General features: G+C 38.0%; 1 protein-coding gene across 1 annotated transcript; it reads left to right on the forward strand.

The window, feature by feature from the left end:
• The first annotated feature begins 3,013 nt into the window (after nucleotides 1–3,013).
• ACTR3 (actin related protein 3) lies at nucleotides 3,014–59,682 on the forward strand. The gene is made up of 12 exons (XM_054574985.1): nucleotides 3,014–3,291; nucleotides 28,715–28,770; nucleotides 31,826–31,950; nucleotides 39,604–39,714; nucleotides 42,972–43,067; nucleotides 44,527–44,634; nucleotides 48,404–48,547; nucleotides 50,306–50,479; nucleotides 53,922–54,014; nucleotides 54,216–54,341; nucleotides 57,275–57,358; nucleotides 58,459–59,682. The coding sequence occupies exons 1-12, from the start codon at nucleotides 3,248–3,250 to the stop codon at nucleotides 58,552–58,554; spliced, it is 1,257 nt and encodes a 418-aa protein (XP_054430960.1). The 5' UTR covers nucleotides 3,014–3,247; the 3' UTR covers nucleotides 58,555–59,682.
• Nucleotides 59,683–144,179: the final 84,497 nt, after the last annotated feature.

Genomic DNA, 144,179 nt, shown 5'->3' on the forward strand with positions numbered 1-144,179 from the left:
AGGCCCCCCAACCAGGGACCTGGCTCACAACCCAGGCATGAGCCCTGACTGGGAATTGAACTGGTGAACTAACTTTTGGTTCACAGGCTGGCGCTGAACCCACTGACACACACCAGCCAGGGCAAAAGAGATAACCTTTAAGATGCCTTCTAGCTCTGACATCCTCTGCTTCTTTGTATTTGGAGAACGGTTAACAGGAAGAAGACATATGCAAACAGGGAGGTCAGAAATGCTTTGGCCGGATGTGCATCTGAAGGCTCTGTGCAACTGAGGAAGGCTGAGCCCCAGAGCAGTACAGAGGCTGACCAATTTAGCATCTAGCAAGCAGGAAGTAGAAGGGGTGTTAAGCAAGCAAAGGGTTTGGGTAGACAAATTATGAGGAACAAGCACAAAATGACACTTCTAACAAGTTGGACGACTCCAAAGCCTTCTAACAGTTACAGCCTTTACAGACCAGGGAGAGTCTTGACTATGTGAAAGAGACAATGGTGGAAGGTTTCTTCATATATGCAACATGAGATACAGTACGTAGCACCATCATGAGCTTCATATTTGAATGCAGTGCACAAATAAACATCAAAGGGCCTTTCAAATCACAAGCTGAAAACTTGCAGCCTACAGGTCAGATCTAGCCTGCAAAGAATTTGTTACCAACTGATAACAATACAGATTTCCGACTTTCCTCGAAGAAAGGGAGGCTCTGGCAACACTGGGCCTGCATTCCTACAGAGCAAGTTTTCTACTGTCTTCTGTCAGAATGGTTCTCCAGATTGCTGTACCCTCCTCATGTCCCTCTCTTCACTCATAACGTCACCTGCCTGGATCCTGGGAGCATTCCAGTGTCTGACCCTTGACAGAAGTACTTTCATGACAACCCAGCGAAGGCCAGTATGTGGGCTGCCATCTTGAGGGTTTACCAGTGTGGGCTTCCCTCAGTGACCTGTTCAAGTCCCTGACCTCTGTCCTTGGGACCCTTTTGGCAGGATCCCTTCAGTCCTGACTTACAACTGTAATGCTAGAAACAACCATTTCCTCTACACCAACCAAGCCACATCTCCCTCTTCTGTCAGAGCCAATCTGTAGGCATCTGCTCCCCTAATTGACTTCATATACCGGATGGTGGAAAAGGCAGCAAATAATCCCCATGTCTATCCCTGAACTACCGTGTAGAATAGAGACCATTCACTTCACTCTACTTTGTGGGATTCATTCCCTACAAAGCAGCCACATTTCCTTGGTTAAATCTCTTTGATGGCTTCCAAGTTGCTTTAAGGCTAAACTTTAAGATGCTTAGAAAAGTCTACAAATCCTTGAACTGTTTGCTTCCTCCTGTTCTCTCAGACTTCGCCTCCCTTTGCATCTCCCCTTGCTCACTTCACTTTGCCAACTTGGGTCTTCTTCCAATTTTTTGGAAGAAGCCAAGCTCTTCCCCACGTCAGGGCCTTAATGCTTGCTGTTCCCTCTTCCTGGAGGGCCACCGCTTTCTTTTCCCTTTCCCCTAATTCCTACTATCCTTCAGCCCTCAGCTTTTAAATCCCACTTTGTCAGAGGAACCTTCCCTATCTTCTATCTCCCTGCTCTTCTCCCACCTGACATGACATTCCTACTTCTCATAGCCCCTTGCTCTCTGCTTTCATTCTTAGCACAGTTTGTATGTTTCCCCACCAAAGTGTACCTTGCCATTTTGTGCCTATTGAACAGTGTCACCCTTAATAGAGTAGGTGAGCAACATTTTTTAGTGTCAGCATAGTGTCATCCATAGTAGAGTAGGTGAGCAACATTTTTTAATCCAATGAATGAAAAACCTACATTCCATCCCCCCGCCCCCCCCCCCCACTCCCGCCAGTCTAATATCACACGATGTGATTTTTCTGGAGTAAATTAGACATCGTTTCTCAGGAAAGATATTTTTATATAGCCTCGTGTAAGCAAGGTTTATCAGAAGATAAACCTGGTGGAGAGGAAAGCTATTAAACCTCTACAACAGTTTCCCCAGGTAGTCGTCTGTCCAGGTGGAGTTCCAGACCACACCTGGTAACTTGGTAGAAAAGCAAATTACTGGATCCCACTCCAAATCACCTAATCGGAAATCTCCGGGGGTGTGGCCCAGCATCATGTTTTAACAAGCCTTCCACATAATTCTAACACACACTTAAGTTTGAAAACCATCCTCCTGGACTTTCCAGTTTTTAACCTTTTTTTTTAATTAAATTTTTTTGGTACTTAGTCCTTGGTATAATCCTGCTAGTAGAATAGTATAATCTTAAACTACTCCAAAGGAAAATCTCTGCCATCATCCAAAAGCCTTGAATAAAGGCCTATTTTTGTATATTATGTATAATACGCGCATATTCCCCAGAGGCTTGCCTCCCTTGGGGGCAGAAGCCTGCTCTGTGGAGGAGGGCCTGCAATCTAAACAGGTCGGAACAACTCTAATGTGCAGTCTTGTAACAGTGCACAAATGATAGTGAATAAAACCTCGGCACAAAGGCAAAAGAGCCGCCGTGCAAACCTTTTGTTCATCCGTCCCTGGGCTGCTCATCCCAGGTCTGAAATCGCTCTTTTCCTCCCAGAAAAGCAGCCCCTCAAGTTATAAGACTGGTTGCTTGCTGCTGACAACGTTTTCAATTAGGCCGTCTTCCCCGGGGCACAAGAGAAGATACTCGTGGCTGCGGGACATACTTCCATTGCTTCCTCAACTAATTGAAACTAAAAGCCCTCTTCAGCTTCAGAATTCAAGGCTCGGACTGACTGCTCCGCCTCTACGCTCCGGGAAAACCCGAAGAGGATTTCATTATGTAGGGATGGGAGCGGCCACCGGCGACAGTACCTCATTGCGCATGCCCCCTCGCCCCTCCCGCTCGGAGCCGGAAGGGGGAGCGCTTGCTGCCTGGGTCTGGCCCGGCCAGGGCGTAGGCACCGGCGGCCATCTTGGCTTCCCCGGGAGAGGCGGCGTGAGGGGAGAAGTTGTAGGGTGGGGGCAGGAGTGAGGAGGAGGGGAGAAGGAGGGGGTGGAGGCCGCGGCGGGGCAGGGCGGGGACTGCCTGCCCGCCTGGGTTGCGGAAGTGGTAGCCGCTGACCGAGCTTGCTGCTTTCTTGCTACTGCTTCAGCTTCCCGGCTTCCCCACAGACGCAGAGGGCGGCCCGGCTGTGGATGGTCAGATAGTGCCTATCTCCCGCCGCCAATCCCCGACCACAACCAGTACGGACCAGACGGCGGCAGCGGCAGCAGCAGGCGTGGAGGAAGATGGCGGGACGGCTGCCGGCCTGTGTGGTGGACTGTGGCACCGGGTAAGGGAGACTGTGGGCGGCAATGGGGAAACTGAGGCTGAGGTAGGAAAATGGCGGGGGAGGAAAGAGGTCGGGAGATGAATGGTACGGCCAGGTGCCCCCGCCTGCGGTGTCAGTCCTGGTCCTGCCGGGTTTCGAGGGGTGGGGCTCGGAGAGGCAGGGCCTTTCTCGTTCCCTGGTTTCACCCTCTGGCACTTGTGCGGGTGCGCGGGGGCCGGGAACCCTCCCCGCCGCCGCGAATGGGTTTCTTGGTGTTACCCCTCCAGGCCCTTCCCCCACCGCGGTGGGCAGCGCTGTCTTAGGAGCTGCGCGACGGTCTCCTCCCTGGGGCGCGCGGACGTGGTGGGATGGTCGCCGAGCCGGGCACCCGGCTCCCCTTTCTCTTTGTGCCCCTTCCTGGTAGTTGGTTTGGAGATTGAGGGGAGCGAGCGCGGGGACACAGGAGCGAGAAACGAGAAGCTCTCCTTGTAGGTTTTGCAAGATTGCTGTGACAACACTGCCCAGGGTGTGGGTGGGAGAATGGGAAGAATCGGACTTTGAAAATGGGAACCTAAATCGGGACTTTCTTGTAGCTACCCACCTCCTCTTCCTTTTTAACTCCCGGTCTTTTCCATCTTACACTGCGTTTTAACCGGTGATCCGAGGCACATTTTAATTTGAGAAAGATGTCATGTGTTACTTCTCTTGCCTTAAAAAAGTCCCCCAGTGAGCAAGCGCGCTGCAACTTCCTTAGTTTTGTCAAAGCCGCTTCCTGCTTTCAGTCTTTTATACCCTTATAAGGTAGTTTTTCGTTTCCAACCTGAATCATCTTATTAGAACTTTCAAAATTAAGCCGATTTGAAATTGACCGAGTTACTGGTACTAGGTATCGATTTATGTGAAGTTAAAAGGATATATTTGTGTTCTACGGGGGAGGAGGAAGGGAAGCACTCAGGAAAATAACTTTAAGTTGTGTACGTTCACTCAGTGACGGTATCTTAAAGAGAAAAGGAAGGTATAGAGTTATAAGATGTACTTGCTTTGCAAGAAGTTGTTTATTATAGATCTGTAGTGTAGTTTACTAAAGTATGGAATGACGTTAACGTGGTTTTTCCTTTTGTATTATTAGGCGTTTTAGAGTTATATCACACTTAGAAAATATTGACTATTTTGTAGTGTAGAATGACTGCTTGATGTTACAATATTGGAAGTGTTTTTTTTTTGTGGATGTGTCCTGTCCTGAATTATTATTACAACTGTAAATTTCCAAAATACTCCAATTTTGGGGGAGGTGGGTTGGGACAGGTGGATTGCCAGCTTTCATTTCCCCCTCCCCCTTATTATTGGGCAAACTATTTAAGGATGCTCCTCTGTTTGCCCTCTTTAAAATTTCTGTAACTTCCTCTAACTTCATGCTAGTTAGACTGTTTCTAAAATCCCCGCAATGCATAGGGAAACAACAGATCTATTAATATTTTCCCTTGGGAAAAATTAGCCTAGTTTAGCTTTGGAACCTCTATGTATTTTTTTTTTTTATAGACAGCTTATTAAAGTAACTCTTTTCTTAATCCAATATCGTATCTATGAACCAGTATTTTTTTTCCTCCATTCTTAGTCTAATTGGTGAATACTTTTATGTTTTGAGTTAGTTTTAAAATTAGATTTGGCTTGACTGAGAAGGAATTTCCAAGTCTGTTATGTTAAAGTGAAAAATACTGCTACATAATTAATAGTTAATGCTTTAGAAATTATTGGGTTGTCAATAAAATTAGTGTAGGTAATTGTCGTCCTAATAAATACTATCTTAAGTAGGATGTTACTTCTTCTCACATCATTTTCTTCCCTTTTGAAATACAGTTTTGGTTATTTTTGAATTAGTATACTAGGTATTTCATTGAGGTTAACTGTCCTTAAGTGACCTTTTCGATAGGGCAACCTTGAATTTAAAACACCTGTGACCTGGCGGCGTGGGGAGAAGGGTTCAATCTATATTTAGGATATTTTTGTTTTAATATTTCAGTTATTGCTACATTATTACGTTTCCTATAATTATATTTGTTTTTCCTCACAAGGAGAGGTTGTTAACTGGACATTTAACTATGATTTGAACGGAGCCTATTAGGATTCCCCATTGCCCATCACTTTTTTTTACCATCTATCCCAGTCTAAACCTCCATCTTTCCTCTTAAAGACCATTTATTTTGGTCTTTAAGTTGCCTATTAATGCAACTCCTTATTAGAACATAGAGGATAGACAGCTCATTGAGATTAAGTAAGGCCTTAATAGAATTGAGTTTTATGTTCTAGAATATTATGGTCTCTAGATGGAAATTGTGCACCTGTAATTTCTGTGTTCCTTTGTGCTTTAGAGAATACATTAATATCTTAGGTCTCTAATTGCAGTTGCTCACTTAATGTAAGTGAAAAATGAAAGCCTTAGTCAGGTTCCTCATTCCATTTCATTATATAAGTTAGATAAAAGGAGACTGAGAAAAGTGGCCATCTGTGAAACTCGGTGGTCTTAGAAAAGTTGTCAGTTAGGAAACAAGAAGCTTAATTCCAGAATTTAAATAACCTTCAGCAAAGACCTTTTATCTCAGTATAAGATGAAGAATCACCTAAGCTCAGATCATGAAAGAAAATAACTCCTTTTGAAAAGAATTTAGAAAGAAATGTTCTTTCATATTCATAACTGTATCTACACATTTTTTTGGTCTGTATTAGAATAGTTCTGTAGAATAAAATTTGGCCACAGAGATTCTCATTGATAGAGCTGGTTGCTTAAGAACTAAATTACAGAATTTAAACTTGATGCCAGTGGTGAGGAAAACATTTTTTTTTAAAGCACTTTTAAACACATTGTAACACTTGAAAAGTTAAAATTATCCTGTTACATTTTTTTTGCATGTTTTCACTCAAATTTCTTTAACATTCAAGCCAAATAAAGGAACTTCTTATGTACTTTTATGATGTTGTGTCTTGGTTTTACAGAGCTTTGCATTGTGAAATTTCTTTTTCCCCTTTATGACTTTTCCCCCTGATACATACATACTGCATTGGTAAACTGTTTACATTGACTGTGATAGCAGAGATTAGTATAACCTTATGATAGAACTCTTGGATATATTCAGGTCTAGAATGAATTAAGGAGTTTCCCTAATTGACTTAAACTTCTGAGTAATCTTAAAATTAAAATGTAAACATAAATATTTTGTTGGAGTCAGTGGATGAGGAGCTTATTTTATTAATCCTTGTAGTCACATTCTAGCAATGAGGATAGATGGGATGATATTGAAAGCAGAGGGGAAGGGCAGAGTGCATGGAGAAAAACATAAAAATTCATGTTTCTTTTATAAGTTCTGCATATAATATTTTATAATGCTGTTTGTTTCTCCAGTCATCTCCAAGGGTAGAAACATTCACAATATCTTGTTACCTGCAAACAATTTATTAAAATTTTTATTTCTTCACTGGTCATGTTTTGCATGTTTGAAGTAAGCATAACAAACATGTTCCTTTTAGAGTCTTTCGAGTTTCCTAAAATCTCTTTCTCCTTTCTTCTATTTTCTTTTGAAAAATTGATTTTGGATTGGGTATATATTGTATCTAATGAACTTTTCAGCCTTATTGTAAAATTCAGTTCAGAAATTTTATTTTTAAGCACAGAAGGGAAAGATCCACTAGTAGACGCACTGGCCAGGCATTTTATTTACCTTGTCTTACTTAATCTTGTGATAGACATTTTTTATTTACTTCATTTTACAAGTAAGAAAACTGGATTGGAAAATTGAAATTACTTTTTAAATGTCATGTCGTTAGCAGCTGGTGAGGATTGCTATTTTTACTTACCTTGTTCTGTACTTAAGTCTTATGTTTTCTCTATTGCACCCTGGGGACTCAGCCCCTTTTCATAATTGTGCACTTTATTTTTATTAGTAATGTTAACACTATTTATTCTTGTTTAACCTTTAAAAAACCCTAGCATTATGCGTTTGTTTTAATTAGGGAAATGTTACTGTGCAAATCTTTCTGACTTAGGATTTTTTTTCTTGGATATGTGGAATTCTAGATTTCTTTTCCTTGTAACTTTCCTAAAATGGATTCTCCAGAAGAAATTTACTGTCACAGAAGAGAGAGGGAGAGAAATAGAGAAATAGAAACAAACAAAAAAAAAGCTTTTGTTTATTAGGTAATAATAGTGAACATTTATCAAGAATTATGTGTGTATACTTAGCAGACCAGGCCCTCTTGGAAATATAATGAAAATGCATAATACAATCTGCTCTCAAAAATCTTAATGAGATGAGCTAAAAATCATTTTAAAAAATTAAAGTATCGTGGAAGACTACATTAATCAAATGTTAAGATATTTTTCTGACACTAATAGTTACTCTGTAGGTTGTGAGGAAAAATGAGACTTGTCATGTGTCAAGGAATGTTTAGTGAAGGTAGGCTATCAGCTCTCCTTTTAAGGATTTGGAAGGATGGAGGAGAAGGAAAAGCATATATAGCAAAAAGGGGAGAGTAACTGTGTCTGTAACCCTTTTAGCTTGTGTTACACCACCTCCCTACCTTAGAATTGAGGACTACATAACATAATGCAGACTAGATTATTTTATGTGAAAAGGTACTAACATTGAGCACTTGCTGTGTACCCGGGTCTTCCTTACATGTCAGCACAGCTTTGATTCAAAATAAGTTTACTTGATAAAAGTCTTCTAGGAGAGGAGTGAAATGTTGAAAATAGGGATTTCAGAATATTTTCAGGGTGGAATACAGTAGGATCAGATGTAAAAGAGGTATTTGGAATGCAGTTACGGAACTTGGCTTAGAATAGGAACTCAAATCTTCGTTGAATGAATGAACAAGAATTCAGGGTCTGGTTTAAAAAACTGCTTCAGAAATACCCATCCCCAGTAACTCAGGATTTCAAGGATTGGGCCTAGAAATATTCACTTATATAGGCTTCTTAGATATTTTTAAGCAGCCCTGTAAGCATTAGCTTTGCAGAGAGGGCTGAAATATGGGATTTTGGCAGTGGGAATGGAGCAGAAGAATTTGGGAAAGGATGCTACTTTTATTTAGTTTGTATCTTTCTTCTGGCATTGTTTTGGATTGTTTATTTATGGTCAGCGAGGACTTTGTAGTCATAGTTGTTTTTCAGTTCAAGCTCTACCATTTAGGATGACCTGGCGATGTACCCTTTGAATTCTGCAGGTCTTATTTTTTTCCACCTGTTATTTGGACATCAAAGTATCTTAACTTTTTTTTTTTTTTTTTTTTTGAGATAATGAAAGTGGTTCAGCACAGTGATTGGCACATAGTAAGAGCTCGATATATTGTAATTATTTCAATTATCAGCTCCCTTTTATTACTGAATTGAAGATTTTAAGGAAAGGAACACAGTGTCATGCTTGTTTTATCTCCTGCAGTGCTTTGCCTACTTCATTTCTTTGCACAGTGGAGGTGTATATCTAGGACTTGGTAGTTGATTCTAGTGGATTGTAAATAGGCATCAATGAAGATTTCAAGATTGTAAATTTGAGTGGGACAATAACAGTTGGTTTTAAGAAGGTGAGTAAAGTGGGCATACGTTACAGATTTTGGAATCATGATCCATAGTTGGAAATGTTGAGTTATACCAGAGCAAGAAGACAAATATAATATCCTGATATTTCCAAAGGACCATTTTGTGGAATTTTAATAATTCTCTTTCAAAAATTTTCCTGAACCATTTTAAACTGTTGATTTAAATTCAGATCATTCTTAAACTTAACTCCTTGTAACTAGTAAAGGAATATCCTTGAATTTGTGGTCAAGTTTATTCTTTTTCTCTTCTAGTTCTTCTCCCTACCTCTAACACATACCTCAAAAATACATTTTTTCCATCTGTTCTGCTATGAATATTCTGTCCTTAAACATTCTTTTCTTGAAGGCTGCTTGCCCTTTGTGAAAGGTGTCTTTGAGACACTGTCAGTTACAGTAATTAGTGTGAATGAGAGGTTGCTACAAGGAAGATAAAGTCTTAAAAGGGGGGAAATTCAGTTTAGGGTTGGTTTTTGAATTTATTTTAAAATATAAACTATATAGTATTGGTCTGTGATAAAATACAAGTGTTTGCTCATTTAGACTTAGAGCTTAGTCAGTTAAATACAGAGCATTTTTCTTCTACATAAGCATTTTTCAAATCCAGTTACTTCAAGGTCGCAAAAATAGAATTTAATGTGTATTTGTGACACTTCTCGTGAATTAAAGGAAGTCCTTAATGACTCAAATTAAATTACGGGACTGAAAGAGAATATGAGAAGTAATTTAAAACACTTTACAAATAGAGGCCCAGAGTTGAGAAATGTCTTTCAGGAGTGTTCCTAGTTTTAATTGATAACATTGTTGAATTTTCTTAAATTTTATTTAGCGTTCACATTCATGGGTTATAGCAGTTGAAATTTTAGTAGTAGTTGGTGTAACATAATGTATGTTATTTGTAGGTAAGATAGTTTTGGTTGAGGCCTGATACAGCACATGCATTGGAATCTTTAGTGTTTTTGTTGTAACACAAACACATATGAGAAATAAAAAATATAATATGTTCCCCAACATAACATTTTAAACCAAGTTTAGAGAAAATTTTCATAAAATCAATGCTCTTTATAAAGAAATATGCTTTTTATTGTTTCAGGCATTTAAGTCTTAGATATATTTATTTTAGTTTTTGGATTTCAGTTATTTACATGGGTTGAGTACAAATGAGACATTTCAAGGCCCTTTAATAGTTTTGTTTTTGAGATAATTGCTTATAACCTTTTTAGAAACCCTATGAAATAGGTACTAGTGCAGTTTTAAAGATGAGGAAACTAAGGTAGAAAGAGCTTAAGTAACTTGCTAAAGTACAGTAGTGGATACAATTGAGCTGTAAATCTAGAATTTGAGCCCTGAGGCAGTCCGATTCAAGTCCGCTGCTGTACTGTCCCCGGTTGGGATATATTCAACAGGGGCAGTTAAATTGTTAATCCACTTCTTGAAGCATGTTTGGATTTAAACATATATATATATATATAAAAAGCTATTTTTAGAACTAATTTTTAGTACAAATATGAAATATATAGGGGTGTGTTAGTGACTAATTTATTTCTTTGATTAACCTAAAACACATAACATGTTAAATGACAGACTTATTTATTAGCTGTGTGATATTGCAAAGACATATCTAACATGATAAAACTGAAAATTGGTAGTTAATTCAGGACAGTTCAATTAAGGAAATGATGTTCAATTACATGTAACTAAAATAAGGTATACATATTTCTGAAGCTGCAATTTGAAAAGGAATATTTGATGCATTAAAAAAGTCAATCCTCTCATTAATGACTGCATAAAACACATGAAATAGTCAACTTAAGAATAACTTAATAATATTGGACTATTAAATTTTTTTGTTAGACTCAGAAGGCAATATATAGATTAAGGGAAACACATGGGTTTTAGAAAGTAGAAATTAAAAAAAAATAGAGCTAAAGAGATTGTTAGCTCTGGAGTATATGATGGATTTAGATATATTTTATATATAAAGCACAGAGTTTTGGCAAAACTTGTATGTTACCTGCTTGAAAGTAGTAACAGACAAAAAAAAAGTATTTATTTTAAAATTTTGCTGTAATAATCAAAAAAGGTAGAGGTAGCAGAGGAAAGGAGAGAGACCTTTTGGGCCTTTTTCCTTGACTTTTCTTGGTTAATTTGTTGTTTGTTTAAAAGGTTAGTTGAATATTTTATTGCTTCCAAAAAGACTTTTAGAGGGACCTGCCTTGTTTATTTCAGTTTACCTTTCTGTCAGGGGAGTTACTTAAGAAAACAAAACAAAGTAAAGGTTTGATTTTTTTTTCTTTTAATTGGACAGGATTTATAGTTAGTTGATAGGAAGATTTTGAGAAATGTTAACTTGTTTCTGGATCGCTGAGAAATCTTGGATGCAAACAACAAAATGACTCTAGCTAATATAAACAAACAAACAGAAAAAAAGGAATTATTTGAAAGTCTATGGTGTAGATCACAAAACTGATGAGGAGACTGGAGAACCAGGCTCAGAAAAGCAGAGAAAAAGAGGCCATATAGCAGTCTACCACCTAAGTTATGCTGCAGAAGATCTGCAGGATGCTATAACTAGGTACTAGCCATACGAATTCTAAATCATCTCTTCATTTTGTCAAGATTTAAGAGTTTGGACCTAAGCTCAGATTGGCTTGACATAGATCATGTGACATATAGTAACTGACAGCAGGGGAATGGGTCAATATCAGTTCCCTCCTGTAATGGGATGTGAAGTTTTGCCTTTGGCCAAGTCTTAATTATTGGTGGGTCCCTCTGAATAGGAACAGGGATTCCATTCTGGTAGAAAATGAGTGTCCATTGTAGGGAAAAAGATGGATATGGGGAAATATGTTGACTATTTTTCTTTATGTTGCCTTAAATTCCTCATTTCATTTTAATTACTACTTGATCTGTTACTAACTAGCAGTTTGAATTAGCATTCTTTTCCAAAAGTGCAAAAACCATTATTAGAATGTGTCTTCAGTCTAAACATGTGAAAGAGCTTTTATTTTTTTTAAAGAACAACTTATTGTGTGAATAATATGGGATTTTTATTAGAACAGATGTATAATGGTCTAGTAATTTTGTGGTTAGGAGTATTTGGAAAAGTAGGACCTGTTTAGTAATGCAGTGATATGAGGCTATTTCTTTAGTTTTTTTAAATAGTGAACCAGAATTATAATTTAAAGAATTTGAGCTGCACTTATTTTTTTTTTCCAGAAGATGATGGGATACACATATGAAAGGAAGGAAATAGCTTATGCATCTATTTGTTTGTAGTTGGAGAAACTCATCTTTAGTAAACATCTAGTAAGCATCAGCTATGCAAATAAATTCTTTTTGTTGTGGGGAGTATAAAGATGAGTAGAAAACGGTGCCTGCCTTTAGGAAGCTCACATATGTACAAATAATTTTGACAGTGTGGTAAATGCTCTGGCAGACATTAATGAAACTTTTTGGAATTACAGGTGCAGGAGTATTTGTATTTTCCAGGGAAGATAAAAAGTATTCTGGTAGAGATAATAACTGAAGTAGGCCTTCAAGGGTGAGTAAAGGATTGACAGGCAGCTATAAGGCTAGTGTACCAGGTGAGAGAACAGTGAGAAGAAACAAAATGACGTGGGGAGAGTAAGAGGTTGAATTTCATTATGTTAGGTTTGATTACAAAGAAGTAGTAATGCTTCATATGGTACATAAAAGTATTGAAATGTTTGATATGGTAAAGGGAAGTAGTGAGAGTCTGCTATATGGTTGATGCTCAGGAAGTGCTTTATGAGTTGAATTAAATTAAAAAGATATGTTAGAGCTGGATTATGGAATTCTGGAAGTTCTTGAATTCTTTACTAACTTTGATGTTTATGTTGAGGGTAGTATGAAACCATAAACTATGATAAACCAGGTTTATGAAAGTAGGAAGTATATTTGATGACTTTATTATGGTGAATTACGATGATAAAAGTAGTAGCCAATAGTTATATAGTGCATACTATGTGCCAGGTACTGTTCTAATTGCTTTACATATATTAATTCATTTGATACTTAACCCTATGAGTTAGGTACTGTTACTCTCTTACAGATGAAACTGTGACACAGAGAGTATAAATTACTTGCCAAAGATCACGTAGCTAGCATGATAGAGTATACTGTTCTTTCTCTGGTTTTATTTTGGTTGCAACTGCTCATGCTTAAGGGACACTTCAGAAGAGCATTGACTTTGGAGGATTATATATATACTAGAGTTCAAACCTAGCTTTACTACTTCTTTGAGCTGCAGTTTCCCAATATTATGTAAACAAAGATAGTACAGCTATTATGCAGGGTTATGATAAAGATTAGTGTAATATAAAACACATAGCAAAAGTAGTTGACATATAATTAATGGCAGCTGTGGTTATAATTATTATATAAGTGTATTGAAAGTAATTATTTAATTCTTACAGTATTTTCAGCTCTATGCTCAATACTATGGTAGATACAGAAAACTATAGCATGATCTTGTTCTTGGATTACAGATTAATTCCAGAGATAAAAGTAATGTATGTGACATAATTAAGGATGGTATATTAGTGTTCAGTTATTTGGGGAGGTTAATAAGGGCTGTAGTATATGGAGGATGGTTTATCAAGGAGCTGAACTTGATCAAATCCTTGGAAAAGCGTAAATAGGATATGGTAGGTGGAAGGGAAGGCTTTGTCAATGTAAGATATGTAAACTAAATTGAAAGCTCTAGGATGGTAGCATGTCTATTTTGTTTACCTTCTCTCTAAGTTATGACCTCATGCATAGTATATAATAATTCCCAGTAAATATTTATTGATGAAGAGAAGTCAGGAAGGAGTTCCAAAATATTTGAGGGAGGGGACAGTTAGGATTGCCCTACTTGGAATTGAGGTTTTCCTACTGGGAGGTGTAGGACAGCAAGTAGTTTACAGTATTTGTTTATATTCTGCCTTATTTCAGGATTTAAGATGGGGCATAGTGGTTTGGTATTCATTTGATGGGCAGTAGATTGCATAGATAGATTATTAAATGGATTGGTAAAAGTTAAATTTATGCAGTAATTTCCCCTTTTAAAGTGTGTAACTAGAGTGATTTATTAGTATATTCACAAAGTTGTGCAGCCATCTCCACAATTTATTTTAGAATATTTTCATCACCCCAAAAGGAAACTTTATACCCATTGCCATCAATTGTCCATTCTTCTTGCCCTCGGCCCTTGGTAATCACTAATTTACTTCCCATCTTGCCAATTTTGGCCATTTCCTGTAAACGGTGTGTGGACATTTGTGACTGGCTTCTTTCATGAGACAAATACTGACTCCTGTAATGTACGTCTTTAGCGGTGGATAGTTGGGTTGGTGCACTAACAAAGAGTTTCGGAAAACATTGCCAAGAGTCTTTGAAAAAATAATTATGGGAATGTATAGAAGAATAAAAGGAGTTCTATGGATAAAGGAAAATGATCTGGAAAGAAAATATTTACTGAATACGTAGTGCCAGTCACTCTTTAATCCTCATAACATCCTTGTGAATTCAGTTTTATTCCTTATGCATTAGAAATAAATTCTATGATCACAGCATAGTAGATGCTGGAACAGACATTTCACTCATGACTTTGATTCTAAGGTCCATGTTCTTTACTTTCCAGTAGTGAAAAACAGTTAGATTATACTTTTTAGGCTGAAAAAAACTAATAGAATGTTGTTTCTGTTGACTTCAAAGGAGTCCAGGTTCTTCCATTCAGCAGTTTTAGAAAAGTACAGTGGTTAATATAACAAGATACTCCTATTTATTGAAATTACTACCTGCTAACATTTTACTATATTTGTTTAATCTCTTTGTTTTTTTAACAGTAAAGTGTATTATTGTTGACTGTCACCAAACAGACTTTTCCTCTCCCCAGAGGCAGTTAGGACCATAATATTTTAACCATTTCTTTTATGAAACTCATTTTTTGCCATTTATCAGTCCAGTCTTTTTTTTTTCTCTAACTTTATTACATTTCTGCTTCTGTTCTAGTCAAGTCTAGTTTAGTCTTTGTTAACTTGAAAAATGCTGTTGAATTCTTTCCTTTTACTGTGTGCCCTTCTTTAAGTAGTTACCACGTCCTTTTTCCTCCTTTTGAGCCAAAATCAGCATTGTTTTTTTTTTTTTTATTTTTGCCATAATCCAGGGAGACTTTTTTTTTTTTTTTTAAATATTTAACTTGCTTTCCTTGACCACAAAGGAAAGTTTTGGTTTAGTTTTTCAAAATATTATATTGACTTTATGAGTTTTCATAAACCTAGATTAGGATAGCTTTTCTTATGAGTTTTCATGAACTCAGATTAGGATAGCTTTGCCTTTTTCATTTCATGGGCTTTTTAAAAACCATTTTAGAAAATGACACTCTCATTTTTACATAATAGGAAAGTATAAACAAGTAAAGTGGATTCATAATTTGAGTGCTGAGGTAACCCAGCGGCATGTTTTAAATTAATGTATTTATGTATGTCTAGCCATTAATTGTCTTTGAGATTAGTCTTTAAAGCAATGAAATTTATTGAGGTGTTCTAAAAAGTGAGGTTTGATTTTTCTACTGTTAAGCCAAGCTTGTATTCTTCATCTAAGTCCTACTTAGTTATTAAGGTGTGTTATCTCTTTTGCATTTGCTGTATTTGTTTTATTTAGGATTTTTGCATCTACAGTTGATACTTGAACACAGGTTCGAACTGATAAGGTCTTAATATTTTTTTTCTGTAATTTTATTGTAAGAATACAGTATATAGTATATGTAACATACAAAATATGTGTTAATTGACCAAGAGTGGGCTCTTAGTTAAGTTTTTGGGGATTCAAAAGCTATATGTGGATTTTTGACCACAGAGGGGTTGGCGCCTCTAACCCTTTTGTTCAGGTCAACTGTGTATTCATCAAAGATGTTGGTCTGCCATTTTCTTTAGTTGGAATGTTTTTATATGATTTTTGATATTAGAATTATTCTGACCTCATGAAAGAATCGGATGGATTCTTTCCGATTATCTAAAAGTGCTTATGTAAAATCAGTGTTATTTTTGCCTTAAATGTGTGATAGAATTTACCAGTGAAACCATCTGAGCCTGGAGTTTGCTTTTTGGTACGGTTACTAATAATTGATAGTTACGGGGTTATTCAAATAGTTTTTGTGTCATCTTGTGTTGATTTTGCTAAGTTTTTCAGAGATTTGCCCATTACATCTGAGTTGTTTAATTTGATGACTTTTTTTAAATCTCTTTTTACTCTTTTGATATCTGTACGATATGTAGGGTTAACCAGTTTTTCATTCCTTATGTTGGAATGAAAAGTATTTCTGTACTTTTTTTTCCCTTGATCAGCCTGGCAGATCTTTTCAAAGAACCAACTTTCAGCCTGTAAATTTTCTCTGTTTGTTTCCTATAAACTTGATGTCTGGCCTTAGGTTTACTAGTCACTTTCTCCCATTCACTTTGGGTTTACTTGGCTCTCCTAGCTTTTTAAGGTGGAATTGGAATCTTAGGTCACTGATTTTAGACCTTTCTATATTTTCTAACATAAGCACTTAAAGTTGTGAATTTCCCTCTAAGCACTGCTTTAGCTGCATCTCACAACTTTTGATTTTAAAAAAACTTCTCACTACTAATCAACTTGAAATATTTTCTAATTAACCTTGTGATTTCTTTGATTCATCAGTTATGGTTAGAAGTGTGTTTAATATCTAACTCGTAGGGGTTTTTCTAGATACTGCTATTGTTTTCTAATTTTTTTTTTGTAGTCAGAAAACATTAGTTATCTATTATTTCAGGCTTTTATATTTTTTGATATTTGTTTTATGGCTTAGCATATGGTCCCCGACAGGGATTGGCACATTTTTTCTGTTAAGGGCCAGATAGTAAATATTTTACTTTGTGGATCACATATGGTTTCTGTCTCTGCTGCTGCTTCTTTCCCTCCCTTATCCACCATTCCTCCCCCCTTCAAAAATATTAAAACTGTTTTTAACTCACCTGTGACCGAAACAGAGCACTGGCTATATCTGGCCTTTGGGTCAGTTTGCTGATCCATTGTCTAAATGAATGTACCATGTGTGCTTAGTAACTGCAGTTTTTAAGTGGATATTCTATACACTTTTGCAGTTTTTAAGGGTATATTCTGCAGTTTTTAAGTGTATGTTCTATAAATGTCAGGTTGTTGGTTTTGATCCTCTGCCTTTACTGATTTTTCTTTGGGAGGGGTATAATTTACTTATCGGTTGCTGAGAAACCAGGTGACAAAGAACTATGTTGTCTTCTTCAAGAATTTATCCTTTTATAATTATTAATTTTTTTATTTCTGGTGTTACTTTTTTTCTTAAAGAATTGTTTTATCTGATATCAGTATAGTCCCTCCATTCTTATGCTTACTGTTCACTTCCCATATGTCTTTTTACATTCTCCGTCTCTATTTAAAGTGCATATCATGCAGACTACGTATAGTTGGGGCTTGCCTTTAAAAAAATCTGTTCTATCTCACCCTTTCAATTGTAGAGTTAGACCATCAAATTTAATATGATAATAGATTTGGTTGAATTTAGGCATACCATTTTATTCACAAGAGAACAGATTTTTAAAAATTCTTTGTTGTTTGTCCTTTCCTTTTTTTCTCTTTCCCGCTTTTTTGTATCATTTGAATTTTTTAGAACTCCATTTCATTTATCATTTGACTTTTTAAAATATGTTTGCAATATTTTTTTTTTTTTAGCGATTGCTATAGGGATTACAATGTACATCTTTTTAAAAAGTTACTACTTACCATTTCAAGTTTGTAATTTAAAATTTCATGAAAAGAAGAACTCTTGCATTGTCTTTATTTCGCTTTCATTGTTGAAGGACATTTCTGTTTATATAGATTTCTTGGTTCACTGATTCCTCATCCATGTCACACTTTAAAAATGTTATTCTACTGTCTTCTGGTCTCTATAATTTCTTATAAGCATGTGATGTAATTTGCATTTTTGTTTCCTGTTAATGGGCCATTTTTCTCTGCCTGCTTACAAAAGATGTATTCTCTTCGATTTTCAGTAGTTTGGTTATGATATGTTCTGGTATGGTTTTCTTTCTATTCTGCTTGTGTTTCCTGGAGCCTCTTATGTCTTTCACTAAATTTGGAAAATTTTGGTCATCATTTCTTCAGAAAAAGTTTTTACTTTTTCCTTCACACTCTTGATAAGTGTCCTTTGGTGCACAAAAGTTACTAATTTTCATGATGTCCAATTTATTTATGTATTTTTGTTGCTGGTGCTTTTTAGTGTGACATCCAAGAAATCATTGTTACATTTGCTATCATGAAGCTTTTCCCTGTGTTTTGCATTAAGTTTTCTAGTGTTAGCTCTTACACGTCGGTATTTGATCCATTTTGAGTAAAATTAGGTCCCGTTTTACTCATTTGCAGGTGGATATCCAGTTTTCCCCAACACCATTTGTTGAAAAGACTTTTCTTTCACTATTTGAATGGTTATGGTGCCCTTGCCAAAAATCATTTGACCACATTGGGAGAGTTTGTTTTTGGTCTCTTCTATTCCATTAGTGTACGTTTCTGTATGTCAGTGCTGTGTGGTGTTGGTTACTGTAGTTTTGTATTAGGTTTTGAAGTCGGGAAGTGCGAGACTGTTCCCGAACAAATGGACCCTTGGGGGCGGTGCCCGGATGCTATTACCGAAACAATGACCCCCACTTCCCCGGGGTCCCTCGGTTGTAGGTCCTTTGCCCGCCCTTGGAGTTATGGCTCTGAATGGCAGAGTTTGGCGAAAAGGAAAAGAACTATTTATTCAAAAGTTATATGGGTTTGATTAATGGCTAAATGTCGCTCCTAAATCTCAGAATGCCCTTAAAACAACACCAGCACACACACAGTCCTGCCTTCCCCACTTTTGCCCAACCAGGACAGTCAAGCCAGTCAGGCGTACGGATCTTTAGAAAGAAAAGAATGGAGTCTGGGGCTTGGCTAGGCAGGCCTCTCACGGTTCTCAGCACCATCCATTGCATCGCCGCGATCTCCAGCTCTTAATCCATAACTGTGTGGCACCTTCTCATGGCCCTCTAGCAAAGGTTCTTTCTCCCCTCTTTCTTCCCACGTGGTCTTCACACTGTTCCCCAGAATCTTTGTCTCTTTGTCTCTCCTGCAGGCCCCTGTCTCCTCCTTCCTCTCCCAGTTACATTCTGTATTAAGTCTTTCAAACTTTCCCTATTGCCCTGGCTATATGCAAAATAACCCTCTTTGCATATGAGGAATGAAGCTGTCCTGTTACTGATATGCAAAATGACTCTTAATTGCCCTGCTCAAGGCTCCCATCCCCCATGGCGGCCTTCCTTGGGGTGGGGAGAATATAGTTTACTCGGACACCCCATTTTCTGGACCCTGTTACAAATACCCTTGGGGGGGGCCCTGGCTGTACCCCGTTAGAAGACCTCCAAAGTTCTTTTTTGAGATTGCTTTGGCTATTCATGATCCCTTAAGATTCCATATAAATTTCAGGATAGACTTTTCTGTTTCTTTAAAAACCTAATTGGATTTTGATAAGGGACCTCGTGAATCTTTAGGTCAATTTGAGTAAATATCTTGAAAATGGGAAAGTTTGTCCCAAGTCTGAATCCTATACCAAATAAGGTTATACAGATGGCAAATTTAAGAAAAAAAATCCAAGCTATTTAATACATTGTTTAAAACTTAATGGGAGGCAGTGTTATCAGAATGTCTACTAGATTTCTGATAGAAGTTTTTACTGAGGGCAACATAGAAAGATTTTGCTGTGTGTATGAATGCTCTTTTGCATATTTGTGTTTTATGTCTGGTAGGGTATTCTGAAGTTGCTTAATTATATAAATTATTTTTTTGAACACAAACTTAATAGAAAATTACAAGGGCTGTGGAAAAATAAATTATTGACAAAATTTATTAATGGAAAGCAAAAAATTTACTTTGGAAAAATAAGGTTAAAATAGATCACTGTGACCTTTGGTCAGTATTAGTTTTAATTCTAAAGAACATTATTATAACTAGGAGAGGTATGTGTTTGTAGGCTTAGAGAAATTCTTAATATGAAAATGTTTGATTTGGAATTTTTATTTGCTGTATTACAATTTGATTTATTTCTGTGTCAATGAAAAGCAAGAGCTTTTAGGTTAAATAGAGTGACCACATCCTTAAATTATAATTTAAAAAGTTTGAATTATCAAATGCAAATTGAGAGAAAGGAGTTTCCCTTTTTTTAGTCAAATTTATAGGGGTGACTTTGGTTAATAAAATTATAGGTTTTAGATGTCCAGTTTTATAATATATCATCTGTGTATTTTATTGTGTTTACCATGCCAAGTCAAGACTCCTTCCATCTCCACTTACACCTTCCTCTATCCCCTTCTACCTCCCCTCACATCCCTTTCCCTCTGGTAATCACCATACTGTTATCTGGGTCTATTAATGTGTCTTTTTGTGTGTGTTATACCTCATCATTTTCACCCAGCACCACAACCTCACTTCCCTCTTACAGCTGTCAGTCTGTTCTCTATGAGTCTGTTTCCTTTTTGTTTGTTCGTTTATTAGATTCTACATATGAGTAAAATCATATGGTATTTGTCTTTCTCTGACTGTCATATTGCACATAGCATAATACTCTACAGGTCCGTCCATGCCCTTGGAAAAGGTAAGATTTCCTTCTTTTTTATGGCAGAGTAATATTCCATTGGGTAAACGTACCACAGCTTTTTTTGTCCACGCATAAACTTGGGCTGCTTCCAAATCTTGGCTGTTGTAAATAAAGCTGCGATGAACATAAGGGTGCATATAATCTTTCAAATTATTGTTTCCAGTTTCTTCTGATAGATTCCCAGAAGTAGAACTGATAGGTCATAAGGCAGTTTTATTTTTAATTTTTTGAAGAAATTCTGTACTGCTTTCCCCAGTGGCAGCACCAGTTTGTATTCCCACCAACAGTGCAGGGGGACTCCTTTTTCTCCACATCCTCACCAGCACCTGTTTGTTGATTTATTGGTGATAGACTTTCTGACAGGCATGAGGTGACATCTTATGATGGTTTTAATTTGTGTTTCTCTGATTATTAGTGACTCGGAGCATCTCTTTGTATGTCTGTTAGCCATCTGTATGTTCTCTTTGGAGAAGTTTCTATTCAGGTCCTTTGACCATTTTTTTATTTGGATTGTTTGTGTTTTTGGTGTTGAGTTTGATAAGTTTTTATAAATTTTGGATATTAACCCCTTATCAGATGTATCATTAGCAAAAATGTTCTTCCATTCTGTGGGTTGTCTTTTCATTTTGTTGATGATTTCCTTTGCTGTGCATAAACTTTTTAGTTTGATGTAGTCCCATTTGTTTATTATTTTTTTTATTTCTATTGACTGGGGAGATGCATCAGAAAAAAATAATGTTAAGAGAAATGTCTGCAATTTTACTGCCTATGTTTTCTTCTAGGATTTTTCTGGTTTCGAGTATAACATTTTAGTCAATCCATTTTGGGGGGTGGGGTGTGTGTGTATGTGTGTGTTTTCTCAGCACCTTTTATTGAATAGACTATCTTTGTTCCATTGCATGTTCTTGCCTCCTTTGTCAAATATTAATTGGCCATAAAGGTGTGGGTTTATTATTAGACTCTATTCTGTTCCATTGTTCTATGTCTGTTTTTATTTCAGTACCATGTTTTGAATACTATGGTTTTGTAGTATAGTTTGATATCAGATAACAGGGGGCAAGCACTTCTGGAGGGACTGCTGTGGTCCCCCACTGTACCCTTTCTCTCTTATATAGCATTTGTTTTAAAGTTCTTTTTACTCAAGATTGCTGTGTTGCTATTTGGTGTCTGTGGTTCCATATAAATTTTTGAAATACTTGTTCTGGTTCTGTGAAATATGCTATTAGTATCTCAACAGGAATTACATTGAATTATCGGTTGTTTTGGGTAGTATGTACATTTTAATGATGTTAATTCTTCCAATACATGAACATGGTATATGCTTCCAATTATTTGTATCTTCTCCATTTTCTTTCTTTAGTGTCTTATAATATTCCAGGTATAGGCCTTTTACATCTTTGGTTAAATTTATTCCTAGGCTTTTTTTTTTTTCTCCAAGCAGTTGTAAATGGGATCATAGTATCATGTCATCTGCAAATGATGATAAATCTATTTCTTACTTTCCAGTTTGGATGCTTTTTATTTCTTCTTCTTGTCTAATTGCTGTTACTAGTTCTTCTGGTACTGTGTTGAATAAGAGCGATGAAAGTGGACATGCCTGTCTTGTTCCTGATCTTAAGGGAAACACCTGTAGTTTCTGTCCATTGAATAAGATGTTGGCTGTGGTTTTGTTATATAGGGCCTTTTATGATGAAGTATGTTCTCTCTATTCTTACTTTGCTGAGAGTTTTTATCATATGTGGGTGATGGATTTTTTCAGATGCTTTTTCTTCATTTGTCAATATGATTATGTGGCTTTTACCCTTCATTTTGTTTATATGGTGTAATCACATTTATTGATACATGGATATTGTACCAACCTTGTATCCTGGAATAAATCTCATTTGGTCATGGTGCATGATCTTTTTAATGTATTGCTGGTGTGGTTTGCTAATATTTTGTTGAGAATTTTAGCATCTTTGTTTATCAGGGATATTGGCCTATAATTTTCTTTTTTTGTAATATCTTTATCTGGTTTTGAGATTAGGATAATGCTGGCCTCATAGAATGAATTGAGGGAGTCTCTCCTCCCCTTCAGTTTTTTGGAAGAGTATAAGAAGGAGAGGTGTTAGTTCTCCTTTGAATGTTTGGTAAAATTCACCTGTGAAGCCATCTGGTCCTGGACATTTTCTCTTGGGAATTTTTTGATTACTGCTTCTAATTCAATAATTGTAATTTATCTATTCAGATTCTCTGATTTCTCCCTGATTTAGTTTTGGAAGATTGTATGTTTCTAAGAATTTATCAAATAGGTTGTCCAATTTGTTGGCATATCGTTGTTCATAATATTTTCTTAAAATCCTTTGTATTTCTTTGGTGTCAGTTGTTACTTCTCTTTCATTTCTGGTTGCATTTATTTGGTAAATAAATAAAACTCTTTTTTTCTTGGTGAATCTGGTTAAAGGTTTGTCAATCTTGTTTATTTTTTCAAAGCTCTTGGTTTTACTGATCTTTTGTGGTTTTTTTTTTTTTTTTTACAACTCAATTTTGTTTATTTCCTCTCTGATCTTAATTCTTTCCTTCTACTCTCTTTGAGTTTTGTTTGTTGTTACTTTTCTAATTCCTTTAGGTGTAAGCTTAGATTGTTTATTTAATATTTTTCTTGTTTCTTGAGATAAGCCTGTTATGCCGTGAATTTCCTTTTCTCTTAGGACTGCTCACTTTAGCTCATAGAGTTTAGGTTATTGTGTTCCCGTTATCATTTTTTTCAAGGTATCTTTTTTCTCCTTGATCTCATTTTTAACCCATTCATTATATAGTAACATGTTATGTAGCCTTCATACCTTTGCGTGTTTTTCATTTTTTTTCTTGTGATCGATTTTTAGTTTTAAACCATTATGGTCAGAGAAGATGCTTGGTATTATTTTAATCTTATTAAGTTTATTGATAACTTGTTTTGTGGTGTGTCCTAGAGAGTGTTTCATGTACACATGAAAGAATGTATATTCTTCTGCTTTGGGGTCAAATGCTCTGAACATATCAATTCAATCCATCTGATCTAGTGTATCATTTAAGGCTGTTGATTCCTTGCTGATCTTCTGTCTGGAAGATCTATTCTTTGATGTCAATGGGGTGTTAAAAATTCCCTATTATGACTGTTACTGTTGATCTCTCTCTTTATGCCTATCAAGATTTGCTTTACATATTTACTTATTTACTCCTACGTTGGGTGCATAAATGTTTACTAGGCTTATATACTCTTGTTGGATTGCTCCTTTTGTCATTATGTAGTGTCCTTGGTCTCTTAATATAGTGTTTATTTTAAAGTCTGTTTGTCAGATTTAAGTATTGCTGCCCCAGCTTTTTTTTCATTTCTGTTTGCATGAAATATCTTTTTCCATCCTGAGAAAGGAGTTTCTTTTAGTCAGACAAAAAGTGAGAGGAACTTTTTTGCCATCTTGCACAGTTTCTTCTCTGTAATGTCCATCAAGCATTTTGAGAATTGACTAACATTATCTTATTTAATTTAGCCATTTTAAGTATAAAAACTGATAAAATTAAGTTAGGTTAATGGATGTTTGCATTTGAAAAGCTTTCCTTTGAAAGTTTTAAATTTACTATTTTATATTTTTCTAATTTTATATAAGGAAAATTTAAATGAAGTTTTTAAGCAAACCTTCTGTAGCTGTAACCAAGTTTCTTCCAATTTATTAGAATGTGCTATTTAAATATTACTATATTTTTTATCATTGATAATGTAAAGGGTTGGAAATATATTTCATTTTCTAGTTCGTCCTTTTAGACTTAGCTCTTAGACTCAGTTCCCTCAAATCTTCTTATACTCATTTCCTGTCATATCTCCTCTTTACTTTACTTAAAAATGCTTCTAATCTCTGCTCATATAGTGTTTTACGTGTGCCTTAAAGTGTCAAAAAGTTTGACAGTTCTAGATAGTCCCAGTCTGATTTTTTTTTTTTCTTGTGACATTTTCTAAACACTTTCTGTACTTGTTTCTTAACTTTTATTTTTTTATATTTTCAAAACCCAATTTCCAAACCAATTTAAAAAATTTGTAACAATATAAGGGAGTGTTTTTCGAGAATCCAATTTTTATTCTGTCACTTAGCATTTTGCTGTCTGTCCACCAGAGAAAGGGTTTTTTGAGTGTTCAGCCTAACTCAGCAAGTCTTTTCCAGATTTTAGTATATGATTTTCTCTTTTTATATTGTGCTTTATACCACATTTTTCTTTGAGCCACGAATTAATTCACTAAATTAACTTTTAGAGGCCAAACAACTTTTAAAGTTAAGTGAACTAGGGCATTTTCCCTCATATTTTTAAACAGTTTGTGAAAATACTGTCATCTCTGATAATCATTAAATACTATAATTTAGTGTTCAGTGTATTCAGACTTCACATGATTTTGTACTTTAGAAATATTATTTAAATTTTCAAATCAACGCAGTAGAACATTAGTAAATATATTTGGCAGTTTCCCTACCCCTCAATTTAGAAAATTATTTTGCTGTGGGGATTTAAATATTGTTGGAATGAGTAGATATAATGATACATTCATACAGTTGGTATACTTTGTATAGTTTTTATGTGTTTTGGGGAAGCACATACTTGTTTTGACTCTTGTACTAATATGTTAATTAGATTCTTTTGGTCTTATTTTTAAAATAATTTATTGCTGAATATGCTCACCCTAAGGAATTTGATTTTGACCAAGAGTGAAGTGCTGATTACTCTGGTGAATTTGTTATATGGAGGTTTTCTTAAGAGACTTTCTACTGTAATATGGTTTCTTCCTCAGATATCTTAGTATCATATCTTAGTAGCATATTTAGGAGATGCTATTTAGACACAAAAGTATTATAGGCTTGTATTGAATGTGTATACACATTCAGCAAGTGGCAGAGATAAAGAGTTTATTGAAGGAAAGGATGACTGACTGATAGTTAAAATGATCAGGGAAAAACTTTATGGAGGAGTCCTAAGTTGTGAGAGCTGCTTGAGAGGGTGAAGTGTAAGTACAGATAATTATGTGAAAGGAAGATGTGTAAGTCATGTAGGGGAAAATGCGTGTGCTTTGAGTTGTGTTCATGGAAGCAAACAATGGGAGACATGCAAGTAGAACTGGGGCTTATTATGGAGAACCTTAATATTCAGCTGAAGGAATCAGAATTATAATTTTTTGTTGGAAAGGACTTTAGCAACTATTTACAATGAATCATTTCCTAGAAATGGGCACAATTTTTATACTTAATCTTATAGGCAGTACAGCCTCACTTGAAGATTTTTGAGTTAAATGGTGAGTTTTTTGGGGCGACTGTTCTATTCTCCTTCGTTGGGGTCATAGAATTAAAAGGAAGATATTTTATGTGTTGTCTATTAGTGTATTGTGTATATAATGAGTTAAACTGCTGTGGTGACAAATGGTAATAAAAGTGGAGGAATTAGCCGAAGGAATTATTAGGTATTAATCCTCCCACTAAGTGTTGGTTACACAGTAGACTTTTGGAGTGTTGTGGCTCAGACAGTTTTAGGCAATGTCATATTTAAATAAGTCTTTATTTTGATAAGGCACAGTTTCATTTGTCCTTAAGAAGGGCTAAATATATTGTTGACCCTCCTCCTTTTAGGGCCACTTTTGCCCCTACTTTTTTGGGTACTGGTTTAACTGATTCTACACTCTAACTTCACATAGGTTACAGTTGATTTTCAATGAATCCGATGGGGACAGATTATTCATACCAGTTAATGATGGTTTTGAGCATTTGAATAATTCTAATTTTTCTGTCCCCTAACCAGGGGAATGTGAGCTCTTTAATTATGATGACATCTGTCTGTTACAGGGGCTCTGTTTTATTACACACACACAGTTTTCCCATCAATAAGAGAGTCTGATTTGGAAGAATAAAAATATTTGAAAGGGTGATAAAATTATCAGGTATGAGCTGTAATCTGAAAAATCTTCTACAGACTGACTTTGGTTTGTGGGTAAAGGGATAACTTGTACTATGATTATAAGTATTTAAAAGTTCAGGTATCTGCATGGCCTTTATCTGATTATTGAAAGAATGGAAAAATTGGAGAGAGTGGAATAAAAGAGTAATTGCAATTACAGTTGACAGGCATTGAATGTGTACTTTGTGCCAGGTGCTGTGCTTATTGCTTTATCTTGTTCTCTTGATACTCTGAACTGTCTTGAGTTACTTCTCCTTATTTTACAGATGAGGGAATCTCAAGACTTAGGAATTATTATTAAATAATACTTGTACTCACAAGGGCTGAGGTAATCAACTCTCTGGGAGGTTTTGAAAGTTTTCTTATACAGGATATTTAACGTGAATTTTTTCAGGATAAGAGTTTAGACATTGCAATCAGCATTGAAAAGAGCTCATTTCCTGTAGTTAGAACAGTGTTCATAGTGGCTCTGTGGCCTGAAATGTGTTGTCTGCTCAGAAACTCAGCAGTTTCATGGCTAGGGAGGGAATCTGGTATGATGTCAGGGCATCTGAGGGAGGTTGTTAGGATCCAGATATTAAAGGGGCTCTCTTGTATGCCTTGCAAAGATATTTGTTTATTTATATTTACAACAAGCCAAATAGAGACAGACTCAGAAGAGAACAGGCTGACAGCTCTTGGCAGGGGGTTTAGTGGGTGGAGGGATCTAGCAAAGAAAAAAGGATCATGGACATGGACAACAGTGTGGTGATTGCGGGGGGAGGGGGGGAGGTGGGGGAGAGTATAAAAGGAACAAATGGTAATGGGAAAAAATATAATAAAAATAATTTTTAAAAAATAGGCTGTGGGACATCTTTGAAGGAGTTTAGTTGGTAGAGCAGTATCACAGTTTGAACAGTTTTTCTCTTATTTTTAATGATTCAGTCTTTTTGGCACGCTTAGGTTCTTAAACGAAGTTTTGGGGCTAAAATACCCCCAAAGAGATTGTTTCTCCTTTTATAGTAGAAAAAAAGTTCTGCGGGTATTATTAGAATACAATAGTATCAGTAATTTACCTGCCTAGTATTTAGCAGTGGGTTTGAATGTGGAACAATATAGTAGTATTGTTACTTTCTCTTTAAAGTCTGCTCATGGTTAATAGGTTTTTTCCACATGTAAAGTGTCCAGTTATCTACGAGGTAGGCCCCATGGACTGCTTGTTATTTATTATTTTGTTGTTGTAAGAATATAGGCTAAATTCACTGTAGCAAAACATTTAAAAATTAGTGTTGTGTTTTTTTTTTTTTTAAATAATGATACATTCAAATGGTATGAGACTATCTGCAATTAAAATCCCCTTCTCACCCCTGACCATCACCTACCCTAGTTCCCTTCCCTGGGGACAATTATAGTTCCTGATTTCTTTGTACTCTTTCAGAGGTATTCTATACCTATACAATCAACTATTTTATATATTTTTACCTTGTCCCTTTACTCTTATACAAATACAGAATACTTGAAACATTGTTCTGTACCTTGCTTTGTTCACTTAATAATACATTTTGGAGATTGTTCCTATCAGTACGCAAAGAGCTGCTTCAGTTTCAATAGCTATATAATATTCCATAGTATAAATTTAACATATTTAACTACTTTCTCATTTGATGGTTAATTAGGTTGTTTCCAGTCTTTTGTTGTAGTAATAAAAATTGTAGCAAAAAAGATGCAGTATATGTATTTACACACATATATATGTACAATAACATGGCCTTGTTATATGTTACTTCATTGAAATATGTATGAATATCCCTGTAGGATCAATTTCTAGAAGTGGAATTTCTGGTTAAAAGCAATGGGTATTGCCTGGCTAGGTGGTGCAGTTGGTTGGGGCGTCATACCAAAAGATTGCAGGTTTGATCCCTGGTCAAGGCAAATGCCTAGATAGTAGGCTGGATAACCAGTCCAGATGCCTAGGGAGGCAACTGATTGATGTTTCTCTCACATTGATGTTCTCTCCCCCAACCCCCGACCCCCTTCTAAAATCAATAAACATATCCTTGGGTGAAGATTTTAAATAAAAACTATGGGTATTCATAATTTTGAAAATAGAGGCTTTCATGAACTGAAGCAATGGAATTTTATGTATTATTTACCCACCATGGAACCTCTCTTTATAATAAACAGAGACCTAAGAATTATATTCATAATTGTTAAGATGTTAGTAAAATTCTTACAAATTTTTTTTTTGTTTTTCAGGTATACAAAACTAGGATATGCTGGAAATACAGAACCACAGTTTATCATCCCTTCCTGTAAGTGTTTCTTTTAAGCCTCAAATAAACTGATTTAAAGAGATTTTTTTCTTAATTAAAGAAAGAGATAATTATTTCTGATAGGCTTTAATATTTAATTCTTTAAATACATAGTTTGTGAAAGTTAAAGTGTGGTCTCATTTCTGCACCTCTAACCATTTCAGATATCTTTTTAGCTTCATTTACCAAACCTCCCAAATATCTTTTTTTAAAGGAAAAAAATGAATTAATTAAATAATTTTCTTCTTTAAAGATACTGCTGTTAACAGGGTGTGCTTGAACTAACTGTTAAGAAGTACGTCCTCCATCATACACCTATGAACACTGTCTTTTCATTTGTGGATTTGATTAATGTTTGTGGGGCTTTTTGCTTGTTGATTTCCCTGACAAGAGCCTATGTTTCAAAATAAGGATAGCATCGCACCTTGAGAGATGTTAACTTCAACTGTTTTTAGTATTTTATAACCACACAGTGCTATTGTTCTGTGCTATTTTTGTTTAATTGACCATCAACTTTTGGTAGTTTGCGTTTCAGTAATTTTTAAGAAATACTCTTACTCTTGGTTTATTAGTGCCTTTATTTGTTAGCATAAATTATATATCTGGCTCTTGATGGACATACTTTTGACTTCCAAAGGATTCGCCTTTTGCAAGCTATATAGTAACACCTTTGATCTGCTTGTCCTGCTGCTGAATTAAAACTTCAGCTTCTTAGATGATATATCTTTTGAACCTTTGCTTGGTGGTACTAACTCCTGGATAACTTAATTGTGGGAATTCCAGTTGTTTTGCACAGTAGTATTTATGTGACTGTTTGAATATTTTTGTGTATTATTAATTTATGAAAATAAGAAAGAAATGGAAAAATAAACATGCAGAGAGTAGTGAAAGCAGCTTACGTTTCAGAATTAGTGAAGTTGAGAACTAGGTAGAAATTATGAGGCTTGCCAAAAACTGCAGATCTTTTAGTCTCAATTGGGCACTCATTGGACATGAAGAGGACAGTGGTTTTGTAATTTGTATAGCAAAAACAAAATGAAGTGTGTGAAACATGAGAAATGCACTGTCAAAAGTGTACCTAAAAGGGGAGCTTTTTAAAGTGTGTGTGTGTGTGTGTGTGTGTATTTTTTTACTCTTTGGAAACAAACCTATTTGACTTTTACACTTCTGATATACTTTTGGTATACTTTTCTAGGAACTGACTTTGTAAGAAATTATACTAGAAGTCAAAAATCAAGTTGTCCACAGGACCATGATCCTGCTGACATCTCTAGGGTAGAAACCTTTCTAACTTCTGGTGTTTGCTTATATTCCTTGGCATTCATTGGCTTATGTATATAATCACTTGGCTGCCTTCTCCTTGTGTGTCTTCATATTGTCTTTCTTTTGTGTGTGGCTGTCTGTGTCCAAATTTCCCCCTTTTAAAAGTATGCCAGTCATTGGATTAGGGCCTACTCTAATAATCTCATTTTAACTACAAAGACCCAATTTCCAGATCACATCATACTCTGAGGTTAGCATTTCAGCGTGTTTTTTGCAGGACACAGTTCAACTACAGAAATGCTGATTTTGCAGTCTCTTTAATTTGTAATCTTTTATAAGGCATTATGTTGTGATTAAACATTTATTTTAGGTGGTTACTGATGTATCACTCATCTTTGTAAAATTTGGTTTTGCTTATATTCTTAAGTGGCTATGTTTAGTTGTTGTTGGAGACGCTTAAAATCTTAATCTTTTGAACCTTAGGTCTTAATCACTATTTTACCCATTCTCTATTTCATCTCTCTATGAAAATAAGCACTTTTAGTTTTTATTGTCTTTTTTCTTAGTGTACCTTCAATGCTATTATGTATTAGTTGCAGGTATACAGCATACTGGTTAGACAAGTATATGCTTTACAAAGTATTCCCTGATACTTCCAGTGCCCGTTTGGTAGTTTTTATTGTCTTCTGAGAAGTTGCAGCATGTTAGAATTTCCTTTTGAAAGAAGGTTTTTGATTTTGGAGTTTTTTCACTCAATCAGTTTTAATGCTGCAGGTGCAGAGTTTATAATCAACAGATACAATCAGTGCCATTGATGAGCATGGATATTTGATCTAGAAAAGCTATAGATATGGTTCAAAGTTATTTTCACATATATCTTTGTTTTCCAGGAAATTTATAGTGAATTCTGGATGTGTATGTATATTATAAATGAATTGCTAGAGAAGATTTCTAACATTTAGAAGTAGATTGTGCATTTAGAATTTCCTTCCTTCAGTATTTTCTACCCGCCTTCTTAAGGATATAATTGTTCCTAAATGAAAGTGTAAGTTGAATGCCTGATTACTTTAAGTGTATGTAGAGAATTATATTTTTATTATTTATAATATAGATGTTACATGTAGGTATTATATAGAGTTGAATATAGTAATAAAGGACTGCTTAAATAGGATTCAGAAATTTATAACTTAATTATAAAATATGTAACAAGTTTTAAGTTTAGAACTGTGTGCTGAATTTATGAAGTTATTTAAGGGCATTACTGTGGATTTTACCTAAATGATTTGAAATTTTTCCTTTGTATATGGTTTAAAGTTGAACAGAACTTTATGTTAGTGTTAAATTTCTAATCCATAAGAGTGCAAATGGGATAGAAATACCAGGAAAGCTTATTTAAAAAAAGTTTCCCTTGAAATTTTCCTCTTGTCATTTGTTAGCATTTTTCAGTTTTCTCCTTTTGATTGTCTCTCAAGCATATGATGATTTGGTGGGATTATAAAATTAAAATAGATGTTAACATAGTTTTTAAAAATATAACTTAAACATTCCCAGAGTAGTATTTCTTTTTTTTGGCTTTTAACATTTGAGCCCTTGTCTTTGGGTTGAGATTTCATTGTGTTAAATGAATTGTCATTAGTTTCTTACGACCTTTGTGCTTTAGGTTGGCAGTTTAAATATGCTAGATTGTGTTTTGTTTGATAGCACTTTATAATGGAAGAAGTATAAGTTATAAATTTATTTCACTTGAAAATAATACAATTTTTGACATGTATAAAAAACTTTTATTTTAAAGGTATTGCTATTAAGGAGTCAGCAAAAGTGGGTGATCAAGCTCAAAGGAGGGTGATGAAAGGTGTTGATGACCTAGACTTCTTCATTGGTGATGAAGCAATAGAAAAACCTACATATGCAACAAAGGTATATTTTATGATTTGTAAAAATAAATGACATATGCTTTCAGAAAATTAGCTTGTTTAATGATTGTGCCATTTGAAATTTCACTCAATTATGGGCCTAATACTCTCAACCTCTTTACAATAGAAATTTCTTCTTCCCTTGTAGCCCCTCCCAACTTAGCTTTAACTCCCCGCCCCCCCCCCCCCAGAGGAAAAGTTCAGCCTGTTCAAGTGAGCGGACCTATTTACTTTTCCATATCCACTAGATCTCAGAACTATCAGTGTGATTGGCTTTCTCTTACCTCCACATTGCCACATTTAGAGACATTTTCCTCTTGTTGGTATTCAAAACCACATCATTTCTCTCGTTTTTGAAGCTTATAACATCTATAAGTGCTGCTCTCTTTTCCCTTTTTTTCTTTTTCCCTTTCTCGTCCTTTTCTTTCCCCCACTTTTTATTGAAGTATAATTTATGTACAGTAAAATAGGTAACCCTTAATTATACAATTAAAAACATTTTATTACTCTAACCATAAACAGGATATAGAGGAAATCTAGTAACCCAGATGCTTTTTTGTGCCTACGCTCATACTCACCACTCCTACCTATTCCAAAAAGTAAACACTATTCTGACATTTATTTTATTTTTGAACACTAACTTTGTCTGATTTGCAAATTTTCTCCTTTGTGCTTCATTTCTTCTCTTCTCATATTCATTAATGAGTAGCTACCATGGGAAAAAACTTGGCTAAGTGCTGAGAATACAGTGGTAAATGAGAAAATGGCTTTCCTGATGTTGAGGCTGTTATAATGTGGTAGAAAGGAATACACTAAAGAAATAATTACAAGTGTTAAGGGTGTTACAAAAAAGTACAGCATGCTCTGGGAATGTATATCATGAGTCACTAACCTAGTTTTTGGACTGAGGAGAGTCTTTGAGGAGTAAATCTTTTAGGCTAAGACTTGAATAATAAAATAGGAGTTAGTTGGGTGAATTGTGTAGGCAGTTGTTCTAGGCAGGGATTCCAATATTAAGGCTTTAAAGTATGAGGGAGCCTGGAAATGAGCGACCAGTGTGCCTGAAGCATAGAGAATGAGGTAGAAACACATGAGGAGGCTGGTTAGGTAGGCCAGGATAAAATAGTTGAAAGTGTTGTTTGGCCATGTTGTCCTATGGGCAATATTAATGGGTTTAAATAGTAATTAGTTCAAATATTGAAGTCTGTCTGCTTGGGCTAGAATTCTGGCTGTGCTACTTTTTAGCTTTGTGATATCATTCAGTAACTTAACCTTTCTAAATTTTTGTTTCTTCATCTGTAAAATGGAGATAGTGTAGGAATGTTGGGAGGTTTAATGAGATAATGCATACAAAGCAATTGTTATGGTGCTTTGAACATAATGAAAACTCAGTATATTGGCTGTTTTTATTAACTGGGGACACAGTATCATTCTGGGAAGACCAGACTATTGTAATAGCTAAGGTAAGGAATATTAGTTACTTGGACTACAGTGATGGTGGTGGGGATAGAGATAAACAGAAATTTTGTGTGTGCACACAAACATTTAACTTACTGTTTTAAAAAAAAGATTTTATTTATTTTTATAGAGAGGGGAAGGGAGGGAGAGAGAGAGAAACCTCAGTGAGCAAGAGATATGGCGATCCCTTGCCTCTTACATGCCTCCAAGTGGGGACCTGGTCTGCAACCCAGGCATATATCCTCACCAGGGATCGAACCAACCTTTTGGTTTGCAGGCTGGCACTCAATCCACTGAGCCACACCAACCAGGGCATGAAATTTTTTTTTTAAATTTATTTATAGAGGGGAAGGGAGGGAGAAAGAGGAGAGAAACATCAATTGATTGCCTTTAGCAGGACCTGGTAGTGCTTCCACCTAGGCATGTGCCCTGGTGGGGAATCAAACCAGTGACCCTTTGGTTCAGAGGCCAGTGTGCAGTCCACTGAGCCACACCAGCCAGGGCTAAACTTTTAACTTTCATTATGGGGACTTCCAGTCAAAATGGCGGCATAGGTAAACCTGGTACTCTCCTCCTCCCACAACCACATCAAAATTAAAACTAAACTTCAGTAAACCATCATTCAGAACTACCTGAAAACTGCCTGAATGAAAGTCCTACAACTAGAGAAATAAAAAAAGACATACCCAGACTAGTAGGAGGGATGGAGACTGCCGAATGCCTGATCCCACACTGATGAGGGGTATTACAGCTGTAGAGATGCCTACTGAGGAGTGAGGAATCCGGCCCCATACCTGGGCGCCCCCCTCCGCCCGCTCCTCTCCCACCCCCCACGCAAACCGGCTTTGAGTGCCAGGAAGAGAAGTCCCCTAATTTCTAGCTTTAAAAACCAGTGGGAATTGAGAATGAGGGAGGTAGAGGGCTTCTGGAGGCTCAGGTAGTTTTACTTAAAGGACCTGCCCACGGAATTATTCCACTGAGCTCTAGTGCTGGGGCAGCAGCTTAAAAGGTACCGGGGACATATGGGGAGGGACTGAACTATCTGGCATCTGGGCAAAAGCTGGGGTGGGGAGGGGCAGCTTTTTCCCCAGACAGAAGTGCTGGCAGAGGCCATTGTTCCTTTGATGAGCCCTCCCCACACAAAGCCTGTAGGGGAGCACCATACCTGAGACTTCATTAACCTGGCTTGCTCTGTTCGCCTTGCCCTAGAGATTCCTGGAGACCCTGCTCTACCCAACTTCAGGCCCATCCAAGCTATTTCCAGTGGCTTTTCCATATGAATGGTCTATCTTGGATCATGCTTCAGATTTTTCTAAAATATCTCAGAAAAGCTGCAGGTGGCCCCATTGTGCCCCATACCTCTTCCTAAGTGGCTCCAGACTTGGCTCTAAAAACAGCTGGCCCTGGTTTACAGCTTGGCTTCACCTGGGTGCCGCCAAGCTCAGCACAAGGTAGCAGTCCTCAGCAGATCACTTTGTAGCTCTTGCTGAGTGGCCTTGGGCAAGACACTGCTGGCAACTGACCTTGTTCTGCACCTCCTGGGAGGCCCCAGAGCCAGTGCATGCAGTCGACAGCTTCAGACCATGTCAAAGCATCCCCACCCAACCACCTCACAAGTGACACTCTAAAGCGGTAGACTCAGCGGGCATCAGAGCCAGGCTGAAGTACGTCCTGCTCTGTGGTGGACCCCTTCACAGCTGATCATCCATGGTGGTTGGTGGTTGCAGCCAAACTTTGCAGCTGATCAGCCCCTGGGGTAAACCCCTTCCATTGACATGCCAATAGAAATCAAGGCTCAACTACAGCCGGAGGATATATATAGCCTACACAGAGGAGGAGGAGGAAGGGGGAAAGGGTGCACCTCAAGTACCGAGCTTAGGTGATTAGGGAGGCCATGCCACTGGACTTGACAGAACACTTACTACATTAGAGCACTGTGCCAATCCTGAGAGGCATAGCAGCTCTACCTGGTAAGCAGAAACAAACACAGGAGGGCTGCCAAAACATGGAGACAAAGAACACACATCAAATGAAAGAATAGAACAAAACTCCAGAAAAAGAACTAAACAAAATGGAGAGAAGCAGTTTAGATGAAGAATTCAAAACACTGGGTATAGAGATGCTCTATGAACTTAGAACTTCAACAGCATAAAAAAGGACTAGTCAGAAATGAAGGATACAGTAATTGAAATGAAGAATAAATTACAGGGAATCAATAGTAAAGGAGATGAAACTGAGAATCAACTCAGTGATTTGAAATACAAAGAGGTGCAAAAAAAAAAAACACCAAAAAACAAAACAACTAATCAGAATAGCAAAAAGAAGAGTCCAAACAGACATTTCAAAAATTTATATGGAACCATAAACGACCCCGAATAGCCTCAGCAACTTTGAGAAAGAAAAACAAAGTAGGTGGGATCATAATACCGGACATCAAACTCTACTACAAAGCCACTATACTCAAAACAGTCTGGTACTGGCACAAGAACAGATCCATAGACTAGTGGAACAGAATAGAAAGCCCAGAAATAAGCGCAGGTCTATATGGGCATCTAATATTTGACAAAGGGGACAGAAGCATAAAATGGAGCAATAATAGCCTCTTCAACAAATGGTATTGGGAGACCTGGATGGCTACATGCAAAACATTGAAATTGGATCATCAGCTGACATCATACACAAAAATAAACTCAAGATGGATAAAAGACTTAAATATAATTCGCAACACCATAAAAGTCCTAGAGGAGAACATTGGCAGGAAACTCTCAGATATCCCACGCAGCAATATTTTCACCGCTATGTCTCCTAAAGCAAGGGACATAAAGGAAAGAATAAACAAGTGGGACCTCATCAAAATAAGAAGCTTCTGCACGGCAAAAGAAAACATCAGCAAAATGAAAAGGGAACCAACCATATGGGAAAATATATTTGCTAATGATACATCAGATAGAGGTTTGATCTGCAAGATATATAAAGAACTCACTCGACTCTACTCCAAGAAGACAAACGATGCAATCAAAAAATGGCAAAGGACCTGGGCAGACGCTTTTCCAAGGAGGAGATACAGAGGGCCCAGAGGCATTTGAAAGGATGCTCAGCATCACTAGCCATCAGAGAAATGCAGATCAAAACCACCATGAGGTACCACCTCACACCGGTCAGAATGGCCATCATAAACAGATCAACAAACAACAGGTGCTGGCGAGGCTGTGGAGAAAAGGGAACACGAGTACACTGTTGGTGGGAATGCAGACTGGTGCAGCCATTGTGGAAAGCAGTGTGGAATTTCCTCAAAAAGCTGAAAATGGAACTGCCTTTTTGATCCAGCGATTCCCCTGCTGGGACTATACCCTGAGAACACCAAAACGCCAATACAAAAGAACCTATGCACCCCAATGTTCATAGCAGCACAATTGACAATAGCCAAGTGTTGGAAGCAACGTAAATGCCCATCAGTAGATGATTGGATCAAAAAGTGATGGTACATATACACAATGGAATACTACGCAGCAGAAAGAAAAAAAGAAGTACTAAACTTTGCGACAGCATGGATGGAACTGGAGAGCATTATGCTAAGCGAAATAAGCCAGGGGGCAAAAGACAAATACCATATGATCTCACCTATAAGCGGAACCTAACCAACAATACAAAGATGCAAGGAAAATAAGACCAACACCACTGAAAGGAAAAGAAATCAACAGAGACAAGAGGGAAGGGGAAAGTCAAGGAACATATAGCAAGGACTCATGGACAAAAACCAAAGGGGAAGAGCTGAGGGAGGGAAGGAGAGAGGGGGCAAGGGAAAGTGGTGGGGGTTTGGCAGAGACAAATGTATTTGAAAAAATAAATTAAAATAAAATTTTAAAAAAATAAAAGATCAAAGAGGAGGATTAGGGGTGGAGGGATCCAGCAAAAAATAAAAATGACTCATGGACATGGACAACAGTATGGTGACTTGGCGGGGGTGGGGGGGGTGGAAGGAGGTGGAAGAGGGTATAAGGGTGATAAATGGTAATGGAAAAATATAATAAAAATCAGTTTTTAAAAACAAACAAACAAAAAAAAAACTCCAAAAAAGAAAAATGAGGATAATGTTAAGAGGTCTCTGGGACAAAAAGCACACATACCAGCATTCACATCATGGGGTGCCAGAAGGAGAAAGAGAGAGAGAGAGAGAGAGAGAGAGAAATTGAAAACCTGAGAAAAAGATATTGACAAGAAAACTTCCCTAACCTGGTGAAAAAAAAAGATACGCAAATCCAGAAAACGCAGAGCGTTCCAAACAAGATGAACCCAAAGAGGCCCATACCAAGACACATCATAGTAAAAATGACAAAGAATAAAAACAAATAGAGAACCTCTAAATAAGTAATAGAATAGCAGTTATCAAAAAGAGAGCTCCCATAAGACTGTCAGCTGATTTCTCAACAGAAACTTTGCAGGCCAGAAGGGATTGGCAAGAAATAGTCAAAGTGGTGAAAAGCAAGGACCTGCAACCTAGATTACTTGATCCAGCAGAGCTATCATTTAGAATAAAAGGCCAGATAGAGTTTCCCAGACAGGAAAAGGCTAAAGGAGCTCATCACCATCAAACCAGTATTATGTGAAATGTGAAAGAGTCTTCTTTAAAAAGAAAAAAAAACATAAAACTATGGACAAAAAAATGGCAATAGATACGTATCTATCAACAATTGAATCTAAAAAAGAAATGAACAATCCCAAACAACAGAAGCAGACTCATAGATTTAGAGAACATTTTGATGGTGGCCAGGTAGGAGGGGTGTTGAGGGTGTAGGTGAAAAAGGTGAGGGAGCAAGCAGAAATTGGCTGTTACTTAATAGTCACAGAGATATAAAATATGGTATAGGAAATATAGTCAATAATATTCTAATAACTGGTGTCAGATGGCAGTGAGATATACCAAGATAATCACTCAATTATATAATGTCTAATCACTGGGGTATACACCTGAAACTAATATAATTACGTAACTGTAGTTGAAAAATAAAAATGATTTAAAAATGGGAAAAATTTCATCATGGGAAAATTTATATATAAAATACAGAAAGGAATATAATGAACCTCCAGGCACCCATCTCAGAGTTTTGGAAGTTATTAACCTGTGATCAACCTTGTTTTATCTGATTGTTTTTACTTCTCTTCCCCCATATTATTTCAAAGTAAATAATTTCACCTACAAATGCTTATCATTTAAAGATAAGAACTTTTAAAACTATAAATCTATTACACCTAAATATAGTATGTAGTTTCTTAATATCTGAAATCTAGTCCTCAAATTTCTCTGAAAGTTAGTTAACCTGTTTGAATCAAGGTTCAGACAACATCCACTCAATTGAATTTGGTTGATGTCTCTTCAGTCTTTTTATCTATAGGTTCTTTTCTGTCTGTATATATTTCTTCTTGTCTTTTTTTATGGAAAAATTTTGGTTGTCTTGTTAAATGTTCCATATTCTGTATTCTGATAATTGCATCCCATGTCATTTAACACGATACTCTACTTTCTATATTTACTTTTGGGGTACTTGAAAAATGATAGTTAAATCTACAAGTCTGATTAGATGTGTGTACAAATATATGTATATTTTTTTTGGGCCAAGAATAAAAAAGTGGATTTATGAAGTAACAGGGAATGAGTAACAAGATATTGGTGGTAGTTTGTACATTGTAGTTAAGGAAAATTCCCAGCCCTTGGATAGTTTCCTTGCTCCTCTTTATTTCTTGAGATTGAGAACATTTAAGACAAAACACATTTGACTGGGGTATGGTGTAGGGAGGAGAGGATAAGTTTAGTTTTTACCAAGTTGTGTTTGAGGTATCTGAGAGATACCTGTTACATTGTTAGACAAATAGTTGGCCTTTGGAGCTCTGAAATAAGTCCAAAAAGACTTAGTACAATGACCTTCCATCTAAAGTTACAATTTTTAACATTTTGACCTGTTTTCATTATATTTTTTAGAAATATAATGAAACATCTGAAAATAGGTTGTAGGAATAATTTTGTTTCTAAATACTTTTATGTGCATCTCCTAAGAATAATCTATAGTTTGATTATCATACCTAAGAAATGCTGTCCTTATCTAATATCTACTAATGATACTATATTCCTTGGGTTTTTAATTTTTGGTAGTTTTATTTATTTTGATGTTAATAATTAATTTGTTTTATTTTTGTTTTATAGTGGCCAATTCGTCATGGTATAGTTGAAGATTGGGATTTGATGGAAAGGTTTATGGAACAAGTGATCTTTAAATATTTAAGGGCAGAACCTGAAGACCATTATTTTCTTTTGGTAAGTACAAATTGTAATTTCACTGAGGAAACTTTTGAATAAACTAAATGAGAATGTTTTCATCACATCTGTATTCACTATGGCATACTTGGTTGTTTATTCAGTTGTCATATCTAAAAGATTTTTGTTAGGAAACTCTATCATTTTTAAGACCATCCAGTTCTAGGTTCTGTTAGAGCAGTAATACAGTGAAGCATCAAAGTTTAGGCACTTAATAAGTTCTTTGGATAATTAATATGGGATCTTTTTGATAGGAACAGTAAGATTCAGAAAAAAGTCAGAAATAAGCCACTTTCCTTTTCTATTTCTAGTATGATTATTTTATTAGTGATTCTTGATACCAGAAATACAGTTAATTTAATTTTTAAACTTTTTTCTTCTTTTTACCAAAGTAGTGCGTGCTCATAGCTTAAAAATTCAAATGGTATAAGATTTAAAACACAAAAAAATTAGGTCTCTCCTTTCTTACCTCTTCCAACCCTGGATTCGTATTCCTCAGAGGCGAACATTTAAAATTTCAGAGTTATTTTCTGAGTAGTATTTTATAAATTTAAACAGTATGTTTCCTCTATATTTTTGTTTCGTGAATATTAGACACTCTGTACTACCTAGGGAAAATGATGATTTTTTTCCCCCCTCCCTTAACACAATCTGTTTCTTCTCCCCCTCCTCTCAGCATAGTTATATATCATAGATTTAGGTTAAATAAGTATTTTACATTTTGTTATGGTGGTTTGTGACTACTGGCAGACTTTGGAAATACTGCAGGTTCGGTTCCAGACCACTGCAATAAAGTGAGCTGTATTCTTTTTGTTGGTTGAAGGTATTAATTTATTAAAAACCACAAACAAGATGTATCTGTATTGTTTATGGCTGGACCATAAACATAAAGTTAAAAGAACTTTACAATAAACAGCCACATACCCGCAATCTAAGCTCAACAATTAATTTTACTGTAATTGCTTTATGACACCTATTGGGTTATCCATTCATTATTTCATCTTATTTTTTTAATCACTTCAAAATGAGTTTCAAATGGAGTCATTTCACCCCTAAATAGTTTAGTGTTAACGTCATCAACTAGAATTCATTAGTTTACATTTTTTGTTTTACATAAAATATACGTGCTATAAAATGTGCAAATCTTAACCTACCATTCTATGGGTTTTGATTAGACAACCATTGGCAAACTCTCTCTAAAGGACCAGGTAGCAAATATTTTTGGCTTTGTAGGCCATACAGTCTCTTTTGGCAGCTAAGCTCTGTTGTTGTAAGCAGGAAAGTAGCCGCAGATGATACCTAAGTGAATGGGTATGGCTGTGTTCCAATAAAGTTGTATTTACAAAACAAGTATTGGGCTGAATTTGGCTAACAGGATGCATGATAGAGTTTGCCCATCCTCTGATTTTGACATACGTGTACATCTGTGTTATCTAATCTAAACTTTTATGGAGATCTAGAACATTATGGCCTGGAAAGTTTTCTCATGTCCTCTTCTGATTAATCCCTGCCCCCATGACCTAGAGGCAACTGATCTAATTTTTTCAGCATAGATTGATGTTTTCATTTGAGGTTCATAAAATAATACAAAATGTGCTCTTTGATAAGACTTCAGTCATTATAATCTAGAGATCCATCCATGTTGTTGAGGATGCCAATGGCGTGTTGCTTTTTGGTGCTGGGTTGTATTCCATGATATGAACATGCCTTACTAATGTATTTTCTGTTGATGACCACCTGGACTGTTTCCAGTTTTTGACTATTAAGAGTATTTTGGCTATTGCGAACATTCTTATACAGAATATTTTGTGGATATGTTTTCATTTCTCTTGTGTAAATACCTAGATATCGAATTGCTCTGTCATAGGGTAGGTGAGTAAGAGGTTTTATAGGAAACTTTCAGAACTTCTTCTAAGGGGCTGGACCTTTTTGCATATCTACCAGCAGTGTGTTAGTGATTTGGTTGCTCTACATTCTGCCCAGCATTTGGTATGTCAGTCTTTTTAGTTTTAGCCATTTTAGTGGATATGTAAGATTTCTCATTTTGGTTTTAGTTTGCATGTTCCTGATGATTAATGACATTGGCCACTTTTTAATGTGCTTACTAGCTGTTTGTATGTTTTCCTTGTGAAGTCTCTGACTATATTTTACATAGTACTTCTGTTTGTTTTGGAGTTTATAATTTACTTGCCTTGATTTTTTAGTTTGCTTAATTTTGTATGTATTGCCAAATATCTTTGTACTGTTGAACACAGTTCCAAAACTCTTAAATAAGTTCAAACCAGGCAATTTATCTATTATAGGTTTTACATGTGAAAAAGTCTCCTTTTTTAAATTTTCTTTATAGTGTCTTTTAAAATTAAAAAAGATTTAATATGCATTCAAATTTTATCGTTCTTTTTCTTTGTAATTTTTTTCCTAAATTCAAGAAATCAGTGCCTTACCTCAAGGTTGAAAAAGATAATTCTTCTGTATTAAATTTAAAAGTTTTGCCTTTCAAGTTTAGATAACTTGAGATAAGAAAAAGGATTGGGTTGTCATATCAGACTCATAAGAATAAGAGGTCTTACCCAGTTTTCAACTTCAATAATTTAAACAAATTGAATGATTAAATGATCATGAGGCATAGGTGAAGCACAAAGTTCAGGATTGCCATTGTTGTTTCCTACATCCTTTTTTCCTCAGACTTAACCCATAGCTTTCTAAGTGATGTGTGCAGCCCCATTACTTAAACTAAAGAGAGCTGTGTAAACGTCTTCATTTTATACTCACTTAGTAGTTCTGTAACTTCATTAACATTTTCTGGAAAGCTGTGCCATAAATTTGTAGAATCTTGGCATACTTATGTAATTGTAGACAGACCAGGTACGTCCTGCTACAAACATTGCATAGATGAGGATTCTTACACTAGCAAATACCATTGATATGTTTGCCTGTGAGTCTGCCGTTACCTCATTTTACAAGGTGATTTGACTGGGTCTCCTCCCTCTTTTCATCCTTACCTTTCTGAATGTTTAATTCTTATGAGCAGTGTGACTAATAATACAGTGTCCTTTTTTTTATGTGAATAACTACATTATTTTCTCACATGTATAAATCTGTTCGCATTCTCTATTTTTTTCTTTGGTGTTTGTGGCTGTCTTCTAAGTTTAATGTCTTTTAAATACAGTGTTTGAAATAAATTATTTTTTAATTTAAAATTATAAAGTTATCAAAATAATCTGATTTTCTTTAAAAATGTTAATTCAATTTAATAGACTGAACCTCCTCTGAATACTCCAGAAAACAGGGAATATACTGCTGAAATAATGTTTGAGTCCTTCAATGTTCCAGGCTTGTACATTGCTGTGCAGGTAAGCAAGTTCACAAGTTAAGATGTGCTTGACTCTTAAATTTTAATCTGGCTTAATTCACTCTTAAAAATGTATATATGTATTTCTCTGTATATATCCATCCATATATATCCTCAAAGCATACCATAATTCTTTCCTGAATCAATAATTTAGAAATCATAGGAAACTGAGTTACATAGTCAGCAAAAGAGAATTGTTAAAGTTAATGGTGTTTGGCTAATTCAAGTTCTTTTATAGGACAGAAGAAAAGGGAACTAATATTTATTGAGTGTTTACTTCATGTCAAAAACTTTATTCATTTATCCTTTGTAACATTTGTTGTGTCCTTTTTTAATAGTCTGTTTTGACTAATTTATTGCAAGGCATATTTGACCACCTTGTCCTATGTGCCTCTTTGTATCCTGCATATGATAAATCCCTCTAATACTTAGAATCTTCTGATCCGTAGTCAGACGCGTTATCCATTGTGCCACTGGCCCCGTCCCTGTAATACTTTATTGCACTTAATTTGTATTTAATCTTCAGCTTCTGTCCTACCCATCAATATTGGAGCTGACTTTCTTATTTTCTTAACCCTATAGCAAATATAATACCTGGCATATCACAAATGCTTAATGAGTATGTAAACTAATGTATAGTTGTTAGGCCACAATGACCATGGTGTGATCCTGTGTTAAAATTAGAGGTTAGCCTAGATATCTTTCTAGGTCTCTTTCAGCTATTATATTGCAAGTAGAAAAAATAAAGCCAGTTTAGCCATGTTTTTAATTATTAGTCATATGTTTTGTTTGAGACTTAGATTGCATGAAATTTAGATTTTTAAAAAATGAACTAGCTGTGTTAATTTCTTAATTTCTAAGCTCCTTTTTAGAAGAATTACACTTTATTGCCTATGCCACAATTTTTCACAGAAAAATGTTATCAGCTTTGTTTCTTAATTAAACCATAGTATTTAGAAGTGCAACAGGGCTTGTCTGTGGATAGTAGCATATCCCTAAATGCATGCTACTTAGAAAATTTGGAGCTAATTTTTTAAGAGTAATACTTGTTTATGACCATCTATGTATTGAGTAATTCTTGTGATTGGGTGGTTGGTTGTGTGCTTCTAGCACTCTGCTGTTTGTAACAGGCTATCCCATATAAATGTAGTTTAAGTCTTGGCAGTGTTAGTACTATACAATTTCATGTCAGTCTTCCAAATTTTTTTGGCTTTAGGAGAAAAATGGAGTTCACTAAAATATGGAAAGTTTATAAATATGTCCATAAAAGCAAATATAAGCCTGTATGGTTTGTCATAATAAAATGTAGTATGTAAACAATTTGATTGCATAGGGTAAATTAATTTTATTTTCTTTCCAGACACACTACAGTTAAAGTTGAATAAAGTACTGCAGTAAAATATTTTTTTTTAACTCCCTTTGTTTTTATATTTTGCCTGACTTCTTTCTTTTTATTCAAGGCTGTTCTTGCCTTAGCTGCATCCTGGACCTCAAGACAAGTAGGAGAACGGACATTGACCGGTACGGTAATAGACAGTGGAGACGGTGTCACTCATGTCATTCCTGTGGTAAGAATATTTTAAAGTTACTCAATAGGACATCAAATAATGCATTTGGCAAAATAAAAGTATATGCATTAATACCACTTTCTAAAAACTTTAAATATTATACTAAATTTGCTTTATTTGGCCATTTTGTTCAGCTATATAGCTGTATTTTGCTCAAATTGTTAAATTGTATAAACAAATTTTAAAATGTTTCTTTTGCTACAGTTTTGTACTACTGCTAGAGAATTTTAGAAAATTATTAGCAATGGTTTATAATTCATAATTAGGAAATGATGAATTGGGAGTATCTGGAATGGAAATATATTAGTTTCTTTTCTTAAACATAGAATTCTGTTTTCCAGTTTGATATGTCTTTGTGTCTTTTATCCAGTTGATAGTCTTTCTCATCCTTAATTAACAATTTCACATTGGTGTGTACCTTAACTAAATGACAGTTGTGAGCATATGACCATTAATGACTTTCAGGGTACTATTTTTTTTTTTTTAATAAAAACCTTAAGATTGTGCTTTATGGTTTGAATTTAGTAAAGAATATTAAGAAAAATGCATCATATTGGGTTGTGTCTGAGATGACATTTTTCTGCCAAGACCTTTGTGCTTCCAATCTTAATGACAGATAAGCTTTTTTATTGTGCCTCATACATCCAAAATGACTGCATAGATTTATACTGATCATCATTTTCTTGCTTTCTTTTGAATTAATGGGTTTTTTAAAAAAAGATTTATTTTTAGAGAGGAAGGGAGGGAAAAAGGGAAAGAAACATGAATGTGTGGTTGCCTCTTGTGCGCCCCCTACTGGGGACCTGGCCCGCAACTCTGGCATGTGCCCACATGGGGAACTGAAGTGGCGACCCTTTGCTTTACTGGCCAGCACTCCATCCACTGAGCCACATCAGCCAGGGCTGAATTAATAGATTATTTTAATAATTTTTTTTGTCTTTATTGACTTATTAACTATGCTATACTTTTTTGTTATTGTTGCTTGCTTGTGTCTTGGTGGTTGTTACTCTAGGGCTTATAAATAATAAACTTCTTTAACTTATCACAGTCTAAGTCAAAATAATATTCTTAACATTCATAACCCTTCTAGCCTATATTGTCATTATCACTCATTTTACTTGTATGTGTTACTACTCAATAGTACATTATTAATTTGTTTCATTGTAGGTTGTTTATTAGTTTTGCTAGTACCACAAATTGAGTAGCTTAAACAATAGAAAAGTAATTTTTTCACAGATATAGAGGCTAAAATGTTTGAGGTCAAGTTTTTAGAAGGGCTTTTTTCCAAAGCCTCTGTCTTTGGCTTATAAGACCTTGTGTTTGTGTCCCAGTCTCCTTTTCTTTTACGAACATTAGTCATATCAGATTAGAGCCCACTCTAATCATCTCATTTTAACTTAATTACCTCTTTAAACACCCTTACCTCTAAATGCAGTCACATTCTGATATTGGGGATTGGCACTTCAACATAAGTTTGTGAAGAACAGGTTACAAGTTAGCCCATAGCAAATAATCATCTTTTAAAGAGATTTTGAAAAACACATAAAATTCTTTTATATTTATCCACATACCATTTTCATTACTCTTGATTCCTTTTTGAAAGTCTGTAGTTTCATCTAGCATCATTTCTTTGTCTTAATGATGGCTTTTAATGTTTTTTATAGTGCTGATCTACTATGAATTTTTTCAACTTATGTACGTCTATTGAAAGTCTTTTTTTTTTTTTTATTTGACAGATAATTTTACATAGTGTAGAATTTTAGGTTGACAGTTTTCTTCCTTTCTGTGCTTTAAAGATATAGTTCTGTTCTCTTCTGACTTACTTGTTTCTGAAAATGTCTGCTGTAATTCCAGTGTTTGTTCCTTTGAATGTAATGTTTCTTGTCTGGCTGCTGTCAGGTTACCTCCTTACATATTCCACATTCCCTAGATTTCAGCAATTTGATTGTGATGGTACCTAAATGTAGTTTTCTTCATTTCTTCCCATGGAGCTACTTGGATCTTTGGGTTTGTAGTTTTCATCATATATGAAAAGCTTTTGTCCTCCACTTCCTCACGTATCTGTTCTATCCATTGTTTACTTCCTTATCTCATAGTTAACTGATAGGCTTTAATTTTTTCTAACCTTATTTTCCCTGTACCATGTTGGATAGTTTTCTGTTTCTGTCAAGTTCTCTGTTTTACTTACTGTCTAATCTGCTGTAATTACATTTAATGTATTTTTAATATCAGATATTTTATTTTTGTCCTTAGAAATTCTGTTTGGGTTTTTTTATAGCTTCCATTTCTCTCTCTCTCATGTTTCTATTAATCTTGATCATGTGGAGTATATTAGTTGTTTTAATGTCCTTGTCTACTAATTCTATATCTTTAACAACATTTCTGTTTCTTTTTGTTGATTGATTTTCCCTCCTGGTCAGGGGTTGTATTTTCCTGGTTTCTTTCTTGCTCATAACTTTTGATTGGGTACTATATATTCACATGTTTAAGTTTTAGGGTTTTTGGGCTCCTTTAAATATTTTAAGTTTTTTTCTTGGGACACAGTTAAGTTACTAAGAATGTGTTTGATCCTTTCACAGGCTCCTTTAAAACATTATTAAGCATACCCAGAACAACATTTTGTTGTAGGCCTACTATGTCCCTAATGTTGAGGCAGTACTTTTCTGAAGAGTCTATTAGGTGCTCTATGTTTGAGGTCTTGAAACTCCAGCTAATGGGAACATAAACTAATCCCATCTATGTATGAGTTGGGGATTGTTCTGCCCACTCCTTTCTAGAGGTTCTTTCTGTGACATTAATGGCTTTCTCACATGCACGTGATGATTACTAGTCAGCTAAGGTGACACTTTTCAGATCTCCAGAGCTCTCTGTGTGTGCTGCTCCTTCCACTTTAGTAGTCTCACTTGCAAGCTGTAGCCACCTTGACATCCCTGAAATCTAAATTCTGTATCCTCAACTTAATGAAACCACGAGATTCTGGGTTCTTCCTCCCATTTTCACTGCCTAAGAACTCTCTCTGGGCAGCAAGATGGGATGTTTGTAGCTCTCACCTTACTTGTTTTCCCTTCTTGTAAGTATCACTGCCCTGCTCTGCCTGTTCTCTGGTATCTGAAAACCTAATTTCATATAATTTGTCCTGTTGTATTTTTGAGGTGAGAGAGTGAATTCAACCACAGCTATCCTGTCATGGGCAGATGAAGATATCCCTGACATTCTTTGTGAATGAAATTTAACTTTGATAATTTTTTTTCTTTTTTGTACTTCTTTCTTATATCACTAAATTTATGAATTCATCGTGCAGAACTTTGGCATTATGATGGTGCATGCAATGTATCTGACTTGTGAAATTCGTACCTACTTCATTGGGGAAAATGATAGCCAGTTTGTGAATTAATGATCAGATTCCTACAATGCAACCTAAACTTTTATTGAAATTATGGAAGATTTAAAAATCATCTCATCTGAAGTCTGCTATGTAAAATATTGAATACTTCTGAAAATCATTATTTCTGTTATTGACCCATTTCCGTCAATGTCTTAAGTTGCTAGCCATTCTTGTTTCCTGTATAGTATTAGAAGTTCTATAATAAGGTAAACTATGAGGAATACAGTTGAGAAATAAAGACTACAAGAATTATCCTGGGATAAAACAGTACTTTAGATACAAATGCACTAACTTGAGGTATTGGTCTTTAATAGCTAATTATTTAGGTTATATTAATTTTGAAAACATTGACAGTAAATTTGATACTTTTTTCTTCCTTTCTAGGCAGAAGGGTATGTGATTGGCAGCTGTATTAAGCACATTCCCATCGCAGGACGAGATATAACATATTTTATTCAGCAATTGCTGAGAGACCGAGAAGTAGGAATCCCTCCAGAGCAGTCCTTGGAAACTGCTAAGGCAGTAAAGGTAAAGAATGATGAGAGATTCAGTTAGAAATTAAAATTAAATTTATAATGTTAACATGAAAAATTCTTAAGAACAGCACTTAAGGAAACTTGTTAACCAAACTATTACCCTTAATTATATATATTTTCTCTGTATTTCTTGTATGGAAATTTGGGGGGATTATCAACCAATTGCCTGTTCTCCTCACATTTCAACATTTGAGAGGACTTAACGTAGAATAACATTTCTACCAATTGACTAACATATATTTTGGTGATTATTTCCTTTTGTAAAATAAATTAGTTTACTTCAGAGTTCTCAATCTCAATTTTGTCACTAAATTCATTATTTTAATTCTAATTGTTTTCTGTTACAAAATGTTTTCGATTTGATTGTTTTGGATATAGACTAGTTGGCTCAGGTGTTATCACAAGTAGAAAAATGTGAAGGCTTGTGTATAAGGTATTTTAATAATTTATATGCTGTGTAAGTCCTTATTATATCAGTGTTTCATACAAACTATCAAAATGCTTAGCCTTGCTTTTTAAATATATCATTTGTCAACATACTAAAAAATTTCAGTGAATCTATCACATGTTTTGAATATGTATAAGGAAACTGCCCTGGCAAAAAACCTTCATTAATTTATATCTCTTTGCATGAGTGTAAGGTTTTTCTAACTCTTTAAAGATTAGGGATGAAAATGAATTTGCTACTTTCTAAGTAGTAAAGGTATTACTAAATGACTACCAAAAGTCACCCCAGGTTGGTGACACCAGTATTAAATATGTAAAAAATTAAAATATGAACACTGCTGTTTTAACATCTTTGGGAAATCTATGGCATTTAAAAAACATAACAAAAACACAAAGGATTTAAATCTATTCTAGAGAATACTGATGCTCAGTCTGAGTGCATTTTAAGGGTCATTATTTCTATGTAATTCCTACTTCCAAAGTTTGGAGAAAAAAGACCTAATATAACATAACAAAATCATCTTTTATTTTCTGATATTCTTTCCCTTTATGTCTTTTGATTATCAATAATAATGTTTGTGTCTATCTTGGATAGAAGTCTTGATATGTAAAATATGTGAGATGTATATTTTTCTTTGTAAAGAAATAATGAGATTGACAGTCAGGTGTCCAAAAATTGCAAATAGAATGTTATAACACATCACATTTTTTAATTGAATTTTAGATGTTAACTTTTACTTGGGACATATGACCAAATATACAACAATTCAGACTTGTAGGTGATACAGTGAGAAAGAATAGTGTATATTTTCAGCCTTTCTTTTGCCCATTTACTTAGACCACAGTCAGTTTTGTTCCTGATAGGTGTTAAGGATTTATATTAATTTATGTGGATTAATCATTTATTATTCTTCAGTTCTGTGTGTATTTTATACTTTCTCTTCTCTAGAATATAGACTCTGTTAATTACTGAAACAGTAAAAATGCTGGATGACACTAATTAATGTTTTCATGAAATAACATTGAAATAGTGGAACTTCACTCTTTAATTTTTCAAGTCATAGCCTATTCATATATGAAGCCAGGAATTAAGTGTAGGTGATGAGTTGTTTATTTGTACTACACATACATTGATATTCCATTAAAATTTTCTTCAGCTTAATTTCCTAATATTATTTTCTGAAAATTGTTTTTGTTTCTAGTTTATTGAAAATGTGCTTTTTTTTTAACTGTTCTTGCTATAAGGGGAAAAAGATTACCTGTTTCTTTTTGTTTGTTTGGTTTGTTTGTTTGTTTGTTTTAGGAGCGCTATAGTTATGTCTGTCCAGATTTAGTAAAAGAATTTAACAAGTATGACACAGATGGAGCAAAGTGGATTAAACAGTATACTGGAATCAATGCTATCTCAAAGAAAGAATTTTCCATTGATGTTGGTTATGAGAGATTCTTGGGACCTGAAATCTTCTTTCATCCAGAGGTAATTTTTTTTAGATAGAATTGTTTAAAAATACTCAGTTAAAAATATTAACTAACTATAAGATTATTTAGGGAGAGTTAGTCTCAGGAACTTTCTTTCGTATACTAAAATGCTACAATGAGTTATATTTTTCAAGGAAGAAAAATGACCTGTGTTAAAACAGGCTAAACAGTTACTATTTTTCATATATTTAGAAAAATAAAACCTTTAGTATTTGTAGCTTATGTGGGGTCTACAACCCCTGTGTTTGTGGGGTCATAGACAGAGGGGAGTCCTTAAAATTTATGATTATTTAAACAAAATGTTAAATGACCATTTTAACAGAGCCTTCAATTGACATTAAAATATTAAATTATTAGCAAAATAGTCTTCTGTTTCTGTTTCTATGAAATGTTAGTAACATACAGGCTATATTAGATTAATTAAAAATAGGTGCTTTTAATGATGACAAGTTCTTGTAACTTATAAGAAATTTAACTTTTTTAAAGAATTAATAATGTTAAATGTCTACTTTTGTTTGTTCATTTAGCAAATAGTGAGTGAATATGATTGTCATGATCTCAATTTAAGCATTGAATATTCAGAAACTATTTTGTCTTGCTTTTATTAAGCTTAAAGAATAAGAGATAAAAACAGGTGTAGTTGCTTTAAGGGATGCATGTGTCAGGTGAGGGAATAGAAGCAAAGGGCATCTTAAGGTTGCTTGCCAGAGAAACTTTTCTAGAAATAACAGTTGAACTGAGACTTAAAGGATGATATCTTCTTAGGGAGGTATGATAAGGGAGTATATTTCTGACAGAGGAGATAAGCTGGGTAGAGGTCTGGGATATATGAAAGAACTAGGTAGTAAAATATAAAGGAAGGAAGTGGTAGGAGATAGATCCAGGTAGGTAGGTGTTCATGAGGGACTAATATGCTATGCAAAGGAGTTAAAGGATTCTGTAGTTGTGCAGAAAACTTCAGCATGGAAATGACACAGGTTTATGTATGATATTAGAAAGGTCACTCTGGCTGCACTGAATTGGATAGATTGGAACAGAGTTGTCAATTGTGTTGGAAATAGTTAAGTTTATTGCAGTTTTTCAGATGAATGATAGTGTCGGTAGGTCAATGAGAATGCGAAAGAGGGTAAGAGAAAATGAATAGAATCAAAATGACTTACTCATTGCTTATGTGAGAGCAGCGAGAGTATGAAGAATCTGTGAGGATTCCCAGGTTTGTAACGTGAGCAACTAGATGTGCCATCCACTCAAATTAGGAACAGTGAAGGGGAAGGATAGATGAGGTAGAAACATGAAATGACTTTATTATGTATCTTAAAAAGGTTCCACAATGAACAGTTGGATTCTATGGGTTTTGAACTGTGGTGGGTTCTTGAGTGAGGATAGATATGCAGTCATCACCACATGTGGAACAAAGGAAGAGATTGGTTAGGGAGAGGGTATAGGAAGAAGAGGGAATGGGGCCCTAGTCTACACCAGCACTCTATGGACAGGCAGAGTAAGAGAGCCTGACAAGAATACTGAGGATTGCAGAATGGGAGAAGCCAAGCCAAGGGATTGTGGTACTAACATTAAGGGAAGGTAGTGTTTGAAGAAGAGAGGTTAAATAGTAGTGTCAGTTGGTACAGTATGGTGAAAGAGGAAACTTGAAAAGTACTCATAGGTTTTTAGCATCCAGATTATTGGTGATTCTAGTGGAGCAATTTCAGTGGGATGGTCTGATAGAGGCAGCTTGTTGCATCAGTGAAAGGTGAACGTTGGGGAGTTGACAGTATGGACATCCTGGGATTATACCTTTAAAAGAATTCTCTTTAGTGGTGCTTTTAGCAGAGCGAAGGAACAAGATTAGATATGTGTGTTCAGTTCATCATGTTTTTCAAGAATAGACCTGTTTTTTGTATCGTATGAACTGTGTCACTTCCCAAGTGAATTTTAAGATTCTTTTGCCTATAGTTGCAGATAATTTCTGTCATAGTTCCTCTGTTATTTGAAGGACACTGTTTTTTGTTTTGATTAGATGAAAGTATCGGTGTCCAAACTTGAACAGTGAAGATATAATGTCTGAAAGAGTAAGGATATTTATCTTGGAACTACTAAATTTATCACAAATACAAGAACTATATTTAGAAGGAATGGGTTTGGCACTGTGCTTTTTTTTTTTTTAAGGAATTAAAATCTTTTTGACATAGCTATTTTTTAAAGATTTTATTTACTTTTAGAATGAGGAGACAAGAGGGAGAAAAAGAGGGAGAGAAATACCAGTGTGTGAGAGAAACATCTATTGGTTGCTTTTCCGATGCCCCCAACTAGGGACCTGGCCTGCAGCCCAGGTGTATGCCTCGACCGGGAATCGAGCTGGTGACCTTTCAGTTCACAGGCTGGCTGCATCAGCCAGGGCAACCAGAGCTATTTGTATTGCTGTTTTATTGGGTATATTCTCCATAAATTTTTCAGAGGAGAGAGAATATTTCTCCTTGATTAAAATCACTTGCAGTAATATGAAGAACGACCTGATCTGGGAGCACTTAGAGGCAGGACTGATCCTTTTGCTGAAAGGAAAAGTCCTAAAAATATTCTTAATAGGGACCCTAATTTGAGCCTATTAGTATTAAAGTATTGAATAACCTCCAACAATTTATTGTTGATTCGTTTATTGTTAATTCTTTTTTCCTTATTTACTAAATATTCGTTGCTTGCTGCTTTACTTCATATTACCTGGGATTCTACTTCTCACCTGGGATTCTACAACACTATATAGCCCCTGAGCTTTTTCAAAAGATATTCAAATCAGATTTTATTTCTTTCTGTGGGTGGATCCAAGTTATGTGAATATTTAAAGGTTCTGTAAATTTTTTATTTTTGTATATTCTTAACTAAACTGTGGTGAGAAGGGTGTAGAGAGATACAGCACAGGAATAAATTATCCTATCTCTGCCTTTTACTTGCTTGTGGTATAGCATATAAACTATCTTAAAGGTAGGGAAAGTATTATGGTAAAGTTAATCTGTGTGTGTGTGTGTGTGTGTGTGTGTGTATTATTTTAGGTAAATACTGAAGCCTATGGTTAACAAAGGTCACTAGAGAATTGCAAGTTGTATATTAACATCTTGATAACATTTTAAAAATGAATATTATAGAACATATTTTCTGTCTAGGTTTTGCAGATTAAATCTCTTAAACTGTAGACAGGTTCTCAGGTTGTAGAAGTTATTTGGGGTGTTAGGTAAATGTGTGTCATACAACATACTTTTCAGATTTCTTTTTTTTTTTAACAGATTGGTTAAAAAAAATCTGAGGTAGGTTTGAGGTGGAAGTTGTTTGACAGTTTAAATCATTATGACATGAGGTTAAAAATGTTTTAAAACTTAATTTTTAATTGGGATATTTAGGTCAGTTGTGTTCTAATCTCTGTTATATATCCAACTTTACTTACTTTTCAGTTTGCTAATCCAGACTTTACTCAGCCTATCTCAGAAGTTGTAGATGAAGTAATTCAGAATTGTCCTATTGATGTTAGGCGTCCTCTCTACAAGGTCAGTATTTGCAGCTAAATTGTTATTCAAGGTCATACTGTTAAAAACTTCCAGTATTTTCTGTCCATTGTTGAATGTTAAATTTTAAAACACCCCTCTCAAAAAGGCTATAATAGAGTTTTAGCACCTTTTTTTATCTTTTAAATTTTTATTTTTAAATAAAGGTCATACTTATGTATTTATTTTTCTCCCCTAATATAGAATATTGTCCTCTCTGGAGGGTCAACCATGTTCAGGGACTTCGGACGTCGCTTGCAAAGAGATTTGAAAAGAACTGTAGATGCCAGGCTGAAATTAAGTGAGGAATTGAGTGGTGGTAGATTGAAGGTTGGTTTTTATTCTGTTCCTGGGGGGAAGGTTGAGGGTGCCTTGATTATTGAAATGGGAGTGCTAAATGTCTACCAACTTTTGCCTTTATTTAGGAAAGTAAGAAGAACTTGTCAGGTATTCTAATGGAGAGTGGTTAATATTATAGATTCATATCTATATTTTTTTGTCATTTGATTCCTCTAGGATATTATCTCCAGTTCCAGAAAATATTCTTAGTTGTAGCTGTAAGAGAGATTAGGGTTCATGCTTGTTAAATGTCAAATATTGAAACAGAAACAGTGATTCAGAGGATATGTTGCTGAATAAAACACATTTTCTTCAATTGGAAAATTACCCAGAATGAGGGATCCATTTGAGGCTACCATAATCAACCAGAATTACTTAAAAAAGTAAAATACAACTCTCTAGAGCTTGCTGCCTCTTGAAATTGCATGACAGCTGTTTTCAGCCCCTGAATTTTGATTATCTGAAACCTATCCCTTATAGTGCAGTTAAAAAGTATGTTTAAGTTGTAGTTTATTTAGTTCAGTTATTTTCAGCCTTTTTTGATCCCATGGCACACAAGTTAATTACTAAAATTCTCTGGCACACCAAAAAATGTTACATTTTATGCCAATCTGACAAAAAAAAAAAAGTATAATTTTGGTTCATTCACACCGGATGGCTGTTGTTGTGTGGTTGGCTGTTGTCATTTTTTTTATTGGACATTCTGTGGGGAAAGAGGTCAGTGCTCCTGACTAAACAGGTATTTATTGCACGTTTTAAAAATTCTTGAGGCACACTGGTTGAAAATCACTGGTTTAGTTTGTAGGGAGTGACTCATTACAGCTACATGAAATTAAAAAAAATGCTGTTTTTTGAGTATAGTATGTCAATAAAGTAAAACTGTTTAACTTATTTTTAAAGCTTTTTGTACATTTCTAAAAGAAATGAGGAGTACCCCCCAACCCCTCCCCCCCTGCAGTGACATCAGCACTGTACTGACATTTAGTGATATAGGGGGAAACATGATACAGGATTCTGTTTCTTTCCCTTTTATTTTACTCCGTAGACATTTTGTAAGCTTAAAAATATTTTTTTTAATAATTTCATACAGAAACATTGCAGAACCTAGTGAGAATTTTTATATTGTTCACCTAGATTCCCCAAATGTTAGTATTTTATGTTTGCTTATTTTTCTGTTTTTATAAATATATGTAGATACACAATATACACACATACCTACACATGCAAAAATTATTTTTTTCTTAATTGTTTGGGAATGAGTTGTACATACGGTAGCCTATTACCCATAATAGTTTAGTGTGTATATCCTAAAAAAAGGACATTACAATTTTAAAAAATCAAGAATTTCATCTTGGTACAATATAGTGTCTCATTATAGACCTGATTCAAATTTTATCATTTCTCTTATTGTTTTTTTATAGCACAAGGAAAAAAATACATATATTTTTCTGGTCTAGGACTCAATTTAGGATTACATATTTTAATTAATTACCATGTCCCTTCAGTCTGGAACAATTACTTAGTCTTTTTTAATCATTAATGTTTTTAAAGAGTAGAGGTCATTTGTTTTGCATGGTGTTTCTCATTTTGGGATTGTCTGATGCTTCCTTGCGATTAGCTTCAGTTTATGTACTTCTGACAGTAATACCATAGAAATGATGTTTCTGTTTAGTGCATTTATCACTAGATATACATGATTTATCCCATATGTTAATTTAGATCATTTGGTCTCAGATTTTTCCACTATAACATTATTTTTTTCTTTTACATTTAATAATCTTATGAGGAGATTCTTTCAGACTATATAACTATCTTGATTATCATCAAACTCCCAATCACTGATTTTAACATTCATATTTCCTAAAACAGTTATTACCGTGGTAGTTGCCAAATGGTATTTTGTAAATTCCATCAGTCTTTTTGTGGTTTTTAGTCTCATTTTACTTATGGATAAGTTTTCCCTAATATCTGTATAAATGGCTGATTTCTCATATTATTCCATAGGCTATATCATTAATATCATGATTTAATATTAACATGTTATTGATACCATTAATTTTGATACTCATATTTTCTCAAATTTGGGCAATGGGGCCTAGCTTTTTTTATGTGGTCCCAGTATTCTTCAAGCGCTTTCTTACTTTTTTTGGAACAGCAAGATATCCCAGGCTCATCCTGTGCATTCTCTTCTCCAAACTAGGAATCATCCCTTTCTTACTCCCAAGGCATCCTTGTTAATTTTAATGGAGAATGCTATTAAGAAATCAAGTTTTGGACACTAGGTGTATTCATTGCTACTGGGTTTCACGGCTTCGAAGCCTTTTTGGTGGTCAGAGTTAGAATGTATGTGTGTTTGTGTGCGTATGCACATCTATATATAGTTCTTGATGTAAATTAAAACTGAATTCATACTGATACTGCCAGTTCCAGAATACCAAAGGGTCACTCTAGCCTTCTACCTTTCGATATTTGTAATGCCCTTCTCTGACAGTGAGAAACCTGGCTTCCGTTATCTACAGTTATGTTTTACATTTTTGCGTAATCCTGAAAATGTGTTTATAGTAATTTCAGAATTGTTGATCTTTACCACTGTAAAAAATAGGCCTATTAACTAGAGTTCAGTATTTGTTTTCTTTTTATCTTCAGTTTGAGGGCATAGTTATAATCCTGGATTCACAAGTTACTTGGATTAGCCCCTTCCCCAACCTCAGTGTGGTTATGGTTTTTAAAAAAATACAATGAGGTTAATAATTTTCCTCTGTATCATTTTGCCCAGTGTGCACCTCCTCATGTTTTAAAGTTTTATTTATTTTCAAGTATGTGAGACATTATGTTTGATGTGTGTAAATTTAAGTTTAAAGCAAATAATACAGAAACTGTTACTTTAATTTACTGTTGAACCGATCTTACTATGTCTTTTTTAGCCAAAACCTATTGATGTACAAGTCATTACACACCACATGCAGCGATACGCAGTTTGGTTTGGAGGATCAATGCTGGCTTCCACGGTAAATGAGATGAAGCTTACTTTTATAATTTGATTTTTGGGTTTTTTTAGATAGAAGAATCTTTCAATAATTAAAATATTTCAAAGAACAAAGGCAAATTTTTAAAAATGTTTTAAAGTTTTAAAATTGGACACATACGTACATGGTATTTTTAAAGTGCAAGTCATTTAGAGTTTATGTTCATATTTTTCTTTGCTTGCTAGACATTTTTTTAGAATGAGCATGTAGAGTGTTTAAATTTATCTGTAGGGAAAAATTTTTAACCCTGTGGTAATACAGATATCAGAAGGTTAGTGTGAATATTTAAAAGCATTGAGTTAAGAGTAATGTTTCACTGTATAGGAAGTACCATGGTCTAAACCAAGTAAAGGGAATTCTAAAAGCCCTCTTCCCAAACCAAAACATCTTAAAGCCTCTTTAAAAGGTATTTTAAAATATCATTAGCCTAATAAATTTTGGTGGTTTATCCCATAATGGACAGAGTATTAAATAAAATGATGGTGCTTTTAATCTGAATTATTGAAAAGTATACAATCTTGAATTTAAAACCATTAAAAATAAGAGATAAAAGTATTTTTTCCTTAATTTTGCCTTCACTTGTGCCATACAACCTAGTTGAGTTTGTCGCTTTGCCCTTTTAGAAATGAGATAACTTGACAGAGCATCGAATTGTTGGTTTTCCAGACCTAGAGTGAGGAAAGCAAATTGACTACAAGGTTTTGTAGCATAACTAAGAGTGTTTATCTGTACTTCAGATTAATGCTGCTTCTTTAGATTATTGTGATTCAATGTATAGTTTGGGAAATCTTTAATACAATAGTTTTGGCATTTGAGAATCAACCTTCCATTCCTCAAAATTTCAAAATATAGGACAAATAGGTGTTGAGGAAGAGGTGAAGGAACACGAGTTAAACACTCCTTTTCAAATCTGAGTAAGTTTATAGGTGATTTTCAGTCATGGTTGCTAGAGTTTCTAAGCTTTGTTCAAGTAGTATTGATGGGCTAATAACAAACATTTTAAATTTAACAAATCTATTTTAAAGCATATTGAAAAATAGTAGATTTTTGACCTTTATGAAAATCCATGTTTTTGTTTTCAGCCTGAGTTCTACCAAGTATGCCACACCAAAAAGGATTATGAAGAAATCGGACCTAGCATTTGTCGTCACAATCCAGTGTTTGGAGTCATGTCGTAAAATTGACTTCATAGTTATTGGGGTTAGGGAGGTGGGAAAGAAATAATCTTTCTGATTACTTGTTTTGTCTGGATGGCTGGTTTGAGGTTTTAAACCTTACTTGAAATAATGAGACCAAACATAATTATACAGGAATATTTTAATAACTATATCAACATGCGAATGTAGAGGAAAGCCAAAAATGATTGTGTTTTTCTTTAGATTGAATATTTGAATCTTGTGTGTAACAAAAAGAAGTGGGTTTTAGTTCTTTCTGTGCCCCGATATTTTGTATATTATTGAATTATCCAAGATTTGATGGGATTTATCAGTATGTAGATAGCTCTATAATGCTTGAATTGTACACTTCTAAGTGTGCAGTGCAAGAGCTTGTTTATATTTCATACTTTTTATACTTTGAGGAAAAAAAGTCAAAGAAAAACTAGTATTTGAGTACAAAGACAGTGACCAAGTAAAGGATAAATTCAAAAAATAGCCTCATGAGACCTGACATGCACACATACTCATGGGATTCCGGTTATTATGAATTGCTGCCATCCCTCTGTGCTGCCCCAGTGGTTTCCTTTGCAAGTGCTTTTGGAACTAAGAAGCTAGTATCTTGGATGAACTGATGGCCTGGTAGTGCTTTCTGATTACTTGCATTCTGTTCGTTGCTTTAAAGGAAAAGTAAAGACAAGACTGTTGGACCTGTATTGCAGTTCTGTAGTGTCATTTCTTATTAAAAAATGAATAATTTGATTACCAAAATTCGTTTAGTTAAAGCCTAACACCATTCTAATAAAGGCACAAATTTCTTTTTGGTCTTTGTTTCAAGCTCTTTAATCTTTATAAGTTAACAGTCTATTTTCTTCAAATCTCTGCAATAGTTCTTTAAAATCACAACAGTTGGTTAGAAAGTTGACTTTTTTATGTGCTCTAAACAAATAATTGTGAACTTTTAATATGTTGAGTGCTTTCATTTTGATAACTGGATCTCCATTTGATACTTCATTTGTATAACTCATTTGCAGTCTGAAAATTTTTTTAGTGCCAGTCCCTGACATACCATGAAAAGTTAATTTCCTTTGCATTTTAAGATACCTGGATCATGAAGAAAACGTCATGAAAATAAATTAAAACTGAATCACCTTTTCTAATGTTTATTTTTTTTTTTAAAGCAGTGTCATTCTACTTTGTTTATGTATTTTCTATGATTTCTATTTCTGTTGGAGCAGATGGACTCACTGAAATCTCTATAATGTACATGGTAGGAAATTTCTTGTGAACTTCAAATTTTACCCGTTATTTATAGAAGACAAAACTGGGAGATTTTGTAGGCTTTTTCTAGAACTTAAGCAGTAGTGCCAGTGAACACTTGAACTTCATTAGCCATTAACAAAACACATAGGATTAGTCCAAAAGTTAAAGAACAAAGTGTTTCTCTTTGTTTCTAATAGAAAAGTAGAATTGGGGTGTAAACTTTACTTTTTATTTAGAATGAAACTGGATATTTAAAATTATATTATTTATATGAATCTTAATTCTTTTTGAGTGTAGGAGTAAGGAACAAATTATATATCCTGTAGTAGTAGTAGTAGTAGTAGTAGTAGTAGTAGTAGTAGTAGTAGTATCAGTATCAAAAATCTTTTTTTACTTGAAAAAATATTTCATAAACATTAAAACTATTCAAACAGTACTAAAGAGTAAATAGTGAAAGTAGGTTTCTTTCCCACCCTAGCCTGTCTCACTTTCTCATCATTACACTGTTAGAAATGTCTATGTGTCCTTGTACTTTTCTGTGCATATTGCAATGAATATACCTCCCTTATTTTACACAGATAGGAACTTACTACATACACTGTTGCAGGTATATTTTGATATAGAAATAAATTGATAAGCATTAAAGATTTCATGCCCCTGGCTCAATAAAATACCATTAGCATTGTCATAAATATCTTTTATAGCTGGGATGGTTGAATAGTGAATGAATAAGCCCAGAAAACATGTTTACAAAGCTGCAGAGTGCAGTCTCATGCAAATTTAAATAAATACGTTCTTAACTGATAAGAAAATGTGAAGGACAAAAATTTTGTATTACGCTTATGCTTATTGGGGAAAATAAGACTCCTGATGGGACTTTTGCTGTGCTTTTATAGGAGTGAACTATAGTATGATAGAAACAGTTCTCTTATTTCTTTACATCTTCTGTCATTGTGTATCTTTTTTTTTTTTTTTTTTTTTTTTTCAATTTGTAGAATCTTTGGTTGTTTATGTGTACAGGTTGGCCAAGATGAATTCAAATCTGTAACACTGATTTGATGTCAGACTGCATGAACATGGTACGTTGAATAAACAGTTAAGTGGTTGAAATTTTCATTCTGGTTCTACAAATTGGTGATACAACTCTTTCAAGTTTTATTTTTGTCTTTATTTTTAAAACATAAGGAACATATTTGTATAATAATCTTGGACAAATTCTTTGAACTTTCTTGGCCCTAATTTAGTTTACATATAAGGTAATGGTAATATCTAGCTTTATGCAATTTTTGAGTCCTGAAAATATAACCTAGCTGCCTCCTTTGTAATAGAACTTTGATCAATGGGGAATATTAATGGACAGGAATAAAATAGATGATGGCTGTCTAACGTGGTGCCTACTCTTAGTAAATTTTCACAACTTAACCCTCAAACATTAGTAAATGGCATGTACTGCAAGTAATCACCCTCTTCTGATCTATCTTCCTTTCTCAGGAGATCACACAGTTGTCTATTTAGGTCTCCTACTACAATTTTTTGGTTTCTTTTCAAGGTTATTTTAACAGATTGAACTAACTGTTCTTGCACTTCTTTCTAGAAATAATCTTTAGAAGTAATAATATGAATTATTGTGATAAGTTCTTTATTCTTTAGTTTTTAAAGAGAAGTCCTAGAGCATATATCTATATAAATAGAAACTTTCAGATTACCCTAAAAATGGTACCAGAGTTACATGTAACATTGAGGGAGTGAATTATTCCTCAATGTAAAAACTGGTACCACTGTAAAGAGTTGTAAAGAGTTGTCATTCCTCTCAGTAGTGAACTAATCTGTCAGTAATAAAGTCCAGTGATTTCTCTTGTTACAAGCCCAACTTTAACTCTGTGACCCCCTACTCCCTAATTTATTGTAGTTTGTAATCAACAGTCATGAGTGCCTTGGATAGCTGTCTGCAGTCTTCTTCAAATGTTAGCACCCATATTCCAACTTAGGCTAATGGGCACTACATATATTAGCTAAAATACAGTCCAAAATACGTGCAAATGTCAGGAGTAAAACATCCTCCCTCTCATATTGGAATCCTGTGTTAGAACATATATCTGTAATAGCACTTAGCCTATATATGCATTTGGCTAAGGACAGAGTTGTTATTGAGGTTATGGGGAACCTTCACAACACATCCTAAAAATAAGTACTTTGTTTTTCTAATTAGGTACATAACCACATCTAAGTTGAGCGTACGTGAGACTGCTTAGACCTACTGGAGGGTCTGGAAAGTTTTTAGACCTCAGTGAAAGGGATTTGTGCTACTCACTATTCATAACTCTCCAGTACTGTGTAAATATTCATCCCTCTTCCATAATTTGTTTTACAGCATACCAGATCTTTTGTTATAACCTGTTTGGCCTTGAAAAATTAAAATCTCTGGTTGTCTTTGGTAATCTTCATGCCAAAACCGAGTTTAAGAGATGTATTTGGAACTCAGGAGCTGAAATTGAGTATCACCTATCTGAATTTAGAATTGTATTAACACTGTTCCAGTGATCACAGGGATAGAATAAAAGGGATCAAAAGTAGAAATGAATGATTTAGAAAAAATGACAACTGAATAAAAAAACCTGAAAAAAAAAATAACAAAACTAGAAGAAAAGTACTATTTTTTGTTACTTTGATGTAGGAAATGATAATTCTTTACTGTTTTCTAGAATTTTGTCACTTTTGGTCACTTTCATTGAAACTAAGATACTGAGTCAGAATAGTTTCACTTTTATTCAAACACTACAACTCATATTACCTATGTAGTAGTATCAAGTCTTGGGCCTCTGACCCCAGAGGCCTTTCTTTATTGTATACTGATGTTCAAGTACTGTACATGAAGATGAATAAAACATTCTGTTCTGAGCTCAACGGCTGGTGTGATAGTAAAGACAAACTCAGAGGAGTGAGGAATATTTTGCCCAGAGATTTGAGAGATCTTATTAAATAAGCTTATAATTTCACTCATATGTGGAATCTAACGAACAAACTAAACTAACAAGGAAAGTGGGGACAGACTTATAGATGGAGAGCTGATGACAGCTAGTGGAGGGAGGAGGTTGGAGTGGAAGGATTAAACAAAAAAGAAAAAGAACAAAGGACTCATGGACGTGGACAACAGTGTGGTGCTGGGGGGAGGGATATAGGGGACTAAATGGTAATGGAAAAAATACAATAAAGATTAAATTAAAAATTTCCCTTGCAATGTTATTTTTAAAAAAGAATTTCTCTTCATAAAGGTGATGGCGAGGGGGAAAAAAAGGTAAGGTAAAAGTTAAGAGTGTGTCTATGGTTTAAATGTGTGCACCTAAAATTCTTAAAATGATATTACATACAAGAATCATGGAAGGAAGTAATTTCACTGTAGGATCTGCTTGCTTGGTATTTCCAGTGCCTTAGATTTTGCCTAGCCACATAGTCATGGTTCAGTGAGTGTATCTGATGGATTAGTGAGTGAGTGAATAAAATCACCATTTTGAAATTAAAACTTAATTACTTGAACTACAACTTTTGTTCCTTTAAAAATACCCGTATTTATCAAGAAAATAAGATTGGATTATTACATTTTTCTGTTTCACCAGTTTTTGCCTTCAAACAGTGACGATCTACATGAAAGTGGGGGGGTTATTAAGTTGTAAATTTTTGGATATAGGTGTTTTAATAGTTCCTTAATTAGTTCTTTATTTTTTTAAGATTTTATTTATTTTTAGAGAGAGGAAGGGAGGTTGGAAAAGAGGGAGGGAAACATCCATATGCGAAAGATAAACCAATAGATTGCCTCTGGCGTGTCCATGGCTGGGGACCTGGCCTACCACCCCGGCATGTTCCCTGACTGGGAATTGAACTGGTGACCTCTCATTCCGTAGGCCAGCACTTGATTCACTGAACGTCACCAGCAAGGCATCTTTGATAATATTGAAATCATCATAGTGTAAATGATTGCGTGCTCTAAATCAGCACTGTACAGTGCTAACTGAAATGCCCTTACATGTTTTATAACATGGAACATCAACGGAAATACTACTAATTTTCAGTTCTGGATTTTAACAATTTTGATTTTCATCTAAATCCCATTTTGAACCACTTAGAGATGATGACTTAAAAGTTTTCTCCATTTTCAATGTGTGAGTCAGTGGTGCAGTAGATTGTTAACCTTAACTTGGAGGGTTATTAGAAAGCTGATACAGTACTTGGAGCCATACATCTTTTCTCTTACTGAGAGTACATAGTGTTTTTCTCAAATTTTTAACCTGCTTAGAGATTGGGCATTAAGGAAATCTGAGACTTGTTTTTTGGTGCCATTTGCTTAGCTGGGATGTCATACACATTCATAAGCTGGCTGACTAACTTTATATAGGACAGTTTCTCCTGGAATAGCCTGATTTCTTTTTCCCATGATCTTGGAAGATGAATAAAATTTGGTAGATGGAGAGTACGTCGGCAAGGTGTCTTAAACAGCCTGTGTAAGTAATTGGGGGAGGGGTGAGCATGATATGATTTATAAGCAAGTTAAGAGAGTAGCAGGTAAGATTGGAGGATATCTGCCATTCTCAAATTGGACTTTAAAATGTTGACAGAAAAACTTAAAAACTGGTGCAGTTAAACTTGAAATCACACACCCACACACATGACAGTTACATTGAATTTTTAGAGTTTGGTCCAGCTACATTTTACAAATGAGAAAACGTTTTAAGGGAATTTGCAAAGACTACATAAATTGTGGCAAAACAGGACGTGGTAATAATTCTTTTTATGTTTTTATGTTAAGTAGCATATGGTTTTTTAGATTTTTTCCAAAATTCATTTGGCAATGTTGTTTAGCCTCTGACCCATTTTGTTGGGAGAGCTGATAATCAGCATTATTGTGCTAGATGCTTTGGAGGAGAGAGGTATCAAATGACCTAAAAATGCCTACCAAATTGCGCACAAGGCCAGTGGTTACGAAGCTGAAGGGCCAGACTCATAGCAAGAACCTAAAGCTCAGCAAGTCTACTTGAGACTGAATTATATAAGAAGGACTGTATACAATTGGTACTTGAAATTGCCTTGATATAAGCCAAGTGGCATATTTGAGCTCTTGAATATTTGGTCTGTGAATCTCCAGGTTGGTGCTAAAGTTGTGTACCTTATTTCAGAGCTCACTGACACTGAAAGTTAAACTGACTAGTGACAAAACTAGATTTTTGTGAATTAGGAAGTACCTCAACTGATTTTAAGCCTGGGAAAACTTTTTTTAGGCTACAAATAAAAGTTTGTGATAATGTTATGAAATACAATTCTTGACATGTGGCAAATGCTCAAATTTGTTGAACAAAGTTATATGGATCAAAAGAGACTTGTAAAATGGTATTTGTGAGCCTATCACTGTTTTGATTCAATAATTAAAGAGAATAGGACACAGGCAGAGTAATGTTTACTTTTAAAAAGAAGTATGATACTTGATCTGAGCAGTGCTATCTTTTTCTATTTCTCTGTCTTCACCTTCATAAAATGGAAAGCCGCAACTCGACATTATTCCCCAGGCACTGGAAGCATGAGTGAAATGGTTTTAAGTACTCTCTTTTCCCCAAGAGGAAGGGAATGACTTCTTAAACCCCAAGTAGAAGATCTGGTATTCTTGAAATTGAAGTAACTACTTGCTTTTGACCTATTTCACAAAGAAGACATGACTTTTTTCACACATTAAGCAGGAGATAAAGTGGCAGATGGGAGTTTGGAGTTTATTCTCTCAATCCATCCACTAGGTGTCTTCCCTCCCTTCATAAATGAATTTATTCAGTTAGATTTGCTGCTGTGAAAAGCAAATTGGATTTGGGTTATGAAAATAACACATTTTATTTTCCCATTTAAAGAATGTCATTTTCAGCAATAGATCCGTAACCAGTAAAAACAAAGATGTTTCTTAGGCTGTGACAGTAATTCACAGTGGGATTTATTTATTTGGCAGTATCAATTTGGAACATTTTATATGCTAAACACTTTTCAAGGTGCTAAGGATATAATAGTGAGTACATGGTTTTTGCCTCCTGGAATTTTAAAAGAATGTCCAAGCCACAGCAAAATATATTAAAATTTCAATATCAGAACCAAAGTCATGTTCTAACATTAAGGAAAGCCTCAAAAGTAAGGGATTGGGTAACATTCTAAGCTTTTTTTTTCATCTTTAGTTTATAACGGTATTTGCTAGTGTTCTCTCTACAAGGTGAGACTCTCTTTAAGGTGAGACTTTGTACCCGTTCTCTTTAGTGATACAGATCACTGAAAAGATGCAAAGTGAAAGACATGTTAAGACTGATTTCCATAAGTTATGCAGACATGATAACTGCATTTAGTTCATCATGCAGATTTGAGGCACCCATCAACTTATGTCCCCCATTTTTTCATTGTATATAGTGTAAATGAAGTTTTTTAATGCAGAGAAAAAGCTCAAAAAACTATTTTCACAACATGTGATCTAGACTCCATGAGTGGTTGGTTTTACATGTGAAACTAGCCAGTTGCTCTTACTATTTAAGCATAGACCTAACCATAGGTGTCCTGGTCCTGAGATACTTGAGCTTTAGCATGAGAGAGCACTTACTTCGGATTTGTATTCCAGAATATATTTACTTAGGATATAACCGTCTCTCACTTGTATTCTGATCATTTTTGTGGTTAGTGTATCCCACAGAAAATCTTTAACTTTTTAACTGGTCAAAATCATGAAATTATAACAACTAAGAACTTGTGGTGGTCTGAGACCTGGACTTAGTGAGCTCTGGGTCACCTGCATTCTTGGCTAGATTATTTTCCATTCCCAAGCAGCTTTCCTGCTTGGGCCCATCCTCAGGAGTGAGCAACAGTAGCAGAAAGAAGTGATTAAAATTCCTTAAGTCACTGGACATGGAATGAAATTATATTTTCTCAAAAAAAAAAAAATTCTTTGTGCTCTTACAATGGAGTATCCTAAAACCTGCAAAATGAACTGAAGCCTGGAGAGCTAACAATATCTTCCCTCCCTGGTCGGTATGGCTCTGTTGGTTGGAGTGTCAACCCATAAATCAAAAGGTCTTGGGTTTGATTCCTGATTAGAGAACATGCCTAGGTTGCAGATTTGGGGTTCGTTCCCTTGTCAGGGCACGTGTGTGGGGCAACCAATCGATGTTTCCCTCCCTCCTCCTCTCAGATCAATAAGCATGTCCTCAGGTGAGTATTAAAAAAAAAAGATCTTCCCTATTCCCCAAGGCTGTTGTAAATTTGGGGGTTCTTTAGATTGAGATCAAAGCTGTCTGTTGTTAAATACAAATGTTTTTAAAAATGGAGTAAATGTCCATGTATTGTTTTTACAGTGCGTAAGTATTTTAGGTTGCCTTGAGATACTTCCTAGTGGGGGAGCTTTTGAATTGCACAGAAGAGGGCGCTGCAGGCTCTAAGACACAGCTGTAGTAATACATTTATCATGTCGCCTTGTTCTCAAGAGGGGGCTCCATGCACTGAATGAAGACAAAGCAGTCTTCCCTCCAGAGAGGCATTGCTGACATTTGTTATCACTGCTGCCTCTGAATGTGTGTTTTATGTGTCCGCCCTGAGACAACAGCCAGTTCCCCCATGTGTGGCTGATCAACAGGACATGGTGGAACTCTCGGTGAGGAATGTTTTTTAAGAATGGATTTCATTTAGTAATCTAAACTTAGTTTTAATTTAGTAATCTGTTGGCTAATGAACTCTTGCTTGCAGTTTGGTGCAAAGCAAAACTTACCAGATGAGAAGTTTTGTGTTCACCAAATCCTAGTAAGATTGCCCTAGAATTGTTAAATGTGTAGGAATTTTAGTGTCATGCCTTTAGGTCTTGTGAACAACAGCTTTCTGTACTTTCTGTTCTCTGGTTTACACCCACCAAACCAATTTACAAACAGCTCTTTGCAGTGTGTTAACATTTCATGATGAGATGAAGTGGAAAGTGTTCCTATGACACAAAAGCCCTTTACTTAGGAGGTTCTGCGGGGTTAAGAACAGTTTCCACTCCAAATGGTTTCATTATGTTCTCTATAATGGGTGTAATTGTTTAAAGATGACATATTTGCACTGAGATGATTGAACATACATTACTTGAGCAATAAAAACTTGATAGGCTCTGCCTTTTAAAGCAATGTATTCCTAGGGTAAGATAAGACAAAGAAAAAGCTGACTACTGTCACCATTCATAAAAAGCAAAATCAGAAGGACACAGGTTTTAAAGTATTGTTCCTAAGCAGGATTTACACAGAAGGCTAACTGGCTGTGTAGCTGCCTATTTCCTTTACAAGTTCCCTTTGTAGGCACAAACTGTCCTGAATGGGATTCCTGTTGCAGTCCTGTTAAAATAATGTTTCTTCCAGTGGAGAGAAAAGTCCGCGCTTTTAGTTTTGCAAGTGTGGAGGTCTTTTTGTTGTGGAAGAGCTCCTTAACCTGCCACTTGACTTGGCCTAATCTTCATTTTCCTTGGACCCGATGTGCCATCTTTGATGAACTTGAAATGTTGTTATTTCTTGTAATCAAGTTCAGTCTGAGAAATATTTTTAAGCATCTACCACATGGGAGACTGTGCTGGACCTTGGTGGGGATACCAAGCATTTTTTATTTATAGCCTAGCATGGAGAGAGTCTTGAACATTACTAACCAAAACGCAGGGTGGTGTGTCTTTTGGGTTGTAATGCAGGTGAGAAAGGGAAAATTAGGTCAGACTGAGAAAATATAAATATTTATCAGACATAGATAAAGTCAGCTGCAGAGTTAATAGAAAACAATATTTCTCCTAAGAACATGTTGCAGCTGTAACATCATAACAGCTCCCTTTAAGTGACTACTGGTTTTTTATTTGCTGAGAAACTTTGCTCTCTGAAATCATAGACTATCAGAAATTTTGCTACTTGAGATTATATCAGTAAGAATGAAATGAAATAGCCCACTATAACATAATTTACTTTGACACAGAAAAATTGCCTCAGTTCCCAAATGAGATGCAGAGCCTCAGAAAAGGGGTTTTGGGACACAACGTTACATATCTGAACTTTGGAGTTTCCAAGGATAGAGGGCCCCTAGGTCCAATTCACAGTTCCAACCTCAGGTTTGGCCTTTTACACACAGCCCCTGCTTTGCTCTGAACCTGTTGCAATGCTGATGTATTTAAACGTCACCCTTACCCCTGTAAACCAAAATTAATTTTAGATTGCAATAAATGAAAAGCATTTATTTGAGCCAAAAAGTTACTGCAGCCCAGGAAACAGGTAGCAACCTAAATTTGTTCCACCAATACAAAGGAGAGGCCGCCTTTTCTATTAGGTTCATTTTATGTAAATAAGTCATCCAAATTGTGTGGTTCTGATTGGACAGGGCAGGTCTCAGTTCCTTGGTAGAAAGATAAAACCAGCGTTGCCCTGCAGTTAAGCAGGTGGTGTAAACAAGCAGGGCATCCTGCAGGAAGCCAAGAGTTCAGTTCTTGGTTCTAGGTATTCAGAGTGCGTGAGGAGCCCCTGTCAGCAAATGGCCACTGGGCTTTTATTAGGGAGTCTGTTTCAGTAGATGAATTTTTTCTTGGAGTTTTCATAATGAATCTGTCTTCTCAGGGTCCACATCCTAGATCTTCTAATTTTTACATTTCTTCCACGTATAGTCAGTCTCCTTAGTAGTAATGGGTCAATAAACTTGACGTAGGCTGTTGGTTTGCTCCTGAAGTCTTAACCTGTTGGGCTAGAGCAGAAGTACATTCCAAGAGTAAAGCATAAAAGGATGGAGAAACTGATTTTAACTGAGTATCAGGAACACTGCCAGAAGGCAGTTGCATTAAATAATTTTTTAGTTGTCATTTTTTAACAGTTTATTTAATATAGATATGAGACCAAGTAAACAATTATTTTTTTCCATTTTGACAATTCTCAATTTATCATTGAATATTTGTGTAATGTATTTATATAATATATACATATATATATATATATATATATATATATATATATATATATGCCTCTATCCTGTTTCTTTAGTGGTTTTGTGTGTAGAAACTTTTCTTTCACAAAATAATTATCTCTTCCCAGAGGGTGGAGTCTTTACTAAAAATTCCACCTTGATTTTTTTTTTTGTCTTGACCATATAGTAGATGTTCAATAAATACTTTCCACATTGAATCAGAAGCTTCACATCTTGGCTATTTCCTTGAGCCTTTACCCAAGTTTGAAACCTAACATATTGTGGTACCTTCTTCATCACAGTCCCACCTCTGCCTAATAAAGTACAAATTACCCTTAGGCAATGAGGCAATGCGCAATTGAAGCTTTTTATAGCTCCATTTGTCTGCAGTTACCTAAATGTCAATGGATAGATGTGTTTGTCATAATGTTCGATGAGTGCAAACAGGCCCCCCATTAGCACTATCATTAGAGATAAAATAGATGCACAGGGACTCAAAGAGGTGATAAACTGTCAGATTCCAATCTAAGGAAATACAGATTGTCATTTGTTGTTGAAAATGGGCCGAAATAAATGCGCTGGAACTTGATCTGTTTTCAAGCCTTCGTGTATTTACTTTTGTTCATCTACCAAGTTGATTGAGGAAAAGTGAAATAAACCATTAATTAAGTACAGCTCAGGGAAACCACTGAAGACAGTAATAGATGTGAATATAGCAGCATCAAAAAGCAGTCTCAATTTACTACATTACCTTTTAGGTGGGCCCTGCCCTTGATGCAGAGGAATTGTGAGAAACAGGAATCTCTGGCTCTCAGTGGTCCGTTGGGGATCTGTGTCACTGCCCTACTTATACCTAGAGTAACACTTTTCCTTACTTGAAACTTAGATATGCAAGTATTCATAAACCAGCAGAAGTAGGAAATAATAGGAAGGAAGAAATAGTAGGAAGAAGTAGGTGACCAGAGATGATTTGTTAAAAGTCCACATCGTGAGCTAGCCTGTCCTCTTTCCTCACTGGTCTCAGTTCTCGCATGCTTGTTGTACAGCCTGAAAGCTCTGCTGTCTGGTACTTGGTTCCTTAAGGAAAGTTACTATATTAGGTTCTGAGCTAGTGACAAAGAACTTACCTGTGTTTCTGTCCGCATATTCCTCTGGGCTCAGTAACTGGTTTGAGGAACCAAGATGACTTCACTGATGGACACACCTGGAACAGTTTTATTTTCCCCTCCACTAACTGCATGTGAAGGAACTAGGAGGAAGTGAATCCCAGTCTACTCTGTGAAGTTCATTGTGAATCACTATTTTGTGGTCCGATCTAGTTATGAAAACTGCAGTCTCAAGTCATTTCAAAGCTCCTGCTCCTTAGCACAGCTCAACTTGGGTGAGGCTGTTCAGGCAACTTGGGGTGAAGATATCCGGGGTCTGACTTCCCTCCCCTTGCTCTTTTTCCCTGCTCCTGCTCCGAGAGGGCTGGGAGGGTGGGAGGTTTGCTGTCCTCTCCTCCATGAGCTGTCACTGCCAATCTCATCCCTAATCCTACAGATTCATCAAGGCCTGACGGGAGCTGTAGACCTCACTGACAATGCCCGGGCGGGGCCCATGGTGCTGAGCCCACTGTGTCTTCTGCCTGGAGGTATCACGCCCACAGTTCTCTGAAGCTCACCCCTGCGTGGCAGTCCTAATGAGGTGCAAACCCCTATTTCAGGTACCTTTGACGTCCCCAGCAATCAGGCTGGCCAGATGCAGGTAAGTCCTCAATGTCATCGTTAGGTTCTAGAAAGCTGTGACTTTTAAGTAAACAATGTTGCCATAGGCTAATTGATATAAACAAGGGTTCAGTTCCATGGCATATTTCTGGCCACAAAAACATCACCGAACTTTTAAATAAGACCCAAACACGACTAATATTAAATATTGAAATAAATGTGATCTTTACATACATTTAAGAAAGATGACTAAAGATAAATAAGATTATTTCCCAGCCCACTTATTCTAGTGTAGGGTCACAGTGGAGTTTCTTGTAAGCTGGACAGGATGTTGTTCCTTTGTGCCCCTTTCCTGTTAGTCCTCCTCCTGCCCCCAGGCAGCCACTCTTCTGAGTTCTATCCCCATAGATGAGTGTGCTAGTTGTAGAATTTCATATGAATAAAATCCTTTACCTTCTTTCACCCAATAATGTCCCCGTGTGACTCATCCATTGTGAATGTCAAAGTTTATTCCTTTTTTGTTGTTTAGTATTTTTGTCGTTGTTGAATAGTATTCCACTTGTTTTCCTTTTTAAGTCTGCTGATCTCTCCTCTTTCCTTAAAGCATCCCCTCTCCTCTTGTTGCCCTCAAAGGCATTAAGTGTGCTTTCTCCAATGAAAAAAAGGCTTAAGGATGCACAAGATGTTTAGCTGTCTTCATAAAATAGAAGAGGGGAAAGGTAACACAAAAATACACAAAATCACCTAGATAAGAGACACCGAGGGCCTGAGTTAAAGTGGAGCATGGGAGGATGGGGAGGAGTGGTATGAGAAGGCTAGTGCTGAAGCAACATCGGTGGATTTGGTACATAATTAGATCGGGCGGAGGTTGAGGAAGGACAATGCTGCATAGCCTAGCCTGGGTGGTGACTCAGATGACTGGGGGAGAGAATGCATGTTGGTGCCAATGGAAAAAAATAGCTTTAGAGTAAGTTTAGGATGGAAAATGATGAGGTCAGTTTGGTACCTGTTGATTTTAAGTCATGTAAGGAAGGTAACAATGGAAATATCCACTAGGCGGGTGCAACTAGAGATGGCTAGCTCAGTACCATCTTCAGAACTGAAGGTAAAGATCAAGCATTCACCCCTCACAAAGAGCTAAATGCTTAATGTTGAGAAAAGAAAGTTGAAGAAGAGAAATAAGCCAAGGACAGGGCTTTGGAGAACGCCAGGCAGACGGAGTCAAAGGAGGAAGGAAGCGCTGGTCATGGTATTAGGATGAGAATCACAGAGAGTGGTGTGTCCTGCGAACCAGGACAGCGGAGGATATAAAGGGAATAGCTGACAGGAATGCCCAAAACTGCAGAGTTGACCAAGGTGAAGGTTGACTAAAAAGTTATTACATCTCCCAATTGGAAGCTTAATGGTGGCATTTGAAGGGTCAGTTTCAGAAGAGAAATGGGAACAAGGAGCTAGGCCAGAAGGAGCTAGGGGATTAGAGAGAGAGGAGACAGATCCAATAATTGTAAATAGCTTTTTTTTCTGCAACGAGTACTTGAGGGAGTTAAAAAAGGCTCGATGGTAGGAGGATGGAAGAAGGAAAGAATGGAGGGCAGGTTGTGTGGGTTTGTTTCCCTGAGGAGAATTGAGCATGCCCGTGGGCTGGCTGAGAGAGAGTGCTTTCTGATTCACGTTCCCAGAAGAGGTAAGAGACAGTGGTATGGAAAAGTGAGAGGGGGTGGGTTAGCTCTGGCAAAGGGTGATGGGTTGGTTCTCTTCTCAGAAAGCGGTAGAAGCAGAGAGGATGGGGGAGGCATTGCTGGGTGGGAATGGAGCAGTTTCAGGTCTAATGGCTTAATCTCAGCATGGCATGGCTTCTAAAGAGATTTTTTTTTTTGTTCTATTTACTCTTAATTTGTGAAGTTTATAAAATTTCCATTTTAGGGTTTAGGAGGTTGAATTTCAAACCAGCACATACAGAGCAGGGCTTTCCAACTGCCCAAAGCAAGGTGGTGGAGATTCCTCTCCCAAGAGTCAACCTGTAACCACTCTCATATTGTGGCAGATGGCAGCAGGCTGTAGGTTAGGAACCAAACCATGATGTGTTAACAAGAGACACTGGGCACATGTTCTTTGATTGGATTAATCAGGGATGGAATTACCCAGCATTAACAATTGGGATTAGCATTGGCTGAAGAGGTTGGCAAGGCAAAACTGGGGCATGTCACACTTTGAATTTGGAAGTGCTTCTTGTCTGAGTTCATTTTCAAAATTATATCTGTAGCACAAAAGGGACTCCCAGAAGATTAAGTGGGCTTCACATATAATATGATGATTGTGGGCATACGGTTTGCTCAGGCTAGAATGATTCTGTACTGCTGAGTGCATACCAGTTAGTGGTACAGAGAGGCAGTGATATCTTTTACTTGACCTCCAGGCTTCTGGTTATGTGCTGGAGGGCTGAAGTTGCTAGAAACTCAGCTACTTCTTAAAAGGGATGCTGTGTCTTTTAGTATCCCTAGCTAGTATTCTCAGTATGGCCAGTGTAACAGGCCCAAAACTACACAGATTGAAACTGATATATTTGTTGACTTTCTAGGTAGAGGACACTGGTCTAACGCTGCTCCACTTATTCAAACTGTTAATTTATTTATCCGATATTACAGATTTTATCATTGATACCTCTAGGAAAGAAAAAGTCACTTTCTACTTCCCTTTCCCACACCTGTGCATCCTAAGATTTTTCATCCATTCCTTCTGTTAGCATGGCCTAACCCCAAATAATCTGTGATAGATACTATAAGTGTTAATATATAAAAGAATAAACAATGTATCTAGGAGGCTATCTTTCTGGCAGATGACTTAAGGACACTAATTTTTCTAAATGTTTAGAAATCAATTTCTAAAATTCTATCAATGAACACATAGTGGGGATAGGTCAGAAACTAGAGGCTGCAACAGTGTGACCCCTTCCAGCTTCCACGTTCCTTCTCCCCGCCCACCATGAGCCTGGGCTTTTTTGTATGTGAATTTATTCCTCAGCCTGGAGTTGGATGGGAAACAGTGCTGAGACCCTGAAAGATGTGCTCCAGGCCTCTGGGAACTCTCATACTCAGTGGCAGATGGTGGCAAATTAAACTGGCAATTGAAAAAGCCAGAGCATTTCCTGGCCCTCTGCTGGAGGAGTGATTCCAGAGGGGGAGAGGCAGGCAGGACAAATAGCTGGAAAGTGGCCAAAACTTTCGATGCTGGGAAGCAGTTTAGTCAAAAAATACTTCCAGAATGCGTATGTTGAAGAAGGTGTTCCAGACTATAGGCACAAAGATCACAGACCTACATTTTGTTCTTTATCTAGTAAGACTGACCACACACATGGGGGCTCAGGAGCAATTCCAAGCTAAGTAAGAAGTAGGGAAAAAAAGCTTATGAAAGGGTGAGCTGAAAATTACATTAGTCTACCTTTATCCTTGGTTTCACTATCCTTGGTTTCCGTTACCCTCAGTCAACCAAGATCTGAAAATATTAAATGAAAAATTCCAAAAGCAAACAATTCATAAGGTTTAAATTATGCCATGTTGTGTAGCACAATTAGGTGTCTTGGGTCCAGATCATTCCCACCCCAGATGTGGACTCATCGTTCAGTCCATCATCCCCCTACTACAGCCTCTGTCGTTCCCACTCGTGAGTCACTTCGTAGTCTTGTTGGTTATCAGATCGACTATCATGGTATCACAGTGCTTGTGTTCAAGTCACCCTTATTTCACTCAATAATGGCCTCAGTATTTGAGAGTGCGGATGCTGGCAACACAGATACACAGAAGAGAGGCCAGAAAGTCCTTCCTCTAAGTGAAAAGGTGAGTACAGTACAGTGAGATATTATAAGAGAGAGATCTCATTCACAGAACTTTAATTATAGTACATCATTAAATTTGTTCTATTTTATTAGTTACTGTAAAATCTTACTGTGCTTAACTTATAAATTAAACTTTATTATAGGTATATACATGTATAGGAAAAAACATAGTCCATATAGGTGTTGGTACTATTGGAAATTTCAGACATTCATTGGGTGTCTTGGAACGTATCCCCCACAGATAAAGAGACAGCTACTGTATAGCCACCATATGATAGTGTGGTACTGCGTGTTGAAGGGTTAGGGCTTGAATGACATGAAGAAGATGAGAGAAACAATATTTGGGGGCTGAAAGTGATACTACACCATCCCCTCAATTTCAAGATGAGGAAACTGAAGCTCCTCCTCAGCAAGATGAAGTGGTTTGTTCAAGATCAAGGTCACTCTGTTATTTGGCACTCAGTGATTAATAGTACTACTGCTACCAGTACTAATAACATAACTTATAATAACAGTAACAATATTATAAATGAGAGTAATAAAGATAGTACTAACAATACTACTGATAACAGTACTAATGGTGCTAAGATTATAGAGCACTTGCTATGTGCCAGCCACAATTCTAAGTGCTTTAGCTAATACTCACACAGGTTAAGTTATTTTCACCTCTATGTCACAGATGGAAAAACTGAGGCAGAAGAGTAAAAGTATTTTGCCCAAAGTCGTAGAGCCAGTTAGAGATGGTCCTGAGACTCACACCAGAAAGCTGGGCCCCAGAAACTGTGCTCTTTTTAATTTCTGAGCTACATAGTCCCTTGGGTCTTTGACTCCGGGTCCAGTGCTCCTCGTCCTTGAACTGGGCCTGCAAGGGATTGAGGAGACACTGAGCATGGGAGCTACATGACATAAGTGAATTTAAAAAATGACTGGTGTGGGTGGCTTCAGTGGTCAGGGTGAACTAGAGAAGAAATGGAGGGAGGAGACTGGGTAGAAGATTGTCTAAATACAGTTGTGATGAACATCTGAACCACAGCAGGAATAGAGAAGTTTGCACTGGATGGGAATAATTAATTAGTAAGCATTCATTCCGTAGTGTGAATCAGTCTGTCCTGTTGCTTAGTTTCTTAGAAAACAAAAACTCTGTAGAAGGAGGGAAAGGAGAGAGGGTAGAAAACCATGAAAGGGAAGAAATAGTACAGTGAAGGGAAGGGGCAAAGGAGCAAAGTAGAAGTGGACGACTTTACAATATTCCTAACATAGGTCCAGGTCTTGGTGGTTTAATTACTTTAGGTAAATTCCAAAGCTGATTTCTCATTGAATGAGGGTAAGGAATAAGAGAACATGAAAGAAGCCATTTCCTAGTGGGAATGAGACCTCAGCAAGGGGTAAACACCACATTAGGAGCCCAAGTGGTTTTTACAGATCAAGGACTCCTTCAGGGAAAGACTTGTCACCCCAGGGCCAGGAGACCTGTCAACAGACAGCCTTTAGCTCTCAGGGAGCTGCCTTGTCCAAAGTCCTGGCCTTTGACAAATGAGTCACAACAAATGGCTGACTCTTGCTGGGGTGTGAAGTTCAGGACAGCTTGGCCCAAGTGAGGCAGCCCTAGCCAGCCATTTACACCCCAGAGCTGCAGGGGGACGTCCAGGCTGTTCCTGGGCTGCATCACAGCTCCACTTTTCCTCTCCTCCCCCAAATGCTTCTCTTCCCAGGCATATCCCGCCCACTAAGTTGCTCAGAGCCAGCTTCCCTGGGAGCTCAGGCCCAACCATGGACTCTCTCCTCTGGCTGCCTCATCTGTCATCCCACTGAGATCAAGGCGCTGATGGGATGTGAATGTGTCCTTCTCTATCAACCACACGCTTCCTCCCAGACTGTCTGCATCATGGAAGATGATCAAAGGAAACCTGCTCAGCAGTCAGGCAGAGAGTAGCCACCTCTCTTGCTAGAACCTTCAAACAAGCACGGAACAGGTCGATTTATCTCATGTTGATCAGAGATGTTATGTATTACATAGAGTATGGAGGCCCTCAGAGTTTTTTGATTAGATGCGATTTGTCATTTCCGTGAAGTCCTCCAGGCACTGGAGGTGGAAAGTCCCTGTATCTGTCAGGCAGCCTCAGATCTCTGACAGCTCAGGCTCAGGTTCTATGGACCTTCATCACAGGCATGTGCGTCTTAAACAGCAGGCAGTCTCCAGAGCCTGCTGCGGCAGCAGAAGAACCGTCCCTCTTAGACACATTGAAACGCACCAAGTCCTGGGGCGAGCACGCAGCCTGGGACGTGGAAGACTCAGGAGTGCGGGCCCAGGTGACGCGGCTCACTCGCCTCCTGGCTGGAGTTTGCTCTCGGTAGGTCACCCTGGGCTGCTTTTCTACGTGCAGGGCGGGAGCAGCGCCCCGCAGCGCAGGAGTCCATCTCACCGCCGATTTATCTTCGCTAGGTCATGGTCTCGTTCCAAATCCCAAATCCCAAATTCCAGGGGAACAAGCACCCGACTGCTCAGCAGGAGTGAGATGGCCATCCTTGTCCAATCACCTGCGGCAGGGGACTTACTACACGAAGATGGCAGAGCCCCCCACCTCGTTAGGGGGCAGTCTCAGAGCCAGGGGCTGTGGTAAGCTGGGGAGGGAACCACCAACGCCAAGGCCAGTGTGTGACAAGAAGAAGGCTTCTGAATGAGGTCTGACTAGATGTCTCAAGATACAACTCTTATAGATAAATGTCCAGGATAAAGAGGAACAAGGATTATATTTCAAGAGGAAGGAAATAGGTAACGAATAGCTGTTTTAATTAATTGTAAGCTGGACCAAGGAGACCAGAAAACAGAGAGGACTCTGTGAGCTGCCTCTGATTAGTTCTAAGAATAATTGCCTGAGTGTGGACTCAGCTATTTAAGGGAATCATCTGGTATTTGAATGCTGAGCTCTCATTCAGTCTTGAAGTAATATTTCCATTGGCATTTTGTTAGGACAGCTGCCCTCAGATGTTCATATTCAAACCCAGGACGTGAGCAGTTTCTCAAATATCCACCAGATGGTACCTTCCCACCAGAAATTAGATTTCAGGTTGTGGAAATCCCAGTTGTTTTTCCACCCCACAGACAAGCTATAGAATGTGATGCCTACTCTAGCTACAGTTAAAGGAAAAGAAAGACCATACAGATGAATCTTGGGGCGGGGGCAGTCGGGGAGCCTATGGTGTTTTTATTTTCCAGAATATGGAACAGAACTTGAAGTGTCTTTTTTGTGTGGTGGGGGAGCCACTTGCAGGTGTGAGGAACAGAGAAGGCCGAGGAGAGGGAAGGGCTCTGAGGTGAGCTTCCCGGAGGCCTGGCTATAAAAGCCCTCAATGATGCCTCCCTGTTATCCCGCGAGTTGCCAAATACCTTTTGAGTCTGCACAGGGCTGCTGGAGTGCTCGGGCATGCTGGCTCGTTGTCCTGTAAAAGAAAGCCTTCGTTGGAGAGATTTCCTCAATTGTTCAACAATTTGGGTTCTGAGGGTCAAGACATAATCTCCTCAGGTTGTGCAGCATCCTCGGACGGGGGAAGGTACCTAATCTTTACTGTAGGGAGACCATCATGTCTTGTTTTGCCTGCTACTTTCCTACTTTTAACACTGAAAGTAAAGCAAACCTACATGGTTGGTTTTCCTGGTTGCCTGGAATGTACACACTGGGGACATTGCTAGACTTTCATACACATTCAGTCAACTGGGAGAGTGGCAGTGGGATAATATTTTCAAATTACAAATCATTTTATTACTGGTATTTTCTTACCAGATGCTCTTGTGTCATTTAGCCGGTGAGAGGTACCTCAGGAAAGACAGAGTTCTGGAGAAAAGAGAGGTCTTTAGGGCTTTTGAGTTTCAGAAGTTCAGGCCTTCCTCACTAGATGTGGGTACATGAGTAAATGTGGTAGATCAGTACAAGCTTCCCAGCTTGGGGAGAGAGAAGAGAGTGGCGTGGTGACAAGAGATTGGGTGCTGGTGGGCCTGTGCACAGGGAGACCGCTTTGTTCTCACCCACCCTTAGCCATGTTCTCTGGGGATGGATGGGTTTGTGGGATCTTGAGTGAGGGGCCTGTGCCCTCTCAGTTGGGGAGAACATGGGAAGTGAAAATCTCAGAGAGCAGAGGGCCAGAGAAATCCAAGTGTCTAAGAAGCACAGAACCAGCATGGTCAGCATGGCTCTGTTGGTTGGTGCGTCATCCCATAACCAAAAGGTTGTGGGTTTGATTCCCAGTCAGGGCACATACCTAGGTTGTGGGTTCGATCCCTGGTTCAGGGTGCGGTCCAGGTGTGGTCTGGGCACATATGCTCCCCAGTCCAAGTGTGTGTGATCCCCAGTGTGGCATGTGCACGGGAGGCAACCAGTTGATGCTTCTCTCTTGCATTGATGTTACTCTCTCTCCCTTTCTCTCTTTCTAAAAGCAATGAAAAAAAAAAAAGCACAGAATCTGTGTCTGGAAGGTACTTCTGAAAGTGTACTGGGATGCAGAGTCCTTTCCAAATTCATGTGCACTTGGAACCTCAGAATGTGGCCTTATTTGGAAATAGGATCTTTGTAGGTACTAGGGAGGTACCCCCCAAAAACCCTGGAATTATCTTCTGGAGCACAGGCACCTTGTAGAACAGTCTTCCCAGCTAAATGATTGTTCTAGGAACCCATCTGTATCAGAGTACCAGCTGGTGTTGTTGTGAGAAGCTGTGTTCAGCTTCGGTGAATGTTTTTGAAGACTCAGTGCATTTGCCCATTTCATGATGGGTGATTTATTGGCATGCATGCCCACATCATGCTGAGTATTCAGCAGTTTTTGACCAAAAATGGCATGACCTCCATGCCACACTCTCCCTATTCACCTGATCTTGCCTGCAGAGACTTTTTTGTTTGTTTGTTTCCTTGGATGAAAGAGTCCTCAAAGGGAAACATTTTGCCAATGTGGAAGAGGTGAAACAAAAAATGGTAGATGTGTCAAAAGGCGCAGAAATTGATGAGTTCAAAAACTATTTTGAACAATGGGAAAAAAGTCTTGATAGGTGTATTGCATCAAATGGAGAGTACTTTGAAGGTGACTAAAGTTTAAACATGTAAGAATAAATACACAATTTTTTAATAAATAAATTCAAGGTTTTTCTTGGACCCCCTCATATAATCAGGTTAAGATGAGGTCATACGGGATGAAATCATACTGCATTAGGGGGCCATAATCCAATGATTTAGTGTCCTTATAAGTAAAAGAAAATTTGGACACAGAGATGCACACACAGAGGGAAGGTGTCCATGTAAAGATGGAGGCAGAGACTGGAGGGATACAGCCAAGGAACGTCAAGAGTTGCCAGCATCCAACAGAGCCAGGAAAAAGCAAAGGCGGGGCCTTCCTTAGAGCCTTCAGAGGGAGAGTGGCCCTGCTGACCCCTTGATTTCAGACACCCAGCCTCCAAAAGTGTGAGAGGGTAAATTTCTGTTACTTATTTTAAGCAACTCAATTTGTGGTTCTCTGTTTCAGCAACCCTAGCAAAGTAATGCAGACAGGAATAAGGATGAGAAGAAGCAGTCAGTGTGGGCCACACCCGAGGAGCAGGTGGCTAGGGAGATCTCTATAGGAGCCAGCACAGAGAGAGGACAACTGAGCACTGGGTGGGACCACCTTAGCATAGGTTGTCTGCGGCAGGAGCCCTGAGCTATATGAGATGATGTTTCTGACATCAGGAAGAACAAGGCTTACAACAGAAATTGAGTAAGAAAAAAGTAAACATTACTTTTAAAACTTTTAAAAAAACTAATAGTGTTTGTAGACTAAAATTTAATACTAACTAAAAACCCATTATCCTATTTAATTCTCTGAAGACTAAGGACCATTATCCACAGTTGATGGTCAAGGAACAGAAGCCCAGGGAGTCAGTCAAGGCCACCAAAGGGTCTGCTGTGGTGGTGTGACTCCAGGTCACCTCTATCCATTTGCCAAGCCCTCCTGCCATTCATTATCATTTCCATTTTTTTCCTACTACGTGCCTGATACTTTGACCAAACTGGAATGAGCCCTGGATCCTGATCACAACTCTGTGCTTTCTCCTTGAACTCTTAAATCAGACTGTACCTTCATTGGGCAGGTCCTTCCTTTCCTGTTTCCTGTCAAAATTCTACCTATTATTCTAGGCCCAGCTGGTGAAGCCTTCCCAAGTTTTCCAAACAAATGGTCATCTCTTTTCAACTCTGGTGATCGTTTTGCAGTATTTGTACTAGCAGGAACCCTGCCCAACTTCCTCTCATATTTCTTTGTGTCCTTATAACATTAACTTGCTGCCCCCTTCTCTGGCAGGTCACACAGGGCAGGAGGGCACCATGCTAATGTTACAGGGACATTATTTGTTTGGTATAATCATTGTTAAACACACCACTGTATTCCACAAAGAACTAGGGATAGTATCCCCTGGTTTGTGACTGTAGCAGGCCCTTGATGAATTGGGGTGTCGTCTCTGGCCCTAGGGGCACTAGTCCAATGGACAGGAGACACTCTAACATCAGGGCCAGAATATCATAAACACTAATTGGTGTGACCTGTGACATTTCAGAGAAGTGAAGGCAGAATGAGCTTCTGGGGCTTCTCTGGCTGAGACTTGGTCTGCCAGCTTCCCTGACACTGACTGCTCTTCACTCTTGTACCTTCCTCTGTCTGCTGATGTCTGAAATCTGAAATCCCTTGAACAGGCCACACACACCTGCATTCTGGAATCAGAGATAAGACAGGAAGGCAGGTTTTCCTGAGAGGGAAAATAAGTAATTTAAATTTTCACTGACATCGAAGCTACTGATAGCAGATTCTTCCCTGAGAATAGGTTTCTACTAGAGGGAGGAGGCTGGGTAGCGAGAGAGCAGAGGACCATGAGCTGGCTGTTGAGCACAGGTGAGTGGAAAGGAAGGAGCAGTGGGTGATAGGAAAGAAGGCCCAGGGGACTCAAAGTTCATGCACCACCCCCACATTTTTTAATTTTAATTCTAATTTTTATTATAAGCCCTGTCTGATTCTGACATTCTACAGTACTGGATCTCTGACTTTCAATTTCACAAACCTAAAAAGTAATTTTCTAATAACATTCTGGAGCACCAGAAAGTTGTCATTATTTATTTGATTACAAAATAACAGTAAGAATAAACAAACCAACCAAAACACTTATCAAATATAGTCACCTTCATTTCATAAAGAAAGGTGTTTTAATGACAAAACATATTTGGGAAAGATAATCAGAATGGAAGATATTCCTTTAAATTGGATAGAGGTTTATGGGGAAAAAAATGGCTACTTTGCCCCAGTCTGTCTCTCTTTGCTGGGGGCCTGGAAAAATATCAGGCAGAGAATGGCATCCTGGTACCACCTGTTTTTGAGAATCACTGAAATCCACCCTGATTCACAAACTCAGTTTATCGTTCAAGATGCTATGCTGTCCCCTTGTGGCCAAAAGGAGTATCTGCTGTGGCTAATGTCGTGTCACAATACACTTAGGGCCTTGTTTCATTGATTACTTTCTCTATGTATTTCACCCACCATGCACTCACTAATCTTGGAGACCATGAAGATAGAGATAATGAGGCCCTTGCTATCAAGGAGGCTTTCTATAACATAGATGTTTTAAACAAATGTTAACAAAATGTTGGAAATTGTCCTGCCTGATTTCAGGAACTGTAGCTTCGCTGACAGGTGAGAGGGCCCCAAGGCTGGCGCTGAGCAAGGAAGCCTTGGGAAAACAGGCCGCTGAGGAGATAAAACCCGTATCCCTGGCAGGGGCGCAGCCCCTGCTTCCCTCACATCACCCTGCTTGGCCCCGGAGGATGGCTGGTTAGTCAATGACAGGTAAGACCCCCTTGATGGCAGGGGCAGCCTAAGACAGACTCAGTTCATGGGGGTCATCAGAGAAGGACCTGGGGGACACGGAAAAGAGGCAAAAGACCCTCACCCCTCAGCTTTGTCATGGCGGGAGTCCTCATTCTGTCTGAAAGGAGTCTCCTTATCTCTTGGCTGCTCTGCTCCACTGGCCTGGCTCAGGCTTGAAACAATACTAAAGGCAGGTACAACCCTAAACTGGATCAGGTAGTTCCCAGGGACAATTAGGCCTGGAAAAGGTCTGCATTAAATCGTATGAAACCTACTTTATTAAAAATGCCCTCGAGTTAATGAGTAATGATGTTTGGGGTTGAGCACAGAGTATGATCAGTTTCCCAGATTTCAGGGCTGAATGGGCACCACCCTGTCTACCAGACCCTGACCTGAAGCAAATCTCTTGTGTTTCTTCAAATTGTTATCTATGATCGCTATCTGTTTTCTGTAAATATAGCCTTTTAACATTGATTGATGAGCTTTGCATCCCTGTTGTATACCCTTGGCCTATCGTTCTCAGTAAAAGCCACTTCAAGAGAAGGGTTCGGGACATTCTTCACTAGAGAAAATCATCATCCCCTTTTCCTGGTGGACCGAGAAGTGTCTGAAACGACTTATTTTCCTCCATCTGCGGCAGCCGTGGGGTGGGGGAGCGTGGTACTCTGCACAGGACATGGTACTCCCTTCAGCAAAAATGTTTGGATTTGTGTGTTGAAATGTCAACTCCCCACCAAAGTGAATTAACTTCACCTCTGAGTTGAGGAGTGCAGAATAGTCACAGACATCTGTGTTAGAGAATGCAGTCTCTCAGCATCAGAGCAGTCCTGTGAACTTGGGCACAGCTGGCCGCTAACACCTTTATATCCAGCCCTGCTCAGAAGCTGGAAGGTGGCAGTGAAGAGCAAATGTGGCCATGCTGTGTCCCCATAGGGCATTCCTGTGCTGAGCCATATAGCAGTCTAAATCCTATTTACTTGGTCATCCCTAAGTCAGGCAAACCTACTTTTCCCATGAAGTCTTCCATACCTACTGAAACCCACAATGACCTCTTGGCCCTCAAGACTACTCTTCACCATCATTTTTTTTCTAATCTTATTTTCCAGCTAGACAAAAAACAAAGAACAAAAAACAAACAAAAAAAAATTCCCTGATGATTAATGCTGTGTTTTAACAGTTTTCTATCCATTTCTCCTTTTCAAATTATATCCCAGAGCTCTCAGTTATCTATTTTGTTATGTAGAGAAGTGTCCTACTTAATTTCAAATATCAGTGCTAGCCTGTGCCTCACCAAAATAGCTTCTCATCAAAGATGGGAAATAGTAAAGTCAGTGTAGGCTAAGTTATTTGGCTATAATATACAACCCCTAAAATAACAAAAGTTTATTTCTTCCTAATGCTACATAGCCTATAGGGGTACCAGAATTAACAAAGAAAACTAGAGGATTCCCAGCTGACTTTGAATTTCAAATAATCAATGATTTTTTTTTGTATATGCATGTCTCTAAAAATGTATACAAAACTTATTATTTTATGAACTTTAAGTTTTACCGTGACAGCCTGTATTTTATCTGACCACTCTACACGGGGGCTCTGCTCCACATCCCCATCCTGGACTCAGGCTAATGGTGCATCCACTATGTGAATATCTCAGAAAGAAAGGAGATGTGGCAATTTGTATACTGGCTCTTGAGTTTTCTTTTGGAAGTACTACACATCATTTCCAATCACACCTTTTTGGTCAGAGTGAGTCATTTGGCCATTCTTAACATCAAATCAGGTGGGGAAATAGAATTGTACCATGGGCTCATAATGAGAGTTCCAGGCTACTTATGAAAAGCTCAAATTGCTGCCCCAGCTAGCTATTTTCTAGTAACAGCTACTACAAAATACTATTTTTTCAATCTTATTATATTGTAATAAATAATATCAAGTATAATCTTTATCCTCATCAATTTCTACCTAATGGCTTACTATTCATTTCTAGTAAGCAGACGTAACCATTTAAATATGTGAAGGCAACTAAATGTTGCCCCTCATCTTTTCTTCTTTGCATTACGCACTTCCCGATGTTTTCTTCTTATGATATTGTTTATAGCCCTTTACCATCTAGTCATTATTTACTTAGCTATAGCTGACCGTTAAGTGAACATGGTGGGAAAAAATGGAAAAAGCAGTTTCTTGTAAAGAGAAACCAAAGATGACTTTTTGTACAACTCTTTGTTTTTGTTCAAGGACATTGCCTACAGATGATCAGCAGTTTCCCAACCCTCAGCTGCAATAGAATCGCCTGGAGAGATTAATTAGTGAGGTGCAGGCTTCTCTGCCAGAAAACCTGATCCTACTGGCCTAGACAGGACCTGGGTGTGTGTATTTTTCCATAGTGTGTTCTGCTTATTTATGGCTATGTAACAAACCAACCCAAAACTAAAGGGCTTAAAGCAAAAGTAATCATTTTGTTATTATCTTTCCTGGTTGGTTCTGGAGGCTGACTAGAATCACACATATAAGAAACCAAGTAACATTGTAAGAGAATTGTATGGTCAAAGAAGCTACCAACCTGGAGTAAAAAAAAGACTCTGCCCACTTGATACTTAAAACCACTTTGCATCACCAACATTTTATAGGTTAGAGGGAATCTGGGGGCCCTGTTCATCCCCCAAAGGAGACCATATTTCTTTTGATTTGTAGCAAAGTAAGGTAATGAGAAAAGAAGGAACTTCCAGTGGACAGAACCAAAGATGATAGAGCACAGCAAACTGGGAGTTTCCTCTGGGGAATGAATCAGAGTGGGCTAATCAAGGAGTATGCCTCACCCTGAGGAAAAGTTGCTGCTCACAACATCTACTTGGGCGGACTTTCAAACTACTATAGGTCAGGACCTGCTGTACACTCCTATGCTTCTGTTTCCAACTAGAAGTGATTATTATGTCTGTTCCTAATTCCATATTGGGTTTGCTTGTTGGAGCAGATGACCTGTTTTTTAATTTCTTAGGTGTCCCCACCCAATGGAAGCACCCCATAGGGATGCTCCTGCCATGTACACAGATCCTGGACTTTGAGCTTAGAGCAGCACCTGAAGAGGAGTTTTGGATTGTTTTCCCTGGGGAGCGACAAGGGTCTTTTCATTTGGGAAGGGGAGAGAATTGCATTTTTGGTGTCCAGAAAAGAGACTATGGTGGATTATATTACTATTCACTAGATATTGGGGTGCCCTTCTCTGCACAGTCTCTCCTTGAGGTGGAGAATTCTACATCCTGTTAATTCAGTGTGACCATTTTACTTGCTTTGATCAATGACATGTGTGTATGATAGCTGCTACCTCTGAACAAAAGCATTAAGGGCCGCTTGTTCATTATTATCTCTGTTGTGACAATGGGCAGTGTTCCTGATAGAAGCCACTTTCTCAGTCATGGTGTTGGAGTAATGATGATGCAGAACAAAAGCACAGCCAACTCACAATATAAGCAGCATATGAAAAATTGAGATGGTGGCAAGTCAGAGTTTATATACTTACCTGTTGAGGTACTTTGTTGTTCTGGTGACACTGCAGTCTTGACTTCCTTATTAGGTAATGAAGATATTGGGAAGAATGAGCAGATGAAAGAGGTAGCACCCACAGCTGATTCTACAAAGCAAAACTGAGGCTCAAGTATCGAGGTAGATGAAAGATGGCTGAAAATTCTTTGCTGCTCATCTCTTTGAATCTGGACCATCCTTAGAGGTCCAAGAGAATGTAGACTAGACCAATAAGATGTGGGAATAGTCACACTGCATGGCTTCCAAGTCTAGGTTAGAAGAAGTGTTGAAGAGGTCTGACTCCCCTGAGACTGGCATGTTGGCGTGGCATGTAGGTGCTCCAGTAGACAATCCAGGTGAGTCCAGCCTTCTAGTCATTCCAAAAATATGAATGACCTCATATTAGCTGAGACTGACCTCAGCTAATGCCATGTAGAACTGAAACATCCCCCAACTGAACTTGGCCAAAATTCTTGACCCACAAAATCACAAGATATAATAATATGGTTTTGTCTTAAGCAACTAAGATAATAGAACTGATACACATACACTTAATAGTCACCCTAGGTATCTGATCTTCCTTTTCTCTTCACCTAGATCCTCATGTTGCATGCCTGGATGCTTTAACCAGATTTCATGAGTGGGAGATATGATTAGCCTGGTATCTCCATCTTCTACAGGGATGGTGCAGGCAAACTCTTTATTCAAACAGAGTTTGGGCTGCACTGCAGGTCCAACTCTGTTTTCAGTTTAAATCCAAGAAGTAACAAATCTAGTGTTTAGTTAAGTCCATGGGGGAGGAAACAGTGCTGGATGGTAATGTGAAAGATTTCTCTCTCTGTCTCTCTTTCTATCTATAGATATACAGATATAGACAATCTGTCCAGAAAGTATCCAGCCACGTAACATGAGAAACAGATACATTTATTGAAGAAGATACAAGAGACAATGTACATCTGACAATTATGCCTTAGTCTCCTTTAAAGTAGTCACCTTGGGACCTCACACAGTTCTCCCAGCATCATTAGCAACTGCAGCACGATGTTCTTTCTGCTCTGGTAGCAGAAACCACAGAACAAATTTTGACATGACAGGTTTCATGCCAAGATCCTGCATCAAAATTTTGGACACAGTAGTTTTTAGCATCCCCAATCAGCTTCTAGTTCTCACACTGTTGGTCGCAAATCTTTGTTGACTGCAGCCTCCAACATTCTCAGATGTTTTGCGTGTTGCAGGCCTTCCAGAACATGGATCACTTTCAGTAGATTCTTGACCATCTTTGAAGTGTTTGTGCCACACTTGTATTTGTGTGCTGCACTCACTGCACTATCTCTGAAAGCTGTCTGAATCACCTGAATAGTTTCCTCAGAGCAATGTTCAAGCTTACCACAAAATTTGATGCAAGTTCATTGCTCTACTTGCTCAGTCATTTTGAATGTGATGGAGACACAGTATACATGTTCACTCAATGGTGTCTACCACCCCCACTGACTAGTACAGTGAAGTTGTCATTGTTCACACATGTGCATTCTAGTCCACTCTCTTTGCCTGCCAGGTTACATCAATGGCGCGCAAACCATGTCGTTACATTAACAATGGATAAAATTTTTTATATATAGCCAAACAGTTCACTGCAGTTTAACAATGCACTCACATGCTTAATTAACCTGTTCCTAAGTATTTGCTAGGCAGGTTTTAAGTTTATTACACACACAAGTGAATTGAGGCCAGGCAACACAAGCTGCAAGTGCCAGATACAGCATTTAAACACAGGCCTATCCACCAAACAGGCTACCATGATTTATAAAACTTTAAGAGAAGATGCACACCGTCATTTTACAAATGAGAAGGTTGAAGACCTGGAAGATGAAGTAGTATCACTGCTGTGCTGCATTGCTAACCACACATTCTCTAGCAAATAAGACTCCAGCCTGGCTCTAAATGCTCTCTAGAGCGCAGAAAAGCTGTGTTGAGTGAATAACTTCAGAACTGCTGCTTTAGGGAAGGAGCTAGAGAGCTGATACCTGTACTGCCTTTGCTTGTATGATCCTGAAGAATGTGAATCTTTGGTCATCCTCCTGTTTAGCTTCTTGTTTGGGGGATGGGAGGCTGCATTTTGACTGATGAAGAAAGAGTCAATGGGCCCAAAGTGCGAGACTGGCAGCATGAACTTTTCTCTAGAGAATATATCCCCCCATGAAACCATCCATCCCTGTGGTCTGCAATAAGTCACAGAGATGATAGTTTCATCTTTGCTTCAGGGCATGAAAAACAGAGACAGTACATTGGTGGGGCTGTTTGCAAATCATAAATAACTCAAAACCATTCCTGGCTTGTCCTGGATTTCTCAGTCTGCCCAAATGGCAATGGTGGATGCCAAGTCAGCATCCACCAGCAGCAGGGTGAACTGTGAAGAAGATAGTGTGGAATCTGAAATATTTACAAATTGAACAGGGACCTTGTGTAACTTGAATAAACAGAAATCCAAATGGAGTTAGAAACTCTCAGTTGAAGTCTCTCTGGAGATTAAGTATTTATGAAGCACTTTGTACTCACAAAGTGAATTTTAATCATTTATCATCTAAATTCACAATATCACAGTAACATATAAGTATTTGAGTTATGGCTGAAGACCCAAACTGAACTAGTGCCTGTAAGAAAGGGGGCATTTTTATGCACTTGGGAACTGTTTTTAATGCTTTCATGAAGCAATATCAGGAATTTTTTTAAAACAAATGCCTGAGTCTTGATCTAGATGTGCCATTGCCATGCAAGCTTATAATCCTCTCCTCTGGGTAGCACTTCTGAAAGGTCTGTCTCTCCTGTTGGCAGGTAGCAGTGAGAGGGGGGTGCTTCCTGCTGAATCTCTCATAAGACTTTATTCTTTATTCTACAACATGAAGATTTGCCTTTGTATTCCAAGATGACCAAATAACATATTAAGATGTTGGTGATTTTGACTATGTGTATGGTTGAGAAGATGACACACATTCATTTTCATTTAGAATTCAAGGTGAAAAGTGCTTTGGAATTGACAGTTGAAGCTGCTTGTACAACCTGGGCCTGGCTGTGGCTCTTTCTACAATCACCAAGAAGCTTCTAAGAAGTCATGGCTACATCTCAGTTCTCTTCTAACTGTTTAACTGATTCCATTTCCAAAAAGGTTTCTTTACTTAATCTACTTTATCTCTGCAATTGTCTAAAGCCCTGCTTCACTTTTTAGTTAGAATTATTGATCACAGGATATAAAAGAAATTTTATAGATCTTTTGGTCCAACCCTCTTTTCTTACTGATGAGGAAACCAAGATTCTAAAAGGTTAAAAAGAAGACTAGAATCCAAGTGTTCCAAGTCTCCCTTCCACTCTCTATGTCAGAATCTTGTGCTGTTTGATATTATTAAATATGCTCCCATGCATGCTTTGCATGCTTTGCACAGGGCTCATCCATAGCACAGCCAATCAGCAGTTGACTGGTAATGGCTGTCTGGAGCACTGCGGTTGAGGGGCCATTCTGATAGGTCTTCTCTGGCTAGCCCTCTCTCCCTGGTTAAGTTTCTTCCCCAATGTGACCTCTACCAAGAGGACTTTGACTACCCTAGCTAAAGTGCCTTTCCTCCCCCATCCTCACAGCCAAGCTCTATCTCCTCTCTTAGGACCATTATCTGAAATGGTTTATTCTTTTCATGTGTTGCCATCTTCTCCCACAGGGTTGTCCAACCCGCGGCGCATGGGTCATATACAGCTTAGGATGGTTGTGAATGTGGCCCAACACAAAATCAATGTTTTTAAAACATTATGAGATTTTTTTGGGGGGGGGGGTGTGATTATGTGTTGTAATGTGTGTGTGGCCCAAGACAACTCTTCTTCTTCCAGTGTGACCCAGAGACACCAAAATGTTAGACACCCCTGCTAAGCTCCAAGAGGGCAGAGACTTGGTTTATCTTGTCTACTGCAGTGTCCATTATGCTTATTAGAGTGCTGATATTTAGAAAACGCTCAGTAGATATTTGTGGATCAGATAGTCAATGCTGTAATTGGTTTGTGATGTCTGCTATGGGCAACAGGGGGACACGTCATGATGTCAGGGCCAGCTTTTGTCATTATAGGCTTGGTTGTTGATGGCCAAGCAATCCTGGATGTGAAACTGGATTCTCTTTGACATTCAGCTTGATTCTGGTCCTGCACCTGATGACAATTCATTAGGTATTCTGGAAGTAGGAATTCCCCTTAATCACCAATAAAGAATTTAAACAGAAAAAGACAAGTTTTCTGCTGTTATTGTCTTTCTGCTACAGTATCATTGTGTTTTATTCATCACAGAACTTACACAATAAAACATAATGCTTTACACAATAAATATTTATTTACTGACCATTTGTTTTATTTTTCCCAATGTCATTTTAAAGGGATTTTTGACTTTGCTGCTAACCTGAAATACTGCACCATACACACTATGCAGTACATAGTACACAGTGCACATTGGCTGGTCTAATTGGGACTCAAGTGTACAAAACCATGAGCAAAGTTCAGGTATATATCCAAATTAAACTGTTCTAATGTAGGGTGAGCAGTATCCATTACCTTAGTCCTGAATATTTTCTGTCCTCATCCATCCTTTCCTGGAAGTCAATATTTGGCTTGTGTGAGGCAGCAGAAGCTTGAGAAAAATAAAAGACCAAAAGAGATTTAGTTCTTAAATGTGTTTATGAATTCATCTATATTTTTATCTCTTTTTAAAGAATTGTAGCATGTATGCAAACATTTGTAGCAGGTAGAGATCTTTGGAAATTGGGTCATTTTTAATCCAATTGATACTGTTGTTTCATGTCAAAAGCAAGATCTGATTTAATATTTCCTAGGGTTCTGGGGTTGTATAGCGTCTATATGCTCCTAAATTTGATAGTGTCAATATGACCTGGCATTTAATTATTTGCATAGCCCATTTAAAATTAAAATAGCAACAGGCTCTGAGGTTTTTTTCAAGCTTTAACACTCTTTTTAAAAATATGTTTTTCATAATTAATTTGCTGTCTGGCAAGCCATCACATTTTTCAGTTCCTGTAATAAAATGAAAATGGTGCTATGTAGGTGTGAAATGTGAAATGTGGAGGAGAATAACATGGTTAAACAAGAGCAGACACTGATCAAGTCCATTAATCAAAGTGCCTTTTTAAACCTCTGCAAGTGAGAACGGTACCATCCAGGGATTTGATTAAATAGGAAATATGAAATGGCAGAAGAGGCCAGTGGCTGCCTAGGCAGATCACATCTCTGAGCCTCTGATTAGAGCCCACATCTAAGAGCTTTTGTTTTCACTGAGATTTGTTTCCCCTGGGTCATCTTTTGAAGTTTATTTGCTAAGAAAAGATGTGTTTAAGTTGCAGCGTCTCCTCATGGCTATCAGAAAATCACCAAATCAATATTTCAGGAGCTTTCACATCTTTTCAGGCCAGTTTCTTTTATCTTTTCATCTTTCGATCACCCTGACTTATCCTGATAAGCCACTAGGAATAAATGGGAAGAATCAGAGCCATCTCCCAGTCTTCTGGCTCAGGCAAATGGGTCCCTCTATCCTCCAAAGCACTGAGCATCATAGAAGGAGCAGGGTTGGAAGAGGGTAGATGCTTCAAGGTATGTGAGTTTGAGTGGTTTTTGAGATTTGGTGGGAAATTTAGGTCTGGATTTGGAGTTTAGGTCTCTCTGGAATATATTTGAGATTTAAAAAAGATGGGGCAGAAATCATTGATGTGTAAAAAATGGAGAATGTGTGGAGCATCAGGAAAGAACCCTGGAAAATGTTCACATTTAATAAGAAGCAGAATATTATAAACTGAGTGTTTGTGTTCCCCCCAAATTCACATGTTGAAATCCTAATCCCAAAGGGATGGTATTTGAAGGTGAGGTCTAAGGGAGATAGCATTGGTTTAGGACATGAGGATGGGGCCTGCAGGATGGGATTAATGGCTTTATGAGAAGAGGAACAGAGAGAAATATCTCTCCCTCTGCAAGCATGCACCAAGGAAAGGTCATGCGAGGACATAGAGAGGTGCTGTCTGCAAGCCTGAAGGAGGGCTCTCACCAGAGACTGAATCAGCTGGCATCTTGATCTTTAACTTCCAGCCTCCAGAACTGCAAGAAATAAATTCATGCTGGTTAGGCCACCCAGACTATGTTTTTTTGTTATGAAAGACTGAACTAAGGCAAAGAGCCTATTAAAAATAATAAGTCTGATGAGAAGGCTAAAGGGACATGCATGGAAAAGTGGCTTCTCGGTGGTTAAAGGATTAGACAGGTGTAGGGAGAAATGGTCAAGAAAGATCCCAACTAAAGGTATCTTTTTTTTTTAAATTTTATTTTAATTTATTTTTTCAAATACATTTGTCTCTGCCTACTCGCCACCACTTTCCCTTGCCCTCTCTCTCCTTCCTTCCCTCAGCTCTTCCCCTTTGGTTTTGTCCATGAGTCCTTGCTATATGTTCCTTGACTTTCCCTTTCCCTTCCTTTTCCCCTGCGCCCCCCTTCCCTCTTGTCTCTGTTGATTTCTTTTCCTTTCAGTGTTGCTGGTCTTATTTTCCTTGCATCTTTGTATTGTTGGTTAGGTTCCACTTATAGGTGAGATAGTATGGTATTTGTCTTTTGCCCCCTGGCTTATTTCGCTTAGCATAATGCTCTCCAGTTCCATCCATGCTGTCGCAAAGTTTAGTAGTTCTTTTTTTCTTTCTGCTGCGTAGTATTCCATTGTGTATATGTACCATCACTTTTTGATCCAGTCCTCTACTGATGGGCATTTAGGTTGCTTCCAACACTTGGCTATTGTCAATTGTGCTGCTATGAACATTGGGGTGCATAGGTTCTTTTGTATTGGCGTTTTGGGATTCTTAGGGTATAGTCCCAGCAGGGGAATCACTGGATCAAAAGGCAGTTCCATTCTCAGCTTTTTGAGGAAATTCCACACTGCTTTCCACAGTGGCTGCACCAGTCTGCATTCCCACCAACAGTGTACTCGGCTTCCCTTTTCTCCACAGCCTCGCCAGCACCTGTTGTTTGTTGATCTGTTTATCATGGCCATTCTGACTGGTGTAAGGTGGTATAAAGGTGTCTTTTTGAATCTATTAGTATATTCTGGTCTTAAATCTTTGTGTTGTCATCTGTGCGCATGATATACGACAATTTTAGGTGGAATAAACTGGTTAAGAAACACTTAAAGGACTGTGCCCATTCTGATCACTAAAAAAGTTTACTAAAACTTTATAGCTTTTCTTCATATTGAAATGGTAGCAACTATTCATTTTAGGAAAATAGAAAATTTAAATTGTGATAAAGAAAATCAAAATGTATACTTAAAAACCCTTCCATAATATTACTATCTAGAGAAACTCCTTTCTAAAATTTCAGTGAGTGTATGTTCTTCTTTACCCTTTTACTCTCTCTCTCTCTTACATTTATATCACATATATTTATTCTTATACACATAGCTGTACTATATATATGTGCTGTATAAATACAGTGGGATCATATTACTTTATAACCTGCTTTTTCAACCTAATGAACTCATTCAGTGCCAATAATATTTATTCACAGATAACTTTTGAAATAACTTTTGAAAAAACTTTTGAAAACCAGTCTTCTATTGTTGAACATTTAGGTTGCTATTATAAACAGTATTGTGATGACTATCCTTATGGCCAAAAATTCACATTCTTAATTAGTTCCTTTGATTAACTTCCTTACCGTAGAACTATAGGACCAAAAAGTCCTACACAAAAGTTCACAGTTTCAAGAAGTCACAATTAGTGCTCACCTGTTTGTATGGTGTGCATAGGGAACATGAAGATATGTTTAGTTCAGAATTTGATGGAAGTGACAGATCCATCACCATTTTATTGAGACTTATATATAATTCACCACACATATTTATATAACATAAAAACAAAAAGATTTACAGCAAGTTTTGATGGAAACTTAGTTCTTTTATACCAAGGAAGTGGCTAAAACCTATAACCAGAGGGGCCTCTTTTAGACTATTTTGGATATTATTCTACTTATTTCATGGTACACTTATCTATGCTAGCTTCTTAGTATTTACTTGTGTACTTGTCCAAGGTTCTGTCTTAAGGTATGAATTTTTCTTAACTAATTTCTTTGGAAGACTTCGCTGCTTGCTAGTGAAGGCTTTTCTACTGATGAGTAATTGCTCTGTGAGATATGTGCTCTGCCTTTCTGGCTAGAAGTTCTGTGCTCTGTGAAGTGATGAGTAGTTCTGGGAACTGTGGTGGTCAAGGAGAATTTAAGTCTGTTCTGTTGGGAAGAGTTCCATCCAGGTTATACTCTGAACTGAAACGGACCCTTCGTTGAGCTGGATTGCAGTGCTTTTTCACAGAGCGCCCAGCATATGACTGGGCAGCCACTTCACTTGTTCACACAGTGATCACTTAGTTATCAAGGACCCTCTATGTGCCAGACATTATTTGTTGGCACTTCTGAGAACAATGGACAATACCTATGTAGGGGATTTAGACAGAAAGTGGATAAAAAATAATCAATATAGTATCACTAATTTTAAATGTCATGGTAGCAATAGAATAGACTGATACAGTAAGTATAGTGGGGCTGATGATGGTAGAAATACATCACTGGATTGGGTGAGAAGATGATGTTTGAGCTGAGAATTGAATAATGAGGAATTAACCTCAGGAAGATCTGAGAAAAGACTGCTTAATGGGGAAGAAATAAGTACAAAACTTCCACTGGTGACCAAATTATATACGTTTGAACCACAGAAAGAAGGCAGGTTGGCTGGGCAGGATGAGTGCAAAAAAAAGATAGTCAGAGGTGATATAGAGCCTTATGGGTCACAGTAAGGAAACTGGATACTTTCAAACTATGATGGGACACTTTAGTGTGTTTTAAGCAGGAGAGTGACATGTCTGTTTTACATTTACAAAAGATCCTGGGAAATCGGTTTGTAACCTAGCAGAGAGTTTCTGTCATGGAATAAATAAGGAGTTTCTGCAAAGATGGAATACAAAACTGTGAAAAATTCTTCTGAGAAACCAAGTAAGATGAAGACAGAGAAACACCCTTTGGAGTTAGCAAGATGGAGGCTATTGAGGACTTGGACAAGAGACTCTCCATGGCAGAAGTCAGGATGGAAACCCATTCAGAGTGGGCTGAAGAGCAAAAGGTGTGCTGAGGAGAGGCTGAGAATGAGAAGCTTTGGGATGGCCACACAGCTAAGGACAGAAGTAAGGCAAGGGAATAAAATGGAATCAAGGGAAACTCTATGTACTGAGCAGGGTGGCTTCCAACTCCCCTCCCTTCCCCAGAAATCAGAATGTGGCAGTCATAACTAGGTGTGCAGACCCGGAGTTTGGAGGACCTCTGCCTAGAGAAACTGTCTAGAGTAAGATGAAAGAACTCCAGATGCTAACATTTGAGGAATAACTAGTCCCTGACTATACAGTGTATGTACAAGTTAACATACTGCTCTCTCTCACACATACAGATTCTAGTCATGATTTAGTACCTCACTTTTATCTTACTTATTTATTTTTATTTTTTAAAGAAAGTTTACATATATATAAAGTATAAAAAATATATATAAAGTATAAAGTACATATATACATATATACTTCTATACTTACATGTATAAAGTATAAAGGGGTGTGTGTGTGTGTAGATATATATATATATATATATATATATATATCCCCTCACCCAAGGATATGTTCTTTATTGATTTTTTTTTTTTTTTTTTTTTTTTTTAGAGAGAGGGAGGAAGGGGGGCAGAGAGAGAGAGAAACATTGATGTGAAAGAGAAACATTGATTGGTTTCTTCCCATATGCGCCCTGATTGGGGATGGAACCCACAACCTCGGTATGTGCCCTGACTGAGAATCAAACCCACGACCTTTTGGTGCATAGGACGATGCTCCAACCAACTGAGCCACTGGCCAGGGCTAGCACTTCATTTTTAAATGTGAACAGAAGCCAATCAAAAACATATATTTAAAAGAATACTCTATGACAAAAGAGGACAAAACTAACAGAAAAAACAAAGGAACTCAGAGAAAGCAGGTACTATGTATATCAGACAAAAACTTCAAATACATATAATTAATATCTTTAGAGACATGAGATTTTACATTCATAAAAAAGAACAGAGTGCTATAAACAAAGAACATTTAGAAAAAATGATAGAAGTTTGGAAATTTAAAATATGATAGAGGGATTGGTATACAAAGTAAAGAAAGTGTTTCAGAATGTGAAATATGCCCCTGCTGGTGTGAGTCAGTGGATTTTAAGTACCAGCCTACAAACTAAAGGGTTGCTGGTTTGATTCCCAGTCTGAAGAAATGCCTGGGTTGCAGGCCAGGTCCCCAGTAGGGGGCGTGCAAGGGGCAACCACACATTGATGTTTCTATCCCTTTCTTTTCCCCTTCCTTTCCCTCTCTCTAAAAGTAAATAAATAAAATCTTTTAAAAAAGAATGTAAAATAGAACAACAAAAAGATTTAAAAAGTTAAAAATTGATATTATTATGATAAACTAAAAATTGAAAAAATAAAACTTAGCTGTTTACCAAACACAAGATTTCAATCTATAATAAAACAAAATTTTTAATGCTGGATATTAGATTAAATGAAAAAGAAGCATATTTATTGACATAGCAAGATAGTTATAATTAACTAATGAACAAATATGGTTAAAGAATATTAGTTGGTTTGTTTGTAAAAAATTCTATTCATGCAAAACAAAGTATAGAGATATACATAAAAATAAGCATATTACTGGATTGTGAAATTATAGGTTGTATTGATTTGGGTAGGCTGAATTGTTGTAATAAATAGACCCCAATAGACAATGGCTGAAATCTTTTCTAACAGCTTTATTTAGATATAATCTACATACTATATAATAATTTTATTTAAAATTTGTAATCCAGTTTTTTTTAGTATATTCACAGATACCACCATCACCACAGTGAATTTTAGAGCATTTTCATCACCTCAAAAAGAAACCCCATACTTTTTACCTATCACACTTCCATCCCTCGTTGCCAACCTCCCAACCAGCCTAAGGAATGGTGCTTTCTACTCTTTGTTCCCACCAGTGTTTAGAAAAACTTACCTCCTAATAGCGCAGAGGGAGAGGCTTTCGGGGGGAGAGCTACTGGAAGCAGAGTAGCAGATAACTGCTGGTTTCTTCAGGATGAGATGGAGACGTTGATTAGAGCTGGTGCAGAGATGTGGAAGAGATTTGGAGACTTCCCTGGACTGTGAGAAGGAGTTTTGCAGCTTCCAGAGATAGCAGAGTGGTGATCACAGGTTTGCAGGGCTCTTTGACCCTTCCCCAGGTTGGAAATAGAGAAAGTTTGAGGTAGATTCCATTTTAAGAGCCGACAAATGGATCCTTCCTCTCCGAAGGGCATCCTTGTAAACTCTCAAGAGAAATAAATCCTTCATCTTGTTAAAGTTTTACAAACTGTGGCATAAATTGCTGTTCAAGTGCCAACTGTAGCAACCAATAAATCACTAAGGGGATTCTCTGAGATTTGCAGTTGTGGTATTATTGATTTTGTACGTAGCCTTGGATGCACCAAGCTGGGCTCCTCTAAGGTTGAATGTGGAAACCCTGCCCCATCCAATCACTAACTCTCACCAGGAACGTCCTGTTCTTTAGTGGGATTAAGTCACAGAGGTCCTCACAAACACCCCAGATGAGCTTCAGAGAGCTGCCCTACATGCTCTGGCTGACTGATCCTTGGCAATTTGCTCTGAGCACTTCTCTCTGTGAAACTGTCATTGGCATCGTTGCCCTCCCAATCACCCCATCCTTTAATCATTGATTGCCTTGCATTCATCAAGACTTTATAGCAAGTCTTTACTGGCTGTCCTGCAGGCTGTCTGTTTCACTGTGGAGGTCCAGTGGGGAAGCCAGGCAAACTGGCTGGGAATTGGAAAACTTTGAAAAATGCTCTGATGAAGGGAACACAAGGAAAGGTGTTGGAAATGCTTCCAGAAGGAAGTGGCCGGTTAAGAACTTCAGTCATCTTGGATGAGTTCCTCTCCCATACTTCAGTCCCCTCATTTGGTCATCAATAAATTCTGCTAATATTCCTCAATAACCTCTGTCAGGTCACTTCCTTCCTTTCCATTATTTTCCCATGCAGGAACTTTTATGATAGATGTCCTGAGAGGCAGACTCTTAGAGGAGACAGGCAGACCTGGGCATACCAGCTGTGTGGCCTTGAGCAAGTTATTAAACCCTTCTCAGTCTCAGTCTCTTCAGCTAAAAAATGGGGACATCAATGCTTTCCTCTAAGATATATGATGAAGAACAAAGAAGATAATATTTTTAAAACAGCCCTAGGCCTGGCATATAAAAGATAATCATTCTAGTTTCTTTCCTGTGCCTGCAATCTCTTCCTTTGTTTAATATACTCTGCTCACAGCTGCCAATTCATCTTCCCCAAACTTTAAGCTCATCTCTCTCTAGCTCAAAAAATTTCAGATTCCCAGAGTCTGTGGACTAAAGTCTGTATCAGTCTGGAAATAGGTGTGCATCTGAGAGGGATGAGTGGTAAGGGAGGAGAAAGGCTCTTGGAGTGCAGGGCAAGACCCAAGTCAGGCGGGCTGCTGAGCATCCAGATCCCTGAGGAAGCAATCTCTGAGCTGAGATCTGAAGAATGAGTAGGAGCTTACTAGGCAAAAAAAGAGGTGAAAGAGGTGGGAGATGGGAAGAACACTCTATGTAAAGGCCCTTGAGGAGGGAGCAGCTGGAATGGCTGGAGTGCAAGAAGCAGGGAGGAGGCGGGTGAGATGAGCCAGGGGCCATCAAGGACAGAGCCTGATAGGAGAAGCATTTGTAAAATAATTTCCATGTCTGAAGTAATGAGAGCCATGGGAGATTATTAAACTATTACTTGTTTACACACCAGCTTCTCTTGTTCGGAAGTATTATATTGTAGACTTTATAGTAGACACCATAAGTGCTCAAGAAATTTGACTAACAAGGTTAATACAATTATATTTGTAGAAATAGAGGAAAAGAATTTTGGTAGCTGAAGTTTCTGATTGTTTGGGTGAGAGCTGATTGAAGTTATATGCAATGCAACAGCCACAGAAGAGGACTGATGCTGAGATCAAATTTGAGTTGATTTTGCTTTCCAGGAACACGTAGATAATATCAAACGGTACCCGCCCCCCCACCCCACACACACAACCTCCAGAGTAAGAGCACTCATGATCCCCAGAGACCAAGGCAAAGGGGAATTAAGGTGGCTTGAATCTGAGCATGGGGATGAGAAAGCTGATGGAGGCTTTTCAGCTTCTTGTGTCTCCAAAGTAATGGGCAGTTTCTGGGAGTTTCCTTCTTGGAGAGAAGGGTAGTGTTGGCTGTTTTCCTGTGGACACCCTCAGAATGTATAGTTTGTGAAGCAGCTGTCTATAGATTCACTCTAGATGGGGGTCCATTCTGTACCATTTCTGACCTGCTCATTCCTGTCCTGCAGAGCTCTCTTGCAGAGCTCTCTAGGACTCCAGTAGCCAGTGTGGCCTGCTGCTCCACAAAGCGTGAGGGCTCAGGAATGGGAGACACATGTCTCAGAGCCCAGAGCCCAGAGCCCAGAGCCCAGAGCCATGTGTCTGGTTCATCCTCATATCTCAGGGCCTAGGATAGCATCTTACCTAAACTGAATGATCAACCTTCTTTTTTTTAAGCAAAAATATATGTAGAGAATGGAAAGGAATGGTAGCTAAGTTCCCAGGTGGTCCTCTTCTTTAGAGTTGAGAAACAAAACTCATAACTTGGGCTTCTCAAAAATTTAAGTGCATACAGATAACAAGAGATCTTTTTCTGATTCAAGAACTTTGAGGTGCACCTGGAAGTTCTACATTTCTAACAAGCTCCCTGGTGATGCTCATGCTGCTGGTCCTGAATCACCGATAGGTTAACAAGGAAATAGATGGAACAATTGACTACACAGCCAAATTCCAAGAAAGAGAAACAGTCACCTACTACATTTTATAAATTAATGGCCTGCCAAACTCACCGACAGGATAAATGTGCAAGCTTGAGTTGCATAAGGCTCAGTGTAGTTTTAGAATATTTACACCTGTGGGAATATAGGGGCATACATACCAACCATATGTATTCAAAGTCATCTGCACACTGAAAAGATTAATGGCAAGTCAATGGCAATTCATATCATATAATTTCAAGTGATTTAATAGTTACTTCGGAATCACTGAATAGTTGTAGGTTCAATTTATTTTACTTTATTTTCGTCATAATTTCATTCACTCGACAAGCATTTTGTGGAATACATACTACAAATAAAACCTCTCTCTGGGCACTGGAAGATGCTCTTCCTGTCTGCCTGAGCTTCCAGTCTAGTGGTATAGCTAGAGGTAAAACAAATAATGACAGTATAATGTGATGAATTGTCCCTATCAGTGTTGTGTAACAGAAATACACTGTGAGTCACAGGTGTAATTTAAAATCTTATAGTAACCATGTTAAAAAAGTAAAATCAGACAGATGTTGTTGCTTTTATTGTATATTGGATTTAACCTAAGATGTACAAAATAGTCTCATTTCATTATATAATCAATATAAAAATGTACTAGCAGGCTATTTTACTTTTTTGATATTAAGTTATCAAAATTCTGGTGTGTATTTTGTGATTACAGTGCATCTCAAGTCGGACTAGCCGCACTTCAAGTGCCCGTGTGACTGATGATGACCGTAGTGGGCAGTGCAGGTCTCCACAGTGGGTGGCGAACAGTTTTGCTGCAGTAAAACCCTTAGCATGACATCCCAGCTGAGGTCTGCGCACACATTACTCAACGCCTCTGAACTTTGCTTTCCTCCAGGGCTCTCTTGGGGGTTTAAAGAATGAAATAACACATTAAATGTTTATCAAGACTTATGACATGTTTTAATTTTCTTCTCTTTTCCCTTAACCCTAATACTCTAACCTTCAGAATCCTTAAGAAAATCCAGGATTAATTTGAGCAGTTTTGCTATGATCATTTATGAGTAGTGATGACTGGGAATTTGTGTGAATGGAGAAGGGTGAGCAGGTGCATATCATTCACTATTTCTTGACCACTCACAAGTCATTCCCAGCCCCCTTTTTCCTGAAAGCCTCTTGCCCTAGAGGCCAGAGCACCATTGCTAAGGGAGGCCATGGAAGCCAGTTGTATCCCATTATTTTTTCATGTTTCTACACATCACTCGACAGATAGTATGTGACCATCTAAAATATGTGCCAGGCACTGTCTGAGCACTAGGGGAGACAGATTAAAAAAATATAAATAGGTTCATCTGTTAGATAATGTGGTGCAAAATATGAACAGGATTGAGGAAAGAGAAGTTGGAATTATGAATAGGGTGGTCAGGGAAGGTCTCACCACAAAGTTGAAATGTGAGCAAAGACTGAAGGAGTTGAGCCAACTGTATAGAAACAGACAGAAAAAACATGCCAGGCAGCGGGGGGAAGAGCAAGTGCAAAGCCCTGGCAGGGGAAGGCTGGCCTTAATAAAATAGTGGGAGCTAGTGTGGCTGGAGTGGAGTAGGCAAGGACTGTGCAGTGGGGGTGAGGTCGGAGAGGAAACAAGGTATCCAGATTATGTAGCTTCTAAGCCCCTCTGAGGAATTTGGACTTTTAAGTGTGCTGGGAAGCTCTTGGAGTTTGAAGTTGAGTGGCATAATCTGAATTCAAATTTAATGGGCTCACTCTGGTTGCTATGTTGAGAAAAGACAGAATGTGTGCCAGGGGAGGAAGGTTTGGGAAGCAAACTAGAAGGCAGTGGGGTGATATGAAGGTGGCTTGGATGAAGGGTGGTAGTGAAGATAAGTGGACATCAGGTGGAGGCTCCGGGAAAGGGTCTTAATTTCCTAGTGAAAACAGACAGACTGCACTGAAGCGGCTTTCCCCTTTTAATCTTCTTCATGGATGTGAGGACTTGAATTGTGGCAGCCATCTTTGGTCATAAAACATTCTGAGATGTCGGCCAAGGGCATTGTTGATCTCCTGAACCAGGAACAGTGACCGCCCATCTAGAGATTTCTTGTTTTCTTGTTTCTTGTTTCTTGTGAATAAACAGACCTCTGTTGCTTGCCGCTGAATGCATCCGCAGCGACACTGCCCTCTCCGGCAGCCGTTCACTGGGACCCCAGTGGCCTGGAAGGCTAGACTCCAAGCTGCTCACAGGCTGCTCCAAAGAAACAAAAGGCCCCTGCGTGATTGCAGGAGGAGACGGGATCTGAAACACATTCTCACTTAATCCCCCTTCATCTGGGCTAATCTCCAAATGGACAAAGTAATCAATTCAAGTTATGAATCTGGCTCATTCAAAGGATTGAATAAATGGCTGGAAACAATTCCCCAAACTGTGGTTTCCATTGAATAATTGAAATTATGCAAGGCATGGAAATTTTTCAACAAATATAATATGTCTGAAAATCTATTAAAGATCCTTCTGCAAAAATCATTTGAAAAAGCCCAACTCAGCAATAAAAATAAATTACATTTCTGTTCTTGCTGTTGCTCCCTTTGGGAAGGAGCACATAACCACTCACTTCATGGACAAATGGAACCAGAACATTTTGGAATAAATAACTCTCCAGGTCCTAACCATGACGTTTGGAACATTAGATGATGATTCTACATTGAAAAGGAAATAGGAAAAACTCCCCAACTTCATATTGCTCAGAGAATATGAGGAGGTACTCCTGCCAAACCAGAGTTTATTTAGAAAAATTTTGTATTTATTCTTATATGTTTAAACTTCAGTTATCTTCAAAGTACTCTCATCTGACGCAATACACCTTTTGAGAAGGTTTTTCCACTGCTCAAAACCGTTTTGAAGTCATCGATTTTGATGACTTTCAGTGTGTCTGCTGTTTTACCCTTCCCTTCCCTTCCCTCCCCTTCCCTTTCCTTTCCATTCCCCACCCTGTTTTACCTTTTCCACATTGGCAAAATGTTCCCCTTTGAGGACTTTTTTCATCCAGGGAAACAAAATTGCTCAAGATGAGATCAGGTGAATAGGGAGGGTGGGGCATGGGGGTTGTGCTGTTTTTCATCAAAAACTGCTGAACATTCAGCAAGGTGTGAGCAGATGCGCTTGTAAATCACCCATCATGAAATGGGCAAATGTGTTGAAAGAGTCTTTGAAAAAACTACGCTGAAGCTGAACGCAGCCTCTCACAACAGTGCCAGCTGGTGCACCGATACTGATGGGTTCCTAGAACACTCACCTAGTGGAGGAAGCCTGTACAAGGGGCCTGCCTTCCAGAAGAAAGTTCCATCTCTGGAGGAGGTTTTTTTGGGTCCTTTCTCCTACATCTTCTGGTTTGTCTTCTTCATGGGGATTTTGGGAATCTGAGTTTTCCATCTGTGACTTTGAGTGACAGACAATTTTACTCTGAGATTTTGGAGTTTGTTAGGGTCATTTGGACCTGCCTATGGGGATCGTAGTTCACCAGAATCCCTTATTTTTATTTTCATTTTATCCTGACAGAAGAAAAGTTCTTCCAAAGGACAAACTAGAAAGGTTTATCAGGGAAATGTAATTTTTGCACTATGACATTAAAGTCCTTATGAATAATTTCTTTCCAGTACATTGCAGTTTTGCAAATTGGATTCAGAAGTTGGTTGGAGTTTGTGGTACCATCAGCCTCTCTATCTGTATTGGTTCAAAAGCAGTTTACTTCTTTAAATAAAGACCATGTAACTTAAAGCCACAATACTGTTGATCCTGTTTCTTCTTTTTGAAGTCATTGCTCTTTTTTTGTAGCTCAGGGTGCTGGTCTGGGTCTTGCTAACTGCTTTGGTTAAGAGGACCTGTGGTTTCTTCCCTCCGGTGGGCATCGACACTTGGATGCATACTTATACTGGGATTCACCTCCATGCAGATTCATTCCCTAGGAAACTTGGAATGGAAGGAAACACAGCCTTTTTTCACTCAGCCCAGACCCCCCCACTGGGAACTATCAGCTATGATTCCATTGTTCAAAAGAAGCCATTGCCTCTGGACATCAATTTAGGAAACAGTTAATATCCCCATCGGTTGCCTGCTACATTGGAGGTAGCTCCTGGGGACTGACTAAATGACCAGTGGTTGAAGTTCAAACACAGGACTAGTGCAATGTCAAAAGCTGCTTTTTCAGAGTAAACTTCAACTGATAGTCCCTGCCTTCATCCTGTAAGCAAGGGAAATGGATATGGTTAAACAAGGCCAAGGCTCTTTCAGGGCATTGGGGCAGGAGTGGGAAGAAAGGTGGAGATGGATGTTTTTTTCCTCCATGGTGAAAGAAAGTTTATAAAATATTAGAAAGTGTGTCTTGGTAATAGAGTTTTGAGTACTTTCTATCTGCCAGGCACTGAACCAAGCACATCGAGAACATTATATGTTTTAATTTGTTTAATCCTGAACACTCCCTCGACTCCCCATGATGGAGTCACTCTTTATCATTCCCGTTTTACAGATGGGGAAACAGATGCTTGGAGAAGTTAGGTAACTTGCCCAGGGGGACAGGCAGCAAACAACACAGTGCAGCCTGCCAAGGCCACGCTCTTAACCTCTGCAACACTGCTTTGAGAGTGGCCCTGTTGGCTTCTACTGATGCTCACGGTGTGTAGAACTTGCAGAAGACTGAAACTTGCTCTCTAACCCAGGTATGAACACTTGCTCCCTGTACTTCTCTCCCCGCCTTGGTCCTAAACCACTTCTATAAACAGTGTCTATGAAGGGTGGTGATGGTGGTGGCAGTGACTGTGCTGAACAGGGGCCCTGGCTCAGTGGCTTTTCATCTGTTCGTAGTGGGGCGATGGCAGGGGCACACGCTGAACCTGGCGGCCATGGGCCCTGGGCAGGCTGATGACCTCCCTGGTTTCTCCCACCTCAGAGGCACCTGAACTGTGATTTCATCTTTGGTCCCAATGGTTCCTGGTAATTCTGTTGTGTGTTGTTTAGTTTCCTGACATGAACAGAGAGCTTGGCAGTAAACCCATCAATAAAAACCAATGTGGAAGGAGTGAGAGAACCCAATGCAGATTATAAGGGACCATCTGGTAATGCCCTGCTGCCATGAGACCAGGTCACCCAGGTGGTTGGGTGGCTGACTGGCAGCATAACTGGGACTGAGGTGGTTTCTGAACCCTGGGGAAGGGGTCCCTGTCCCTGACTTCTGTGTGTCTCCATTCCTGTCCTGATTATTTCTGGTAAAGACTGTGGATGTCAAGATCTTTTTATTGTTTTTAATGCTTTAGGCCTTAATTTGGGCCTAGTTAAAATATAACTACTCTTAAGATAATAACTTTGTATTAGTTTTCTACCACTGTGTAACAAATCACACACATTTAGTGACTTGACACCCATGTGATAACACCTGACTTTGAGCAAGGCACTTCATTTCTGGGTATCAATTTTCTCCTCTGTAATGTGCAGTGGTTGAAACAAAAGTGTTTTCTAATGGTTTTTATCAGTTTAGACATTCTGAAACTTGGTTACAAACTCTCAAAAGACTACTTTTACAGATGCTTGACATTATTTACAAGGAAGAGTCATGAAAGGAATGAGAACGGCTCATTAAAATGGAACCCTATTGAATGTGCACTACTGATGGAGCCCCAAGGGCTACCTTGGTGTGGGGAGGGTAGCTTTGAAGAAGTGATTTATGTCAGAAAGGCAAGACAAGAGCAGCCGGACCTGTGTTTCGGAAGTTAATGTGCTTGGGCACTCTTATCTCCAGCATCAGGATAGACCTCCCAACCCTGCACTGGGCTTTCAAAAACCAAAGTAAAGACCAGACAGTGACAAGGTTTCTTATTTTGGGGAGCAGAACCTGTATGGCAGGCACTAGTGCTATTTACCAATATAGTCTGCTTTCCTTCCTTTGACCAGGGATATTCAGCCTTTTGATGTCTCTGGGCCTCACTGGAAGAAGAGTTGTCTTGGACCACACATTAAATACATTGCAACATATAATCACCAAAAACCCCATCTCATAATGTTTTAAGTAAATTTATGATTTTGTGTTAGGCTGCATTCATAGCCATCCTGGGTCTGCATGTGGCCCGCGGGCCATGGGGTGGACGCGCCTGCTAGGCAAACAGTAAAATTGTACATCCCCAGCCTCTGAAGATGGACATTCATGCAAAATATATATATATTTTTGTCCATTAAGTGTGAATAGAAGCAGTGTAGGTTACGTTGGGGTGAAAGTGCTCGAGAACTGCTGTGTGGTTTTTCATCCCCTCTCTTCGTCCCCTGCAGTAAGAGTGAACTAGTCAATGACACAGCGGTGCAGCACCAAAGACAGCTCCCTGAAAGCTGCCAGAACTTGCAGGATACTTTGCACGACTGAGAAATAAGCCATTGGTTTTTAAGCATTTGAGATATTGGAGTTGTTAATTACTGCAGAGTAACCTAATATAACCCAACTAATAAAGAAACAGACCACAAAATTTGGTAAATGGCAGAGATTGTGATCTAGAGAAATATCACTTTACTGACAGAGAAAGAATAAAACATTGATAATGCAAATTCCAGGATGAACTATTTTGATTTTTCTTTTTCTGCTTCCTCCCAGGCTTGAGGGAGTCAGTGAACTGTTAAAAAGCAGATAGCAAGGATCTGAAAGAGGAAAAGAATTAGTCTGAATTGATCTGCCAACCTCTGGCCAACTGAGAGTAGGCTGAGGTTGCAAGCTGGGTTTTTTCAAAGGACATACCTTTTACAATATTGTCTAAAGTTTTCTGGTTCTTCTGCTTTAGCTCTGATGGGCTGCATATTAAAAAAAAGCTTTGGAATTCTATCTTTCCACTAAATAACTTGGGATTTTTTTGAATTCTCGTAACATTTGGGCTGATGTGTTTTGGCTGTCTTCTCAGAAAGCTTTTCTTGCTGCTACTGACTCAGATCAATTTCCTGGAATTTCTTTTAAGTGAACTCTTTGCTCCCTGTCTTCCTTTTCTTCCTCCAGAAGAGACTCTATCATAAGCCGAGCATCAATCCCAAAATCAGAAATTTAGGACTTTCCCTATGGAAATTAAGCCTGTATTGGTCTTCTCAATAGTTCTCATTCTATGAGATAGTTACTCTCAGACCCCAGAAGAGATGACATACAGTTCAGGAGCAGGTAGAAGTTTTCAAAATAAGTTTATCTTCCCAATTGTTTGCTTGTTTACTTTTATATCAAGTTCTAGGTGAACTTTCTTTCTTTTTAAAATTTAATTTCTGTATCAGTAATATACTTACATGACTCAAAATTACAAAGGTGTAGGTGGGTATGCAGTAAAAGCTCTCATTCCTACCTCCACTTCTTAGTCACTCTCTAAAAGGATTAATTTCTTGTGTGCCTTTGCAGGAATATATTATGCATAAATAAGGGCACCTCATATAACCCTCTTTTCATTCTTTTACATAACTGGTAACATTCTAATCTGCCACCCTCCTTGCTTTTCTTGCTTAATGGTATATCTACCTTGTAGATCTTTCCACATCAGTACATAATAAAAAGTTTCCTTATCTAAAAAATTCTTTCTTATTTTAAAAATTATTTTAAAAATTTAATCTCATTTAACAAAATTATGTATCTGGGGCATTGAGGTTCTTTTCAATTTCTGGGTTTTTTTTTTTTAGGCTACTTACTTTTAGAGAGAGGGGACGGGAGGGAGACAGAGAGGGAGAGAAACACTAATTGGTGCCTCTCACATACCCCCGACCAGGTACATGGCCTGTAACCCAGGCATGTGCCCTGACAGGGAATTGAACTGGGAACCTTTTGTTTCACAGGCCAGCACCCAACCCACTGAGCCACACCAGTCAAGGCTTCAATTTCCGCTTTTTACAAACCATGCTATAGTAAATAACTTTGTTCTTAAGTCATTTTGCATCTGCATATTTTTATAAAAAATAATTGCTAGAAGTGGAATTGCTCGGCTAGTGTATTAGTTTAATAGCTAGTTCAAAGTGTAGCTAAGTGAGGCTTCCATTGGTTCAAAAATATACACAAATCACAGCAATCAGAGCCTATCATGTGTAATTGTTTATAGTTTCAAAGTGACATTACATCATACACTCACCAAGTATTTATTTTGTGCCTACTGTGTACCTCAAACTATGTAGGTGGTAGATATAAAGCAATTAATAAAATACAATAAATAAAATATATAAAAATGATGTTTTCCTAACAACTTGTAAAGCAGGAAGGGCAATATAGTGATTGATTTTATGTGTCAGCTTGGCTGAACTGTAGTGAGTAGTTGTTTGGTTAAACAGTAGCTTAGATGTTGTAAAAGTATTTTTTTTTACACTGTTGTTCAATTACAGCTGTCCTCATTTTGCCTCCAATACTTTCCCCAGACCTACCTGCCCCCACCTCCCACATTCAATCCTCCCCCCTGACCGTTGTCTGTGTCCATGGGTCCTTTATACATGTTCTTTGATGACCCTTCTCATTCTTTCCCCCATTATCTTCTTCCCCCTTTTCTCTAGTCACTGTCAGTTTGTTCTTTATTTTCATGTCTCTGGTTATATTTTGCTCACTTGTTTGTTCTATTGATTAAGTAAAAGTATTCTTTTAGATTTGATTAACATTTACCATCAATTGACTTTATTTTTAAAAAAATCCTCACTCACAGGATATGTTTATTGATTTTAGAGAGAGAGGAAACAGGGAAGAGAGAGAGAAACATCAATTGGTTGTGCTTCCGCATTTACACCAACTGGAGATAAAACCTGCAACCTAGGTATGTGCCCTGACTGGGAATCAGACCCGCAGCCTTTTGATGGTATGGGATGATGTTCCAACCAACCAAGCGACCCGATCAGGATGTACCATCAACTGACTTGAAGTAAAGCAGATTACCCTCCATAATGTAGGTGGGCCTTACCTAATCAGTTGAAGGCCTTAAGAAGAAAGACTGAGGTTTCCTGAAGGAGGAATTCTCTCAAGATGGTCACATAAAAACCCTGCTTAAGCTTCTAGTTTGCTGCCCTGCAAAATTCAGACTCAGCACTGTAACATCAATTTTTGCCTGAATATCATGTTTGCTAGCCTGCCCTACAAATTTTAGGCTTACTAGCCCCACAGTCATATGAGCCTATTATTTGAAATAAACCTCTGTCTCTCTATATAGATACTACTGATTCTATTTCTCTGGAGATTCCTGAATAAAACAGGCAGGAATGATAATTTCCACCCAACAGATGTGGAAGCAGAGGCTGAGAGGATTCATGTCACATAGAGCCCAGACTCTACAACCGAGGTTTTTTCTACTTCTTTGCAATTTTACTCAAATTCAAAATAGGGTATAAGCAGTGACAATCCCATTATAGAATATTGGGGACACCCCTCAAAGTGCTTACTCTGTCTTGGACCTTGTGCAGGGAAACCATGGGTTGCAGTATGAGAACTTCCTGGCTACCACTGATGGGATCTGAGATGACATTGTGACACAATGGCAGCCAGTCTGTAGACTGGTCACTGACCTATGACGTGGCCTGTACTAGAACACTAACCTGAGCTGATGAAGTTTGTACAGAGACTTCTGCACAAACAGGTGTTTGTGCATGTTGAGCAAACAGGGCATTAAACAGTGAGAGCAGAAGCTGATGGGCTGTGATAAAGGGAGAAACAGGGAAGGCCACAAGAGGACGCATGCAAGCTGAAGCTGTAAGAGGATACGACACTAAAGAAGAGGAGAGAATGTTCAGGAGAGAGAAGAAAAGCAAATCTGCTGTGAGAGAGTGCGCAACGGATTGTCTCTAGAGCTGTCTCAGATTCTCATCTCATGGTGTTACAATTCCACATGTATTCTTAAAGCAAATGCACTTTGCGTTCATGAAACTCAAGTGAGCATTTTGCAACTGGCTTTTACATTTGTTAAACAGGAGAACTTCATACAGATCTCTAAAATCAGATCTTAAATAGGCCAGTTAGAACCTGAGTCTGTTCTGCTTAGAATTCTGAGGTTGAAGACAAACTTGTTTTGGTGTAACTGAAGGCTGGGAAACTAAGTCTCACTCATTTCACTAAAGTCTTTTATAGCTGGGAGGGAATTAGTGGCCATGACCATTGAGACCACACATGCTTTGCAGAGATCAGAGAACAGCAGTGACTTTTCCAAGGTCACATGGAGATCAGCAGCAGGGTCAGGAAATCTTTCCACTCACCTTTGTTACCTCTTCAGCAACGCTTGCCAGTAGGCAGGATAGGCAGGTCTACTTTCCTGAATACTCATGTTCTTTAATCCTTTCTTTCTATGTAGCCCACCCTCCCCACCCCCACCTTGGGTTTTTCTTTGTGTTTTTCAAATTGTATGCAATTATCTGTTTTTAGAATCTCAGAAAAATTTCAATCCCAGAGGAAATACCAGCTCATTTGATGTGTAACAGAACATGGCAATTTATTTAAAAAGTGAAAAGAAGGGGACTCCTCATAATCCCTGAGAACTGAATAGAATACATCCAAGTGCTTTTTGGGGGTTCTGCCCAAACCTTGTGACTTGGATCCAAATATGTCATTCAATATGTATAGAAAATCCAATTGTTGGGCACGAACCGGGGAAGCCTCTTTTATATTTTAAGTTTGGACAATTCCTCTGAAATCATTTGGTTTGAAGAAAGGACCCCGGTTCCTTTTCTCTTGTTGCTCTGCCATCTTCAGCACAGAACTTTACCTCATGGTCAATAAGGATGCTCCAGCTCCTTCCATTATGCACTTATTCCAGACAATGGAGAGCTGGAAAGGGGGAAAGAAGGCAGGGTTTTTCTCCTTAAGGACACCATCTTGAATATGCACACAGCACTGCTGTTCACGTTTTATTGGCCACAATTTAGTCATGTAACATGCTTATCTGCAAAGAAGACAGGGAAATATGATTTTTAGAGAGAGAGCCAGGTACTTAACTAAAAATCTGTTACTATGTAATAAAGGGAGAATAGATCCTGGCAGGTAACTGTCAGCTACACTGCAGGGCCCAAGGCATTGATTTCATTCTTTCTTTTTTGCACCTGAGAATGATGAGAAAGTTCAGTGAGTTATTGTTCACTTAATAAATATTGACATTTTCCACACCTGTGCAAAAGCAATGTTAGGTACTTTGGAAATACAAAGATGAGTAAGAATCACTCTTTGTTCTCAAAATGTTCATTCCTAGTTGCTAAATCATATACTCAGTAATTGAGAATAAAAATATGTATGTATGTTAAAAGAAGTTCTGGGGTACTTTTTTCCTGAATTACTATGTAGATAGTTTTGATGTATTAGTTTTATTATCAATATAACCTGAATAAATTGTAAGGTATCTCAAGATTCAGTTTAAATTGAATGTTGTGTTCAAAGAAGAAAGAAGGTGGCCAAAAACTTACAAGGCAACAGAGCTAGAGAAGCTCCTATTTCTCTCATGATTTCTCTGCCGGTACACTAAAATTTACTAAAAAGCATTGAATTACACACCTTAAACAGGTGAATTACATAGGATGTGAATTATATTTCAATGTATTTTGTTGCCAAAATAAAAAGCCCTATATTGTTTGGCCTTATATTGAATTATAAAACATGTTGAGGCTGGCCCTGGCCAGTGTGGCTTGGTTGGTCATCGTCCTGCAAACCCAAAGGTCTCAGTTTGATTCCTGGTCAGGGCACGTGCTTGGTCAGGGCACATACTGATCAATGTTTCTCTCTCACATCGATGTTTCTCTCCCCGTCTTTCTCCCTCCCTCCCCCGTCTCTAAAACACACACACACACACACACAGGTGCGCGCGCGCGCTTGCTTACGTCTAGTTAATCAGTCTGTAACAAAGATAAAAATAGGTGTGGCTTTGCTGTGGCACTCTTTCACTCTGGATGGTTGATAGATAGCAAGAACTATTTCTGTAAGCTGGTGACAAACTCACGTGTACTTCAAGGCACTGCCTTGTGTCAACTTCCCTATTGCAGAGTCACCGTTGGCCTTTTCTTTTGGGAACCCTTATATTGAGATATAATCCACATACCATACAATTCACTCAACACATAAGGATGAGAGTTGTGCGACCATCACCACAATCAATTTTAGAACATTTTATCACCCCTCAAAGAAACTCTGTGCTCATTATCAGGCACTCCCCCAGGCCCTATTTCTCCAGCCTCTGGCAATGAGTAATCTATTTTCTATCTATAGGGATTTGCTCATTTGGGGGATTTAATGTAACTGGAATCAGATTATACGTGGTCCTTTGTGACTGGCTTAGCACATTTGTAAGATTCATCCATGTTGTAGTATTCATCAGTACTTCATTTGTTTTTATGGCCAAATAGTATTCCATTGTATGTATACAGTACATTTTGTTTATCTATTCATCCTTTCATGAGCCACAGCTTCCTCACTCCATTTTCTCAAACTTAGTGTGAATTTTTTGCTAAGTAACGTTATGAGTTTAAAAGCCACCAGAAAGGAAGCCCACAGCTATTTCCTTCACTAGAATCTACTTATATGGAGGTTGGAGGGCCACCCTGAACTGTGTGTATAAAAAAAATCCTGCATAAAAGAGGAATCAAAGGAACAAAATAAACTAATGAACAAAATAGAACCACAGACATGGAAACATGAAACATGCTCAAAGTGACCAGAAAGAAAGGGGAAGGGAGATAATGGTGGAAAGGAGAGGGGACTCGACAAAGAACATGTATGAATGACCCACAGATGTGGACAACAGGGTGGGGATTGACTGTGGGAGAGGGGGGTGGGATGGGCGGAGGAGGGCAATGGGGGAAAATTGGGACAACTGTAATAGAATAACAATAAAAACTATTTTAAAAAAAAGCTAGTTGAGCCTTTGTTAAGAACATCAAACTACTGAGTCTGGACTTTTGGTTTTTCCATTTACTCTCAAGGAGCACTTAGCCTCTTTAAGCCTCAGTGGTCTCATCTTCAGAGCGGCATTTTACTAGTACCTGTCTCTGGCAGAGACTACCAGTCAGCCCTTAGTTACCATTTTTACTTCCAAGGTAAATAAATAAAGTCCCATTTTTTGGCTAGGTGTATGTCTGCCCAGGATAGAAGCTATACTTCTCAGCTCTTCGCTTAGCTAGGTATGGCTGTGTCTCTACCTGCTGGCGAGTGATATGCATTTAGCAGATATGCATTCTAAGAGGCTTTTTAAGAAGACATCTGGCACATTCCCCTTTCTCATTTTAATTTTGTCTCTTCCTCCATCCTCCTCCCTGGAGCTGATGCTATAATTCTGGGCCATAAGATCAAGGCCAAGAAGAGCTACAAGAAGAGCTTTGGTTCCTGAAGTGGGAGGCTGAAAGTAACACAACCTCAGGAGGTAGTGAGTGGGAACACACACATATTGAAGCGGATGAACCTTGCTATGTGGTGACAAAACATTTAGTATAAACTGTTTGCTGGTTCACTGGGAGGCAGAGCAGGGTCAATCTGAGTCCACAGGATTAGGGAACTGGTGGGAAAACTACTATGCGGTGTGTGTCGACTTTGTCTTGACACTCTTGCCATAAGAGCGATGAGCTTTGGCCAGGGCTAACAGCCTGTAGGCATTGATAGAAGGGAGTATGGCTTTGCTGAAATAGGACTCTCCCGGTTTCCTGCAATCTAAGTTGACTTAGGGTTCAGTAACTGGGGACCTAGTAGGGCTGAAAATGCTAGTACATTTGTCTTGCAAACTTAAGTGGTTAGTATTGGCCCTGAAAGGGCAGCTCTACCAGGACATGAACTTTTGGTTGTGGGCCTTTCTCAAGCATCCTCTATTAAGAGTTTCCTGCATCGCCATAAGCAAAATAAAATAATGGTGACAAAGATCAGATAGGGGGTTGCCTTCCATCTAATGCCTACTGTTTCAGATGGCTTTGAGGTGCCCATTATGGAAATGAAAGAGAAGGGCGTGGGGCACAGAAGCTAGTGAGTAATAGACTAGAGCAGGCCTGGCAAGCCTAAGCTGTTGCTTGTTTTTGTATTATCCTGACCTTAAACAGGTGAAAAACATGTGGACGTTTGTTTCCTCTCTTATTCTATAAGTACCTACACAACACTGTTGATTTCGCCTTTTGGGCCACTAAGCTCAAAATATTTACTACCTAGCTTTTATACAGAAAATATTTGTCAACTTCTAGACTGGAGTATTACATATCAAGATTAGGTCTAGAGGAGATCTTGCACAAAGTGACCACAGGGAAATATAAAGACAAGAAGCTTAACATATTTTTGAGATAATTCATTGCTATAAGTAACCATAATATTCACCTACAAAAGTCTATGGCTGGTCAATTGCTGAAGCAATGTCACTGGTCCCAAATCTGCACCAGTAGGAAGTTGGCTGTCAGCCTCCAAGAAGAGCACACTCTACAAAGCCCACATCACTCTCCAAGGACAGCACAGCAGGACCCAGATGGGTCAACAATTAGCTTACTCTGCAGCCTGAGAAGGGGCCTTTGCACTCCTTGCCCTGTGAGATTTGATAAACTACAATGGGCCAGTGACTAACATTGTTTCTCTAGTCCCCTTTCCCTAACAGCTGGTTTATTTGCCACTGTTGAGTCTTACTCCCTCATCCCACAGTGTGTGTGTGTGTGCCCTTTAGTTGATTGTTCCCTTAATTACAAGGAGCCACATATGTGCCTGATGAACTTAAGGTGACATGATATGAGTGGACAGAACTTTAAGGTAGTCTCTAATCTAGTCCCAAGAGACATGAACCTAAACTCATGTTTTCATTTAGACATTGTAAATATTTCTATGTTGTTTACATTTTATACAAACTATCTGTGTGATTTTTATCTTAAAAATAAAAGCAGAAAAATAAAAAGAACTCTGCAGCACATATTGGCTGTGGATTTATGAGCTTGCTTCAAACTTTGTAAACAACAGAAGACATAATTTTGAAATTTTGACCTACAACTCTGGGGAGTTTCATTCCAATTCATAATCACTTAGGAAATGGGTGAATTTTGCCATAGTACTATTGTGCTTCTAATGTCTTCAATTATTTTTTGTTTTGCTAAACCAGTATCTTAAATGTAACACTTAGGTTTTCTTTTTTTTTTTTTTTGAGGGACAAATAGTTCTTATTAATTAATTAAGGTTAGACATTAGCACAATAATATCATTCTAATGCTACCAACCTAACAAAATTCTTAACATTGTGGTTACTCCATTATAGACCTTTTTAATATGAATTTTTAATGATTATACTTGAATGACAATTTTATCTTTTTTTAAACTAAATATTATGTAAAAGAATCTTTCTGGGTTTCTATATAGTCTTTTAAATTAAGGTTTTCACTGGTAGCCTCATGCTCTATCTAGCAGAGATTTCTGTTCTAGGTACCTATTGCTTTGCAACAAACTACTCAGAATGTAGTGACGTAAAATAACCACCACAATTGTGTCATCTCTCATGGTTTTGGTGCATCAGGGGTTAGGCAAAGGCTTGTCTGGGTGGTTTAGGATCAAGCATTTGCCATCATATTGTGGCTGGATCTGGGACAGAAGGGACTGGGGCAGCTGGGGGTTGACTGGCACCTATTTTCCTTAGGGGCAGTTCAGTGTGGACTCTCCACTTTGGCTGTTTGGGCTTCCTCATGATATGGCAGCACCAGGATGCTACATCTCCTTATGTGGTGGCGTAGGGCTCCAGTGAGAGTAGCCTAGCAAGCTAGGCAGAAACTACAATATTTTCTATAACCTTCACATAGTGCTGCTTCAGTTGTACCCTATTGTCTGTCTAATCAGTAGGCAAGGCAAGCCCAGGTTCAAGGATAAGGAATATCGTTCACTGGCAGAAGAATGAAAATATTTGAAGAGATATTTTTAAATTGTTGCAATTCCACAACCATTTTAGTTATTCTTTTATTATTAGACATTTGCTTAGTTCTGTTTTTTGCTACTAAAATAATTGTGGATCAAAATTGTGAAAAACATTTTTATTTACATAGCTTTTCCAATATTTTGTATGAAAGTAAAATTATCAAGATAAGCAATATAGCTTTTCATATGGTTCCTGAAATGTATTGCCAAGTAACTTTTCAGTAGGACCGTATCAATTTAAAATGTTATATGCAATATAGATGACTATTTTTCATATTCCATTACTAGCAATGTAAATTACCATTAAACTTTTATTTTAACTTTATTTGCAAAAAGTGTTACCTTAAGTTTGTTTAATTTGCATTATTTTTATAATTGGCAATGTTATCTTTCATGTTTGTGAATATTATCGTCTTATTATTTTCCTAGTTTAGGTATTAAGATCTTAATGTGTTTATTGCAAGTTGTATGAACTTTTACGTTCTAAAAATATCAATCACTTCTATAATCACATTTGCAGAGCTTATTCTTCTCTTTTGCTTAATAATTTTCCTAGGATTGTAGGGTTTTAAAAATTTTTTTCTATCAAATATGTTAATTGTTCTCTCTGATTTCTTCTATCACATCTATACTTAGAAGTCTTTTCTCTCCAAACTTCCCAGATGTACTCAGTTTTCAATTATATGTGTATCTATATATTTTCTTGGTTGAAGTTTTACATTTAACTTATTAATCTTAAATCTATTTATCATATTACTTGGGTCTAAGGTCATATCTCCACTAATATTAATCAGAAAAACCAACACAATTAAATACAAGAGCAGGGGACAAGCCTTTATTCATTTATGGTATGTTTTGAATATGTATACGATTATTATTTTGTTAATGTAGTCTAATTTTGGACCATTTATTCCATTTAAGTTAAATGGTCTATTTTACTGTTCGCCTTTATTATGCTTCTCTGATTTCTTAGATGAACTTGCAGGTTAATATGTACTAAATTTGAAGAAAAACTTTATTTTGAGACTGTGATTGACATTGCATTAAATTTCTATAAGTATCTGCATAATTTTTGTCTTAAATTTGTAGACTTGATATTTAGAAGCTAAAATAAAGTCAAAGGTTGATGCTCCTGGGGGAGGAAAGTTTGCAGATTTCAGTCATAAGAAAGAGGAGGAGAGGGAGCAGAGATGGCAGAAGTTAAGGTAACAGCAGTAGTGCCCAGCACAGTACTCATGGGGCTCAGCCAGGCACAAGCACAACCCATGTCGCTTTTTGGGCTAACAAGCATGACAGAGAAAGTGGCAATGGCAGATATACCCCATCTGGAGATTCTGTCAAACTTGGAAGCCCGGGCCCTTTTCCAGTGCTCATCCAAACAGGGAGAAGGCATTAATGTTTTCTGTGTGGGCAGAGGGGACCACAGTCTGCCAGCATGACGGGGCATCATGCTCGACTACAGGAAGGGCTGCCTTCCCTCTGGCAAGATCATCCTTTCTCTACTTGGTGGATCTCTCCTGACATTTCCTTGAGAGGAACTTGACTACTTTATTCCAACTCTGAGAAGAGGCTTAACATGCCTGGGAGTGAGGGCTCTTAGAGTGAATTTTCTCTTCATCTCTGCCAGGAGAAGGGCATTACATGCATGAGGAGGAGCTGGGTAATAAGAGGGTATGGTCGGGGGAAGAGGACAGAAAGGAACTCCCAGGTAACCCATCCCATCCCTCTAAATTCACCTTCTTCCTCAGTGACTGGCTCTGTGGAGTGGGACATGAAGACAGATACAGGGCAATAATGGAGTACACTGTGTGGTGGCCCCCTTTGCCTGCCAGATAGGTGCACACTCTAGTTCCTACAGTATAACCACGGGGTTAGGTTTATTTTTAAGAATCTAGGCCTCCAAGATGCAGTCACATCTCTACTCCAGAAGGATGACCCCACAGTAGAATTGTTTTGAATTGACAAGCAGTTTCAAGGCAGGAGGGACCCGTGTGTGTGTGTGTGCGTGTGCGTGTGTGCGTGCGTGTGTGTGTGTGTGTGTGTGTACAGGCTATTATAAGAAAGTGGCACAAAAAGGTTCAGAAGTTGCCAACTGTCAAATTCTGGCTATGTGGTCATTTTAAATGCACAGTAAGGAGATGGGATTCACATGCCATGCCAGGCCATCACCAAAGTCACCTCTGCAGAGTGTCACGCTGAAGCTGTGCCCCAGATGAAGGCCAGAGGAAACGCCCTCTGCTCTCAGGCAAACACCTCACATTCAATGGTTAGGGAGCCCATACATCACACACCATTAAAGCTGCCAGTTTCCATCTCTTTCACCCCATTAGTAGAATATATATATCATTAAAGAATGTGAGTTACAGTATGAAAATATGGTAATTCAGACTGTCAGGTCAAAATTGACAGCACACTTGGGGAGCTGTTTTCCTGAGCTATCTCTAGAGACCCTATATTTAGTGAAAAGACATTTCCCAGAAAAGTTTTCATAAATATTCTCCATGGGAAAAATACATATTTATCACTTCACATAAAAAGAAATCTAAAGTAAATGTTTCAGGAGCTTACTACTCAGAAAGTGAGTGGTTGTTTTTAATCCATAGCTGGAAGAATTTTTATCAACTTTGTAAAAGTCAGGGAATGCCCTAGTCCTGGTAACCTGAATGTTAGAAGGAGCATTATCCTATGTCCCTGCCTCTTTGTCTTCCCTGCAGCTATATTCCATACTCCATGCTCTCATTGTGGTATTGGCAGTGTGTTAATTATGTTTTTTATTTTCTGTATTTTATAATGGTTTGATCCCTTAGGAACTTGCTGTTAAGGGAAAGACTGTCCCTCCCAGGGGATAGAGTAAGCCTGTTTCTAACCGTAACCAAAGACTCCCCTGTACCTTTCACATGCAAACCAACCAATCCAAAACCCGTTCCCCAGCCACATCCTCATGGCTCAGCTCCCACACTACACAATCATTCCAAGGACAGGTACCATAGGACTAGGAACAGCCTGTATGCCCTCGAGCCAACTGAAAGTGTTTAAACTTAGCCAATCTTAAGCAGCTTACCCTGCATCACTCATTCTTTTCCACCAAAACCATGAGAAATTTCCTCACCCACTCTTTCCCTAGCTCCCTTTGCCTTCTGGCCATCCCTGGTCCTTCCTGTGTGGCCCTTTTTGGTGTGGCTTGCCCCCTGCTCTTGGGAACTGTGAGTAATGAACTATCTTTTCAATGACAGGCGTCCCCTCATCTGTTGGCCTTACCAGAACGGAATAATAATAAATTCTACATTTTAAAACAAGGGGGTGGAGAAATGTTTATGAATCTGCTCTCCAATGGCTCAGAGTAGTAAATTTAAAGATTATCCTTAAAACTACATGTAAATAATTCCAACTGGCCACTATTTTATCATATCATATTTGGCCTCAGTTAAAATGAGATTTTATTTTCTGTTTGAGGGAAACTATACATTGATTAAAAACTGTGGAATCCAGTGGTCATGGGACAGAAGTATGAACAAAATGAAATTGGAAGACCTGAGGTTAGTCAAGGCAAGACCAGGCCAACGTGGGACATTTATTGAGGAGATACTATAAAAATAAAGCCAGAAGAATCAGATGGAGAAAAAAGAGAAACATTCATTTCAGGCAAAAAAAAAATGGAGAAAATACAATTCAACTGAAATCTTAGAGCTCTGGGTTCTGAGGGACACAGAGATGAAAGTGCAGAAGTACCTGTGTGTGAGGACTTCACAGTTTCTTATGGTGAGCAGACATAGAAAGTGGGCAATGGTTGCTTAGTGTGAGTGCCCCCAGTGGGGCAAGCTTAGGAGCTATGTGAGCACAAAGTGGGCAGATCAGATAAGTTTTTGCCTGGCTCAGAGTGAGAGGGGGAGAGGAGGTATTTTAAAGAAGATTGTAAATAGAGCAGACAGATTGGCAAAGGCCAGAAGAGAAAGTGAGCCATGGAAAGTGCTTATTCAAGGCAATTATATGAACAGATTTTTATTACAAATTTTTTAACTGTGGTAAAAACCACATAACAAAATTTACCATCTTTACCATTTTTAAGTGTATAGTTCAGTAGTGTTAAGTACTGTATTTTGCCATGTATAATGTGCACCCAGTGTTTTGTGCACATTATACACAGGATTATTATACCCATGGTATGCAATCATTATACCCATGAGTAATGCACACCTTTATTTTTCCCTCAAAAACTTGGGCACAAAGTGCACATTATACATGGCAGAATACAGTATATACATATTGCTGTGCAAGAGATTTCTATAACTTTTACATCTTGCAAAACTAAAATTCTGCACACATTCAACAACTCATCCTCCCCTCCCCCAGCACCCGATAACCACTACTCTACTTTCTGTTTCTATAAGTTTGACTACTTTAGATATCTCATATAAGTGGTATCATGCACCCTGTTGTTTTGTTTCTGGGCTTGTTTCATTTAGTATAATGTTCTCAAGTTTCATCCGTGGACATTCATGTTGCTTCCACCTCTTGGCTAATGTGAATATTGCTGTAATGAACATAAGTGTGCAAATAGTTTTCTTTGAGGTCTTGTTTTCAGTTCTTTTGGATAAATACCCAGAAGTGGGATTATTGAATTATATGGATGATTTTCATTTTTAAAGATTAGTCTAGTGACTGTATAAAATTAATTGGGTGGGACAAATATTGGAGGCGTATTAAATAGTCTAGGTAAGATAGAATGGTTGCTAAAACTTAGGTAGCAGAAGTGGAAAGAGAGTGTGGATGAATTCCAGGTAGAATGATAATGACTGTGTCGATTAGTTGGATGGAAAGTATGAAGGAGTTGTCAATGGTGAGACTCATGTTTCCGGTTTGGGTATCTTGGTGGATCATGGAGCCTCTTTTCTGGTAGAAGCACAAGAGGTACAGGGGGCCTGGATCCTGTGTTTTGAAATGGTGCCTTAGCAACAGTGGAAACAGAGGCAGAGAGGCCCAAGTTTACAGTCCTAAAAAAGAACTTGGACCAGGGCAGAAGCAAGAGTGGAGAAGCAAATCAGACCTGAGAAAGCAGCCACAAGTAGAATCTGTAATGGTGCCTGGTGACTAGTTGATTGTGGGGACTTCTTTACAGAAGAGATGCCTTTCAGAATTTTGATGGAATTTTGATCCAATGAATGGTAATATGAGATAAAGCTGCCTGGAATAAAAAAAATATTTTGCACAGTTTTAGATAATTTGATTTGGCAATATTTGTAGAACATGTATGGATACCAGGATGGGAATGCTGAAATCCTCATTCAGTACTTTTCAATGAAACTTAGCACAAGGATCAGGCTAAAGCAATGCATTTAGAAGTCAGGTGTCAGCATGCAGGTGAGAAAAGACGTTATGGGATGAATGAAACTTGACAGAGAAAGCAGACAGGAGGGTCAAGGGAAAATTGGTGGAACATTAACATTTTAGGGGCAAATGAAGGAAGAAGAGCCAGAAAAGGAGAATGGGAAATGTTGGGAATGGAACAAAGGAAAGAAGATAATGAGGAGAGTGAGAAACAGGACAAAATTTTTAGGTAGGTGGTCTTAGGATGTTTGAACAGAGCTGATATAAACTGCGAGTATTATCCTAGCTCTACTTTAGCCACAAAACATAGCTGGTAAACAAAGTTTTTCCCAGTTGATGGTAGCATATTTTTTAATGCTATATAAACTAGTGATTCTTAGTGGGGAATGGATGATTTTATTCCTTTGGTTTCATTTTTGCTTGCCACACTAGGACAGGGATACTTCTGGCCATCTAGTGGGTAAGAAGCTAGGGGTGCTGGTAAGCATCCTTCAATGCACAGGACAGCTCTGCTACAACAAAGAATGAGTGACCCAGTCCAAAATATCAAGTAAGAAGGCTGAGAAATACTGATATAGAATTTTTTTTGTGTTGGATATACTCATTCCACACGTCCTTTGAAAGGATCAAGCATTGTGTTTACAATGAGAACTGTCTGCCAACACATGGCATTCCAGCTCTTTCTAGTTTGTGGCTCAACAGCAGGGTTGCCTTTGAATGTAGGTATTTCAAAGATTCTAGACAGCCAGCCTACCCTTTAAACTAACTCAAGCTGTACATGATCCCAGTAATTTTAGAAGTAGTTTATAATAAATCCCATAATAGACTTCAGGGAAATATATTCAAAGAATTAAACATTTGAACTCAGCAAGATGACTCTTTCCTTGGTACTCTCCGCCCAACAGCTGCTGTAAGTCCACTTACGTTAGAGTCTAGGAGTGAAGCAGGTCTTGTCCCAGTGGTACTGTCAGCTCTCTTTGAAATTTTGCCCCTGCTGATACTCCCAGTCATGCCAGCTACAGAGACTTTGAGTACTTTTTAGCTTAAGTTAGTACACTAGAGCTTTTCTTAATAGAGAACACTCACTAATAACTTCATTTCCTAGAAACCAAATAGCATTAACTTGTACCACTGGTGGCTGAGCTTCCTGATTGACCAACTGATTCCTGAGAGTCCTCCCCCTGTGACTCACTTCTGCTCTCAGTGGGGTGGAGCTGGAGCAGGAACCCGGATGCTGTGTATTCATACCAACTCTTGCCCACATGTTTGTCTCAGTTTTACCTTCTTGGAGCTCTTGGTTGGAGGATCTGGGTAGGGGATCTACATTGGGACTGCCTGGGTTAGGATCTGCTTGACCACCATCAGCTGGATAACAAATGTGGGCAAGTGACTTACTATCCCTTATGTAAAATGAGAATAACTGTATATTCCTCAGATGGTTGCTTTGAAGATTAAAAGTGTAAATACCTGTAAAGTACTCAGAGCAGTGCTTGGCAAATGGCAAGCTCTCAAAATAATGTCAGTGAAGTTAGTTATTACATACTGTGTTAGTTTCCTAGGGCTGTTGTAACAGAGTGCCACCAACTGGATGGCTTTAAATGACAGGGATTTATTTTCTCACAGTTCGGAAAGCTAGAAATCTGACATCAAGGTATCTGTGCTCCCTGTGAAGCCTCTAGGGAAGAAATCTTCCTCATCTTCTCCTGGCTCCTGGTGGTTGCCAGCAATCTCTGGTATTCCTTGGCTTGTAGCTGCATCACTTCAATCTCTGCCTCCATCATTACATGACCACCTCCTCTCTGTGTGTGTCTGTGTAGCTCCTATAATATCCCTCCCCTTATAAAGATAACAGTCATTGGATTTAGGACCCACCATAAACCAATATGGCCATAAACCAATTAAGGATCCAGCATAACCTTATTTTAACTAATTATATCAGCAAAAATCCTATTTCCAAGTAAGGTTATATTCCAAGATTCTAGATGGACATGAAATTTTGGGGGGTCACTATTCAACCCACTACAGCACCATTAAGGTTTTGGTTTAGTGGGTGCTTCTCTCAGTGTGGAAAATCTCTAAATATGTTCAATTTTTTAGACATTTTAAAAGCTTGTTCTGTAAAACACTGTGCGTGTTATAGCCTGAGCACCATCCTATAGAGACAATTTATAAAAATAAAAAATAGTGTTTGACTCAGATTTCCTCTGGCATGAAAGCTGGCAAGAAGAGTTGGGGTGGGAGGAGGAGGCTGAATTCAATTCAGTCTACCACCTGTCCACTGACAAGGTGACAGACCTCCATAATATTAACTCAGGCAGCATTAATGTGTAATGCAAAGAGTCACTTTTCTGGTTTATGCCAAACAGAATGGGATCTGTGTGTTCAGAGCATTGAGGCCCACAGCACCCTCGTGCAGCATTAGAAAGCATGGGGTAGGGCAACAGTATTGGTTAATACCCTATTTCTGGGCAGAAAACCCATGTGCATATCTCTTTAGGTGGGTCCCCTCCCCTAGGTTTCCTGTGTGGGAGAGACTGCCAGGTGCACAGCATTTATCTATGCATTCCCCAGTGTGTGCTGCTTGAAGTTTGCAACAGGTCCAAGTCCAAGGCAGGTGCCAATATCCTTCCCATTCCTGTCATGCATGAGTCCCAGCTGGTGCTTACCGAGTCAATATTTGAGTGTAGTTAAATACATAGGATACACTTTTAACTCTCACAGAACCACCCAGAACATTCAGCTTCTTGTTTGCTGATGACTGCTCTGTCCTAGCAGTGGTTCTCAAACCTTTGTGTGCATACAAATCAGAGGTCTTGTTAAAATGCAGATTCAGGTTCAATATATCCTGATAGGTCCAAGGTTTTGCATTTCTAACTAGCACACAGGTGAGGCTGATGCTGTTGGTCCCTGGCAAGGGCAATGACCAGCTTAACAAGCAAGACTCTGTAAAAACTGCCTTTCCTAAAGCCTTTCCAACAGATGTGCCTCAGAAAAGGTATTTGTGGAATAAAACTTACGGAATGTGAGAATGAGAAATATATTTACCATTCAAGAAATGCACCCAAGTATGGAGGAAATAATGCCAGTCCAGAAACTGGGAAACATGTATTGGCATTTAAGTCCTAACTTTGCTACTGAGTAGGTATATAGTCTTGGATACATTATTTAACCTGTTAAATGCATTAGTTTCTTAACCTGTGTAGTAGCAGTGCTAACACTGCTTTTAAGTACCTATCTCTTAAAGTTGGTGAGAGTTAACTGAAGTGATGAATTAAAAAAAACTATAAAATATGTAAAGCACTGTTAAAGGTTAATTCTTCTCTCCTTCCACACTGCCTAGAGAATGAAACACTGGTATTGGTTCAAACGGGAGAGCCTATGACATAAAGAGCTCTATTTGTGGCATCTGTATGTATGTTCTTGAGAAATGTGTCCTTTAAGGTGCTCTAGGAAAAAAAAATGCTCAAACAGAAAGCTTATATTAAGCTCTGGGTCACGGCAGTGGAGGGGGGTGTGGATTAAGGGGTGAAGGGGTGGAGCAAAAATGAAAAAGGACTTATGGACAGCAGAGTGGTGAGTGAACAGGGCAGGGGTGGTATAAGGGGGATACATGTAATGGAAAAATATACATAAAAGAAGTCTAGAAATTTAATATATTTAGTATTTACTGGTTGAATTGATAAATGCATATGTGTGCTTGATGGCTAATGAGGGTGGGGAACGGGAGACATAATAACTAATGGAATGAGGCATGGAGGGCTTTGTCCTGGCTCTGAAGAAAGCCTTGGGAACACAGACACTCTGCATGGCTGAGCTGGAGCTGTGGTTGTCAGTTATTCAAGGATCCCAGCTCTTCCCAGCTCCCAGAGCACCTGAATTATCCACCCAGCCACAATACCCACAGGCAGGGGAAGATTGGTTTCATTTTTTTTTTTGTCTTCCACTTTTTGCCTTTCAATTGATAGTGCAGATGGAAATCTTGTTTCTCAATTACCCAGTGTCCCCATTTGATCTGAGTGCATCTGGAAGGAGATTATTTGGATACATTTGCTTTTTAAAAATGAGAGTGAAAACAAGCATGGAGTGAGGGAGGCTTTCTATCTTTTGTTTTTTTTCCTTTGCCTGCCCCATCAATATAGTTTCCAAGACAAACAAAGAAATAAACTCTTACAACATTAAGTCACAGCAGGGACTACTTCTGCTCCATTCCTCCTATCTCAAAATAAACTTAATTTATAAGGACTGGGAGGGCTACAGTGATCTTCTGCAATGCAAATAAAACACAGCGTGAACACTTACACAGGAAGAAAGTTTTACATTGTAAATGCATCTAGGAAGTTCAGAGAAGCATAAAAAGTTCAGGCAAGCGCTACAAATGATTATTTTGGAAATGAATTGCAATTTTCCATTTTAAGGGAACATATGCCACTAAGTTTTCTCTTCCAGGATTGACTAGAGGGTGGCCTTTAGCCAGTTTTTACCCTGATTGATTTGGCTGGTTGCTTTTGAAATGCCCATGACGATGCTGTTCTTTGAGTGCTTGCATTCCCTTGTACTTTTCTTCTTACAGCCCAAACAGTTCAAAGCAATTAAAGAGTGTGCTAATCAAGCCAAGACTGACTTGACTTTCAGAAATTCCAGTTACAAGACAAAAGCAAGAACTGAATGATAAATCTTTTCTTGACTTTGTTATTGAGTCAGAAGATGCTATTTGGACAAGGCAGGGATATAAGTCAGCTCTCAACAAACTGTGAAGGGCAGTGGCTGAGTCCTTCCTCTGCCACCAGCCATTCTGGGACTCCTGCAGGCTTCCTGTCTCCCTGCTCCCTTGCTGCTCTAGCCAGGAAGAAGGCAGTCTGAAGACTTTTCACATGAAGGTGTTGAGGACACATGGGCACTACCAATCTTGAGGATAATTGGATTTATTAAGTAATGTCTGCAAAGGGCGTGGCTTACCTGAAAGGCATTTTAATGGTGGGATTTCAGACATAGTAAATCTTGGATTGGGGCAAATATTAAGGGACAAAAAGTTTTTTGATGGTAGAGACATTATATATTTACCTATCTATCTATCATCTATCTATCTATCATCTATCATCTATCATCTACCTAACTTTGACCATGAGCATTTATTATTTATTTATTTATTATTTTTTTATTTATACATCATGTTTATTCTATTACAGTTGTCTCAATTTTTACCTTTTACTGCCTTCCACACATCCCACCCCTACCCCCCACTCTCACAGTCAATTCCCACTCTGTTATCCATGTCCATGGGTCATTCATACATGTTCTTTGTCTAGTCCCTTCCCCTTCTTTCCACCATTGTCCTCTTTCCCCATCCCCTCTGGTCACTTTCAGTCTGCTCCATGTTTCTGCGCCTGTGGTTTATTTTGTTCATTAGTTTATTTTGTTGAATAGAGTCCACTAATAGGTGAGATCATATGGTATTTGTCTTTCATCAATTGGCTTATTTCACTTAGCTTCCATGTTTTCGCAAAAGGTAGGAGTTCCATCTCTCTCTCTCTCTTTCATTCTTAAATGCAGATTGATTTTATTTATTTTTTAAAATTTAATTATAAAATATTAAAAAAATTTAAAACCATTATAAGTTCTCAGCAATTAAACCAACTTGACACCAGCACAGAAATAATCAAGTAGATCAATGAAATAAAATGAGCATTCTAGAGGCAAATGTATATATCTGTCTAACAATATAATATATGATTAAGTTGATATTTCAAATCAATGGGTAAAATAAGGCTTATTCAACAAACAAGGTGCATGGACCAGTATTACTTGAAATAAAACAAATATAGAACCCTATCTCACACATTATACAAGAAATATTCAGGTGAGTTAAAAATCAAATTTTAGAATCTAAAGAGTTTTAGAAGAAAATAGACTAATATTTTTCATGATATAAAGTAAAATATTCAAACCCAGAAGTTACAAATATTGACAATATGACCATATTAAACATTTAACTATATAGTAATATACATATAAAAAAGTTAAAGGACAAGGAATAGAAAAGTATTTGCAACACATCTAAAACATGGTTAATAGGTTTTTTTCTTTAGGAAAAAAAGTTCTACAAACCTTTAATCAATAAATGGATAAAGAACACCAAAAAGTCATTTCAAGTTTTTTTTTTAAATAATAGAAATAGGCAATAAATATACTAAAACAGATTTAGTTTCAACAAATAGTAAAGGAACAATTAAAATAACATCATTGTCACACTCGGATTAATGAGTATTAAAAATATTGGTAATATCAAGTATTGGCCACTCTGAAAGAAACTGGGTATTCATAGAAACTTTTTCTTCATGTTAAAGAAATCCTTTTAGCATATTTTTGCAGTGCTGGTTTGGTGGAGGTGTAGTCTTTTAGCCTTCTTTTGTCTGGGAAACTTCTTATTTCGCCTTCCATTTTAACTGAGAGCCTTGCTTGGTAGAGCAGTTTTGGTTGCAGACTTTTGCTTTTCAAGACTTGGAATATTTCTTGCCATTCCCTTCTGGCTTGCAGTGTTTCTGTTGAGAGGTCAGCTGCTAGCCATATTGGGGTTCCCTTATATGTTACTACCTCTTTCTCTCTTGCTTGCTTTAGGATTCTCTGTTTGTCTTTGATATTTGCCATTTTAATTGTGATGTGTCTTGGAGTGGGCCTCATTGGGTTCCTCTTGAATGGAACCCTCTGTGCTTCCTGGACTTGTGTGACTTTTTCTCTCCTCCAGTTAGGGAAGTTTCCCATCATTACTTTTTCAAATAGGTTCTCTATCCCTTGCTCCTCTTCCTCTCCTTCTGGTATCCCTATTATACGAATATTATTACATTTCCGGTTGTCCTGCATTTCCCTGAATGTCTCTTCATGCTTTTCGAGTCTTTTTTCATTTTCTTGCTCTTTCTGGGAGCTTTTTTCTACCTTGTCCTCCAGCTTGCTGATTTGGTCCTCAGCTTCATTGAGCCTGCTTTTGATTCCTTCTATTGTTTTCTTCGATTCAGAAATTGTATTCTTCATTTCCTCCTGTCTCTTCTTGATACTTTCTATGTCCTTTTTCATGCTGATATAGTTTGCAGTTAGTTCCTCATAGTTTCCCTGTAGTTTTTGGTAATTCTCTCTGAGCTCACTGAGCTCATTGAGCTTCCTTAGAACTGTTCTTTGGAACTCAATATCTGATAGTTTACCTGCCTCTATTTCATTTAGTGTTCTTTCTGGGGATTGCTCCTTTCCATTTGAGTGGGGCATATTTCTTTGTCCTCCCATTATTTGTGAGACTCTTCTGTTTTTCTTCTGCTTCTTAAGTTGATCTATCTTGATTTCCTGACTTAGCGGTGTGAACTTCTATGGTGGGGGACTGCTGTTTTTACTTTCTGGATCTGTCTCTGATGATGTTAGATGTTGACCCTGTTTGACCTTAGGCAATCTGTTTGAGACTTCCAGTAATCTACTGTTTGTGGCTGTCTCTTTCAGCTGTTAATCTATTCACTCTGCACTCTGCAGGGCGCCTTAGACAGCTCAGGGCTGGGCAGAGTCCCTCCTAGGGGCGGGGTTATTGCGTCCACTCATGCTGCTGCCTTATGGGAGAGGAGTCCGCACTGGGATCCCGCCAGCGACTCTCTCCATTCTCTCCCCATTCTCTCCCCAAAGCCTCTGTTCCCAGTTTTCCTCAAGTGTCCCCAGACGTCTCTGCGCCTTTAGCCAGGCGTCTGCTGTCTGTGGCTGCCACTCTGCTCTCAGCAGGTAGCTTAGACAGCACAGGGCAAGGTGGAATCCCACCTGGGGGCAGGGCTATTGCGTCCTTTGATGCTGGTGCCGTTCAGGGGGAGTGGTCTCTGCCTGAGCAAGATGGCTGCTGCCCCATGGGGGATGAGTCAGCACTGAGATCCCGCTGGCTACTCTCTCAATTCTCTCCCCAAAGCCTCCTTCCCCAGTCTCTCCTCAGCGGTCTCTAGCCCACTCTCCTCCACCTTTAGCAGAAGCCAGGGTAAGTGGTTGCAAATAAAAATGTATGCGTTGGCCCTTTAAACAGTTCTTTGCATCTCCAGCCTGTCTCTGGCAGAGAGCAACCCTGCCGCTTTTCGCAGCTGGCTGTTTTCTGTGTGTCTTTTTGGGCTCTGGTGCTGTGGGCTAGAGATCCCCACTTTTGGTTTAGACCCTGCTCTTCTCAGGGGGATCCATCTGGCTGTTTCAATATCATTTTGGTGCTGCCCGTGGGCACCCTGCCCGCCTTCTCAGGTCTGTACAGCACTCCTTACCAGTTAGATTGTGCTAAAACCAATTCTTCTGTTTCTGGGGTTATAAGGCTCCTCTCTTGTTATTGTTTAGTTGTTTGTCCCAGGTGGTTTCTCTACAATTTAGTTGTAATTCCAGGTTGGTTCTGGGAGGAGGTCAGTGTGACTTCCACTCACTCCTCCACCATCTTGATTCTGAGAGTTTATTATTTATAACAACTGGATGGCTATCTCAGTCATTTATGAGCTCAGGGTGTCTCTTCAGGTGGGTGAGAGTGCTTCCAAGAAGTTCTCCATCTGGGGTCTTTGGAGTTCTGGCCTCTTCTCTCTGTGTGTGAGGAAGGGTCAGGTCATGGGAAAAGTTTGAAAGGAGAAACAGTCATCTTTTCTATCCATGTTCTATTTTCAATTTTTCTTTTCCTAGGTTCTATCTTGGGACATTTTGGATGTCTTTTCTTTCTAATATTTGACATAAAATTATGATTACTAAGGAGACTAACCATTAGTTATCAAACATTTTAAACAAGCTAAATCCCAAAAGTAAATGGGGAGAAGCTTGCTACTATACTGGATCAGTAAAAGAGAGACTTGGTGATTCAATTTAATTCTTTTAAATCCTTTGAGTTAATATTAAATCATTAAAAACATTTTAATTCAGGGTTGTTGTCCTGGTGATTGAGGAGTGGTCTCTTAAGTGATATGATTAAAAGGGGCCTATCCATAGAGGTAGGAACAATCTTTCTCTAAGGGCCTTCCTCTTAGTGAAATGGGGTGCAAAGCAGGGGGTCCCCCAAAACATCCCCACATCCCACATTTGGGGGATATGGGAAGGGGATGACATGGAGCTTAAGGTACTTTGCATAACTATGGCAAGTTGATAGATAGTTGATAGTTGTGCTTGGCAAGGAGATGGAGGCTCCCATGTCATGGAGTACTCTTGCCCTGACTGAAGATGGCAGTCAAATGAAAGTAAAATATATGGGGGAAGTGGCAAAAGTAACACATTGTAGGAGAGGCTGGATATGAGATCACTTAGGAAACTCCAGGTCAGCATTTACAATAAGGGTGAGCAGCCATGGAGGTAGCAGCCATGTGGTTTGAAAGGGTATAGAAGGGCCACCCCATTGGCCATGAGATCAGTAGTAAGTGGGAGCCATGCAGGTGGAGTGAATGTAAAGAAGGGATTCAGCTATGAAGTCTGAGAGAGAAAGCAGCAAGCAGCTATGCAGTCTGTAGTGAAGTGGTCCACGAGAGTTGGTGTGTAAGGTAGAAGACATGCCATCTGGGAGTCATGAATCTGCCACAGTGGCCTGAGGAAAGGCAGCCATGCAGTTTGAGGAAAGGGTGTAAGGAGAGAGCTGATGGAACTGTGCAGGGATCTGGACAACTGCTGGAGTTGTGTGGGGACCTGCCTAATCAAGCACAGATTATTGGGAGACCCCTGGAATGCTGACACTGTAGACTTTTGCTTCTCTAAAGGACATACAGAGAAGCCACTTTTTGGGATCTGTGCTTTCCTGGACTTTACCATGATCTAGTGCAACATGGCATATATTTTCCTGGACTACTACATGGACACTGAGGACAACATACCCCAGATCCTAAAGGAGAAAGCTGCTGTGAAAGGATGGTGACTGAAACCGACAAGTGTACATTGCAGAGGGGATGGACAACTGTTTGTACAGGTGGCTTAAGAACAGATAAACATATGGGGAACTTCTGGGCATGGTTTTTGCTTATAGCCTGGTGGAGAGAGAGGGAAGTGCTGGGTCTTGTGGGAGAACAGGACTCTGAGCAACAGTGCTTCCAGCACCTCCACCCCGGAAAGTTGGAATCCTGTAAATAAAAACCTGTTTCCTTCAACACTAATTGTTGGTTCATGCATCAGGGTGCCAATGGATGGGGTCAGGTTTGCTCAGTTATAAGAGCAAATATCATTAGCTAATTTACTGGGAGGTCTGGTTGATAAGGACTTTGGACTGGTCATGAACTTTCTTTTCTGTCCATTTGAGATTCCTCAGTAAAGAGAAAGAAGAGTTACCCTTCATCCCAACATAGCATGTACTACATGTCTGGGACTATTATAAGTGCTTTCTTGTATTAATCATTTAGTCATTATAACCAACCAGTGATGTAGGTGCTGTTATTATCATGATTTTATGAGAGAACTGAGGCATAGAGAGGTTAAATGACTTGCCCAGGGTCATACATTTCGTAAGCAGTAGAATAGGCAATTGAGTCCAGGCTGTGGTCTAGCTTCTGAGCTCAGGCTGTTTACTATTCTGCCACTGTGCCTCTCATATCACTCTCCAGCTGTGGTTTATGCTTCTTAACCAGATTTTGCCCCACTATACTCTCTATAATGGCTATAACAACACTTGCCTCTTTCCCCGCCACAACTAGAACTAAGAATTGCATCTTACATTTGTGTTTGAATTCCTGCTCTGAGAGACTGGGACTGGGCGATGAGCCTTTCCCACCAGCCTCTAGTGGGGAACCAGCTGGATTTTGGAGAGGGTGTCCTGCTGGGATTGTGGATTGCAGTAGGTTTCTTGGGTTTGTTAACTTGCCTGGAATAATCTTAAAGTTGCTACAATGCCTAGGATGCAGATGAAATCAGAGAATCTGAATGTTGAGAGAGGTCCCTAGAATGTACCTCTAAGTAAATGGCTGACCGACCTGTAGGACAGGTGTTTATTTTCTTCTGGAAGATCTTCAGGGTGGATGACAGGGCTGTAATCTTTAGTCACTCATCACTGATATCTCCTTAATTTTCATTTCTTCTTGTGGATGACTGTGAGTTCTCATATAATATTCAATATAGAAGAAGTCAAATTAAAAATAACAGTAGACCTCACACTTTGAAAGCAACAAGAATAGATGTTTCCAAGCACCTAGGATATGTTAATTCAAGAGTTTTTTCATTGATCTTGGCTCTAAAAAATGAATTAAAGTTACATAATTTTCCTTGTCAGATAAATGAAATTTTGATAAATCATAAATGCTCCATAGGCATTTAGTCATTAGTGAGCACTGTCTTTAAATATCAATGATACCACTTTAACGGTTTTCTCTTAGGTGGATCTATCCCTTCGTCACATGTTACCAAAGACATTTCTATGGGTGTTGGGAGATCTGTATTATGGTAGCAGAGCATTTGACATGTATACAAACATGAATGATCACCTTGGCTTATTATAAGAACCCTCTGGAGATCAGCAGCTCTAGTATTATTGTCCTTATGTCTCATGGCAAATAAGTGGTAGGCCTGGGATTTGCAGCCAGGGCTTCTATTCTGTACTCTTCACACTGTACAGTGAGAAGTCCAATAAGTAAAGAACCTGGAGAAATCTAGAGACTGCAGGTTCTAGGTTAACTTGAAAATTGTAGTGGCTTTTTCAATACCCAGCCCACTTGTAATCAAATAACCTAACAAATGATGACAGCACTCATTCATAATGGAAATTCTGTAGTGTTGATTAGAGTGATTGAAAAGATAGTCACCATTCTGTTGAGTGACAAGTTTCAGGTCCTCACCCTCACAGAATCTCACAAATGGCAAATGGATCTTATATCCTATTATCTTCAAAGGACCAGAGGTGGCCCAAGGTCTTTCGCTGGGATGAGAAATGTCTGAGGCTGCATCTGAACTTGGCAGATAAGATGGGTGGTGGGTGATGGGGTAGGGGTGGGGAATGGTGCAAACATGTGGACATGTATTTTCAAACCTGAGACAATTTTTACTTAAAAGAAAAAAAAAAGAGATGAAGACATTGCAGTGCCAGCAAAAAGTACATGATTTAGTCTTAGAGGTCTATATTATTTATTATGAAAAAAATTTAGGACAGGAGTTTAGTAACTCCAAATGCTTCCTTCATCAAAGAATCTTAATATAATCCCAGCGAAACATCTAAGTTTAAATTTAGCCACATAATTATAATAGACCACTAGGATGAGTTTGCTGGAAAGTACATCCTTAAATAGACACATGAAAATACTTTATGGATAGGTTTGTTTATGAAAAAGGTGGAGCAAACATGCTAAACACAACTGTCTTAGCTCTTGGGCAATGATAAGCTGAGCTACTTTTTTGGATAGTAACTAGCCAACATGTTTAAATGCTTCTGATACTATTGCTTAACATATTTTGAGACTTCTCTATACACCAGACAATGTCCTAAAAACCTGGTGGGTCTTATGGTATTTAACCTTCTTATCAACTTTATTAGATAGGGACTATTGTCATCCCCATTGTATAAATGAAGATTGTGAGTTATGTTGAGGTTAATTACCTTGTCCAAGGTTGGGATAGGCAACATTCAATCCCAGATAGTCTAACATCATACATATACTTTAAGTACAAAGTATAAGAATGGGCTAATTTTATGGCAGCTGTTTGATGCCTTCAGAGCTTCTCTCCTCAACAAAAAAGTCTGTTTTGGGGTATGAATCACACAACAAGTTAATTTAGATGAGGGCTTTATAAAGCTGGCTCTCTGATCCTAGAGCTGAAAACGACAGAATCTGATACTGTCTTATTTATCTCTTTCCATTATGAAGACATGCATGTATCACATCTGAAGTTCTACAATGAGATAGAGACGTGCAAATTTAGTAGAGTGTCCTGACTCAATTTCTCAAAGGAAAATGGAGTACTATTCCTTAAAACAGTGATTTTCAACCTTTCTCATATCATGGCACATAACAATTAATTGCTAAAATTCTGCAGCACACCATATAGCACACAAACATATAGTTTTTGCTTATTTGACAAAAAAAGGTATAATTTGATTCATTCACACTGGATGGCTATTGTTGTGTTGGCTGTTGTAATTTTTTTAAATTTGACAATCTAAGGGAAGAGAGGTCCATGCCTCTGACTAAATAGTCAGGTATTACATGTTTTAAAATTTTTGTGGCACACTGGTTGAAAATCGTTGCCCATGTCCACTATAGCATGCATCCAACTTTCCCAATAGCAGTATACCAGGACCGTAGGTAGCTACTCATTAAATGGGCTAGGGCATGATCATATTTCATGCCATTTAGATCTGAGGTTATTTCTGCCATGGTCCCATCACTAGATACTCTAATTTCAGCACTAACATGTTAAATTTGCCTTTTTCCCTTCCTATTTTTATATCCACTCTCATAGACTGGTCTCTAATTACCCTTTTTCAGGTTATGGCAATTGCTGTCTCCTTTCCCTGTATCCAATCCCTTTACCTTTTAATTTGTCCAAAGTGCTATAATAAGAATTTGTTTTGATAGCACAGATCCCTGTCATGTTACCCCAGCTAAAAAGTCTTTAAGAATTTCCCAACTTCTTTCTCATGGCTTTCAAGATTGTCTAAAATCTGTCCCTTATCTATTTATCTTATTTTCTTTTCAGTACTTTATTTTGACACATTAGGCCCCCCAGCTTAATGTTTAAATTCTCCAACTCCTTGCCTTTGCTCGTAGCACTTTTTCTACCTGGAATATTTCCCATTTTTCCCATAGTCATCTTACTCATATTCTGAGGATTATCCCAAATATTGAGTCTCCATAAGGCCTTTGCATTTACCTTGATGTTGTTGTCTTTCTCTAAACTCTTTTTTATGTATTTTTTATGTTTCTATTGCTTAGACTACTTAGGAAACATCTCTGTTCTACAAGGAGAAAATCCTTACTCTTTCAGCTACAGAGTCTGACATGAATTTAAGTCCAATCTTTAATTTCCAGGACAATAATAAAATTAATTGGCCGATCTTGAGGAAGATGTCAATTATAGATCCAGTAGACTATGGTTCATAAGTGGTATATGGTACAAACATAGTCATTGGGGTCCATCATGTGGAATGAGGGTGAGCTTCTAAGAATATTGGGTATCAAGTCATTGGAACACAGATATTTACAAAAAGTTTCTATTGTAGTCTCCACTAGTTTGTGAGGACCTCAAGAATACAAATTGTATTCTTTTCTTCATTTGCTTCACTTTCCCTAGACTCTTGTATTCCCAAGGTCTAAATATAGACAATCTTATAGGGTACTCAGTAAAATAAAATCAATTTTGTTAAAGATAATACATATAGAAGAGTAGCAAGTTGTTAGATATTACTATTACTCTTGACTAGATTTTCAGTGAAGATTCCAAAGCTAAGAACAAATCAACTGATGCCAAGGATCCATACTCCTAAGACAACGTGCTAGATGAGACCAACTGGGCAGAGAAGTAAAGAGACAGTGAAATTGGTCTGTCCTCATTGTCCATCATCCAATTTTACCACATACAGGATGGAAAGATTGAAGACTTGAAGAAAGAAATTTCTTTGGAGGGGATTGAGAGGTTCTGTGCATTTCTTTCACTCTCTTCAGTACTTTTCACTAATTTTAAGCCAAATAAAGGAGAGTTTTAAGAAAACTACCCAGAAAGCCTGATTGTGTTCCTTACAATTTGGGAGACTCAGAGATTGACATCTGATTCCCACTTAAGGTGAATAGAATCAGGTGGCTGAGATCGTGGCTTGCCAGCAGCCCTGGGATAGCAACAGGATCAAGAAGAAAGAGATGGCAGTGTCTGAAATTCTGCTGAGAGTGGGATAAAGGAGCATATTTTCTTGGGAGATGTGGGTCTTATAGAAAGGTGATAACTTGGTGTATCTCTTTGGGTTCCTGCCTAGGAAGATCATCTGGAAGGTTGATACAATCCAAATTGAAAGATAGATCCCTTGAAAGAGAAATGGGAATCAGAAGTAAATAGCCAGAGGGGAAGCATTGCAGGAGGTGGCAAAATTGGAGTCACAATGGAAAATCCCCAGAAACCAGCAAAAGCACATCAAGATAGGAAGAGTCTGCTTTGCACATCTGCAATGACTAACAGGCACCATCCCCAGATCCCAGCTATTCAGCAGCCAGTGAGGGAAGCGGATGTGGAGCAGAGAAGAGAGGCAGGTAGAGAAGGTGACCACTGCTCCTCCTCCTCTGCAGGCTTGCAAGCATGAGGCCAGTGCCAGACAAGGCACAGGGGAAAGTTTAATTAAATAGGATTTTGGCAATGGTACTGCCTATGTTAAAATTGTGTGGTTATAAGATTGGACTGGATTCATGTTCTGCTATTAATTTCCATTGGACATTTTCACAACTAACAGTGGCCAAAGCAAAAGGAATCTTCTTCAAATCTTATCAAAACAGGTGGTAAGGAATAACTGTGTTAATCAAACTTATGGAGAAAGGTGAGAAAATTAATCATGTTTTGCTTGCTTCCTATGAAATCTAGTACATTCAATAAAACATTACTGAAGTTCAGAAGGAGAGATCTCTGTGGGCAAGGATGATAAGGGGAAGTATCCTGGAATAGGAAGGGTTAGAGCTGTGTCTTAAAAGGATGCATTGGATACAGATAAATGTCTGACCTTGTTTCATATGAAGCATTTATTATAAAACCTCATTTTCTGTGCTCATTGGCTTTTGGAACCTCGAAGATTTTGACAACACTCAAATTGAGTTGGAGCAAATGGACTGTGGAAATCTTATGCTATTTACTGACAATGTCATTTGAAAGGCTTAGTCTGCATTCTGAAGTGTCTTGTTAAAAGGCAATGTTTGGAAACATATCTGCATGACCTGATGTTGATTCAAAATATCAGCATTGTTTGATATCTTAAATTTGGTCAGTACAAAGCATATGTCACTGAAGGTGACATAAAACTTTCCTCTTTTGTATGGCCAAGTAGTATTCCATTGTGTAAATATCCCATAGTTGTTTTATCCACTCATCTACTGAGGGACACTTGGGCTGCTTCCATATCTTGGCAATTGTAAATAATGCTGCAATGAACACAAGGGTGCTTATGTTCTTTCAAATTAGGGTGTTGATATTCCCAGAAGTGGGATCACTGGGTCAAAAGGGAGAGCAATTTTTAATTTTTTGATGTATCTCCATATTGCTTTCCACAGTGGCTACACCAATTTGCATTCCCACCAACAATGTACTAGTGTTCCCTTTTCTCTGCATTCTCACCAGGACTTGTTTGTTGATTTATTAATGATAGCTATTCTGACAGGTGTGAGGTGATATCTCATTGTGGTTTTAATTTGTATTTCTCTGGTGATTAGTGACATTGCGCCCTTTTTCATATGTCTATTGGCTATCTGTATGTCCTCTTTGGACATACAGGCCCTTTGCCTATTTCTTAATTGGATTGTTTTTTGCTAGTGTTGAGTTTTGTAAGTTCTTTATAAATTTGGGGTATTAATCTGTTCTCAGGTATATTGGCAAAAATGATCTCCCCTTCTGTGGGTTGTCTTTTATTTTGTTAATGTTTTTCTTTGTTGTGCAAAAACTTGTTAGTTTGATGTAGTCCCACTTGTTTATTTTTTTCTTTTGTTTCCCTTGCCTGGGGAGATATATCTGATAACACCTGTCTTTCTCAAACAATTTCAAAAAATTCAAGAAGAGGAAAGGCTCTCAAACTCATTTTATGAGGCCAGCATTATCTTAATTCTAAAACCAGATAAAAACACTACAACAAAAGAAAATTATAGGCCAATATCCTCGATGAATATAGATGTTAAAATCCTCAATGAAATATTAGTAAACTGAATACAAGAATGTATCTAAAACATCATATATCATGATCAAGCAGAATTTATTCCAGGAATGCAAGGTTGGTACACCATTCACAAACTAATAAATGCAATTCACCATGTAAACAAAATGATGGCTAAAAACCACATAATCATTTTAATAGGTGCAGAAAAAAAGCATTTGATAAAATCCATCACCCATTTATGATAAAAACTCTCGGCAAAGTGAGATTAGAAGGAACATACCTAAACACAAAAAAGGCCATATATGACAAACCCACTGCCAGCATCATACTCAATGGACAAACACTGCAAGTGTTCCCCTTAAGAACGGGAACAAGACAGGAATGTCTTCTTTCACCTCTCTTACTCAACATAGTATTGGAAGTCTTAGCCACAGCAATCAGACAAGAAGAAGAAATAAAAGGCATCTAAATTGGAAATAAAGAAATAAAACTGTCTTTATTTGCAGATGACATGATACTTTACATAGAGAACCCTAAAGAATCCACCAAGAAGCTACTAGAACTGATAAATGAATTCAGCAAAGTAGCAGGATACAAAATTAACATCCAGAAATCAGTTGCATATTATATGCCAATAGTGAATTAACACAAAGGAAAATTAAGGAAAAAATCCCATTCACAGTTGCTTCAAAAAGGACTAAACCTAACCAAGGAGGTAACAGACCTATACTCAGTAAGTGATAAGACAGTGAAGAAAGAAATTGAAGAAGACATAAATAAGCGGAAGCACATACTGTGTTCATGGATAGAAAGAATTAATATCATTTTAATATCCATGCTATCCAAAGCAATCCATAGATTCATTGCAATTCCTTTTAAGATTCCAATAACATATTTCACACATCTAGAACAAATACAAGTATATTTCAAAAATTTACATGGAACCACAAAAGTTCTGCACAGCAATAGTGATCCCGACAAAGAACAAAGTTAGAGGAATCATGTTACCTAATATAATATAGAGCCATAGTAATCAAAACAGTTTGGTACTGGCATAAAAACAGGCACATAGAATAACGGAACAGAATAGAGAGCCCAGAAATAAACCCACACCTTTATAGTTAATTAATATTTGACAGAGGAAATAAGCACATACAATGGGCTAAAGATAATTTCTTCAATAAATGGTGTTGATTTCCTTTCAAGATGGCAGCATAGGCAAACATGGCTTGCCTCCCCACACAACCACATCAACATTACAATTAAATTATAGAACAACCATCACTCAGAAGCATAAGAAATCGAGTTGAATGGAAGTCTGACAACTGTGGAATGAAAGAGGCCACATCCATCCAGACTGGTAGGAAGGACAGAAATGTGGAACAGGCTGGTCCTACATCTACCTGTGGTGGGTAATCAGTAGGGATATCTTGGGATCAAGGAGTCCCAGCTCCCCACTAGGTTCCCGAGCACAGGTTTCCAGTGCCAGAAAGATAAGTCCCCAAACTTCTGGCTGCAAAAACCAGTGGGGATTAGGTTAGTGGAAGAAACTTTAGTAGTCCCAAGCAGTCCCTCTTAAAAAACCCACACATGGACTTACTCAGAGTCACTCCCTCTGAGCTCCAGCACCGTGATAGCAGCTTGAAAGGCACCAATGGCACACAGGAAGGAACTGAAATGTCTGGCATCAGGGTGAGAGCTGGGGGACAGCTTTCTCCCAGGATGAAAGATGGGCAGAGGCCGTTGTCCTTTTTCTGAACCTTCCACCCACAGAGCCACAGAGACAGCAGGCAGGTGCCATATCTGTGACTCCATCAACTTGTGTAGCACTCTTTGTCCTTCCCTGGAGATCCCCTGCAAGTCCATCCACCCAACTGATGGGCACACCCAAACTATTAACAGAAATTTTTTCATATGAGTGGCTGGTCTTGGTTCATGCTTCACAGCTTCCTAAATCCTTTCAAACAAGCAACGACCTGTGACCTTAGTGAGCCCGCAGCCCCAGAAACTTGATAAGTCATGCAGGCCCAGCACTAGCAACAGCCAGCCTAGATTAACAGCTTGGCTTTACCTGGGAATCTCCAAACCTTGCACAAGTAACAGCCATCTCAGATACTTTTAGAACCACATTTCACACACACAAAATATCATATTGATCATTTTTCTTTTGGTCATACTGTGGTAGAAACTGCCTTCAGATCTCAATGGCTTACAAAAAAAGATTTATTTCTTCACTTATACAGCAACTCCAAGCTGCATGCAGCTCTGATTAAAGTGGTCCTTCTTTGTGATATGCTATTCTTAAAGAAAAGGAGAAAAGAGATAGAGAGCTAATTATTCTTCTTAAAGGTTTTTCTTGGAACTGGCACATATCATGTCCACTCAGCTTCATCAGTAAAATATGTTATGTGGTTGGCCAGATAGCAGAGGGACACAGAACTCTTACCTTCCACAGGAAGCACTGACATGGCAATGAATGGGAGTATATCATCCTCCTTCAAAGAAGGTGGAAAATAACTGACACCCAGAGCATGATCTAGCATCCCTGTCAAACAACTCCTCTCTGAAGAAGGTCCAGGATCACTGAGTTTCACAGGACCTCCCACTAAACCTTTAAAAGGTGTTGGGGAATGGGTGAAGAAGTGAGGTGATTAAGAAGTACAAATAGGTAGTTACAGATAGCTATGAGGATGTAAAGTATAGCATAGAAAATGGAGTAGCGAAAGAATTTACATGCATGTTCCATGAACATGAACAATGGTGTTGGAATTGACTGAGAGAGTGGGAGTTACTAGATGCAGGAGAGCAAAAGGGGAACAATTGGGACACCTGCAATAGCATAATCAATAAAATATAATTAAAAAACAATAAATGGTTTTGGGAGAATTGAACAGATATGTGCAGGAAAATGAAACTAGAGCACCTTCTTACACCACACACAAGAATAAATTCAAAATGGATTAGAGACTTCATGTTAGACCCAAAACCATAAAAATCCTAGAAGAATATATAGGCAGCAAAATCTTAGACAATGCTTGTAGCAATATTTTATAAGCAGAGGTTTAAAAAGCACTTGTATAATGAGATTTTTTTTCTTCAGTGCTTAGAACCCTGAGTCACCATATGAATGAGCCCATGTAAGCTGTTAAGAGATAAATTGTGTCTCCTTCTAAATCCACACATTCAAGTCCTAACATCCCATATCTCAGAATGTGTTTGAAGATGGGTCTTTAAAAAATTAATTAAGATTAAATGAGGTCAGTAGTATTTGCCATAGTCCAATATGACTAGTGTCCTTATAAATAGAGTAGATTAGGACACAGACACACATACACGGAATACCATGTGCAGACAGGGGGAGAAGATGGCCATCTATAAGTCAAGGAAAAGACCCTGAGAAGGTACTAAACCTATTGATACCTTGAGCTCAAACTTCAGTTTTTGGAATTGTAAAGAAATAAATTTATGTTGTTAAAGATCTCCAGCCTGTGGAGTTTTGTTATGGAAGCCCCAGTGCACTAATACGTTAGCTTGGTGAAGGATGAAGGGTTTTGTGGGAGAGAGCTGAGATACCTCCGTTCAAAAGCAAACCAACTTCCTGATGTGTAAGTGAAGCCATCTTAGATCATCTACCAGCTAATTACAGATGTATGAGAAAGCCCAGGAGAAATAGGTTTCTAGGGTTGGCAAAAGAAGGCAGGGGTCCCCTGATACTCCTTTCACAACACATTGAGAAGTGTGTTGTGCATATATTACATTTGTGTTCCAGGAAAAGAAAATGACCCTCTTTTTCTAGGTAACAGAGATACTCACTTTGCCAGTGGAGGGAAAAAGAGTCTTCTTGGATTCTGGCTAGCCTGGATGGAGGTGCCAGCCTTTCTTTTAAGAGGTGTTCTGGGAAGCTAGTAACTTGGTGGCCTCAGGCCCACGGGAACTTATTGCTCCTCTGTCAACACCAGTGTTGTTGTGGGAAACTAAATTTTGAGAAATTGAACTTTGAGAAGGGGAGCCCCTTTTCCACATCGGCTCGTTGTCTGGGAAACCCAGAATGAATTCCAAGGATCATTTTAAGACAATCTTCTCACATCACACTTCGATTTTTTGTAGAAACCCAAATGAAATCAAAGGCAAAGAAGCAGCGACTACATTTTAGATTATCATTTGATTTCCCATAATCAAAAGTCAAATTCTTATTTTCCTGGTTAGCAGATAAAAGAACCAAAGATAATGTCATTGAACTATGACATCCTCTTCTATAAAGTTGATTGATTTTCCCAGTTAGTGGGATAGATCTGCCCTGAGCTGTGTACTGATTCTCACTGAATTTTCTTATTGTTCAGGAGAATACATTTTCTAAAATGGATTTCGGGGTGCTGTCAGTGGCTGGAGAATACAGAGAAATGAGCTGACTTACATGGAGATCTTATTAGTTTGCCTTGATCTTACTGTTGTTATCTTTCAACAAACTGATCGAACCCACCTTAGTGGGACTCTCCCAATCTTTATTGTACCTGTTCCATATTGACTGAGAAGTCTGTTTATTTTTAAATTTGTAGTTTCATTTTTAGAATCAGACATAGAAATCGGTGCTCTAAAAACTATGCATTGAACTATTTCTACTCAAAATCACCTCAAGAACAACACAAAAGAAATTGACTACTATCTCAAAGGAGCCTGCTGTTTTCCTCCCTCCCCTCTTCTTTATTTTTCCATTCCTCCCTTCTTTCTTTCCTTCCTTCATTTCTTCCTTCTGTATATTTTAAAACATCATAGGATCAATAGGTCATTCTGACATTTTTAGAACAATTCTTCATATCAGTTTCATTCTGATATCTACTGTAAAAGATCAACATTTCAATTTCAATGAAAGTGCTTTGAAACCTCCTTAAAGATAATGTATCTGAAGACTTCGATTTGGAAATATGGAAAATAAAAAGAGAAGTGACTAGATTTTTAGATGTTTTTGAGATCAAAAGATTTGGTTAATCTTTTATGATGTTTGGTATGACTTTCTAAGATCAGATGTGCAGGTTTAATCTCTAGAAGTTGTTTTCTGCTGATCTTGCCACAGCGTGGATGGTGTTTCCTGGATTATAGTTCCAGGGAGCCCACAAATTCTCTTAGGTTTGGTTAAATATAGTGGTTCTTACCCTGAGCTGCACTTTATAATCATCAGGAGAACTGAAAAATTTACAGAAGCACCCAGCCCACCCTCAGAGTAATATGATAATAATTTCTAGGAGTGAGACTTGGGGATAGCTTTCCAGATTATGATGTGCAGTCAGGATTGACAATTACTGGAACAACTGAACCAAACAAAATAGAAAAATCATCCCTACCTAATTATTCTTTAAAAAATAAGCAAAAACATTGAAGTAAACTATTAAAGGACTAGTATAAGCATTACCTTTAAATAGTATGTACAAATTAGATTAAATTGTATAAATTGAAGAAATGTAAGGATTTATGCATGGTTAGGTACCGTTTTAACAAAATGGTCTGTGGTTTCCAATCATTGCTTGAACTTTTATTATGTAAAATGTTATAATTTGTCTCCCAGGTGTTCTCAGGTT

Source organism: Pteronotus mesoamericanus, unplaced genomic scaffold, assembly GCF_021234165.1.
Source record: "Pteronotus mesoamericanus isolate MK-2021 breed Mesoamerican mustached bat unplaced genomic scaffold, CSHL_Meso_final contig_27, whole genome shotgun sequence".
In the NCBI taxonomy this organism is placed as follows: domain Eukaryota; kingdom Metazoa; phylum Chordata; class Mammalia; order Chiroptera; family Mormoopidae; genus Pteronotus; species Pteronotus mesoamericanus.

What these genes read in the sequence shown, in the direction of transcription:
- ACTR3 (XM_054574985.1), top strand. Translation starts at nt 3,248, where the DNA reads ATGGCGGGACGGCTGCCGGCCTGTGTGGTGGACTGTGGCACCGG. An exon ending in AAACTGCTAAGGCAGTAAAG is followed by an intron (nt 48,548 to 50,305) that starts GTAAAGAATGAT and finishes TGTTTGTTTTAG; the next exon opens with GAGCGCTATAGTTATGTCTG. An exon ending in AAATCTTCTTTCATCCAGAG is followed by an intron (nt 50,480 to 53,921) that starts GTAATTTTTTTT and finishes CTTACTTTTCAG; the next exon opens with TTTGCTAATCCAGACTTTAC.